General features: G+C 33.1%; 16 protein-coding genes and 1 long non-coding RNA gene across 25 annotated transcripts in view; 9 read left to right on the top strand and 8 right to left on the bottom strand.

Moving 5' to 3' along the window:
• Nucleotides 1–6887, bottom strand: part of LOC108773414 (endothelin-converting enzyme 1) — a 26307-nt gene extending 19420 nt beyond the window's left edge. For both annotated transcript variants that reach the window (XM_018539220.1, XM_018539219.1), the window contains exon 1: nucleotides 6574–6887. The gene's annotated coding sequence lies outside the window, so the exon portion shown is untranslated. The remainder of the gene's footprint in view (nucleotides 1–6573) is intronic.
• Nucleotides 6888–11964: 5077 nt separating this feature from the next.
• LOC108773362 (dipeptidase 1) lies at nucleotides 11965–20095 on the bottom strand. Its single transcript, XM_018539137.1, has 8 exons — nucleotides 19960–20095; nucleotides 17113–17239; nucleotides 15068–15239; nucleotides 14397–14834; nucleotides 13737–13995; nucleotides 13154–13238; nucleotides 12897–12972; nucleotides 11965–12312 (listed from the first exon to the last, which is right to left on the bottom strand). The coding sequence occupies exons 1-8, from the start codon at nucleotides 20044–20046 to the stop codon at nucleotides 12078–12080; spliced, it is 1479 nt and encodes a 492-aa protein (XP_018394639.1). The 5' UTR covers nucleotides 20047–20095; the 3' UTR covers nucleotides 11965–12077.
• A 2530-nt stretch (nucleotides 20096–22625) lies between these two features.
• LOC108773369 (nucleolin) lies at nucleotides 22626–26978 on the top strand. Its single transcript, XM_018539146.1, has 5 exons — nucleotides 22626–22878; nucleotides 25581–25832; nucleotides 25908–26102; nucleotides 26286–26413; nucleotides 26507–26978. The coding sequence occupies exons 1-5, from the start codon at nucleotides 22765–22767 to the stop codon at nucleotides 26523–26525; spliced, it is 708 nt and encodes a 235-aa protein (XP_018394648.1). The 5' UTR covers nucleotides 22626–22764; the 3' UTR covers nucleotides 26526–26978.
• A 3714-nt stretch (nucleotides 26979–30692) lies between these two features.
• olf186-M (Ki-ras-induced actin-interacting protein-IP3R-interacting domain olf186-M) lies at nucleotides 30693–36819 on the bottom strand. Its single transcript, XM_018539072.1, has 6 exons — nucleotides 36813–36819; nucleotides 35947–35991; nucleotides 34616–34919; nucleotides 34238–34536; nucleotides 32000–32218; nucleotides 30693–31842 (listed from the first exon to the last, which is right to left on the bottom strand). The coding sequence occupies exons 1-6, from the start codon at nucleotides 36817–36819 to the stop codon at nucleotides 30761–30763; spliced, it is 1956 nt and encodes a 651-aa protein (XP_018394574.1). The 3' UTR covers nucleotides 30693–30760.
• Nucleotides 36820–37397: 578 nt separating this feature from the next.
• Nucleotides 37398–51948, top strand: LOC108773379 (F-box only protein 32). The gene is made up of 7 exons (XM_018539159.1): nucleotides 37398–37623; nucleotides 50161–50207; nucleotides 50503–50552; nucleotides 50760–50946; nucleotides 51118–51293; nucleotides 51383–51633; nucleotides 51750–51948. The coding sequence occupies exons 1-7, from the start codon at nucleotides 37502–37504 to the stop codon at nucleotides 51946–51948; spliced, it is 1032 nt and encodes a 343-aa protein (XP_018394661.1). The 5' UTR covers nucleotides 37398–37501.
• Nucleotides 51949–56608: 4660 nt separating this feature from the next.
• LOC108773383 (uncharacterized) lies at nucleotides 56609–58973 on the top strand. Its single transcript, XM_018539163.1, has 4 exons — nucleotides 56609–56936; nucleotides 57298–57480; nucleotides 57658–57872; nucleotides 58655–58973. Exons 1-4 carry the CDS (start codon nucleotides 56819–56821, stop codon nucleotides 58949–58951), a joined length of 813 nt encoding a protein of 270 aa, XP_018394665.1. The 5' UTR covers nucleotides 56609–56818; the 3' UTR covers nucleotides 58952–58973.
• Nucleotides 58974–60478: 1505 nt separating this feature from the next.
• LOC108773417 (dihydrolipoyllysine-residue succinyltransferase component of 2-oxoglutarate dehydrogenase complex, mitochondrial) lies at nucleotides 60479–66731 on the top strand. The gene is made up of 9 exons (XM_018539223.1): nucleotides 60479–60826; nucleotides 61366–61390; nucleotides 61534–61597; nucleotides 63135–63205; nucleotides 63295–63422; nucleotides 63923–64258; nucleotides 64323–64498; nucleotides 65140–65590; nucleotides 65797–66731. The coding sequence occupies exons 1-9, from the start codon at nucleotides 60752–60754 to the stop codon at nucleotides 65929–65931; spliced, it is 1461 nt and encodes a 486-aa protein (XP_018394725.1). The 5' UTR covers nucleotides 60479–60751; the 3' UTR covers nucleotides 65932–66731.
• A 1254-nt stretch (nucleotides 66732–67985) lies between these two features.
• Nucleotides 67986–70849, top strand: Rpt2 (26S proteasome regulatory subunit Rpt2). The gene is made up of 5 exons (XM_018539211.1): nucleotides 67986–68053; nucleotides 68349–68910; nucleotides 69271–69657; nucleotides 69798–70033; nucleotides 70554–70849. The coding sequence occupies exons 1-5, from the start codon at nucleotides 68051–68053 to the stop codon at nucleotides 70686–70688; spliced, it is 1323 nt and encodes a 440-aa protein (XP_018394713.1). The 5' UTR covers nucleotides 67986–68050; the 3' UTR covers nucleotides 70689–70849.
• A 1-nt stretch (nucleotide 70850) lies between these two features.
• On the bottom strand, nucleotides 70851–72213 carry LOC108773409 (uncharacterized). Its single transcript, XM_018539214.1, has 3 exons — nucleotides 71727–72213; nucleotides 71320–71449; nucleotides 70851–71250 (listed from the first exon to the last, which is right to left on the bottom strand). Exons 2-3 carry the CDS (start codon nucleotides 71422–71424, stop codon nucleotides 70882–70884), a joined length of 474 nt encoding a protein of 157 aa, XP_018394716.1. The 5' UTR covers nucleotides 71425–71449; nucleotides 71727–72213; the 3' UTR covers nucleotides 70851–70881.
• Nucleotides 72214–72618: 405 nt separating this feature from the next.
• Dnaaf3 (Dynein axonemal assembly factor 3) lies at nucleotides 72619–74683 on the bottom strand. The gene is made up of 6 exons (XM_018539212.1): nucleotides 74303–74683; nucleotides 74034–74223; nucleotides 73645–73815; nucleotides 73332–73511; nucleotides 73030–73264; nucleotides 72619–72972 (listed from the first exon to the last, which is right to left on the bottom strand). Exons 1-6 carry the CDS (start codon nucleotides 74541–74543, stop codon nucleotides 72673–72675), a joined length of 1317 nt encoding a protein of 438 aa, XP_018394714.1. The 5' UTR covers nucleotides 74544–74683; the 3' UTR covers nucleotides 72619–72672.
• A 438-nt stretch (nucleotides 74684–75121) lies between these two features.
• LOC108773338 (Sin3A-associated protein 130) lies at nucleotides 75122–81056 on the bottom strand. Of its 6 annotated transcripts, none has more exons than XM_018539106.1 (10): nucleotides 80838–81056; nucleotides 80059–80360; nucleotides 79463–79695; nucleotides 78959–79301; nucleotides 78479–78685; nucleotides 78014–78410; nucleotides 77737–77883; nucleotides 75832–76293; nucleotides 75542–75738; nucleotides 75122–75454 (listed from the first exon to the last, which is right to left on the bottom strand). In XM_018539106.1, exons 2-10 carry the CDS (start codon nucleotides 80356–80358, stop codon nucleotides 75206–75208), a joined length of 2535 nt encoding a protein of 844 aa, XP_018394608.1. In that variant the 5' UTR covers nucleotides 80359–80360; nucleotides 80838–81056; the 3' UTR covers nucleotides 75122–75205. The 6 variants fall into 6 exon arrangements, with proteins under 6 accessions (XP_018394608.1, XP_018394606.1, XP_018394604.1 ...); XM_018539104.1 differs by having other exon boundaries at nucleotides 80059–80365; XM_018539102.1 differs by lacking the exon at nucleotides 80838–81056 and adding an exon at nucleotides 80510–80806 and having other exon boundaries at nucleotides 78959–79298.
• A 1052-nt stretch (nucleotides 81057–82108) lies between these two features.
• On the top strand, nucleotides 82109–82593 carry Vti1b (Vesicle transport through interaction with t-SNAREs 1b). The gene has a single exon (XM_018539165.1). The coding sequence runs from the start codon at nucleotides 82219–82221 to the stop codon at nucleotides 82561–82563; it is 345 nt and encodes a 114-aa protein (XP_018394667.1). The 5' UTR covers nucleotides 82109–82218; the 3' UTR covers nucleotides 82564–82593.
• Nucleotides 82594–83018: 425 nt separating this feature from the next.
• On the top strand, nucleotides 83019–87010 carry LOC108773382 (sodium/potassium-transporting ATPase subunit beta-1). Its single transcript, XM_018539162.1, has 7 exons — nucleotides 83019–83154; nucleotides 83225–83413; nucleotides 83846–83965; nucleotides 84698–84873; nucleotides 85186–85281; nucleotides 86420–86585; nucleotides 86820–87010. The coding sequence occupies exons 1-7, from the start codon at nucleotides 83019–83021 to the stop codon at nucleotides 86918–86920; spliced, it is 984 nt and encodes a 327-aa protein (XP_018394664.1). The 3' UTR covers nucleotides 86921–87010.
• An 837-nt stretch (nucleotides 87011–87847) lies between these two features.
• On the bottom strand, nucleotides 87848–92950 carry Mlc2 (myosin regulatory light chain 2). Its single transcript, XM_018539171.1, has 5 exons — nucleotides 92858–92950; nucleotides 89756–89974; nucleotides 89431–89614; nucleotides 89285–89357; nucleotides 87848–88225 (listed from the first exon to the last, which is right to left on the bottom strand). The coding sequence occupies exons 1-5, from the start codon at nucleotides 92858–92860 to the stop codon at nucleotides 88072–88074; spliced, it is 633 nt and encodes a 210-aa protein (XP_018394673.1). The 5' UTR covers nucleotides 92861–92950; the 3' UTR covers nucleotides 87848–88071.
• A 364-nt stretch (nucleotides 92951–93314) lies between these two features.
• Nucleotides 93315–108435, top strand: LOC108773389 (uncharacterized). Its single transcript, XR_001940682.1, has 3 exons — nucleotides 93315–93437; nucleotides 106135–106201; nucleotides 108367–108435. It is a non-coding gene; the product is annotated as an uncharacterized LOC108773389 (long non-coding RNA).
• On the bottom strand, nucleotides 99687–108461 carry LOC108773387 (uncharacterized). Its single transcript, XM_018539170.1, has 9 exons — nucleotides 108340–108461; nucleotides 107902–108024; nucleotides 105153–105304; nucleotides 104017–104130; nucleotides 103557–103617; nucleotides 103155–103444; nucleotides 102927–103058; nucleotides 102635–102853; nucleotides 99687–100941 (listed from the first exon to the last, which is right to left on the bottom strand). The coding sequence occupies exons 1-9, from the start codon at nucleotides 108459–108461 to the stop codon at nucleotides 99863–99865; spliced, it is 2292 nt and encodes a 763-aa protein (XP_018394672.1). The 3' UTR covers nucleotides 99687–99862.
• Nucleotides 108462–109777: 1316 nt separating this feature from the next.
• rad50 (DNA repair protein rad50) lies at nucleotides 109778–118270 on the top strand. Of its 3 annotated transcripts, none has more exons than XM_018539167.1 (19): nucleotides 109778–110053; nucleotides 110178–110518; nucleotides 111608–111754; nucleotides 111872–112313; nucleotides 112380–112534; nucleotides 112596–112794; nucleotides 112894–113117; nucleotides 113316–113681; nucleotides 113751–113871; nucleotides 114195–114576; nucleotides 114681–114886; nucleotides 114985–115322; nucleotides 115451–115870; nucleotides 116668–116793; nucleotides 116875–117150; nucleotides 117224–117357; nucleotides 117681–117812; nucleotides 117884–118126; nucleotides 118201–118270. In XM_018539167.1, exons 2-18 carry the CDS (start codon nucleotides 110288–110290, stop codon nucleotides 118095–118097), a joined length of 4113 nt encoding a protein of 1370 aa, XP_018394669.1. In that variant the 5' UTR covers nucleotides 109778–110053; nucleotides 110178–110287; the 3' UTR covers nucleotides 118098–118126; nucleotides 118201–118270. The 3 variants fall into 3 exon arrangements, with proteins under 3 accessions (XP_018394669.1, XP_018394671.1, XP_018394670.1); XM_018539169.1 differs by having other exon boundaries at nucleotides 110283–110518; XM_018539168.1 differs by lacking the exon at nucleotides 109778–110053 and having other exon boundaries at nucleotides 110060–110518.
• The last annotated feature ends 14217 nt before the right edge of the window (nucleotides 118271–132487 follow it).

The following is a 132487-nucleotide window of genomic DNA, read 5'->3' on the forward strand; positions in this document are numbered from 1 at the left end:
AGACTCGACTACCCTACTTGCGCGTCACCGGTACACAATGATTTCGGACATTGACTCGACGAAAAGATGAGCCATTAGTTTTGAGGTAAATTCCGAGAGTTTAAAAAAATAAGAAACGGATGAGCGCACATGGGACTTTTACCGGATGTGAGGACGTTGATAGCGCGGATGTGCCCGCCACTTTCATAATGATTTACCTTTCTAGGATTGGCATGGCACATTAACGGGGTAACGAATCGCGCGCCGCTTGATGGCTCGATTGTCTCTCAAAACGCTTTCGTTTCCATGAGAGCAGACACGCGCGAGCGATCTACGATGATACGCGCTTGAAATTTTATTATCGCGTAAACAATTTTTCACGTCAGAGCGGATTGTACTGGAACCGTCTCGGATTTCCAGAGCGAAGTCTGGTTCGAAATGCATTTAGGAATATCGCACGAGAGATTCTCATATTCCATTCTCCAAGCGTTCAGCGATGAGCGTCAGAAAACGAGAGAATCTACCTCGATTAACGGGTTAAGCCGCGCGGAAAAGATGCTACACGTCTAATCGCGTGGCGATTCATTCCCTTTTGTGCCGCGAAATAGCGTCGTGAAATCGTCGAGATCGTTATTAAATCAGATGCATCCCAGCGGATCAATGAAAGCGTGTTGCACGCAGCTTAGCTCTCGCTCAGGATCGGCGCTGCAGAAACACTGCATGCACACGGAGCAATAATATTACTATATATTGTATATTTCGTGCTCTATTATTTTCAGTATCTATTGCTTTGCACACAAGTATCTTGAAGAAAATGTACCTAAGTACAAGTACAGATACTAGAACTAGAAGAATAAAACACTTAGATACTTTCAATACATTTATTAATTATACAACATAAGATTTTAGAATAAAGAGATTTTATGTATTAATTTACTACTCCGTGAATTCGCACATAATATTTACGTATTATATATATTTATACGTACATACCCCTGCAGCATGAAATATTTTAGCAATATTGCAGCAATATTGTTTCGAAAGATTGCAATATTTAGAGAAATATTGCAGAGATATATTGGTGCAACATTAGACACAATACTTTAATAATTAATCCAGTTTTATTAATTATTGCTAACATATTATTGCTTAGCATAACATTTCAAAATACATAAAATAAAGTTATGATGAAAAATATTTAGGGATTTAAAAAGCACACCCAGGAAAAGTTGGAAATCTTCAAGAGAGACTCACCAAATAAAACACGCGACCAATAGTAAATAAAATAAATTCTATATGAATTCATAAGTATGAAGTCCTCTAGTAAATTGCGCGCCGAAAATAATTTTTCGGTCCTGAAATGCAAATTCTACTGACCGTAATGCGGAAATATAACGTATTTCATTGCGCATAATGGTGGCAGATTGAATTAGAACAACCAATTAAATGCTTGCTCAAAAGTTAGTGGTATACTCAATGCTATAACTGCTATAACAATGGTAGTAATCAGGTTCCTTTTTACAATTTAGGTTTTGATTGATCAAAGGGCAGCCGCCATGTTCAAGACGACTATGCATCCTTAAGAATGGAATACCTTATATTCTTATTATATATTACTATGTATTTGAATTACCGCAGAAATGTCACGAGTTAAATTTTCTAGCAATTTAACAATTCGATGCTGTTACGCTTCTTAGAATGATCTTAATAATGCTAATTGACGTATTAAAGTCTTTAAATAATTAATTTTTATTGTGAAAAATATTACCTCGGTCGAAATCGAACTCGGATCTTTAGCGAGCGTCCTAAATCTTTAGATCACCGAGACTTTTTTGAAGACCTTCTGAGTTGCATTCAAAAACACTACCCGAGTACTTCCAAGTATCAGTTTGTCTTTGTTTAATATTCGATGAACAACAAAGATAAAATGATACTTAGAGACACTCGTGTAGTATTTTCGAACGCAGCTCTGGACGTCTTTTTTTTACGAGAAACACGTCCCTTTCGTGGCGGGTATTTCTCATTGAATTATAATATTGCAGCAAAGAATTTAACTAAATACATATGTAAACGTAAGTTTTATCAGACTGTTAAAATTATTATGTAAGACTCAAATCGTTTGCTAGAAAAATTGTTAAAATTTTTTGCAACATTATCATTATGTTCAAGTTCTTTTACATAATTATTCTAACAAAATAATTATTTTCAAATCTATATCTACTTAAATTTTTTAATATTTCAATAAAATCAATCTTTCCATGTAAGTACAAATAGCTATAGATACTGCACAACAGTAAATATTACTATTATTTTCGTAAACAAGAAAACCTGCTTAATAAACAGCAAAAAGAACCGAGAAAATATCTGAATCGATTAACCTCTTTTAGTCGCAATGAAAACAAATATTAAAGAAAGATTTAAAATTCCATCACTATAGATACATGAATGTACTCAGGATTTCAATTAAGGGGTAGGGAAGAAAAATTTCTCTTTGAAACTTACATTAAAATAATAAATATTGATCGGACTCGTAGTAATCAACGTGACTGAAAAAGAAAGAGCAAATAAGAGTCGAGCGCGATACTTGCACCAAAAAATGATTTTGTAATATAAAAAAAAATTATTATAAGTAAAAGTCATTTATATGTTTTGGCTTCATTCAAATTTTCTTTAGGATATATGGTTGAAATTAATAAAGACAGATAGAGAATTAAACGTGCATATCCCTATATGACAGTGATTAAATATTTATTAAGCCAGTTTTCGAGATCTTCAGCGAATGTTCTTACGAATAATGTATGAGCTACGAATTAGATAATAAACGTTTAATTTTTTTTATCGTAAAAATAATTTTCACAATTTAATTATTTTCCCTCCAAAATTTAGGGAAGAGGGGCAACCTCCCCTTCCCCCTTGCTTGAATAGATGTACGCCTGTGAATAGAAACAATGCTTCAAGCTTCATATCCGTTTATTGAATTTCCAGTTTCCACAATACGTATTCTAGTTCTGTTACAAAGATCTGTTACATAGATCTCTTATATCTTGTATATGATCTACATGCTCGATCCTTTTGTACAACCCGATTAATTCTTTAGATTAGATTGAGTTGAATTAGATTGAGCAATTAAAATAAAAAATTTAGCTTAAAAACATTTATTAGAAAAATTTTAGAAAAAAAAAGTTATATTAAAAAAAATTTTAATTTTTTTTAATTTAATATGTAAAACTACTTTGTGATAAGTAATTCATATAAATAATTAATTTTTTTGAAATTTGAATTATTTTTTCAATATATACGTATATATACTTTATATATATGTATATATGTATCTAATCTTAGATGATGTCGATAGAATTAAGTAATTTCAACGGAAATGCTTCCAAATTTGACGTACATTATAATATATATACGCCGAGTATGAAGGGGTTAATTTTCAAGTCGTTAAATTGCGTTTGCATAATTATTGTCTACGATGAACAATCCACTCGCACGTCCTTGAGATTCGTACTTCACGACACGTTGTGGTTATCGTTTAGATCCGACCCTGCTCTCGTACTATGATGCTTTCGATTTCGCGTCTACTAATCGTATCTGCCGCTACGCATCTCGCGCAGAGGAATCGCTGGTGCAATGGTTGCGTTGCACTCATCTTCGATCATTTAACGCGGCTGGCGTTTGAAGATACAATATTAAATTGGATGACTACAGTTATTTCTTACACAACAAAATGTCCACAGCTGCGGATACCATGAATTTGCTATCCGGATATGAAATAGAGCGTTTGTGGACATCGTGGACTTTCAAGCGACTAAGTGGAACAAAATAATAATTGATGCATGAAAGAAATAGATTTATCAATTTTTTAACATTATGATTAGTCAAATTGTTGAATTCTTATGTTATTAGTTTATTAATATTTAAATTAATTTCAAATAATTCAATTAAATTATAATAGTTAAATAAAAAATAATTTATCATATACCAATACAAATAGTAAAATAACAATCATTTTAAATCAATTATATTGCTTTTTTACATTGAAAGTAATTTTTTTTTAAAATATATAAACTATATAAAGTTTTGTGGGATTTGTCATTAATAATAAAGTAATTAGACTTATTTTATTGTATATTTCTGAAAGTTAATTTTTCTAAGTGCAAAATTTTTATATGACCGTCTTGAAACAAGAAAACTTAATTTTGACACTCGAGCGTTCGCTCGTTAGGAGAACGAGGCTATCTCGAAAATATTTCGCGGACACATGAATTTTATAGAAGCCCACAGGATGTTAAGAATATAAACAGACAACCTCGCGTGGAGAATTTTTGAAAGAAACGACCTCTTTGTATGGGCGCATGAAGAAAAACGCACAAGGGCCGCGATGTGCAGCATCCGTTTTAAAATCTATTCATAAACACACATACACGCGCGCGCGAGAGAGAGAGAGAGAGAGAGAGAGAGAGAGAGACTTAAAAAGAAACAACGCGACGTTACGTTCGTTAAGACGCGTTTTCCATCGCGAGATTCGCGTAAATCCGAAATTTAATTTCTTTAAAACGAAATGATACACCCACTACTCTGGCACCCGGCCAGATGTGGTAATTTAGTACCGGCGAGACGCTTTTGTGTTGAAGGTATATACTATTAATCTTACGCCGCGCGTATTTTTTCAAATATATTTTTTTTCGCAACTTCTTTATAACATCTGAAATTAGATCAAGCCTGGTGCGTCTTATAACACACATCTTATAACACAAAAACTCTCCAATAAAAAATCACGTGAGAAGAAAAATTAATATTTGAGACGCTAAATACATATTCTACTTCTTTTCAAGAGAAGGGAATTTTGATCGGTGTATCAAAAATTTTCAGGAATTTAAAGAAACGAAGGGCTCCTATTAATTTTAAGCGTATTTGTCGAAGCGTTGCCTTGAGCGAACGTGAATCGAAAAACAATAATCACAAGACGAGCATAATAATCCCTGCGACGTCAAACGATATAGCTAAAAAGTTCAACATTAAACATTTCTTATTATACAAAACATTTTCGATAAACTCTAACTTTATATAGATTTGAGCAAATATCGTTGAATATCAAATAAAGTAAGAAGGCATTACGCGTACTCTGACAAAGATGCAAAATCACTTGAAGAGAGAAAAAAAGCTTATTGACGCTACTTTTGTTGATTGATGAGTTTCAATCAATGGTCAATATTTACATGTAATGTCAAGACTTTTAATTTTCAGAGTCACGATAATTCGCCTTTTTTTATGTAAGCACAAATTTGTGCACATGTACTGTGATAATGTATTTAGAAAACTTAGTAGAGTGGTACGATAGTGCGGCTAAACTGTGTCACTGTCAATAGGTATTATAGCTATATAATACGTATATAAGATTAGAGAAGTTTACGTCTTGTAAATAGACCTCCGACCTCTCAGCGCGTATTATCCGCGTTGCGTGAGTATGAAAATGTGTGAGCCAATTTAACATTGGTTTATTAGTGTACATACATCACGTGCGTTCCTGGGAAGTTTAATGGACACATCTCGCGTAATAAATGAATCTTATATACCAATGTTTGTAAAAGGAATTATAGCATAGAATTCATAATGTTTTTTACAAATGTTTATTCTCTATCTTACAAAATTTTTTAAACATTTCTTTTTATTGTATCCGAAAATACTAGGATAAATGTAAAACCAGAATCTTCCAATTACAAAGATGTTTTACAATATAAATTATAATATTTGTCAAAAGTAACGTAACTTTTAAAAGTTAATAATGTAATATAAAAAAATTGAATATGCATGTGTAAAAATTTGTCGAGTTACTATATTTCCATTTTAATCAAAAAGATCGAATAATATTAAGAGATCATTTTAAGCTCATTTAATTCTATCTAATATAGATTAACATTAATTTTGGTAAATCAACTTACTGTTCATCTCTTTTTATTTCTAAGAATTAGAAAAAGATAAAGAATAAAGCCTGCAACACATAATTAATGTTTTTCTTCTAAATTTCTTAGGATTTAGTGAACTATCAGCAATTTTCTGTGTTCTGTTGGTGCAATTCTAGTAATTTATTAAACTAAAAACATTTACTTACAATAAATAAATATTTACTCAATAAAAAATAATGCTTAAATCAAATGAATGATTCTTTTACCAAATAAATATTTAATAAATGTAAACATTCAGTTAGTATGAGAAAATGTTTAGTTGAAGATGGACAAATAAAAAAATTTTGATTAAATCAATCTGAATTCCGGTTATCTCAACTAGAGAGAATTTTAGTAAACATAACTAGAAAATTCTAGTTGAGATAATTGGAATTCGGATTGATTTAATCAAAATTTTCTGGTTTGTACATTTTCAATCAAACATTTTTTTTCTGCAATAGTATTCAAATAATTATTAAAATTTAGTAAACCTTTTTCAGTGCAAGTATTCTACACGATGAAAAAATGCGTTGTGTATCTGTATTCCCTGGCTTAAGTTAAAGCAGAATTAAAGTTCATCTACATCGTTAAAGTAAACGTCAATTCTTTTATATCTCGCGCGAAGCATCCACAAATCAGCACTCACCTGTTCGCAGCTTCCCTCGATGAAGCTTCTCATAAGCGCATATTAATATTTCGTTCTACGTGCCCTCTGCGGATCCTCCAGTCGGAAACGAATAGACTCGGCGCGTAAGAACGAGCGAAAATACGTCTCTTCCTCTCGATTCGCGATTTTGTTTTCTTTTGTGTCGCCGCAGCCGCTTCACGTCATGTCATCTCTTCGTGACTCGCATGTGCTTCGCTATTTTTCCTCTTTCTCTCGCCGATGTTAAACTTTTTTTTTACTTTTCGGCAGCCGCGTACGTTTTCGTGTACCGACTGCAGCGGAGGATACGACTCGAGGACCGTTAGTAAACTAAACTGAAGTTTCGGCTTGCGGAGGAGTGACTCTAATCTTCGAATCCCCCACTATTTCCGCGCCACGATGTTCCGTCAGGAGCGGATTGAATTGCGCGGTGTGCGGTTCAACGAGACCGTCGTGCAGAACGCTATGACAGTTTTTTTTTGCAAGAAAAAATTTGCCAGTGTACCCACTAGTTTTAGTATTTTTCAAAATTGAATTAGACGTTTTTATTACTGTACGTGTATTAAACGCAATAAAAAAAAATTAGTAGTGCATATTACATATATTCAACTAGTTATAGAATTTCCTCTATAATTATTTCAAATATCTTATTGTATATTATTTAGTAATCTTATTACATTAAAAAATTAATAAATATTACATACGTTGAAAGTAAATTTTTTAATTTTTATTATGATTATTTTCATCTAATTAACGTTAAGTTTTTATATTATGTTTCTTATGCCTCGATCAATTTTACTTTATTTCTCGATATTTTTACATAATCTTGTTACTTAATTAATTATAAATATTAAAGTGTGTCGTATCGATTTATCGTAGTAGTACATAATCTATTAACAATTTTAAATAATACTCACTTAACAACAATAATAATAATAATTTGATTTATTGTAAGAATTATTAGAGATTACATATACATATAAAATCATTGTATAATTATTCAAAAAATAGTATATAAAGTTGCGCAAAATAAAATAAAATGAGACAATTTTCCAAGCGGGCACCCCATGAAGAGTTGCCGTCGATCCTGATCGGTCGACGTCGTAGATCTTCGCGTTTCCTCGACAGCGCGTTTTAAAAGAAGAGACGCGGATTTTACAGTCAGCATTTGCCGCAAGGCCTCGGAGGCGGGAGGTGTACATCACGCCGCCGCGCCGTACCCCAGGCACGGCGCCACTCCTCTCTTCCTGTGGACGCACAACGAATCGTAATTGGCCCCGGCTTACTCCCGCGGATTAGATTGCAATTTATCTTGGCCTCTTTGACCCGACCGTGTGCTCCCCTCGGCCTCGCGAGCGCGTGGGTCGCGTAGAGCTAGCACGCGTACCCTCGTCTCCGCGGTGGGTGTCGCGTGCACGCTCGGCCACATGTCAAAAAAAAAGAAAAAGGAACTCGCGAAAAATGTTGTGGCTGATAAAGATTTTAAGCTAGTCGAAGAGATGTGCAGGCGCGAGAATCAAACATTCATGCCGAAAGAAACCCTCGCAAAAGACGCTGCGCGTGCAACTGATGGAGACTTCAGCCCACCAAAGTGTAATACAGTGAATTAAATATTATGTTCGTTGCAACATTATATGTATATTGATTTATTATAGATTACCGATGTTTTAAAGCGTGTAAAAAGGATTATTAAATAGCGAAATTCAGATTAGTTCGCAAAGCGAATTTCGAAAATGTAATTAGAAACTGGAAATTTAAATTCCAGCGAAATTTAAATTCAATTGCTAAGAATCATGTATTATATAAATCGTATGAATGAAGGAAAAGCTAGAGAGAGAGAGAGAAAGAGAGAGAGAGAGAAACACCGGAAGACACTGAAAGGTGCCAGACGACGACGACGTCGGACGACAACCAAGTGTCGCCGTCAGAAAATCGAGTGTTCAAGTCCCACAGGTAGCAAACACACATCATTTTAACTCTGGTCATGTTGGTATAAACGACGTCAAGTGACCAAAGTTGACCAACCGACGTTATGATGTCGTTGTGACATCGTCATATCGTCATAATGACGTTACAATGACGTTATTTGGTCGTTAATGCTTCATTTGGAAACGTCCTAACATGACGTCAAAATGACGTGTGTTTGTCCTGGGGTGTTGTCTAGGTGTTCACCAGTCCATGTCCTAAGTATCGAGTCGATATCTCATGTCGGGCGAGGAAATCGGTGTCCAGGGTGGTCAGTACCGGTAACCGCCAGACACGATGATGGGGATAACGCGATGGACGGTGACAAAGAAGAAATATATATTAATCGTAACAGCACGCACTTTTGGATGCATTAAGGTGGTTAACTATGCGAGTTGATTTCAACTATGCGAGTCAACGACAGACTCAAACATAATTCTAAATTTAAATCAATATACAATATATTGTTATGTAAAGTCTATAAGAATAAAGAAACAATGTATTTTATACATTACAATATTAAATCATGATGAAATAAGTTAATTTAAGAAAAGAAGGAAAATCTACCTATCACGTAGTAGATAAGAGAAATTAGGTCGTAACGTTTTAACGAGTACATGAAACAGTGACAGGCACAAGCACCGAAGCACCGCTGTCAAAATATTTGTATAAAAGACAAAATGTCCGCACAATCACGATATAAAGGATAATATATTAAAAGTAAAGTTTTAGAAAGAAAAGAAAAATACAAAGCGGCTTTTGCGAAAAAACGACAAGAATGATATAACCTCTCACTCTTGATGAGAAACGAGATATACCAAATCTATATGATGACATTTTTATCATAGAGAGATGGTAGGCTTTTATTTTATTTTTTATTTTGTACCAATGTTTTTTGGCAATTCTTTTTTTAAATATTTCTTTATTCTTTATCCACATCCCAGGTACAAATTAAAAATAACGTAACATAATATGTTACATTTCCGCATTCAACAATATTAAAATTATAAAACGTAGTTAATTTTACGTAATAATTTTTAATTGATATCGACGGAAATATAGAAACTTATAAATATAAGTATATTGTTCCATTTCATAAACTTGCAATTCCATTCGCAGACTTTCAGAGAGAACAGACTGTTGAAAAAGTTGTTGATTTGAAGGATCTTATATCAGTGTCATAGGAAACAACAGTTAACCGCTTTTTTTTTATTCCAACATAATCGTACGACAACTAAATAAGTAAAAAAAAAAAAAACGATTATGAAATGTAACTGGACAAATTTACTTTTCCGTCAACAAGACCCAAAACTCGGCTCGATGCGCTTCGTTGAATCCGCTTACGATCGTACTATTGAGCAACGCTTCTGAAGAAGAAAATAATCGAATGACGCTTCTTCGAAGTTGTTTTCAAAAACAAAAATATTGCAACCTGTTACGATGCACATGACCCACATCGCGAGAACAAGCTAAGCGACGAAAGCGAAAGCTCGATGCATCGTCGTAGTGTATCAATGCAGCACTTTCACGATTTCTGAAAAATGTAAGAACTAGCGCAGCTATGACGCGGAGTATCTTATTAGAATTCATTTGTTCTTATCTGTCGTAGAAAGTTGTAGAACAATTCCTTGTCGGCCTTTTAAGGCCGAAAGGATGCGCGTGACTAACATAAAACTATGTAATAATTTTCGAATTTGAGTTAGTACGTTGTTAAAAGATCAAACGATAAATTATAATTATCCGTTCTAAAATAGAGTTACGCTTACTAAACTTTGTTTTAATTTTATGAATTGTTTATGATGCGCTCAAATTATACCAAACACGTTTCATTACGTCGAGAAAGTTATCGTTCTGTCAGCAAGATTATTAATAACAATCGCTTTAGTAATAGCATCATCTATAAAAAGAGTAATTATATTAATTAGGTAAAAAAATTTTGATAGAAAATATTTATTGTTTCTTTATTGTCTATTATTTATTTCATTATAGAACACTATCCGTAAAGTATTTTTAGTAGCTTTATTGTTTCGTCCACATTAAAACTTAATGATATTACTTTCTGAAAATTTTACATTTATTGTAATTTAGAAAATAGAGATTTTTTCGAAAGTTAATTAATTGGTTAATTATTTATTTTAGCCTATTATTATTATTTTAGCTAATTATTCATTTTATATATCTAATGACTGAAATTAATTCTCTAAAATATTAATATATAAATAAAAATTACTCTAAACACACACACACGCACGCACGCACGCACACACACACGCATGCACACACACACACACACACACACACACACAACAATTATCTGACAGAAAGAGTAAAACAAATTAAAAGTTATTATCATCTCTCTGCAATAAAATAAAAATTGAAATAAAAATTGTTGAAATTTTTTTAAACATTACAAAATTCTACTTTAAAATGGAATCATTACGCATTTTCTAAGAGAAATTGTATATACCTAATAGAAATTGTATTTAATAGAAATTGTGTATAATAGAAGTTATAATATTTATTATATCAGAAATTAATTCGTTTATGATGCGTTATTAAGAATAATTTTCTCGGTTATTAAATTGTCGATGCATATCAGTAAAATATTCGCGAGCAATTATTAAGTTCGATGACTTTATCACGATCTGAGATTAATCAGAGCGGCGTGAAAAGCATGCATGCAAATAAAAAGTAGATGCTATTAATAAATCTCCAGACAACTCCTTCCACAGAGTCAGGTAAATGAATTATTCAAACTACGTCGAAGCTTCCGCAACTTATTTGTTGTCCTTAAAGAACCGTATGAGATTCAGATGGCAGATCAAGATATTATTTACGGCGCCGTCCCCGATTGAAATATAAACCTGGAGTTAAATATTAAACGAATGTAATTGACATACTGCGACTTGTCTGCCTCTGTTGGCTGTAGTGTTGCATGTTTACATATGTCTGTGCGCGTATAGATGTGTGTGCGAGATTAAATAATTGCTTCAACATATATTATGTGACGGTGGACACGGAGAGGAGACACAAGACAAAGTAAATTGACTTAACTGTTATCGTCCATTTTGATCATAATCGCAATTGAATGTGACGCAACTGGGCCGATCGTCAAACAGATCAAAACATGCTTATTAATACGTGTTTCATTTGTGATGAAGCAAAATTAAAAATAATTAATATTATAAATATCAAAGTTTTTTTAAATCGTATTAACGTTGTTATAATGAGCGATTAATATAAAGTATTTATTCCACACATAAGTGTCTTCCAGAAAGAACAGAGGAGGTCCAGATAAGGAAAAGGATAATATTTTGTTTACAATCGTACCGTGAGGTGTTGCGTAGAGTAAAGAAGACAAGAAGTTTTAACAAAGCATGCGGAGATAATCTACCGCTACTTTATTAAAAATGTAAAACAGTCGGAGCGCTCCAGGTACAAAGATGATACAATGACGTGTCTTTTTAAACGAAGAAAAAAAAACACTTGTGGAAAGAAAATAACAGCATCGATGACGGAAACGAACGAGAGAGACGACTCTACGTGTCGTGGTATCTACAATAGGCGCTATCCTCGATGAGCTCCTGAGGAATCCACTCTTCCGCCGGAAACTGATGTAACAGAGTCGCCGCGTGATCCTCCACTTCTTTGAGGACGCGCAATAAATTTCCGCCTACGAGCTTCTTTATATCGGTCGCAGACCATCTACGGTCTCTGGTCAGCTCAGCCAGCAACAAGGGGTAGCCGGAAACGTCTGGCAATTCTGTCGGTGGCCTGAATAAGTACAAATGTTTCTTTCAATTCTCTTATTGCACAGATCCATCGGATTGTTCAAAGATACGTTACGCGATGGAATAGAATAGTAATCTCTCATAACTGCAACGTTTTGAATTTATGTCAAGCATGCAGAATGCAAAAATTAATAAATGTGAGTTTAATAGGCACAGATGACAGATAGAAAATTAAGCAATCGTACATTTATTTTTACAGCGAAGAAGCGTGGAATGTTTTGCCAAATGTATACCCATTCTTCGAAAGAAATAAAATTAAATACCTCGTTGATTATTTTTTAATTAGTAACACAAATTAGGGAGATCATTATTAATTATTACAAGTTATTTTTATATAACTGCAAAAATATTTTGACAGCTTTAATTTCAAGTAAAATATGTGAATGAATGTTTAAATAAACTGTCAGTATTAATAATATTGTAACTAGTAGTGTATTGGAGTAACTTGGAAAACTATTAATTGGAAAATACTTAATTTTCATTGTGCGTTGCGTAATTTCCGCGAACATGCATTAGTGCTACCGGAACGTAATAAAGATACGGCAATGCCGGCGTGTTTTTAACTACCTCAATATCCCATCGTAACCCGCACCGAGGCCCACGTGGTTCACGCCAGCTATTCGTCTAATGTGATTGATGTGAGCTGTAAAAAGAGACCGCGTTGTGTCTCGTTCTCTCTCTCTCTCTCTCTCTCTCTCTCTATATATATATATATATATATATATATAAAATATCTCGGAGTTTTTTAACGTTTACTACTATTTCGACCCTCGATCTCTTTTTAGTATTTGATTTTTATTTTTTACGCTGCGCTACTTACGCACCTATGATGTCATACATGGAGGCCTTATCACTGCAGCTCAAATGCGCGCTGTCGAAACTGACCATAACCAGACCACCGTTGAGAGACTGGAGGAAGCAAAGATGAAAGCCGCGCGATTAATCTTCGGGCAAACATTGTGTCACCTCGATGAACCTCGATGAACACATATAATTTCTTGCTTCCACGAAATAATTAACAACGAATATTTAAGTAAATTCGGCTTACAAAAAAATTATCTACATTCCTTTCAGGAAAAAGAATAAAAGTTACAATTTACAAAAATGTTTTGTATTTAAAATCAGGAAGAAGAAGGAGACATTCTAAGTTTCAAAATATTCAAAAAAGTAATTTATTTAAAAATTGTTGTTTGTGTGATAACAGAATTGATAAACTCTTTTTCTTGAAAAATCCTGGATACGCCCATAAAGTTAAATCATACATTTCTACTACTCTAATTTATTTCTACGAATCACATCAGTTATAGCGTTCATCGCCAGCGTGCACTTTCAAGACAGTGTGTTCAAAATGCGCACGTAATAGTCATATATGCAACTTCCACAGGGGCAGTTTTTTTTCTTTCTTACCAAATTTCGCAACACATCATCTGGGACGTTGCTCGAGGAATTGCAAAGAGCCTTGGCAGCACTGTGCGAGAATATAACGGGCGCCTTTGTCACGGCGAGGGCGTCGCTCATCGTCCTCACCGAGACGTGAGAGAGATCCACAAGCATACCGAGCCGATTCAATTCTCGGACGACCGTCTTCCCGAACGGCGAGAGACCGTCGCTGTGGAAATCAGAGGGTGCGTCCGAATTTAAATCGTCCACAGAGCACGAATCCGCCCTAGAAATCAAAATCCAATATTCGGATATTCAATATCTATACGTCGAACTAAAAATCCAATAGAAGAAATGCGGACACGATTAAGATTTATTTCGAGTACACAGATGAGAAATTTTCCAGTTACTTCCTTTCAGAAAACCAAGATGCCATTTATCTGTATTTAAGCTAACCGCTTGGTTATAAGCTGTAATAATATTCTCGGGTCTTATTAGGCTCTCTTCGAACAATTAATCTAAACACAAAGTACACAGCAATGTGAAAGCAAATGTTAACACAGGATGCCAATTTGCTCCTCCAAGGTTCACTCCTTTCCGCTGTCATTATCGCGCAACGCTCATGTGACGCGCGTCTCGCGAACGTAAAAGACGTTAATCTTCCGAGGCAGCAGCGGTCGAACTCACCACGGAGTGTTGCACTTGTGAGTCAGGGTCATGTAGCGTGCGCCCAGCCGGTGGAAGCTCCTCAGCACCGCCATGGAGGTGCCGATGCTGTGGCCACCCTCGATGCCCACCAGGCTGGCGATCACCCTGTCCCGGTGTGCGTTCTCCAGCTCGCTGCTCGTCGTCACCAGTCGGACGCGTTTGGGGTAGCGTAACGTGAGTCGACGCACGATGTCGATCTGCTCGAGGGTGAGTTGCACGGCGTCGAGGAACTGGGCTTCGCATGGTACATAGGCCGACCAGAATTGCGCCCCGACGATCCCCTGCTCCAAACGGATCAAATCGGTCTGCCACTGCGGACCCCAGCTGTTGTTGCGCGACAGATCCTCGTCGAAAGGGAAGTTATCCAACTTCGTGCTGCCGCGATGCTTGCGCAGATTCCAGGCGAAGTCGTTGTGCCTGACAGACAATTCATACGAGATGATAAATACAGATTACAACTTCGATATGTATAGGTAGAACGTAATTTATCGTCTAGCTTATTTTAAAGCTTTAACTGATACATTAAAGACTTAACATTTCTCTTTTTGAATAATCTTGCGACCGATTATTTTTAGCGATAGATATATTTTATTTTATAATTCGGGGAGTAAAACTTATTTTCTAATATATATATAAAATGCAACTGTTACCCATCGATCAGTGGAATCTCCGAAAGCATTCTTCGAACCACCTGCAATCTGGCTTCCAGCAAATGAGAACTTCGAAGTTCCAAAGCTAAAGGTAGACCGACTCCAGCCACCAAGGCACATCCAAGGAAGAAGAATCCAGTCATTACCATCCATCTTCTCACGGCATTGCCTCCTATAAATTGGTGGTGTCAAAATCTAATTTAATCTGCACCTTCGATTAAACTGAAAAATTATTGTGATCGTTCAATTCGTAGATTTTATTCTAATTTTCGACAAACGAATACAGTGATACGAAATGTATATATTAATTAAAAATATTTATTATAAAACTTAAAAAAAAAACGAAATTTATAAGAGATATCTAAGGCACATTTTAACCTTTAAGCACTTTTGAAGTGCACTTTCTTAGCTTTGTACTATTAGAGATTTTATATATATATATACATATTTTTTTAATATACATTATATATATAATATATGTATTATATATATAATCTATAATAAATAAATATTTATTACATAATTATTAACGTGCTTAGATTTAACGTGTTAATCTGTTAATCTGTTTGTGTGTAACAGATAAGGAATCGGTTTAAAAGCAGCCTGTTGCGGAAATCATCGGCGAAACGATACCGGCCGCAGCAGGATCTTCTCTAATCGGGAAGGCTAGCCGAGCGTAGATCGTATCTATCCGTACGTGAAATCACCATGACTGAAACTTTGATCTGTTGAGGAGATCACCGAACCGTAAATAGAAATCATATCAAATCACTCGCCGCTCGTCGTTTCTCGTCGCATGATGGACTTTTCTTCCCTTTGCTCGCGGATGCTTTTACATAAGCGAACTCGTTGACGTGCAAAATTGGAGAAAAGAAAGAAACTGTCGAAGCTGTCTCCGCGTTCGATCATCGGAAACGATCAGGGATGATGGGATAATCGAGAAAGTGCTCGGCGATCGAGCGCGACACGATAAATTAAATCCGTGCTAATTTGATTTTGCCAGTTGTCACTTATCCTGATGACTGTAATTATAGTCACTCTTTTAGATGCAAGTATATATAATGTAATAAGTATAATAATTTATGTACACAAATTTATTTAACTCAAGAGAAGATCCATATCTCAATTATTTATTAAACAATAGTTCTCCATAATAATACACTATCCAAATAACATACAATATTTATGAAATATTTATATGAAATATTACAAAATATTTGTAAGATATTTTAAATATTTTGTAAATATTACAAATATTATGAAATATTTATTATAAATGTTACAGTAAAAGCTACAAAAATACTTAATGAGACATTATGATTCAAGTAAAAAAAGTATATTTATTGGAAATGTTTATTTATATTTATCATAAATATTACATAAAATATATTAGTTTATATTTTAATAATATAATATCTCGCGAATAAAGCTTTATTTAAAATATATTAATACATTTCAAAAAATAAATAGTAATAAATATTTATCATAAACGTTTTCTACTGTCTAGGTAAGAATTCGCTCGTTTTAAAATTAATTAATTACTCAGAAAGAATGTATCTTTTACACTTGATTCTAACATAATACTTTTTTATATGAAACTCTTATATGATATTGTTTCTGAAGATACAAGTTTTTTACATCGGCAGAACGTGAAATAAAGTTTAATCTCAATCTTACCCTCTGTAATTTTTATTTTACTCAGAGTGTATTAAGAAATTATAAGAATCTTATATAAAGAACTTTATATATCAAGTGTAAATATCTCTTACACTTGATGATACAAAACTCTCCATATGCTTACAAGGTCCTTAAAATTTCTTACGAATTTAGTTTTTACAAAACAGAAATGAAATATCACACTGCACCTCTCAAGTATCCTAATTTTAACCCTGCGTGCAATAATGACTTATATAGGATGCTTTTCATCTGATGGCACGAGTCGACACAAGGATCGTTTTATCATTGTCACTCTCTGAATGTCAAGAAAGATAGAACGACGCTTGTGTCGACTTGTGTCGTCAGATGGAAAGCACCCACAGACTCACTGCTCTCTTTTGGTTGTTCTTTAGTCTTGTTGAAGGAAGTCGAGACCCCCGTGTCCTTGATGTGGTGAAGTGCATCGCCATTGGGCAATTTTCTCATGAATTCCGGCGACGAGAGCTGCAGGCAGGTCTGTAAAAGCGCGTTGATTTACAAAGCTAGCCTCCGAGCAATCGTCTCCGTAAATTAAATTCTAAGATTGCAACGATTGCATAATCCCCGCGTATTATCCGCATTACGCGAATCGTCGCGTTATGCCGGTATTATAGCGGCTTGTAAGTTATGATGAAAGACGCGCGTATCGTGAAGAAAAACACGTCTGCCTTGAGAGAAGAGATAAAAATAGAAAAACTACTTTGCATGAAACATCCCTGGAAGATGATTTTCACAAACGATCGTAAAAATAACATCAACGGTGAATCAACATTTCGAGAGGTTTACGCAAATATCTCGTCGTCCCGCCGATCAACACATAACACTTTTATCGTGTAAAGTTTGATTTTATTTTTTAAATAGAAACTAATCGTATCTTTTGACGGATCTACGGATCTTTATCTTCAAACGTTACTGACAATCCTGACATAGCCTGACATAAACGTGATGTTCTAATTGAACTTTTTGCTTACAAAAAACATTAATAAATGGAAAATATTGGTTAAATTATTGACTATAGTAAATACCAACTATCAATAATATAATAATGTTATAATTTCCTACTCAACAATGTAACTGTTACGTACAATATGTGTTATATTACATTTATATTGTTAAATAGGTAATTATAATATTGATGTAATGTATTCCTGTTAGTTAAGGTGGTTTTTTATTAAAGTGCCGAAAATTTAGGGCCTCACTAAGGACTCACCTAAAATCACAAATATCTGCATAATATTTCGATCAAATATTCAAACTAAAGTCTAATCCTCTTTGATTTAAACTACATGGACATCTATTAATAAAATAGTATGAAACATATAATAGTCAATCAAAAATATATGATGGAAAAACAATTAAGAGTTTTTTTTAGATCAAGAGTTGCATCTTCACCAAATGAAAACGTTAACGTTATGTTTACTTTTCGATGTTAAATTTGTATACAGTTTTTGCATGATGTAGGAAACAAGGGCTGCGTTTCACTTAACGTTCGCAACGCTCACGAACATCGTTTTTCCTTGTTTGACACTTGATAAATAACAAGGATAAAATCGCGAAAAAGGATGATTTCACGAGCGTTGTGGGCGTGTTAAATGGAACGCACCCAAGGTATATCATTGCGCGTAATGGCGGCAGCCTTGTGGGGCCAATCAAAGATTGACCACAAAGCAGCCGCATAATTTAAAGCGTTAAATGCCATATATGTATAACAAAAATTAAGAAACGTTTTTTTTTTTAAGTAAGAAAAAAGTAAGGAAAATTTTAAAATTAATTAATTTTTAATATAAAAGAAAGCCTGCTGATACGCCATGTCAGAAGATTGACGGCAAAAATTGAGCTTGATTTGCAGCTCGATCCCGTTTGATCTCTGTCGCTAATCTGCTGGCACAGTTAGAGAACTATTTCCGAATTCGTGAAAGAGAAAAAAGTAATTGTTTTATACAAAAATTATATAGTTTAATCGGTAATACAGACGACTTTAGGATCTCCTTAAATGGCAATAAACTATCACTTTGTATAACTTGTTCCTAATAGTTTAGGCCTTCTCGATATATTTATAATTTCTGTTATACTAGTACTAAAATAAATAATTTATACAAAAGGAAACAAGTCACATGATTACAAATATTAGATAAATTATGATATACAAGACTGGTAAGATAATAATACAAATAAATATATATATATATATTTATATCATACCTATATATAAAAGAAAAATACGATTAAAAGAATTTACATTCTTTTTAATTGTCAATTATTATATAATGCTACTTTTGTACACGAAAATTATGCTTACAACGAATGTTGTAAAAACTATTTCTAGTGCTATGAATTGTATGGACATGTAAAATATATTATATTACACAATTTAGAACTTAATATAATAACTTAATATAAGAAAAAAGAAGAAGATATAATATAATATAAATATAACATGTAAAGAATGTATAGAAATATATAGTATGTATATATAGGAACTGATAAGAAGCGCTTCTAGATTGTTTTCCAACTTTTTCCATTATGTCAAGAAATAAAAGAAATAACATCTCGGAAAGATGTTATAGACAAGCTCAATTCACCTGTTTGGTGCTTTAGAAAAAAGTCAAAATAAGAACACGAGACGCGTGTAGCATCCGTGTATTGTATGCGTGGGCAACTCGATCATCAATTATAGAGGAGGTAAATAATAATACATATATATAGTGCGACAAATAATTTTTAAGACTGGCGCCATATATCTCAGCAACTAGTGGCACCATCTGTTGAATATTAGCATCACTGGAAAGATACATTTTTGTTTTTTCTAACGCACCCCAGTTCATGCAAATCGAATGATAAAGTTATGACAGTTCTTCCCGAACAAATTTTAAGTCGACGTTGAAATTTTATCATGGAGAACAAAGAGCGGTCCCATGCTTCCAATTACAGACTTAGAATTAGCTTTAAAGCACACACACAAGAGGAGATTATTTTGAGAATAAATAAAACAATAAGCACGAGAATATTTTGTTTCTACCGCGTTTTATAGGCTCAGGTTTAAAAATTATTTGTCGCACTGTGTGTATTTCAGCGGATGTTCCCTGGGGTCTCTCAAACTCGTAGACAATAAGTTAATTAGGAGGTAGCTCTCCTCTCGGCACAATTAACGAATCAACAAGAGATATTTCAAGCTGGGTTTGACGTGCTTTACCTACCTCCGAAAGGATGTCGACTTCCTTTCTCCTAGGAGGTGGCGAGCGATACACCATGCCGTCCTTACCGACGCCGTAGAGCTCGAACATTTTTCTCTCTGGCGTTCACCCGTCCGTTCTTCACCCTTGCGCCAGGGTTTTTGCTGGTACCGCCGCTATCGTAAATACGGAAGGAACGGCGTCCCGACGCTACGTCGAGCGTCGGCGCATGCTCCAACCCCTATATCGACCCGGTCTTGCGCGAGTCCCGAAAAATTATTAACAATCGTCGAGATATTGCATCGAGAATGTTGCTTATTAACTCTCTACAACGAGCGTGTAACTTGGATATTATATTTAATTAAATTAAAAAAATATATTTATGTTTCTGTTAATTGCACACAGAGTCTCAATGATTTTAATCAATGTTGTCTCTGTTTAGCAATCGCGATAATTTATTCTTTCTTATGAGCAAAAAAATTATAATAGGATGAATGCATGTATGAAGTATTGTAACGAATTCACATATTTAAAATGCAAAATTAAATGGACCTCCGGCTCTAAATTTAATTTTGATAGAGAAAGGGAGAAGATAGCTTCATCTAAAATTAATATATATCTGAAAAATATATTTATATAATATAATTCTGGTAAATATATTTATATAATATAATTTATATAGTATGTGTGTTAGTTTTAATTGTACGTAGGGTTCATGATGGGAAAATTATTTTTTTTAATCAATTACTTTATTTTTCTCCAAATATTCTAATTCTCCTATTATTACACGAGTATTTATTATTACTCAATAATAATTTAATCAAGGTTTTTCTAAACAGAACGAGACGTTCATCTGTTTGTTGTTGAATTATTTTGAGATATTATTATAATTTTTTGTTCTGCTTAAGTCTTTTTATTAATTTAATAATATATTATATATTGAATAACTATGATAAAAAAAGAAATTACGAATTAATTGTATGGCTTTACTATAGTATCGATATTTTCAAAAATAATAAAACAATGATAAAATGATCAATAGAGATAAAATAAAAAAATACATAATTAAAATATCTTAACAGAAAATAATTGGTCGACCGAGCAATTGTTTTTAAAAGTCGATTGTGTATCTTGAAGTGAGGTAAAAGTTACATAAGTGAGAAAATTCACTCGATATACATAAGTTATTTAATCAATATAGTAAATTTACATACTTTTCAAATTTTTATCACGTTTTAATTAACAGTAAATATTTTCATAGCATTTACTGTAATATATAAGAAAAATTTCATAGTTTTTTTATCTATGATCTGTGCAATAAGACCACAAAATATTAAAAATAAATCTTATAAATATTTTGTAAATATCCCATAAATATTGTGCGCTGTTTAGGATGTAAAACAGAACGTACTTCAGTAACTTGGATAGCACCTGATAGTTTGAAGGTATTTTAAGGATATTCTGATTATTGCTCTCAAGTAAGAAATGAGTGGCAGTAGGAACATCCTTGTCAGATTTTTAGAATACCATGTATACATATATTTGTGAATAAGATACACAATATATCAATCACACTTAAAATATAAGATGGGGATGCAAGACCATGGCGAGAGGGAGGCTTTGAGCTTAATATTGGAGGCCGGAGGTAGCTGTAGCCTGCAATTGACACGTCTGAAATTTCAGAATATACACATAAATGTTCATTTTCTCGCGCTCGCGATAGTGATGCCGATTTTTGTATCGATGCATCGAGAATAATCGATTCTTTTTGCTCTTGAAAAATTTATTCTCAAGCGATTCTTTAATCTCTCGACCTTTTCGGAATCGATCCAATTTTTCACAGAATCGTACCGGTTCAATTTGGGTGTACTATATATGTCAATTGTACACGAGCCAGTTTTGCGCACAAGCCAATCACAACGCTAGAAAAAAAGAAAATAAAAAAAAATTCCATACGCAGAATTTGCTGTGATAGGCAGTGGGCAATTCAATTTTTCCAAATTATTTTTTCGAAAGAGGCGCATGATCGATACGGTGCGCGATTGGATGCTGCCAATCACTGCACCATGGACTTTAGACTTTCTGAGTTTTCTAAAAAGAAAAAAGTTCATGTCAAAATATATACGATCAAAGAGTACACAATATAAAAAATTAAGAATCCTTGTATATAATTTTGTTAATCATTTCATTTTAAAGTTTTTACAAGTTTTTCTTTTTACTAAAAAAACAATTATAAATTCAAATCTAAAAGAATGGATTGATTTCCCTTCCCTTTTTCTCTCCTTCCTTCTCTTTGTCCTCGTTCTTTCTCACTCTAAGAACTTAGCTAAGAAAACGAATCGAAAAAATCGATTCTTCGGAATTGATTCTTTTTTTTTTTTTTCCAATCTATACACGATTACGAATCAAACCGAAAAGAATGGATCGATTCTGAAATTCGATACTCTTTTTTTCAGAATCGGCGTCGCTTAATCGGCGAGAACGGAGGTTACAGCGAGGCGGTAATAGACAGTGACAGGTATCGCGCCAGATTAGCCAGGTATCGCGAGAACGACGAAATTGAAATGGTGCTGCCATCAGGAGACAGATTGCGAAGCCGCGGCGCCACGCCGTCCACGACTCCGCGCGAATTCGTGATAATAAAGGGAGCGTTCCTCCTCCCTCCTCCCTTACCGACCGCCATATTGTTTGCGATATTCCGTGTGTTCTGTGTGCACCGTGTGCACGTTCCACCGAACCTCCTTTCCGCAGCGCGTACCACCAGCGTAACGACGCTCTTTTCACGGACAGTGTCACGGGAAATCGGCAAACATTTCGCGCAAGGACAGCATGAAGAAGATCAAGGATTATTCGGACGAGGACGACTACGAGGTGGACGATCCGGATTATCCGGAGGTCGAAGGCGCCTCCGAGGAGGAATGGACCCCGGAGGCCGGAACCGAGGTAAATTAAACAGATGTACAACACCTCGCATGCGGTCCGCTCGATTTTTCTTTTCCCCATCCCGTCACGCCCACGTCCGCGGACGAGAACGGCTAATTTTTCTTTATCGTGCTTGCGTCGTTTTGCGCGATAAGGGGACATTCGTTTGAGAAAGGGAGAGAGAAAGAGCGCGCGCGAGGGAAAGAGAGAGAGAGAGAGAGAGAGAGGAGGGTGAGAACGATCGACGCCGACGTTCCGAGACGCTATTCAGCTGCTCCAGGAACAAGGGATTGCTTATCGCGAGACTCGCGCTTCTCGCGATTTTCCCCCGATGAATCGGACTCGCGCCATGAATGCGCCAGTAAGACGATACCGCGTATTCCGTGACAGGAACGAGGCGTCGGCGCGGCAGACGGTGACATTAGAGGAGTCGATTGCGTTCCCCCTTTGTATCGCGGGGCGAAACGCGCTCGAGATAAGAACCTCGGCGTCGGGTCTGCTCGCGAAACCGCGACGCGCGCTGTCCCGACGTATCTTTCGAGATAGGGCCGTTCGTCCAGCACGGTCTTTTCCCATCTCGCATCGTTCCGCGACGGCCATCGTCGCCGGCCGGTTGGTCGGTTGCTCAGTGGCGCCACGCCTCTACGCCCGCCGGTCGGCATATTTCAAATCGCCAGAGAGGAATGCCACAATTCGCTGGAATTGTTCAACTTGAATCTCGATTTATTTTATCCTTTATTTTAGAGAATTATAGAAAATTGAAATTGGAAAGTGACAAAGAATTCTTAAGAACAGAAAAAGGTAAACGATATATAAGTTAGGACGAGATCAAAGTTAATTTTTTACATCGGTAGAATCGAACGTTACTGTGTGTGGGTTCGTTTCTTCAAATGGTAGTGAAGAAATATAGTTCACAGAAGGATCTAATTTTCTAAGACAAGTTCTCTCTTGTAAGCCAACCGCGCGAGCGACGTTTCAGCTTGAATTCCTGCCAAACGGAACGAGCACACACACTTACATAATTTTGAACTTCAGCATCTAATTAGCACCTAATTTTGGAATGTTAGAATTTATTTGGATGATGAATTTGTCATCTTTATTATATTTTATTACATTTTGTATTATATTTTTTGTATTTTATCATACATATTTTACTTTTATTATATTTTTTTAATTCTAAAGTAAAAAAAAACAACTGCCTTACACTTTTAAAACAACAAGCTTTTATAAGTCTCTCTTCTTTTACGCTGCGCGTTCAAGAGGTGTATATTAAATACAATAAAATAAAAAGAATTTTATACATTCTCACATATTAAGTAGTTAAATAACATAGAAGTGAACCATATAGGGTCACATATATACTGCCGCAAAGCCTAATAAAGGTGCAATTTCATGCAGCATCAAAACGCTAGCGGCTCTTCCCACTCTGATCTCCTGATCCATCAATTTGCCGCTTGAAGTTTGGAAAGGCCGAACTACAACGATAAGTAGACAGATTTGAGCGGTTTGAATTTTCAATCGTAAATTTGCAATAATTTAAACATTCATAAACCTCAATGTTATTACCAAACGTTCTTTCGGTTGTATGGGCTTTGAAATAACATTTTCTTTTACTAATAGCGAACCAACAATCGACAATAATTCCTCCAATTGTGTAGCGGACATTCGGAAATAATTGTGAAGTCGTACTCCATCCTCTATGGTCAATTTAGGAATCGACACATGGTAAAAACTATGCTCCGGACGATCCTTTAGATATGGTGCCACCTAGTATATATTGCTTCTTCTTGTACGGTCTCTTCTCATTTTCTTCCAACTTTCGCATAATTGCACACAATATCCAGCAATCGTCGTTTGCTAATCTCTTTAGCTGCTATCGACGGCAATTCATTTCGCAATGTTACTGACAAAATACTGTTCGGGCAGTTTAAATTCACTTTGACACACATTCTTAATCTTTAGTTTTATACACGAATTACATCTTTAAGGAAAACGATTTAAAAAATACAGAATATCAATCCACAACGATCAGCGATTTATCGCCCCATGAAAAAGCAGCAGAACGTTTTGCCGATGGCGGTTCATAGGAGATCAGAGTGGGGAGAGTAACTGAATTACCATAGTAATATCACAAATTAAAATTGCTTAGCAATTTAATAATTTTATGCTCAATTGGCATTATTTTAAAAAGATCTTAATATATTAAAAATCTGTAAATAAATTTATTGTGGAAAATATGATATCCTCGGTCAGGAGTCAAGGTAATATATTTACTAGACTAAACAATTTATATATATAATTTGTGATATTATTATGACTGGTATTCTCTCATAATCCGTTCTCAAGATTGTCCTTAAGTAATGTCTTAAGGTGCTAATACGGCTCTCTCTGATTGGTTTATGACATTATATTTTAAGACTGTGCTTAAGCCAACCTCAAGTATAAGGATCGATTATGATTATCGGCCTTTGATTGGTTCGTGACATCTTAAGACTGTATTTAAGATTTAAGAGAGAGTTTTGAAAATAAGATTATGAATACCGACTTTGTGGTCGTTTAGTTGCGTTTATAAATCTCAAAAAATTATTTCGGCACGCAATTCAAAGAAACTATAAATATGGTGTATAAAAATTTATAATCTTATTTAAATCACTCAAGATCCAGCTTTGAACGGTATAGAAAATATTTAATTTTGATATGTATTACTTGTGATTTATGTACAGGCGGGTACTAAAATAAGACCACAGAGAGGAGCAGGAAAAAAGCGACAGCACTCTGAAGAAGAGGATGAAGAAGAAGAAGAGGAATTCGAAGAGGATGAAGAGGAAGAGGAAGAGGAATCTGATTCTGATACAGGAAAGAAGTCAAAAAGGAAAAGGCGTTCTAAGAAAGACGATGACGAAAAAGAGGATGAGGAAGATGATGATTCTGACAACAGTTTCAATGAATCTGGAGAGACTCAGAAAGAATACACCGTAAGTCATTGGGTCATGATTCAGTCGATTATAATAAACTTTCAAAAGAGAAGTTATCATTAATGTTTCTTGCAGTCTGGTTCGTTTGTTCTTTTAAAAGCTGACATTGAATCTAATAAGAATAAGGAAAATAACTTATCCAGTAAGGGTAAATCCAATGTGGAATCAAGCACTTATCCAACCTTATGGAGGATAGATGGAAAAGCGTTGCTGCAAAAGTTTTTACCTTTTGAGGAAGATGGAAAAGTATTGTACAAAAGCACAACGACAGTAAGCACATTGTTTTTTTTTTTTTTTTTTCAGAATAAAAATTAATATATTCTAACATTCGCTAAACTGACCTGTAATTCAATTGTATTAGTCGATATTAGATAAAAAGAAACTTGTAGCGCATAAATCTCACATAAGTTATATTTATAAATGTTATTTTATAGAAATAACATTTCATTTCAGTATTCTGGCTGGCAACAAAGTAACAAAGAGCAGTACATAGCGGTTCAGGTGTCCTTTAAAGTGCAAAGTAGACAAGAGACAATTGTTGAACTTCATTTTGATCCATCGGAACCACAAGAAGTTGTAAAGTATGTAATTGTATTGTGTCCATTGTGTATGATCTACAATGTTGCAGTATATACGTATAATGTGATTAATAAATTTCTTTTTATTAATTTCAGAGATGATAAAGAAGATTAGATTAGATCGAGTTTGCTCTTATTTGTTTATATACGTCTTAAGAAAACATATATTATAAGAAAAGACAGAACAGAAACATCTACATCTACATGTACACTATTCACGAAACATATATTTACACAATTTACACAATTTACACATACACATGAATGGAGTTCGTGACATGGTACTGTAGCAGTTCATATTTAAAATATAAGATTGGATGGACCATGGCTCTGAGTTTATTACTGGAGGTAGTTTAGCTATAATTGATATCCTTGACAGAATATATATATGTGAGCTTTAATTATCAAGAAAGCTGCTCGCTACATGCATCGTATTTACAGAGTTTAGTAAAAGCAGAAAAACTCGATAATTTACGAATGTTTTATCTTCGACAGAAATTCAATGTTACCTAGTATAAAGGATGCATGTTGATGTTCGATTTTGTTTATGTCACTATTATGCCTGCTTCCACCAATAAAGAATAACTTTAATCTCGGTTTAACTTATTGTTCAACTTTTTCTAATTTTTAGAACTAGAAAAAGACGAAGAATAAATTGATCCGAGATTAAAGTTAATCTGCATTGTGGTAGAAATAGGCATTAGTCTGTTTATTTAAACTCTATGAACGCTGCATTGACCTTGTCATCTATGTAATCATTTCAAGCGCGTTCGTAGTCAGAAATAAATGGAAGTATCAATCATGTCTGATATAATAGTAAAAAGAAAGATGATTTTATATTTGAACAAATACGAAGAAACAGCGTAAATTGAGTTGCGTTAATTAGTTGATTATTAATGATCGATATACACCTTCTTTCAACTAAATCTATGACTAGAAAAATGCTAGTTAATATCTAAATGATATAAAAAAGAAAAAACTCTAAGGGAATCTTACAGTTTTCATAACTACTACGGACGACGCTAACCAGTTCTTGTGTGTCGCTTATCATAATAAGATAAAAATTAACAGATCCTTCCAGTAATTGACAACCTACATTCATATGTTTCATCGAACTTGTAAAGTGGATCAGTTGTATGTACAAAGTTAACTTATATTATTAACGATCATATTTTGTCAGTCTAGTTTGATCTCGTGGTATATCTATAAAATTGTGTTACTTCACGCATCGATTTCTAAGATAAGTTTCGTGATTATTTATGTCAAGTAAAAGCACGTTTGAAATAAATGTTTGAATAGTTTATATAGTAAACAGTTCGTTTCTACGAAATGTGTCATAAATGGTACATTTAGTAATATATTTAGCTGATAAATTTGTTAGGTGAAAATTATGGCTAATATGTATAAGAAAAGACACAAAACTCAATTGTGGTATATATTTATTGAGTTTTCCCACAATTGTACATTGTACCTTAATGACTACAACGCTTCTATTCGTTTGTATAATTACTTTCTGTACATTTGACATAGTAATATGATGTAATATGGATTTTAGCAAGATTTTATCGTTTGATATTGTATAAGTCGAAAAATCTATCATAGAAAAACTGATTTTTTATGAAATGATTGCTTATGAAAATTCTATTATGTAAAGATTAATGTTCTAAATTTTTTTTATTTATAATGTATGATATTTTTGTGTATTTAATCTTCTATATGTCTGTATTAACTATGGTTTTATTTGTATAACTTGATAAAATAAAAGGCATTTTTCTTTATTAAGTGATGTTATAACTTAGAGAAAATTAAATCTATATTTAGTAATATCAAATAAACTTCCAATTGATATTAGCTGAACAGATTTATACATACATTTTATAATAATATATAATAATATATTATTCAATGTACATTTAACATCGTTTTTCTTCCCAAATATATTTTTGTAGATAATAGTATAACTTTATTAAAATCAAATAATTCGCATTTAATTGATCTCAATAAAACGAGTATGTTATTTGTTTTGATTTTAAATCTCAGATCATTTCTTCATTTTATTCAGTTCATTAAATCGCAGATTTCTTTAAATATAACTACTGATCCCATTGTTAGATTAAAGTTAAATGAATGTACATTATCTATATCTATAATGTGATATGTGGAAATATACTATTATTCAAGAAGTACTCCAATATGGCAGCATAAATTAATTCTCAATAATAATTATTGATACCTCCAAAACCATAAGTTGTTTTCTGAAATTTCTTGAGATGTTATTTTTTTTTTTTATTTTGAATGTAAAAAATGAAGAATTAACAATTGAACATGTTACTACCGTACCAACAGTATTATAATTATAAACGACTAGAGATCTTTTTCTGTCTGCATAAAATTCTTTCTGTATAGAATATGGAATGACCAGCATTTCACAATCTTACTGTGTAAATATGTATATAATTATTAAAAAGAGTGAAAGTATCAAACTTTCATTTCAATCTATTCTGATCGTGTTTTCTCAAGTTGCAATTAATCTTTCTTTGTGCATTATATTATATCATACAAAAATGTTCAATGAAAAATTCTATTAAATGTGAACAAGACACAGCTATAACTATTACTTAATGTTTTTCAATTATGAACTGAGATAATCAACAAATTTAATTATAAGATAACAAAGATTCATTCAATACTTCAAACTTAACAAGTATATTCGAAGGTATGGTAGTGGAATGTACGAGATTTATAATAATATAACGATATAAAATATAGGAAGAGTTAAAAAGAGAAAAATTGAAATAACGCAAGACCAAGTTAGTTGTCTCGAGTAATATTTAAAATAAAATTCATACATGAAAATGTATCAATATCAAATATCATAGGATCGTGAGAATTAAATTAATGAAAAACTGATGAGAACAAGTCGTAACGGTCAAGCTGGATCTTGGGTGCTTCTATATAATTGTATGTGAATTTATATATTATATATGTAGATTTTTAATTGTGCATCGAATTTTTTTCAGACTTGGAACAAGCTCTACTAAACTATCGCAGTAATATCAGGAGTTAAATTAATTAACAATTTAATAATTTTTAATGTTCTTTGCGTATCTTAGATCGATCTTAATAATGTTGAATGACATTGAAATCTATAAATAATTAATTTTCATTACGAAAAATATTACCTCGGCCGGGAGTCGAACCCGGATCTCTTGCATTCCGTGCGAGCATTCTAAGCCGTTAGACTACCGAAGCTTAATTAAGTTATTCAACATTATTAAGATTGATCTTATCAATAGATCTTATCAATAAGATTGATTTAATAATTTTTATGCTCTTTGCACATTTTATGGCGTTTTCGACCCGACCGGTTTGCTCCAACCTGGGTTAGAAAGTATTTTGCTATTAAGTGGGGACTTTAGACGTTTTCATGCTCTACCAATAGTAGAGCATGAAACGTCATTAATCCAACCCGCAAAGAGCATCAAAAATTATTAAATTGTTAGTCAATTTAACTCGTGATGTTATTGCAGTAGTTCAGTACAGCTTGCGTTTTAAGTCTGAAAAAAATTCAGCGCGCAATTAAAAATCTACATACATAGTATAGAAATTCACACGCAATTATAGAAACACCCAAAATTCAGCTTGACCATTACAGCCTGTTCTCATCAATTTTTCATTAATATAATATTTAATAAATGGATTTTTCACGTTTCAGTTATCCTATATATTGATAATAAAAATTAAAAAGTATTTTCTCTTAATCTTGAAATATATCATCCATGTGTTTAAACTGATATTTTATTTCAACACAATGAAAACCTATATTTATTTTAATGATCCATCTATGCCGATATTAACAAAGTATTCTAATAATAAAAATGCACTTCATTTTTGGTCGTGTGCCTAATTTTAAATAAAATCAAAATATAATAAGATTTTTATGTTTATATAACTCTGATTGAGTGTAAAAAAATGTAAGAAGTATAAACAGAAATAGAAATATAAAAAGATTTATGTAAATATTTTTATATAAAATATTGACAAGCATGCAAGCATGCAAAGATAATCGAATGTATTTGTCGACTTTAGTTTTAGATAAAAAGATATGCTGAAAGACCTTTCTTAGGTACATACATTTTAGAAATATAGCATTTGTTATAAAATATAAACTTCAAAAATATTTGATTTCTAAAATAGAAGAATAGATTAGTTTAAAGTGTTAAATAGGAAGTCGAAAATTCTCTAGAAGATTAATTTTTTCTATAATATACGTATTCACCCTACCTCCGCATATCACAAGATGACAGTATTACTTTTACCAAAATTGGCAAGTTTGCTCTAGTAATCCATTTAAAATCCTGGTTCCATCCTGACTGATAACACGCTGCTTAGCATATCTCGAATCTGTGCCACCTCTCTCCTACTTCTCGCTAGCATATCCTCTAATCTCTTATTTTCTTGCATGATCTTCTCCATCTTTTTCCGATATTTCCGTTTGTTAGCGTAACAACAACAATCCGGACAGTTTTTACCATGCTTACAATCTTTACATACTTTACCTTTGTAACAACAAGTTTGATTATCTTCCGTACAAGAATGATCACTAGATGCCGAATCTTCCAGTGCTGTTTGAAAGCATTCTAATCCGTTGATAGATTCACTAACATTTGATGGCGAAGGCATATAATTAGATTTACTAAATAAAAATTCCGTCTCCGTTTTTAACTCCGAATCGTTTTTATCTTCGGCTGACTCGAATGTTTTCGGTATATTTGATTGTGCACTATCAGTTACGCCACTTGATACTTCATTATCTACATTAGGTTCTATTATTACTATACTTGGTATACTAGACCTAATAGGACTTAAATCGCAATAATACATTGCGGTTGTATCACATACTCTAGACTGTCTTTTGAGACTTTTCCTCTTTTGCATTAACGTATGCTCCTTATTTTGACGTTCAGCAATACGCATTGCGCTATCACTAAATCGTCTTCCATAAAATAGTTTATTCTTTAAGAGTTTAGTGTCACACGAACCATCGCTAGCCCTTCGAGTATCAGAAAACTTGTGTTTTCTAAAAGTTGTATTTGTTATATTATATCCTTGTTCCCTATCATCTATACTTGTGCCACTTTGAGCAATATTTAAACTATTCGAGATCCCCCGATCATTTTTTGATAATTGATCAGTTTCAGAAAATTCGATATCATCAAACGACAATTGTTTCGCTAACCCTTTGTCATACTTTGAAAGATATCGGTGTTCAAATGTTACACTTCCTTCTGGAAACAATTGCTTTAATTCCACAGATTCACTGGCATCCAGTGAACTATTATGACCATTTACTGAATCATACGTAAGTTTTGTATCATCGGTAGATACTTCAATTAAATTTCCGTCGCATCCGAAAGTAAATGATTTTTGCCCTGCAAAAGAGAAAAAGACATTTTATCAATTTTACACAGCAACATAAATTAAATGTTAATTAAATACAGTATAAAGGCTACGAGCCAAAAACATATCTACATTATTTTAATGTCAATATTAAAATTTACGAGTATTTGCATCAACTTTCTCGTTTACCTATAATCATACGCTTGTTGCGCATATCGGGGCTTTTAGAACGCGGCTGTTCCAAAAATTGCCTGTTATCAGGAGACAGCACAGAGAATTTTCCATTTTGATGTAATGAACTGTACTGGTCATAATTATACGGACTTGTATCCACTTCATGGCTGTCATGTTCCCGCAAGCGTTCCATAATTTTTTGCACAATTTCCGATGGAGCTACATATGGTGATCCTTTAAAAATACAGAAAATAAAACAAAATATATCATATATTCATTAATGGTCAATAACACTAATTAACGCAGAACAAGATACACAATGCATAAAATACATAAAATAAAAATAGAATGATATATATGGATACTGAGAACAACATATATAACACGTGCAAAAATTATATCTATTAGTGGCATATATCATACAACCGGATAGTTTTAAAACAGCTAAATTATTGCATACGAGATTTAAAAAAAATTAAATATTACTTTAAAATACGTACAAGTAATAACGTTAGGAAACATTTCGATTCTATCACTACTAGTTTGCGCTTTAAATTCGTGTTCTTAATGCATTAGTAAACATCATTGTATTATTCTTGCATACTTATTATTCATGCAAATTAATTTAGAACTCAGATCACATATATATAATAAATTGCATATCTACAGTCTGATAAAATCCATTTGTGTTCTATTTTATACAAGATTACTATCGAGCATTTGGAAATTTTAAAAGCAAGTTTTGTAATAAATAAAGAAATGATGAACTTCTATATAAAAATAGTACAAACATCGTGTGTCGACTGACGCATAAATAAGCAAAAACAAGAAGCTGTAGGTCATGCCTGTTCAATTTGAGTTCCGAAGGTAAAACGCAAAACCATCGACGCAAAAAAATCAATATAGATAAGATTTTGGAGACTAAAGTGTTGATACGCATCTAAGTGACGCTTACCAATACTTTACAATTCATGAAATCTTTTTCACATTGTATCTTTTTGCGTCAATGATTTTGACTCCGGAGCTCAAATTGGACAGGCCTGCTGTAAATGCTTACTAAAATAAAAACCAAAATAATGTAAATAAGAGAGAACAGTTATGCATTTCTAGATAAGTTAATTCAATGTATTAAACTGTGGTTTTAAAGATACATTAAAACAATCTTGACCACTGATTCTCACGCGAGACTTACAAAATTACTTGATCCAGAGTTTCTGCGCTGTCGGACACGTGTAGAAACGTATAATGCGCTATTGCTTCCTACAAAATTATTATTCTATATGGCAAGATGTTTGCGGATACATTTTACATCCAGAAATACAAATTTAATGATCATTTAATTTCATAAAAATATTGTTCTTGATTCATTTAATGATAATACTATCAAAGATACAAATCATAGATGTACAATGATGGATTTAGACATTTTGACGTCCTAGACTCTATATTTCTTATCGCCTCGTCTGGACATGAAGAAACAATCGAGAAATCGCTTGACTATTGGAACCGATACCACTTCATCCATCTCTTTTACGACAGAGATACAATGTCGCAACGTCATTTGACATTTTCCGAATTTTATTACTTATTACGATATATAAAAATAATTAGATTATTGCAATAATTACTTTTTACATCATTACAGACAGTTTTGTATTTATTTAACTTAATCATACTCTTCTTGCTTTTGCCACAGCAAATTCAACAATTATCTCCTCAGAATTCAATTTTTTTAATAGTTCCGCATGGATCGTTTATATAGCTGAAGAGTTTAATCTCTTCTGATTCATACTTGCTCTTAGATAGCTTTTAACTCTTTTTAATGTTAAAAATAAACGTTCATCTGTACAGTCTATTGATGGAATACTGTCGAAAATTCTTAAGGCGATTTTAATATTTGGGTACACTTCGTATAGTTCGTTTCTTCTTAAAATATTATTCAATTCTTGAGTCGCAATGAAATCTTTAGCTTCTTCATGAACAATTTGCAAATATTTGTTGAAAATGGAGGCATTCATTACATAAATCTGGCACTACTGGCGTCGTGACGCGCTTAGGAGGATGGCGCCCCTAGGCCCGGGCCTTGTGGGCCTCTGTCTAAATCCGCCACTGTAGATGTAGTAACTATAAGATTCTTATCGTTTTTCACATGTAAAATGATGAATTTCAGAGTTCACTATTTTCAAAAGAAATTGATTCTTCTTAAATATAGTGCAATCGTTATAATTATTACTAGTAAAAAATTTATTTTACCTGTTAGGCCTCTATATCCTAAAGATATTGAATCAAAAGACTCTGTGGTCTCCTGTTGCTGCTTAAGAAACTCGTCTATAGCGATGCCTCTTAACGACGACGGCTGTAGGAACCTTCTAGGAATACGAGAAATTGTACCGTTTTCCTGCTGACTGGCCGTAGAGCCACCAAAGCCAAGATCGAATAGAATCGCTGCCGGATCTGCCTTTCGTAATTCTAATAAGCTCTCGACGCTACTGCAGTGACTGCTGTCCGACTGAAAACTGGCATCTCGTGCCAGTCTCTGATGAGGAAGTGAACTGAAAAATTTAAACGGATATTCATGGTTTAATGTCGATTGTTGTGACAAACTCCTTGATCATGAATATTCCTTAATACCTTGGTAATATCGGTGTATTCATTGCTGGAGAATTAGGAATGTTAATAGGCGCTGATACGGTCATACTTGGAGACTGTAAATCCTTAGAAAATGGAATGTCCTTAGGCTCGGTTGGTGTTAACAGTTTATGTTCGTGGCTCGGGATACGTTCTCGACACTCGCTCGCATTGACAACGTCTGATTTCGCGGAAGACGGTATGGAGTCAATCCATTGTTGAATCGGTCCGCCGGCACGTCGCCTCATTTCCCAAATTCCACGCAACCAATCTGTCACTTTCAGAATAGTTTCCTTACCTACATTCTCTAACAAAGCGTATAGGATAATCATAAAATCATTTGGCGTGTCAATTATATATTAATTAATTAAATTCACACATGATAATAAAATAATAATCACAATAAATAATGATTCAACAGAAAGATGATGTCCATGTGATTATAAATGTTAAACTATGACATTCTTAAGCAACAGCGAGTTTGTTTATGATATAAAAAGGTCAAAATGCGAGAAATGATAAGATTTCTGCTATGCAAAGTAATATTAAAATATGAATTATGAGATATAAATATAGGATATTTATCTTTCAACTGCGAGTTTTTATGATACAAATTTAGATTCAAAAACATGATTAAAAAAATATAAAGTAGAGATAATTCAACAACAATGATGTTTCAACATAAAATCCCTTCTTTCATCATTTATCTTATTACAAAAATGTTGCACATTATCTTTGAGACCATAACATCAACATGACAATTAAAATATGACAATAGAGTGAAATATAACATATGTCCTTATAAATTCCACTTTATATTCGCAATTTTTTCTGATAATTCATATATGCGGAGTGCGAGAGCGTATAAAATTAAGAAGATTTTTCAAAGTGGACCGTGCCTAGCACAATTTTAATGCAAACATTAGAACGATAGTGCCGATAAGAAAAGCTTGTTTCTGCACATTCACATAGCTCGGGAGTGACGTCAAATGTGCGAGAAGCTTTGTTTTCCTACGACAAAACTTGAGATTTATCTTATCCGCCACACAGTTTCATCGAAAACGGAACGTACTGCGATCGAATCGAGTATAAATACCTGGGTCCATATCCTGTCGGGCAGCACAAGGACAGAATATATTGTGAGAAACAGAAGGAGAGAGAGAGAGAGAGAGAGAAAGAGAGAGGAGAGTTGCGTGAAAGCACGTGCCGTGCAATACGCAACGTAATAAACAAGCTCGGTCGCATTTATATACGCGGTTACGAAACCGCGACAGACATTCGCGCAATCGAGCGCTTACGTTGTCACGTATGTGTACATATACATGCGTGTATACCTTCAATCAGACCGATGAGCCACACGGCATTGACGGTGATGATCCCTGTGTACAATCAGAGCAACTCGAGGCACATGTTGCGCGCCCGGACGAGCAAATTGCTGGCGGCGCGGAGCGATTGAGACTGGCTCCGGTCAGTCGATCCGCGAGTGCGCGTCCACTTGTCAGCGTCCGTGACACTCCGCACACGCCTGCCACGTCATGTGCCTGCCCGGAGAGATCACAGTGGCGGATAGGAACAGATTTTCTCGAGGCGACAAACTCGAGCCGTTGGTAGAAAATCTCAAACGGTACCGCGGAACCTGCAGAGAAAAAAGTCTCTATGATTAATTCGTCGAAGAGGAAAGAGACTTGAACGCAAATTTAATAAAGCACGAAGTCGATATGCGAACTTTCTTATTAGAAAAGTGTCCTTGTTACTCATTCCATAAAAAGCAAGGACGGAGGTATAAATTAATTCTGCTGGAATAATTAAGAAATCATAAGAAGTGGAGTCGATTTGAGAGATTTATGTGTCGAGTGGCTGTATATAATTGATAGAAACCATCAGAAACATCTGGATTTCAACTTTCATGCATAGGACAGATACCTCTCTCTCTCTCTCTCTCTCTCTCTCTCTCTCTTTCTCTATTCTAAATGTCTTTAAGTCATTCGTGAGGCAATCGCCGGTCACTCCATGTGGCTCCATGATATATTATTTATTCAACGCTCTGTATATACGAGACCAGAGAGTGCTGCCAGCTGCTATTCGAGATTCGTATTTCGTTGACAGCTCTCAGCTGTTGATAACAGATGATTGCTTTTGAATGTAGCGGAATGTTAAACCTAGAATTGATATCACACACACAATTTAATATATATATTACTTTCCATCCTCCATACGTTCTTTAAAAAATGAACATACATTGGGAATCATAATGTATAAGTAGACTAGACACGCCAATCACGTTTGTACAACCGAATAATAAAAACGTATCGAGTGTCGAGCATCGTAGTGTCTTTTATCTCCTGCAGATTTGCTGCCAAGAATCTGATAGTTCTCGCCAAAAACGTAAATATAAATAACACGAAGAGAGAACTCGGATTTTCTCCCTTCGAGAAGCCTCTTTTCGACTTCTGAAGCCGATACAGAAGATCAGTTCGTTGACGCGCGGGAATTTTCAGACACACGCGATGCGTACACTCCACCCGGAAGCGAGACCGCGCAGTCTGGCGAGTGCGGTAAGAGCGCAGGCACGCGGACGCGCCGCGCCGCGCCGCGCCGCTCTCACAGCTGATGCGCCGTGACGTCACTACCAACAAAGCCATGCGCGTTCAGCGCTCGGCGTCGGTCGGCGGCGGCGGCGGAGCGCGCGAGCGCGAAACCGAGCGAGTCGCAGAGGCAGCGGACGGACGCCAGCGAGCGCGCACCGCACATTCGGCGTCCGCGGAGCACGGCGTGTGAGCGAGGTGCGCCCTGCGTCGCTCCAGTCCGTCGTCATTGTCGTCGTCGTCGTCGTCGTCGTTGTTGTCGTCGTTGGCCAGGGTCGTCCTCGCCTGTTAGGCTGAATTAAGGATGCCGTTCATATCCAAGGATTGGCGCAGCCCAGGCGAGGAGTGGGTGAAGACGGTCGAGGGATGGGAGAAGAAGAAGATCCTCGAATGCGCCAACAACAAAACCCTCTCGCTTCTCCTACGGTACGTCGTTATATTGTGTCCATTGCTCCATCCAACGCTCTCGCTCGTCTATACCAGCCCCCCCCCCCCCCCCCCCCCCTCCCATCTTTGTCCGTTTCGCGACTCAGCGCGGCGCACAGCTGTTACTTACGTTTACATCGATCCGACTGACAGCTCCGTTTGTTTACATGCGAGCGCGAGTGTATTATCGCGCGCGCGGCGGGCTACTCGCCGATTCCTTTTGTCTCACGAAGGACGCGTCCGAATGCGCGGTCCTATATATCCTTGTTTTGTGTCTGATGAACGATAGAGACAGAATGACGTATTATATCGGGATACTATAAATGATAAAATTCCCAGGTTTAGTCCCTTTACAGTCGAACTAAAATGTAACACTCGTATACGCATTTTAAATAAAATTGAAAACGATAGAAGCAAACGACAATAAAGAACAGGTTACTGTTATTCACGAATTCTAGTATCGAGAATCGAGTTCTTCCGTATATAGTGCCTATATATACCAGTGATTGGCTACACGTTTGCGTTTTCCGACTTGTCTTTCGTTCGACGGCGCATCATGATTTTCATGACGATACCTGTGAATAGCGGTATAATTAATCCCACGCAATACGGGCGTCTAAATCAAACAAGATAAAAACGTTAATGTCACTTGATTACCGCTTCAGCGTTAACAACATTCACCAGCTCGTGCTACGAATTTATGATCCGCAGGCAGACACGAGCGGCGAGTGTCCTTGCGCGAGTCGATTGCTGATCCTGCGGCGCGACCCGCGGGTGATACCATGTTATCCGGCTAGGTCATGCGAGTCGTGATACAGATGATTTTCCAGCTTGCGTGCAGAACGGCGCATAACATTATTCAAATTGATCCGCAATACGTAATACACATGTAATATGCAACGTAAAGTTACTCCGTTTGTTTCCCTTGGCTCGTCTATTTTTCATAAAAGCAGCCAGAGACACACGCGGCTATTTCTAAAATGTGAATCGAGCCGAGATTTTTGTTTATTCACTTCGCATCGATTTCCTTCGCGCAATTCGAATGCCGAAATGTCAATATTGTAGAAATGGTAGAATCGCTTTTCTTTTGGGAGAATAGCGATTGCAGGGATACGTGCAATAGAGGTGAAAATGATAAGGTTTATTGTGTCGTGCAATCACTTTTTATTGCATTATTTCGACGTTCTTCAAAGGTTGACGTGATTGAGGCTCGAATTGATCGCCGATATGTTCCGCGCCGCGGTGCTTGTGGATGATGCCATATTTCCAATATTTTTCGTCGACGTAGAATTAACTTTTTATCCGTCTGTGTGAACGTGTATAATGCATTTCTAAAATAAAAACCAGATTCATATAGACTTAAACTGTTTTCAGCGGTGTTTACGAATTAAAATTCTACTTAATTCGAAGGCAACATCCAAGTAATCCTCCCGTTAACGAGATTAATTATGCATTTGACATTTTCTCAATTTATAATATAGCAAATAAATCTGAAAACTTGTTTCTCTCTTTTAATAGAGCACTGATTTGAAATAAAAAATTTATTTCGCAGTTACCTCGACGCGGAAAAATCAAGTGACGAGGCTCGGTCGTATCGAAACCGATTCACGTGCGTCTATTGATTTTTATCTATGCGATCAACCTGAACGTTTTGCGTTGGCATATTAATCGAAAATCACGAGAATAATACCGGGGTGTTGTGTATAAAAGTGGATCTGTTGTTTCTTTTTCGACAGCGTTACATCTCGTAGAAAAGTTCATACCCATGAGTTTCTTAACATCTAATTTCCTAAGAATTAATTGGATGTTAATATAATATATATAAGAGTATTATAGTCTTACTAAGAGAGTCTATATTTTATTCTGAGAAAAAACGTTGATTTCACGTTTGAGAGCATTGGACAATAATAGTAGCCGATATGTTTAGGAAATATTGTATAATATATAGATTTAAAACATTATAAATTAGAACGCGTGAATTTTAGTTCAGGTTTTTTTTTTTTTTTTAATTAAATTATCGGAAAGTATTAGACTGGAAAATGTAGTACATGTAAGTGTGAAACTCTTTTCTTCAAGCAAGAAAAACGTTGATTTTATTTTTACGACTACTGTTAATAAACAGAAAATAATTATCGTATTTCTATTTTGTTTATAATTTTCTAAAAATTGTGTAGCTTATAGTGTGATACCACTTTTAAAAATAGATCTTTCCCAAGCAGGAGATATTGAGTGTCTATAAAAATTCTTTGCTAGCGATAGAAATTAAGTTAATATATATACTCCAATTCTATTTACGTAATTTTCTGAAATCGCTCCACTATTTTTTTAAATATATTATGTTGACCGATTTGCTGTTTCAAAATTAAGACTACCATTTGAAATTTAACTAATTTTTGTGCTAATTCGACTTTAAGATTCGGTTAATTTATTATAGTCTGCAATTATATGTAGACTATAATAAATTACCGAATATAGTGTATATATATAAAATTGTAGATTGTTATAATAATAATATGAGTATAATTTAATTAATAAATAATATGATTATATAATTGTTTAACAGAGAAGATAAAAAATAGAGCATAAAAAAATCATATAAACATTTATCAAGTTATTAATCCATCATTAAAAAATGATCAAATATTTCAACAAATTAAAATATATTTCGATTTTACTTACAAGTCTTCTTCAGTCGTTTTAAATACTGAACAAAATTACAAAATAATTTAAAAATATAGTTAAATGTTAAAAAGAACGTAGATAAAATGACTAAAACCATATCAGAGGTTATAACATTATATATATATAACATTATAAATAAATATTATAAATAAATTAAGTTTTCATTTTTTTGTGAATAGTAAAAAAAAATTCAAACCGGAACTATTTCTTCGTTCAGAAGCGAGAAAAAATAAAATCATATAAGTTGAAATTATTTATAATTACGTTGTACGAAGTTAGATGATAATTATACGCTTATTTGATGTACACATATATATATATATATACACATATATATCTCAAGATCTATCAAAGACATCGGCATATCATATGTCCTCGAGACAATCGCTGATGATGCGTCGCGATTTCTTCGACCGGATATTGAGCCCATTGTGCTCGTTGCACCAGTTGTGTTTGTTGGCCATGACAGGCTTAGTTAGATAATTAGAATCGCGGCGCATCCAGTCTGTGTTCGCGAGCGCGCTGTCAAGAATCGCAGCGCGATTCTTTGTTTCCGCTTGCGCGCATTGCATTTGAAAGCAGCTGTATCGCGTAAGTATAGTAAGTAGAGAGCATGGCCTGCGTGGCAAAGCAGACAGCGCACTGCTATATGCTCCAACTCTCTTCTTCTTCTTCCCGGTAGAACCAAAATATCGGCTGCGTTTAGTAGAGAAAGCAGCTTTGCAACTATTGTCAAATTCTTTAGTATAATTGGTTTATACATGTAGATCCATAAGGGATCAAAAGCAAGAACCAATCATACTGAAGAATTGTTTACAACAGTTGTAAAGCTGCTTTCTCTGTTGAACGCATTCATTTTTATTCGCTCGTGTTTTCTTTCGGAAGGAAGCGTACCGAGAGTATTTCTTTGTCAAGAACACTTCTCTAACCAAATTTCGTCGTTATTGACGTTTAACCGTAAGTCTCATATGACTGTGTACAATCAGTGTACGCAGACGTATGAGGAAAGTCATCACGGTCGGTTACAAGCAATAGAACTAATTGTAAGAGGACTTTATTACGTCTCGTAAATATGAGAGCAACATCGATTATTCTTACCATTTACACCATTAATTCCGCTTGCAAATTCGACTCAAGAATTCGCGAGAGAGTGACGTGAATTACAATTAAACCTTTCATAGAAACGACTGAGAACCGACGGAAACTACTGCATTTTTACGATGAGCACCAATTCGGGCTACAATATTTTGATCAATCCACGCGTTACTAGATATCCAAACTTAGGTATATACAATATACAGATAACGCAACGCATATCTATATTAAAGCTCCTGAATACTCACCTCAGCTTGAATCGTAACGTCATATAAGCATAGACAGCCTATTTTCACTTCACGAATCTTTTTTTTTTGACTATTTACTGGCTGACAGGAAATGTAAGGATAATCTCGGTCTATTCTTACAAGTTTTTTAAAGCTTGAAACCTCATCATTTCGTTTCATTTAAATTCTCCTTATTTACAAATGGCAAGCAAAACTTTTCAAATCCAAGATTTGACTGATTTTTTGCACTTGGCAAAAAGCTCTCTCTCTCTTGGCAAGCCAAAAACGCTCATCGTTTTTTCTTAGAAGAAATACTTAGTAACATCGATCCTCTTAAATCTTCTGTTTTCTGTCGCAACTCGCAATACATCAATCGACTCGTAATGGGAACGTGATAATTGCTTCTTATTATTACGCTTCCGCTTATTACGGCTGAAAGTTTTATAAAGCAGAAAAAATGCTACTTCTGCGTATTATCTTTGAACAATAAAAAATCTCGGCTAAAGCTGAGCCATTTCTTCGTTCTCTCATCTAAAATCTGATAATTAATTTTCTCTACGTTCGATCGATGAACACAAACATTTGACACTTAATGCTTAATTACAACTTAACTCCCTAACTTCAATTAACGGATAATTGCTGTATATCGCACGTAAGGCACGAGAGTTTATTAATTTATCGAAAATTTGTTATAGAGAAATTTGCAACTACGTGTTTTTTTTTTTTTCTAGAAATAACTTTGCGACGTGTAATTCATCTAAAATGTTTAAATAATAAATTATACAAATAACATTCATCTGCTTTGATTAAATTATAAATGTTACGTGTGATTAATACAATTGACTACATAATTATTTGCATTAATTAATAAACATGTTTAAAAAATCACGACAATTACTTTAAATATCTCAAAATTTAACAATTAAACTATTATATGTACATGTATAATTATTTGCGTGTCATATAAGACTTAAATATATTATTCATCTATTTATTTGCATGTCGCATACTTACTTTTACTTATTCCATCCTAAAGACGATCATTGACACATCACTACATCAATATCTCACTCACGCATGCCACACATATACATAAATTTTTGTAATAACAATTATTTTTTAATAATAATAGATGTCTAAGTCCAATTTTAAGAACTCCATGCTGTTTCTTCATGCAAACTATTTATACTAGTCTGTGGACTACTATTTCGTAAGTGCAGATAGCATAGCTTTTATGTGAAGTAAATATTGTCATGACATAACAGCTCTGCAGCGCCATATTGGACTAAGAATGATAAAAAAGATATCAATTTCGAAATTTTTGGTCGTTTTCTCGACACAAACTCCACTTCACAAACATGTATTATAACGTAATGCGTATATATTTTAGTCCTGGAAAAGGATTTTCGAATCTGTGAAAGAGGAAAAGTAATTATTATTATATATATATGTATATAAATTAAATGTGTTTAGTCGGTAATACAAACGACTTTAGAATTCCCTTAATTCATTGAAAAACTTATTCGAAACAATTGCACGAAACTCTTTCATTCGCGATGCGGATATGTATATTGCGTATATTTCTGTTAGGTATTGCTACCAGACGTTGGTGAATATTTGGTATTTTTTATGTTAGGAATATTTAATTTTCGAGCCGCGCGATTTCGCGTATCCCTTGCGTGTCTAATTGATACCATACGTAGATGCATGCGTGCGTGCATGCGAGTGCATCCGGATTTTTTGCGAATACAAAAGTCTCGAACATCTACACAACGGGCAACCTGCAACACTTTTATTAGTGCATTGCGTTATGTCGTAAATACGGTATGAGTTATGTTAATTCATGCACATTGAATATTCCTGTTATTAATGATGTCATGTATTTTTAGAATAAATATAATATTCTCGAGTAATAGCGCGATATTATAGTACAGAAATATTATACATAACGGCCTAGTTTTAAATTTTTTTAGTAATTGATATGGTTTTCACAATGATTATTTCGTATAGTTTACATTCTCTCTAAATCTCGTGGAGTAAAATTTCACTCGAAAAGACTGAAAATTGAGCCAGTTGAAAAAAGAATAAAAAAAACTACTTTTCTTCAAGAGTGGCAGATTTTCACTCTTTTTAGAACGAGTTTTAAAATTTACTGTTTTGGAATGAGATTCACTTCTTTAGAGTGAATCTCATTCTAAAAGAATACATTTCACTCTAAAATGAGTGAAAATCTGCCTCTCTTGAACAAGAGAGTATATTTTTACTCTTTTTTCAAGACTGGCTCAATTTTCAGTATGTTCGAGTGAAATTTCACTCCATGCGATTTAGAGAGTTGGCAAAAATGCAAGTTGCATGAAAAACAGCATTGCAGTTCTGTTATAAAATATTCAAGTCAATGATGCACATTTTGAATTTGACATTTGTTATAATTAATTGAAATATTACTTTATAATATTTTTGCGTATCGTTACCTCGAGTTTGAGTTTTAAATAGGAATGACTACCAATATCATGTGAAACGCACAGTGGTTGCACGAGAGTTTCGACAGAGCGTTCGACTTCGTCGCGCTTTCTCGCACTCGCTGAAAGGAACCGTCTGGCCTGTTCTTTTCCTTCATGTTTGGTAAAAACGAGCTACGGGATTAAAATTAAAAGTTAATAGAGTTTATACCGGAAGCTTTCTTTGCGATTAGAAATATCTCTGTAAGATAAAAATTCAATAAAACATCATTATATTATGGCTATAATAACATTAATAATGTAAATTGTTTGACATTATTGTTGAAAAGAACTGCCATATAAATTTGCACTTATAGGTCCGTATTCACAGCTCTCTTCTATCGATAAATGCGCGCTTTTATATTTCTGTAGTATATGTAAACTGTATGTTAAATGCACATATATTTATCGCACACACCTTGATAAAAGTGAAGTGTAAATACAATACACGTTAAACGCAAAATAGACCATATTAAAATTAAAAGTTTATATCATTTCTTTTGGAAAAGTATAGATAAACAGAGTTAAACGAATCGTACGCTTTGACATTTGACATTGACAATATTGCGAATTCTCTTTGGACTTGCCTGCACAGAAACCGCATTTTCCTTGACAAAGGTACATTTTGACGACCGCTGAAACCGCCAATTTTTGAGCGGTTCGTGAAAGATGTATCTATAGGATTAGGCACCTTTATAAGTGCGGGCTATATCGAATTCTCAAAACAGGAAAATACCGACGCGTGCATCTTGCCGGTGCGGAAGTGGGTCGTGACCCAGCTACCAACGTGACCTGCGCCAATTCGCAATCCCCCCACGGTATACGTACCCCACGCAGCCTTGATAAATTCGGTTAGACGGCGCGGCCTCTTCGCATGTGGATTCGACTCGATGCTGTCGGCCACGATATTTTGCTTTCGCAAAACGAAGTATAGCGATGGAAACTCGGGAAATGGTGCAGTACGATGAAAGCGCATCTTTTATTCCTTTTTATTTTCATACGCTTAATAGGAGACTTTTTTTTCTTCAGTCTCTTCAACTTTACGTATCTCTTCATATATCTCCTAAATAAAAATATGTCAAATATAATAGAATCTCGGAAGTGTCATCTTCAAATAAAGAAACAATATCGTCTTTTTTTTTCTGAGGGAAACCCATGAGGAATATATATCTTATTAAATTTGAAGGCACGTTTATAAAAAATATCTTTGTACTGGGATCGAGGTCGACTTGGTGTCGTGCATTAATGGGGCACCTTTTCTGCTGATACTATCACGCCGCACGCACGTAATGATTTTGACTTTTGATACAGTTAGACGAAATGACTGGAAAGTACAGACTGCTGTGAAAGAATCTGAGAGCTGGTTTCTCTGTTTCTTTCGTCGATTTAACATAAGGCCGATGCGCCCGCACCATTATTTCGATGATTCAACCGTATAGCCGTCCTACGCGCGTTTTCTCAGCTTAGGTGAGATTAGACGAGGTGCGCGCAGCATAAAAGGGTCGGTGAACTCGGTGGAAGTAAAAGTTTCGTACCGGCCGATTTCTGTATTCGCGAATTAATTATTCGCGCGTTGCGAAGTATGAAAGTACCACCGTTTTATACGATATTTCTTTCCGTACGAGATTATCTCGTGTAAAAAAATCATCGTTGTCTATCAGTTTTTATCGTCCAGCTTACATACCAGCTGACTTGATCCGCGAACGTTTGTCATGGAATGAGCGTTGCTTAAACTACAATAAGTAAGATAGAAACGTTAAACAAAACTATGTTATTGAAAGGAAACAACGAAATACATTAGAACGCCAAAAAGAGATACATACTGTATATTAAAAGGAAATAAACAAAGACATCATATATTAAAAGTAGATATAGGATAATTGTCTCTATTAGTATGCCTTTAAATTAATTTTCGATATCGGTTTTTCAACTATTTCTTTCTCTTATAATATTTCTGTAATCTAAAAAATGTTAATACTTCATATGTTTTTGATAAAAATAAAAAACATGTTTTTGTCCCTATTAGTGAGCCCTCCAAACGGCGATGGCCTTATTAATGTGCCTCCTAATTTGTATCCACATTTTAACATATAGTTACTAAAACAGATAATAAATGTAAGTTAATTGTTTAAGTTAATATTATTAAATCGTTATTTTAATTATACTTATTTCTCAATCTACACTCATAACACAATGTTCTCAACTCCAATACAGAACACACTAATAGGGACAAATTTAAAATCTTGCGCTACGTATTATTACTGAAATCACATAAATTCTTCGAATTTTTTGAAAAATGTTTAAAATATTTTAATAGTTAAAAAATAAATCTACAGACGTAGTATATAAATTCACACGCAGTTATACCCAAGATCCAGCTTGATCGGCCTGTTTCTCATCGGTTTTTCATTGGTGTTACAAAATAAAATATTTTCTTTAGTATCGTATGCATTAATAAATTAATTTAATAAAAAAATGCTTTTTCGTGTTTATTTGTGCTAATTTTTTTATGGCTTATTTAAATACAAAAGCACATTAATATAGAGACAGATACAGTAATAGGAATAATTACTCTATGTATTTATATACTATATATATTTTATCTAATGAAGGAAAAATAGATAAAAAAATGATCAATATATATACCTACTTTGTATTTTACTAAAGTCGTATTTTAATAACACTTTAGCTTTTCACGCTTGTTTTACTGTTTCCTCTATTTTTGACTGATCGTTTAATATATGTATGTATTGCATGTATACACATCACTTGAATCTTTCATTTTACAGAAAATTTCTTGAAAGCTATCTTATTTTTCACATCCTGAAACGATAGAATTTATCAGACAGTCAAATCCGAAATATAGTCTTGTACGTGAATCTCTTTAGCTATTCATTACCGAATTTCGTCGCCAAAAATCTCCGCACACACATCGCTATACTAAATTTTTCGACTACGCGTCAAGTCTCTTGCGCTTTTCTAAAAAATTTTATTTAGGTGTATCCTCAACTCGAATATTTTATATCATAAAAGTAACGGCGTAATGATGATATTTCGAGGAGAAGGCATTTGTGTTATACATCAATCTCTTTAACATAATCGCAAAAAAAAAACTAAAATAGCCGGTGTTCGTCTGCATCTCGGAACTAAATACGTAGAAAGAGAATAAAGGAATGAAGAACTTTCTAAGCCATATTTATCTTTTACCAGCATATTGTACTTACAACTTCGAAACTATGTCACTCACGACTAATAATTTCTGTGTTATAAATATTATCAAGATAATATTTAACGAAGTGAAAGCTTTTTATTATTAATCATAAAACCACGAAATCTCTGAGATAACAAATTAAATGAACTTTTAAAACTTTTAAAACGCCTACCTTTGTTTTTAATTATTATTCATAATTCATATACTATTAATGTTTTAATCAACTCCAGCCCCCCGGTTTATTATTAGAATAAAACGAACAATCCTAACACCGTGAATATATAATATGACGTCAATCCGTGTATTCCGATATATGATATTTGTCCTTCTACCCTCAAGCCATAGAACATTGACGTGACATTGATCGCTCCAGTTGCAAGTTATCGGTATTATATACAGTGGAGAATTTTCCGCATTTACGGTTCGTTGTTTGACACATGCATGTATGCGCTTTACGCGTGTCTACAGTTGATCTCGCAATGAGCGCTACAAGTAGTTATACGTAATCCTATAGTCTAATGATGCGATATCTCTCTCTTTGTCTCTTTCCTGCAACATATAAATGTATTAATATATTAATCCCCTATAGGTGATTCGACAACCTTAATCGCCGAGCCCGGCGATTTGAAAGGGCAAGGGCATGCGTCAGCGATCTATGTATATATTAAAATCGAAAAACGTTTTCCCGCATCTAGTCTCGTTCATGCGGAAAAATCACAAATACGTCCCGCACGCGAGGCTGTTTTGTATATACATATATGCGAATATATGCACGAGTTAACATACAAGGTCATCGTTGTGTCCCTATAATAGAACGTTCGTCGCCGTTACTTGCGTAGACAGAATGATAAACGCGACAAGTGAAGTGCGACGAAATGCATCTGTAGAATCTAGATATTCAACAGTTAAAGAATAAGAAAGGAATTATTTTAAATATTTTAAGACACTCTCGCAACTCGAAGATCCATAAGAATATAAAACGACAGAACGATAAACTTTGTCAAGATTTAGTAATAATATTTGCTGCAAGTTTTTAATGCAAAGAATTAAATTTGCATTTCTTTAAGATTTAAGAAATAATACTTCTTTTCTATGACAAAAATTCTATTAAAAAATCTATAAATGACAAAGTGAAGAAATCTAGTATATTTTCTCTCATTTTATATTCAAATCCGAACGTAACGTGTTTGCTAGATTTGTAAATTTCTACAATTGAAAATGGGGAATTTTTAACCATTGGAAGGAATCGAATTTCTCTATGCAAGGTGTTTTTACAGCTGAAAGTTTTTATAGCCTGAATAATTGCAGAGAAGAAATCGGAACGCATTATATGCACTAGAATTTGATTCCTATATTCGTACCGTAAACTTCATATTTTAAACGCGCTTATAAAAGACTGAATTTAATATAAGTATTGATCACGAGTGTTTTAAAGCTTCTAAATTAGAGCGAGAATGGTCGCAATTCGCGTCTCAACTTTGTGCGAATTAATCTCCGACATTTTAAAAACGAGAATAAACTTTCATTGTATGTGACGCATGTATTCGAACTCTTTCTTTATAAATAGAATGCACTGTAATCTAATGACAGTTAAATAACCAATGTCGCGTCTGCTAAAGAGGCTATAGAGTCATCCTGGAGGTATCGCGCGGAGTCTAATGCGATTTGCTGCAGTTCCAATGCATTTTTCCGCTTCCTGAGACTTTTCATCTACCACAACTGAAATGAGAACGTTATTGTAGTTGGATGAAAGTGGCTATTAATGTCTATAAGGTGTGTCCACCTTAATTATGATCAGCGTGTTATAAGGCAATTACGATCTTCGTGAATGATTGTGAAGGTACCACTTTCGAGACGGATTCGTCGTGGTCTGTTTATGATTATTATACCGTAGAGACCGAACACCTACGCGTATTCTTTCCTTTTTTTTTTTTTGTTAAATACCAACATGATGATAATATCAGTAACTTAGTCACTTAATAGTAAAGTGTGTTTATTTAAAGAAATTGTTAAAAGTATTCCAGGTAAAATTGAAAATAATATTATGTTTAGATAAATAGCAAGAAAATATATAGCTTCCTTTATAAGAATATTTACAATCACACATTATTACATTGCAAATATTGATAATTATTTTGAATATTTATATTATTATCATCTAAGCTTGAATTAATTTGAACTAATAATTATCGATTTTATATGTCATCATTATTAAAAATCTTTTTAGAAATATTTCAGTACGATATATTCTTACAAGTATTTTGTGAGAGAAACAAAATACTATATACAAAAGACTGTAAAAAAACGAATATAAGTTCTACGCAGTTGTTTCTTGAATATTATTTTGCCACGATAGTCTTATTTCGTAGTCGAACCGAAGCTAACTCCGTTGAGACGTAGCAACCGCGAGTTCGCTGAAACCGGTCGCGGTGTATTGTGCCATAATTGGGATCCGTATATTAGCGTATTCTCAGCATCTTACGCAGAAAGTATCTTCTTCGCACTTCTATTGGGCATAAGATAAATCATATAGTATATTTATATTTATATTTATGAGATTTATACTTTATGAGACAAATTATTCGATCGATAAATAAGATAAATGAAATTTTTGCTATTATATTTTACATCATGTAACTGAAATATGAAAAAAGTGAACGGAGCAACGGCAACATGCAAAACTTTTAGTATAACTAAATAGTTTATTCTTTTTTTTAATTGCATAAATTCTACGTTTGCGCGTTGCTTCTCGCATTAATAAATTCTTTAAATTTTAACGAATTTAGTGATGTATCACGTTTAAAGGATTTACTTTTTCTTACAGTGGCGAAAAAGATACCGGCGATAAGAAAGAGAAGGACAAGAAGAAAGGTGAGTATAGTCTATATTGGAAACTTGAGAACTTATCTATTCCAACCGATGTGAGGCCTTCGTTAGCTATAATTATAAATCCAAGTTCATATTGTAAATTTTTTCTCCTCTTCGTATTTCATTCTGTTACGATATTAATGATTTTTAAGATGTTCATCGAAGATCTTTAATAATATATATATATCGAGATAAAATAATTTTTTTTATATCTCTCTTTGTCGAGCAATATGTTCAGTCAAACAATGTCCCCATAAAGATAACGAACGAAATAACGATTATTTTTCTTAAATTTCAGAAAACGCCGTCCAACCACATTGTCACATCACACTGAAGTGTACACGCGAGGTGAGTGACTCCTTTCGGCCTGGTCTTAATTTAGACACAACCTTGTGTGCAAGAGGAAAGAGACTGCAATTTACCCGATAAAGACAGGAGTGCGGCGAGTAAGAAAAAAGAGCAAAAGATATCAGTAACAAACTGTCGACGAATCTTGTATCTCCTATACTTAGACGTCGTAGCGAGCGGGATCATTATTCGTTCCTAAATTTATAGATCGCCGGTTTCAATGGCCTGAGCGACGCCTTGAAGAGGCTGGATTTCCTGTCCGCGGTGCACGACTGCCGTCGATTCAATTACATAGTCCGTCTCCTGGATCTCTTGGTCAGTCATAGAATGGGCGGTCTTAGCGGATGCGCTCAAAGAGTGCTCTTCAATATGCTCGAGGAAGTTGCTTTAGAAGGTATAATGAAAGGATCTTGTTAACACTTACAAGAGAATCTTTAAATAATTCATTGTGAAATTTATCTAGCAACTTCGCTCATGATATTTCTCTACTTATCAACATATATTTTCTTAAAGAAAGAGACAAATTAATGTCTGATCATTCATGCTGAGTTGATCATTGTTTTAGTGTCACTGTCGCAACAACAGACAGGAAGGCTGCGGCGTCTCATAGAAAGAGTTCGAGCTTTTAGCGCTGGCTGCTGCTGGGGCGGCAGACCCTTGGGTTCCGTTATCCTATGGGAGAAACATAAAGCAGCTTTGGAAAGAATATTGCAGATCGCCTCGTCGATCACTATCACCCAGGTAACGTGAAAAATTACATTGAAGTTAGGTTGGAGTGATTTCAAAAAAATTCGTGATTAGCTTGATCAATAACGAACGAGTTATTATAGCCGGACGAAGAGCAGCAACCTCAATGGTCGGATCTACCGCCTGAGTGCCGTCGAGAGATTCTCCTACGCTTGAGCGATCCTCGAGACATTGAAGCTTCTTCCGAAGCGTGCGAACACCTTGCCGTTCTAGCGCAGGAACAGCGAATCTGGCGCGAACTTGCCCAATATCATTTCACGCCACAGCAAATTGCCACCACCAGACAGAATAATCCTGGGAAAGACTGGAAAACCATATTCACTGTCGCTCGGAGGTACGGTTATTCTTTTATACGCGATCGAATCGAGATTACTGCAAACATTAGTTTAGCATTCGTATAACTCTGCGTTTGTCAACACTATATATTCTACGTATCTTTACTCTGTCCAGATTGTTCGGATTACGAGAGGAGTACGCCGAGATGATACAGTTATGCCGTAATTGCCGCTGCTTGTTCTGGCGGTCCCTGGGCCACCCCTGCATCGCGGATCAAGATCCTGCGTTTCAAGAGAAACTGGCGGATGTCGACCAAGCATCTCTCCATGTGCCGATCCCTCCGCAGACCTTCCTGAAATTTTTCTCACTGTGAGAAAATCGCTTTCGCGACACGACTATATCGTAAGAGCTCGTAAGAATGAGTGGTGTATGTACGGAAAAAGCGGAAGCTACAACGTAACTGCTGCTGTGAATGACTGTCGCTCGATAGGATGAATGTTATGCGTGTGAATGAAAATAATAAAATGACGTTTAAAGATGTTGCGCTGCATTTAGAGAGAATCTAAAACGTTACCTTCTGAAAAGTATATATTTAATTCGAAATATATTCTCTCTCTATTCTCTCAATATACTGTATGAACCTGAAAGATAGATATCGGTATTAGGAATACGTCCTTTGAGAAATTCGACGCCGACCTTAATAAATATTCGGAGGCCTACTTATCTAATGAACGAGCTTGAATATTTAAGAGGCTCAAAAGCCGCCCAGAGCCAGGAAAACACAAAGACACGTGTGCCTGCACAAACGCCACCCGATACACGAATCAATACTTTCTAAAGTTCTAATTTTAATTGCTTCACAAGTAACGACTCAAGTTTCATTGAGAAATAGTCAATTCCTAACTCTCTCTCTTTCTCTCTCTCTCTCTCTCTCTCTCTCTCTCTGATCATGAAGTAATATTCCCTACTGATTTCCAGTTCATCAGGCTCATTCTGTATCTTGATCGAGTGCAATTGGTATTTTCCGATCGATGGAATTTCCCGTGTAATACAAGATTCCTAGTCTGGTTTCTTTTGCTTCGAGATTCCTGTGGCGTAGATATGTTCTAAGATTAAGGAGGATATTTCCATAATCCTTCACGAGTTACGGTTGTAGAGAGTAGAAGCTAGTCGTATAGCAATGTTGTTTGCAATGAAAAAAATGTCGCGTTTATAGAAAGATCGCGTAAAGATGATTATTGATTTATACCGGCACGTTTTCGGTATTGTATTCAAAGTCGACAAATGACTACGTGTGATTATACGGTAGCACCCTTCGAGAGGTACGTCTTCGCTGGTAATGGTATCAGTCTTTGCAAGTTTTTTATCGATTTATTGAAATGTTGATGAGAAATCTCGAAGCAGATTTGGTCTTCTGCAGTGAGAGTCACTTTTTTTTGTTACTTGGAACGAGCTCGATCCTAAGTCTTAAAAAAAGGAATGAGAATTTGATTTTTTTTGTGATTGCGCTATTGTGCGAAAGCACTCTAAAATCTTGTTAAATTTATTATTACATGTATATATTTTTCGTATACGATATCAACGAAGACAATCGAGTCTATCATCTTCTTCCATCTTTACCAAACGTTTTGTCGACGTTAAGATATAACATGTGAAAAAAAGGCTGTCATACAAGAGCATTTTTTAAATGCAATGTATACTTCATCGGTGCAATACAGAAACACTGTTTCTTGAACGAACATATTTTTGTTCTTCGTGATTCTATCGCATTTTGGATTTGCATTTAGATTAATTGACATAATTAATGTGAATCTGGTATTCACATTATTTTTATTTTTTCCAATGGTAAAAGGGGGAATAAAAGTTACTTATAACGCCGTTATTTACTTTATTATATAATAACGATTTGACAATAATTAATTTATTTATGATTGTATAGTAATATGGGAGTTGAAAAGTCACTCGATTGTTATCTGTGACAAGTTAAAAAAAGTCACTCGTTACTGAAAAATTAACTCGGCATTTGTAACTCGTTTCCTTTTAATTGTTACTTATTATTAGTAACGAGTAACATTACTTTTAAAGAAATTTTGCCAACCTTAGCGCAATCTCAACGTTTAGTTAGTTATTATCAAAATTATAAAAAAAAAATTGCAACGTCATTATCAAATTGTTATTATAAAACATAATGGAATAGTAACTCTTCCATTCCCTGCATAAAACATCCATCAAAAAGATATTGCGCGTCGACTTTAATTTATTATGTATAAGCTGCTTTTGTGCAATATTTTTCTATCCTTTCTCTTCGTATTTCTTTTTTACTTCACGGCGATATAATTCTCGCACAATAATGCGAGTGTAATTCTCGATCAATATGTCACAAGAGAGCTCCAAGCTTTCTCTGACTATACAGAAATCACGTTGTTATTGTGAGTTTTCAAAGGACAGCTAGATTGTCCGAGCATTGTGATGAACATGTACATTAAGCCATTAAGTTGTAAGTACTTGTACTTGTAAAAATTAATCAATTAAAATCAAATATGAAGAAAGTATAATATATAAATTCGATTGTGATTGGCTGCGTTCAACAGAGAAAGCGGCTTCGCAACTGTTATAAAATTCTTCAATACGATATTGATTCTTGATTTTGGGTTCTCATAGGTTTAAATGTATAAACCAATCGTATCGAAGAATTTTATGACAATTGCAAAGCTGCTTTTTCTGCTGAATACAGCTATTGGTCATCAATTCTTGCAACTACAGCCACTTACAACTATGCTTATACGCAATTCTAGAATGGGCTTTACCTAACTTACAAAGTACAAAACGTGAGTCATCATTATTGTCGGTCAAGAACAGACGTACGTGTAAATGAGAACTTCTTGTCGTTGCCTATATAGGGTACAGAAATAACATACATTTGAACTTTCGGTATTCTGTATGTTCATTTTACAACATATAATAGGTCCTATATTTGCATTACTTATCGTACGATGTTCATTGTTGTGTACATTCATTCATTCAAGCTATAAGCTGTCGACGGATTTCTGAAGAAGACCTAAGTTACAATACATAATGTGTATTAATAAGCGAAAGGCCGGGTCTACAATGAGTCTTTAATCAGTAATCGGAAGTCTTTACTTAGCTTAAGTCACTATCGTGAGTCGTAATAGGTGGTGCACCGTCTATAATGGGCAGTAGCAGTTGTGAATTAAGAAGTATAGACATAAAAATAAATCATAGTCGAATTTGATTGACTAATATGATTAGTCGATTTCTACGTCTACTCCTTAATCCACTACTACTACTGCCCACTGTAGACTATGCATAAGATTGGCCAACAACCAATATTTAATGGGCCTTCTACAATAAACCATAAGTCATAAATCGGAAGTAAGAAATTAAAAATTGACGACTGTGATTGGTCCATTTCTACCTTATGACTTATGATTTGTGACTTACGGCTTATTGTAGAAGGCCCATAAAATACCGACTACAGATTTTCTTACGACTGACCAATCATAGCTTCGGTGACTACAGTTTGAAAAAATAGTGCGTATTACGCGCATATTAAAATCCAAGCTTAAATGTTCCAATATAATCTCTTTTATATTTTTAGTATGGTAAATAAAAAACGACTAACTTGCGACCATTGCATCTGTTCAAAGCATCATATACTCTCTCATCGAAAATAAGAATGTCATTTGCATCAGCATACTAACTATCATTACTTCTTCATCATCCATCACTATTATCAATTTATTACAAATAAATGATCTTCAATTTTACAATCAGTATTATATTTCAATATCTTTCTGAATGTTTCCGAAATTCTCCAAACGACTCGCTACACAACTACTGATGTAGAATATAATAAATCCTAAAGTCACTGACTTAGATTAAAATTTAATAGGCCTTCTACAATAAGTCATTACCTAAGTTTTAAGTATTAAGTCATAAGAAATTGATCAATCACAATCGAATGTGAGAAGAATAATCGACTGTGAGTGGTCAATTTCTTATGACTTAAACTTAAAACTTAGGTAATGGCTTATTGTAGAAGGCCTATAAGACTTCCAATTACCGACTATACAGACTAAAGACTCATAGTGTAGACCCTCCAAAAAAGAAAAGAAAAATTGTACTACTGTACCTAAATCGGAGAATGAAAAATCATACTGCCAAAGTCGGATGCTATTGCATTTACACAAGAGACAATGCGACGTTTATGCAAAACTTTTTCTGCGTAGCGAAAAGGAACGTTTTTTTGATATTCGCTGTTTTATTCGTAGCTGAAAACTTGCAAACCGCTGCATGATTTAAGACGTATATATACTGACCTAGTCACTAAAGAGAGACGACTTTAAACACAAGTGGCGACGAACTCGAGAAAAATCCGAGAATCATTTGACAGCTCATCATGTACATTAATCCAACGAACTTGGTCTCTGTAAGATGTGTACATATTGAATAGATATACATATATATACATATATATAATATGTATATATATTATATACATATATATATGTATGTATGTATATATGTGTGTGTGATTATATCGATACGAATTCTTACGATCAGGATTATTTTACTTACGTAAGCAGATGTGTAGAGCAGTGTTGTGCAAAATGCTTCAAAATAAACTTTATTTAAATATATACGCGAAGAGTCGCTAATTAATTAATGAACCCTCATCTTTGCAGCACGATCATTTTATTTAATTGTAACTTCAGTTTCAATCGACACTTTCTCTCTAAACGGTTCCTTTCGACTGCAGCTTAATTAACATATACATACAAGAATAGACCGAAAAACACCGTTTAAAGACTCATTTATTTCCCCTCTGTCCACATGGGTTTTGATTTATTTGGAATAGAACTACGTGTAATAAATACATTGCACGAGTAACTAATTCATTTTTTAAATTGATTTTAAATTTCGTGCACTCTATTGTACGGAATAGTGAAACGCATGCGCAAGAGGTCACAGAGCATGAAGAAAGCATATTTACATGTAGTCGGTATGACGGATTTCCTAACCTTAACAGTTGTCAATTTTAACGCTTAATATCTCGGTTCGGAGGGCAGAGCGACACTTTTCATTGCCAGATTCGTTCGTTTCGTGTAAAAACGCGTCGAATGAGTGTATTTTTTATCAAAATTTGAACTGAGCGGCGGGTATTCTATATACCTTTACCGGTCTTATGAAAGACTAAACCCAAACTTTGTCACACGAGGAAAATGTCTAACGATCAGAAATCGATGAAGGGCACTACTCTCTTCAGCAGAGAGGAGTATGACGACCATCAGAAATCCCTCTCAACGAAAAAGGAGTGGCCTGGTATCAATGTCAGAACTGGTAAGGGCAAATTTATTCAGCTCTAGAACATCTAACATTAATATCCTTAATAATACTTTCTGGCACGGGATATATTGTAATCAAACATTTCATCTTTGTTTAACGTTGGCGAACAATAAGGATGTAATAATTCGCTTTTTTTCAACGTGTCGAACAAGCCTATTTTGATTGATTTTTGAGGTGCTTTTGAGTTAAACTATATAATTACCATAATATAAATATATTATATATAACACATATATAGCATAATTATATTGTTGAGTAAAAAATTACAACATTAATATAACGTTATTGTTAATTTGTGTTATACAGAGAGTTATTCAAGTCTTTGGACATGTGATAATATCAATTCTATTTTCAGATTCACGAACAACATTGAATATACCGATGCTCATCATGGAGCTATACCGATTAGTACCGTATAAGGAAGGCTGCTATGTGAATTTTCATCCATTTAATATGCCTTATATTAAAATACGTAAAATTGAATTAGTTGGAACTGTCACGCATGTTAAGCAAAATGTCAATAATCTGTTTCTGACAAGTAAGGCAAGAGGCTTGTTTCCTTTTTAGCTATTTATCTTTTCTTTTTTTTCTTCAATGTGAAGAGAAGAAAAAGAAAGATGAATCATACAAGAAGTTCAATTGAAAAGCCCTAAGGTGTGAGCAACAAGTTTAACAATATGCAAGAAGACACTTGAACTCTTGGATTCTCTTACAGTTGAGGATGGAACAGGAGTGGCGCAAGTTAATTATAAATTGGAACAATATATGTATTCGTTGAAACAACGGCAACAAATTGATGAGAAATATGAGAATCAAGCTGGAAATTTAAGGACAAGTGAGACAAAAGCGGGTACAAGCTGTCCAAAGAAGTTTCCTGAGACACGTCCACAATTCTGCTATCCACATGATGTGTCTTTACATGATACAGCTGTAAGAATTTAATAGTAAATTTAATCACTTATGCTACACTGGATTAGTGCGTATTAAAAGTTGCTTCATACAGGGTGTTAGTGAAAAAAGATCACAGACTTTAAAGATATATAGAACAACAAAAAATAATTTAAAAGATCTTAATAAATATAGATCTGAAAAATGAACAGTTGCCAAGATATCGCTCAGTCTTTGTTTAAACAATACTTTTGCTTCAAATCGACTTAATAATAATAACCCAGAAAAACACATTTACTGTTTATTTTTGTTTATTTTTATTATTTTTAAAGTAAATGTTTGAAACGTTTATCTTCTTAGAGCTTACTTGGATGTGGAAGGTGGATACTTTAAACATGTACTTTAAAAACAAAAAAAATAAGTAATTAAAAAATTAACAGTGAATATTTTTTCTGCATTACATTATTATTAAGTCGGCTTAAAACAAATGTTTAAACAAAGATCAAGAGATATCTTGGTAAACGTTCTTTTTTTCCAGACCTGTGTTTGTTAGGACTTGTTGACTTATATTTTTTTGTTCTACAGTCTGTAATTCTTTTTTTACTAATATTCTGTATAAAATATCTAAATGTAATGGCACAATGTAATCAATATTGAAATGTATATTTCGTTGAATAATATGATAATTTCATAACAGCTTCAATGCACTAATCTAATATAATGTAAGTAAATTTGTTATGAGAGAATATATATATAAATTATAAAATAAATAAATTCTATATATATTTATTGCATTAATATAGATGGATTATTTTCAATGGTAGGTCCTGGAGAACGAGTGGTGGTCAGAAACAAATGGTGGTTTGTTGGGTAAAGAAATTCAACCGTTTGATTATGTTTATATCACTGGATACCCATGTCTTGACACAAACTTTCAAAAGATACCAGAACAGATTACTGCAGAGTTTATCGAGAATGCAAAACTGATTGTGTTCGCAATGTCTGTCACATGCATCTCTGAGGAGATGTACAATAAAAAGTTGTTGATGTGGTTGAACACCACTATTTGCCAAAGATACACAGAGAATAAAGGCTGTGCATATACTAAAAAAAATAAATAGTGAAGTTATAAAAATTGTATTGAGACTATGTAATGTATTCTTAAAGATTTTTGTATATCGTTAAACATTATTCGATCAAATTATGTGAATTTTCTTCAACACCTAAGATATTGAATTCAATGTGGAATCACAGTAGCGATTTCAGTTCTCACAGAAGTGAATCAGTTTTAGCTTCCCTTTTAGAAAACAACGAGTATCATTCCATTTTTAACTATTTTCTCTAAAGAAATAATTTAAGAATTTATATCCAATTAGGAAGCCGAAAAAAGACGAAATTTCGTGATTTTTTTTTCAAAAAAGTATACATATTTGTATGAAAGGTTTTATGTTCGAAAGAACCCACTTTAAAAAAGTTGTATTTTTCTTTGTAAAAATATTAATAAATAAATAAGTTAAAAATAAATAACTACTGTCCATTGTAGAGTGGGCTTTGGAAGAATTCATATTTACTAACACAAGTATATATTTTAGCAGCACAATAGATGACCTGACAGGCAGGTAGAACACGAGATGATATTCATCCCTCGTACATCTGTTGTACTAGAATACTAAAAGCGCTTCGATAGACGTATATTCAAGATAGTCTATCTCCGTGAAAATACAGCGGATTAACTTGAAATTTTTAAGGAATATTTCTAACATTATACCTTAAGAAAATGTGATATTTGAAAAATCGATTTTTTTGAAATTTTTAACTACGGGTGTACCTCCTTAAATATTATAATTCTATTTCTGTTCTTATATCCATTGTAGATCAATTAACTTTAATCTTGATTTAACTTTTGTTTTAACTCTAAAGCCTGTTCTATAATGCGCATCTTATTTCTTGTTTCTTGCATTTTGCTATTTTTTTACATCTTGTTCTTTTGCCTCTTATCTCATTTCTCGTTATGTATCGTCCGAGATAAAAGTTAACGACTTTGGAAAAAAAAACAAGAAATACATGGCAAGAAATATAATTGTTGCCAAAATAAAATGGTTGCAAAATAGGGAAGAATGCAAGAGATAAAAAGCAAGAAACAGGAAACAAAAAGTACATTGTAGAATAGGCTTATCCAGTGAGAAATGACAATGGAATCGACGTCGAATCGATGTCAATTCGATGGTTTCGAAAACCAAAAAATTCACTGTAACTGACATTCAATAGCATTTACAAGAGCTACTGTGCCAGTAAGCATTGAACTCATAGCTCCGTTAATATTACGAATTTTGTAAAATCCTTTTACAGGAATATTTTACACACATAGGAATCAAAATAAGAAAACAAAAATTTCGATTTTTTTTACGCCTGTAAAGGTGAAACCCTCCTTAAGTTATATTGTTGAAAAAAATGTTTACTTTTTCAACAATAGGGATTTAGGGTACGTTTCTTAAAAGGAAAGCAGCCAGTCTAGGATGAGATTTTATTTGTGTTTTTTGTCGTACGAGCTTTCGAGCCTGTTGATTAGCTGGAGTAGGATAGAGAGATCCAAGGACCTCTCTGTCCTGCACACGTTTGTCGTATGACAAAAACGCACAAATGAAACGGCATCCTGTTGCTTGCGAAAATTGCTGAAAAAGTTTCTTCGAATTTAAGAATTTATGGAATACAAGTAAAATGCTAGTATAGTTCATTTTTAACAGATGCCGCACATCTGAGATATCTGATGCAATCTTTCCGGCTTCTCGCTGCTTCGACGTTCCGCCGTGAGAAGCTGTGGGCGCGCGCCCCGTGGCCCCATCGTTCCTGTTCGTCTGCCCGTCGTCTGCCGTTCGCGAGTGGGACGTCCGAGTGTGTGTGCACGCTTCGCCTGCCTGAGGATGGCCGTGATGCTGTCCAATTGTTCGCGATTCGCGCCTCGCGTAATCACGCGGAGTAGCGTGTTCCGGACCGAGGTGGGTATGATGAACGCGCTGCCTCCTCGCTCTACACCGCTTCTTCCCTTGCCCTGTCCATCCACGGGGTACGAATTGGTGATCGACACTTTACTCTCGCCCCGAATTAATCCAAAGTGCTCGCCTCGCGAATCGCGATTGGTTCCGTTTGCTCGTGAAGATTCATTCGAATTCTCCTGGCTTTTCTTATCGCGACGACGGTTACATAATACGTCCACCTCTCGACCCGATAATATCCTTGTGACTCATGCGGTATACACCGTCTGTCAATCAGACAAGAAGTTTTCCTTGTCAGGATAGATCAGTCTGCGATAAGCATCTAGTTATCCTGCTTGATATCGACTCTTTCTCTCTTTTCTTTTCTCGTTCTTTTCATGATTGAAATAATGACTATTTTTATTCGTATCATGTCAGCATTTTATAAGCTCAATTACTTCTTTTTCTGTCTGAAAATCAAGCTGTTTTCAAGCCGTATGTTGCCGTATGTATTAAACACGTTGTCAGAATAAGACTAACGCTGCTGCATTTTTTTTTTGCAGGTCGCGAGATCGTTGTGTAGTCAAGGTAAGGTTAATAAGAGATGATAAGACTGATAAGGCTGATGACATGTATATAACAAGGATTTTGAAAGCAACTGCTGTGAGAAACAAGTTAAACTTGAAAAAACTTATCAGCGAAAAATTATTAATTATAATAAATTTTTATAGGGCGCACTTTTATCCCTGTTTGCATTATCCATACCGAACGTGTGCCCAGTGCCAAAGCACTGTTGTAAGTAGCATTATTTTGTGACTTGTGTCTGCATGTATTCATTTTTGGTCTTACATGTGTCACTAATATAGAAGTTTGATAACAATTTATATGTTAGGAATTATAGATTTTTATTGTTGCGCTAATTATTTTCGATTCTCGAGTACTGATCATGTAACTTTTTCTATAGAGTGAAGATATAATTTTTAAAGTAAAAAGTGAAAAATTTTTTGTAATACATTTGTATATATATATATATATATATATATATATTCACATAATACGTACATATATTGAAAAGGTATATTATAATATAAGAAATGGATAAGGATTAGAGGCAAAGAAAGTAATAAAACTAAGGTGTTTATTTGAGCGGATATTAATTTTATTTAGTTTACTAAGGTGTGGGAATTTAAGAAAGGGTAATAAGTACTAAATTGTGAAAAACATTAGAGGAAATGTGTATTCTGTAGAGGAGATAGGGATAATTTAAGGGTTATTATGTTAGGAATTAGAGGTTACATTTATGGATTTTTAGGAAAAGAGGAAGGAAAAATCTGAAGAGGCTATGGGATGAAAATTTAGACAAAGTGAAAAGGAAATTATAAAGAAATTATGGAAAGAGAGAAAATATAGATATAATTAAGGTGGAATATGATTTGTGGGAGGAGAGAGGAAAGATAATAGTAGAAAGGAGGATAGGTATGGTGATTAGTACAATGCAGTAATACATAAATGTTCATCAGATTAAGATCATAGACTGTATGCAGGCTATGAAATAGATAAATAACTAGATATAGGATAGGAGGATAAAGAGGATAAAGGATAAAGAAACAAAAGGAAATGAATATGTAGTAAATGATCAAGTCAGATATGTAGGAAGTAGAAAAGATAAGTATACTAAACTATATTAGATAAGAGATGAGAAATGTTAGATGTTAAGTATATACCTATGTTAGTGCATGCAAAACCCTAAGAATAAGATATGGATGGATGAGTGTGTTAAGGAAAAATTGTAAACTAAATCCCCTTCCTCTCTGTGAAGATAGCCACGCAAAGTTAGCACCGCATATTTTTATTTTTTAAAATTTTTGGCCTAAATCAACAGTACTATTGATGAAACCTATCAGGAACTCTAGAACTATTGCGGGTGCAAGCAATACTGTTATTAAAATTTCCGATTCTTAAAGTTGAGGTGCTAACTTCACAGAGACATCCCCTTCTTGGCTATAAATTGTACATTGAAGTGAATAAATTCTATTTTTACATATGTATATTAAAAAAAATATTTACTTTTCAAAATTTTGCTCTATGGAAAAAGGTATATGATTGACTCTCTAATAGCAGATTACTGAGATTGAGCACATATCTTTTTAAAATCATTTTTTCCCTAAAGTGGAAACGTAAAAAGTAAAAAAAATTCTCTCCACATTAACTTCAATGATAAAATTTTTTTTCTTACATTTCCATCCTGTGGAAAAAAATATATGCATGATCGCTACCCAGAGGATGAAGGTAGAAGGATTAAAGGTAAAAACGTTTTTTTGCACGCTTGCAGATGTACAAAGTACAAAGTAAACCACTATTGGATAAATCAAGCGAGACATATACATGCAACTTCAGCACTATGTAAGTATGACATTTTACATTTTTGTTACATCCTAAGATTTCAGTTAATCTAATCGTATATAACTTGTTTTATCTAAATCTTAATCTAGGGGAGATCAGGGAAGTTGTAGTTCCTCCGTTTGCCGAAAGTGTAAGCGAGGGCGACGTGAGGTGGGAGAAAAAGGTCGGTGATCAGGTGAAGGAAGACGATGTCCTATGTGAGATTGAAACGGACAAGGCAAGCACCTTTTTCGATAAGTTCTTTGTTTAGTTTTTCAACCCCCACTATCGACTGAAGAGTCACAATACCATGTGATAAATTTGCATATTATTCTCCTCGGAAAGCAATGAACACACTTTATATAGAATAGTATTCCTTCTAATTTAATCAGGATAGTAATATCGATTGGAGCAATATCGCTCTTTAAATAGAGATACACTAGAATTTAGCTTTTAGTTTCACAGATGCAGCTATATTCTCCATATTTTATTAAAGCCTATTTTATTTAAGCCTGTTGTACAAGTGTAGTTATAAGTGGCTGTAGTTGTAAGAATTAAGAACTGAATTACAGTCGAATATAAGAAAAATGCTCGATTATAATTTGGTCAATTTTTATAAATCGACGCTGAACAACCACTTACAACTACACGAACGCAATTGTAGAATGAACGTAACACGAGATAGGAATAATCGCGATTATTACGAGAGATATAGGAGGAATTTAATTGCGCTTGCAGACTTCTGTTCCTGTACCGTCACCTGGACCCGGCGTCATAAAGGAGCTGTTCGTTAAGGATGGTGATACCGTAAAGCCGGGACAGAAGTTGTGCACCATCGACATCGGTGCAACCGGCGGTGCTGCGGCCGCACCTGCGGAGAAAACGCCGCAACCTTCTGCGGCCGCGCCGGCAAAAGAATCAAAACCTGTCGCAACGCCACCTCCTCCGACACCATCAAGTGCAGCACCTCCAGTGTCGAGACCCGCAGCGCCAATCCCACCTCCCGCCGCTGAACCACCACCTCCTCAAGCGCCTACTGCATCTATGCCAGTTGCAGCTATTAAACATGCCCAGGTAAATATTATTATTATTATGCATTATTATTTAACTTAAAAATATGAAAATGATATATTTTCAGTCGTTGGAAGGCGCAAAAGTTCAGCTACCTCCCGCTGATTACACGCGCGAAATAATCGGTACCAGGACAGAGCAACGAGTAAAAATGAATAGAATGCGTCTACGTATTGCGGAACGTTTGAAGGACGCGCAGAATACAAACGCTATGCTGACCACGTTCAACGAAATTGACATGAGGTAATTTTTAAGTATTATTGCTTATCAATCCGGCATTTTTTTCGTTAAAATAGTGGTTTTTTTGAAAATGTTTTTATATAAGTAACATGCACATGATGCAGAATATCGAGATTGGAAAGAGCCACAAAAGTGGCTTTCTCGGTAGTCTAAAGGTTGATTGGTGTTTACTAACGAAAGACACATACAGTGTAACACAGTGGGGTGTATTCAGTACTGCAACTACTTACTGAGCAGCTCATTGACGAACAACAAACATGTAATGATTTACTGTGTTATCATTTCGTTAATTGCGTAACACGAACAGACATCTAAGACTTATTCTTTTTACCTGCACTGTCTGAACTGGTGCACACAGTGCAATAAGTTGAAATAAAGCAAACGTATATCTGTTTTACTTCAACTTATTGCACTCTGTACACCAGTTCAGTAAAAAGAATAGACCTCTAGTTTTAGTTTATGATTGCATTTTAAATCCGATTGGTAGTGAGTGGTATGCAATTTAAGATTGAAAACTGTATTTAGAAATAAATATATAAAGTATTATTTTGCATTGAGTACCCAGGTATCTCATTATCCGGTTTAAATCATTAGGTCTAATTTGTACTTTTATCTTTCATTTCATATACATCATTTATTTGCAGTCGCATTATTGAGTTCAGGAAGACACATCAAGAATCGTTCACGAAAAAGTATGGCATCAAACTCGGGTTCATGAGTCCATTCGTCGCGGCAAGTGCCTATGCTTTAAAAGACCAACCTGTCGTGAACGCTGTGATAGACGGCACCGACATAGTATATAGAGATTACGTAGATATTAGTGTGGCAGTCGCAACACCGAAGGGACTCGTCGTACCCGTACTTCGCAGCATAGAGAACAAAAATTTCGCCGAAATCGAAATCGCTTTGGCTGCTCTGGGTGAAAAGGCTAGAAAAGGGAAGATCACCGTCGAGGATATGGATGGCGGTACTTTCACGATAAGCAACGGTGGCGTTTTTGGCTCGTTACTGGGAACTCCCATTATCAATCCACCGCAGAGCGCGATTCTTGGCATGCACGCTGTCTTTGACAGACCGATTGCTGTTAAGGGAGAGGTAAAGTGCATCAAAAGACGCATTAAGATCCCTTCTTAATTCTTTAATTTTATTCTTGAATTTTTTAAATTTTTTATTTAAATATTTAATTTTTTATCCTTTAAGTCTCTTTAATTATTTAATCTTTCAATTTAAAATTTAACCTTAAACTATGAAAAAATGTATAATTGCATTACGAAATTACTTACAAACGTTTGTATTCCCAGGTTAAAATTCGGCCGATGATGTATGTAGCTTTGACGTATGATCATCGGCTGATTGACGGACGTGAGGCTGTGATGTTCCTAAGGAAGATCAAAGATGCTGTGGAAGATCCTAGAATTATTTTGGCTGGCCTTTAATAACTTGCAACACATTTATCGTGCGTGTTAACGATGCGGTTGATTACTATTGGATAAACAAGAATGCGACGCGAGAATCTGGAATATCGACAGGGAGTCTTCCCGCTTCTAGAAATCTCTAATCATTGGAACGTCCTCTCTAAGGAACGTCTCTCGATATCTTATTTTGAATACCATTACTCTCCAAGCCACACGTGGGACGATGACAGGTGCAGTCGTAAATAATGATAAGCTTGTGCGAACTAGTCTTGTCTATTATTTTGAATTCATGCAACGAGAATATTGTAAAGCGAATTCACTTCGCTCGTTACAGTCTGTATATCGCTGGTCGACATAACTTTTGTTATTGGAATTTTTCAACACACTATCGGCAATCTGAGTGAATGCCGAACCGATAATTGCATTCTTGCGAGTATTCATATTTCTGTTGCCATACCGCTGTCGATCGGTGTTGAAAGGTGGAGCGCAGAGAAGTTGGGGGAGCCAAGAAAGGGCTAGATGGTACTTATCCTAAGTACTCTAGATGTAGCTACATAATAAGCTAAAATAAAATCTCACCAATCTAAGTCTTTTTAGCGTTGTTGAATTGTGCGTCACATTGCCGCCGTAGGATAAGTAATGTGATTTGATAAATATTTAAATACCGTGGAAGTGATATTACTGTTTGCACTTGTACGTTATGTATCAAGCATCTCGGGGGAGAGATTTGTTGCACGTGAGGAATTTTGCACTCTCAAAGAAAAATGGGTCATTCGTGATCTTGTAAATCAAAAGTTGTTTATTAAATAAAAAAAAAAAAAGATAAATCAACTATGTGGACAAGATATGTTTTTATGACAAAATATGTATATGGAAGAACGGGATGGACAGGACATTTTTAATCGCGCGTTAATGTACAAAAATAGAATACACTGCCAGGTCCTGCGACGAACGTTTAGAGTCGCTGTTCGAGTGTTTGATACGAATCCACTTGCGCTGTTATTGATAACAGCGAGTGTTTCTCTCGCGACATTTCCATCATTACGTTTGCATCGTCAGATCACAGCTTTATGCGTGAAGATGTGCGAATGCTCTTTTAGTCCCATTGTAAAATATATTGTATATCGTTCGATACTGTATATTAACGAGGAAACGCATATAAAGCACCCTTATTAAACATCGAATTTCGTTTCATTTTAACTGTACTGTTAGTACAGATCGTAATTAAACTAATATTTAATAATAATGGTTTACAATTATATGAATAACCAATTAAGTTAAGAAATTTTTTCTCTGATTTCTTAAATTTTTTTTTATGACTCGCATTAATTGTCTTTTAATTATTATTATTTCAAAAATAAGAGGAAGAAGAATTAATTATTGTATGAATAATTGTCGTTGATTTTCTGAAGAAACTCAATCGTTTCTCGTGTCTGTAAATTGAATAAGTTTTACCGACATCATTAATTGTGCAGCCAATAAATATAATTTTTTATACTTACTATGCAAAGTGCCTGAAAAAAATATAAATTGCCTGAAAAATTTTCTGAACATTTCCAAAACAAAATTCTTCATTTGCACCAGACATCTTCGATTATGCTTCGGAAACGAAGAAAAGTACATGAATAATTCTCAGATTTCCCAGAATGATCTAATTATTTTTTTGTTTCTGTAAATTAAGAGTACACAGTATTTTACATTTTTTATTTTCTATTCAGTTAATATATTTCATGCATATGTAAAGTACTAGAAAAAATATAAAGTGCTTAAACAATTTTATGAACGCTTCTTTAAAAAATTATTTGCACCAGAATATAATTTCGGAAATAAGAAAGTGTATGTGAATATTTCCTGAATTTTTCGAAGCGATCCGGTCATTTCTCGTGTAAATTGAATAAATACATACGTTTTACATCTTTTAATTTTATTCAGCTTATAGATAAGATCTTTCGTATACAAATTCAGAGAAGTTTATTTTAAAATAAATTTGGAACGTTTTTTTATCTGCAATCGCAAATCGCAGTAAATGTCGATCTTTTTTGTCGACTGTGCAGAATCGATTATCAAATCGCTGTTGGCAAATGACTCCGCTGTTTCGAAGAGCAGTCAAGTCAGATTGAGCGTCGTTTCGTGAGGGAGAATGGTGAGTCTGTCGAAATTATCGATTGATTATTATTTACCGCAGAACGTGAAGTATCTGTGCTATTCAGAAGAATAGAAAGCAATTGCGTATTGTTGCTAATTTTCTAGCTCTCTACTCTGTTTATTGATCATTTAGGTTAGCCATCCGTCAAATGCTTTGTCCGAAATTCATTTTTCAAGTTTTATCAAAAAGAATTTGACTTTTTTCGAACGATTATTATACGATACGATATTTCTTTCAATGAAACTTTTAATTTATCAATGAAATTTTTTAATAATAATAAATTGTCACACAGGGCCAGAATCAATCTGGGACTGGTGGCAGCGGAGGAGACAAGAAGGATGACAAGGACAAGAAGAAAAAGTATGAGCCGCCGATTCCTACGAGAGTGGGCAAAAAGAAGAGGCGTACTAAGGGGCCGGATGCAGCTCTAAAATTGCCACAAGTGACTCCTCACACGCGTTGTAGACTGAAACTATTAAAAATGGAGCGTATAAAAGATTATCTACTGATGGAGGAGGAGTTTATTAGAAATCAAGAGCGTCTAAAGCCGCAGGAGGAGAAGAACGAGGAGGAAAGATCTAAAGTGGACGATCTTCGTGGTACACCAATGTCGGTTGGAACATTAGAAGAAATAATTGATGATAATCATGCGATAGTATCTACATCAGTTGGCTCCGAGCACTATGTATCTATCTTGTCATTTGTGGATAAGGATCAATTGGAACCTGGTTGTTCTGTGCTGTTAAATCATAAAGTTCATGCTGTCGTTGGCGTCTTAGGAGATGATACGGATCCTATGGTTACAGTGATGAAGCTTGAAAAAGCTCCTCAGGAGACCTATACTGATATCGGAGGTATGTTATGTATATATATATATTTTTCTTTTGTTTATATTCATCTATTTTGTATTCATTTTTAATATTTATTTTGTATATATCTACATATATAAATTCTGATAAATTATATCTTGTTATAAAATTGTGTCAAACTTGAAAACATAAAATTTCAAACTAAGTTAAATTTTGATTGAAACTTAAGACTCTAAGACTCAAGCATAAAATTAAAAATGTTTGTAAATTAAAGTAACTTAACGAAAAAGAATTTTACTTATATTATAGTTATTGAAAAAATATTGTTTTGGTACAAATTATGTAAAATTGTTAAAGAATTGTTATGTAAAAATTAAGGAATACGGTTGATGTACATATTTTCAGGTCTTGATACTCAAATTCAGGAGATTAAAGAATCAGTAGAATTACCATTGACTCATCCAGAATATTATGAGGAAATGGGTATTAAGCCTCCAAAAGGTGTGATACTCTATGGGCCACCTGGTACAGGGAAAACACTGCTTGCAAAGGCTGTGGCCAATCAAACATCGGCTACATTCTTGAGGGTTGTTGGTTCTGAACTTATACAAAAATATTTAGGAGACGGTCCAAAACTTGTAAGAGAGCTTTTCAGAGTTGCTGAGGAACATGCTCCTTCTATTGTCTTTATAGACGAAATAGATGCTGTAGGAACGAAAAGATATGACAGCAATAGTGGAGGCGAAAGAGAGATTCAGAGAACTATGTTAGAATTGCTTAATCAATTGGACGGTATGTTAATTTCTAATACAAATTCAGATAAAAATCTTTATATTAGTAAACTTTATGTTAGATAATAAAAACATTAAATATTATTATAAATAATAAACATATCAGATGTTATATATATAAATTTGAAAAATTATTACTAGGTTTTGATAGTAGAGGTGACGTGAAAGTGGTTATGGCTACTAATAGAATAGAGACCTTAGATCCTGCTTTAATTAGACCAGGTCGAATCGATAGGAAAATAGAATTCCCACTACCAGATGAGAAAACTAAAAGAAGAATCTTCAATATTCACACGAGCAGAATGACTTTGGCACCTGATGTAAATCTTGCAGAATTAATTATGGCGAAGGATGATCTTTCTGGTGCAGACATCAAGGTAGGATTTTTTTGTAAAAATTGAATTCTCTGCATATACATTTTGTACTTTTATAATGTTCTTTTTTATTAAAATAAGAGAAAATAATACTTGTGGTAAAAAATCAACACTAAAGAAAGTTAAAGTAAAATTGTAATCTTTTATTGTTTCACACACATTAAAATGAATTAAAAATTTTTATTTCAAATCATGAAATTCGATAAATTAAGGACAAATAAGTAAGAGTGCAGCATTGTTATTGGTACACACAAGTAATAAGAAGTGAATTTCTTCAAATTACTCCTTTATTGCAATGAAATAACAAAATTTAGAACGTTTTTTGACCCTTTTTGGAGTTATTTTCAAGGAATATAATTTAAAATGCCTTCTTTGTAATTGTTTAACGAGTTACATCAAATTTACAAATTTGATGTTGAAACTTCTGTTAAATTTATTAATTGGTAATAATTAATTAAAAAAGTTCTTTTGATCGTAAGGAATAAAAAGTGACTCACCTTACATAATAAAATTTTTATTTCAGGCAATATGTACCGAGGCTGGTTTAATGGCTTTACGTGAACGACGTATGAAGGTTACCAGTGACGATTTTAAGAAATCGAAGGAAAGTGTGTTATATCGGAAGAAGGAAGGTTCTCCCGAGGGATTATATTTATAAAAAAAAAAGTTCATAATTGCTTATCTCTGTATGATTGAGTCACGAAACTGTCCAAGTGTCTCAATAAAAATTTATATAGAAGATTAATTTTTTGTAGCAATATATATTAAAAATATTACTTTTATTAGTTTTAATATGTACAATCTAACCAATTATTCGTTCCGTAAATCTATAAATTGCAACTTAAATGTATCTAAACAGTTGAATTTATTCCAGTGTCCGATTTCTCCAAGTCTAATTTGAAATATTCGTGTAACCTGTTTATTACTTCTGCAGAATTTTCTCTCTGCTTGCTTAGGATTTCTGAGAACGAAGCATTCTCATGTGGATTGAAAGGTTTAGTTTGTGATTCCACATTGCATATCCAACATGCACCGCGTCTGGTCTTTTCAAGAGCTACCGCCACGTCTGTGGGATGTTCTAATGTGAATGTTGAAGCAGCAGCCAGACCCTTGTACCTTCCCAATATGAAAGCGGTTTCAAAACCATCTTTATAACCAATATCGAATCCTTCTTGCAACACAGAGTCTGCTCCGTCTTGTATCCCTTCTCTATAGCCAGTCTAAAAATATGATTATCAAATGCGGCATAAATATCGCGTCATAATCTTCATTGAAAATCGCTTACGTACTTTAACAGCAGCATCTGTAATACGTTTCCAACATTTTGAAGCGATGTTCAGAGACTCGTCATCTTTAGCCAAATCGTCCTTTGTCGTTTGTATTACATCTTCCATCGTGTAGTTATCCTGTCTGATTCTCCTTAAAATAATTTGTGATGCTCAACGATTTTGTAATATGTTTCAAGCTAAATCAATCAACAGAAACTTTTATTTCTGCTCAAATGAGTGTATTTTTACAAAAATTTAAGACGAGATAGTTAAAGTAAACAATTTATACTCAGATTCATTGTACATATGTACAGTTGCATTGTGCGGTTATGTAATTATAGAGCTAGCACTAAATATTCGTAATAATTCGTGTAATTATACGCGGAATCAATATAAAAAGATTAAACAGTTACAATGTTTACACTTACAGTGTTTACATATGTTTGATATTCCTGCGGTATCGTATAATCGGTATAATAACCTTAACAACAGACGTTATAGGTTAAATTGCGACTACGATTGGACATAAATATAAATATGACTGTCGCGTTCAGCAGACTCAACCATGGTGGAAGTATCCACCATGGACTCAACTAGCATAGGTGCCGTTTTGATTTTTTTGTAAGGGGTGTTTGTTTAAAAATCGTAAGACATAAAAGTGCTATAGCATCTACACAAATGCTCCACAAACGATTCAGGAGCTCAAAAACAATATTCGACCTGTTGGCGAAATTGAGCCGCAATTGTGCGAAAACGTGATAAAAAATTTCCTTAAAACACTATTTGTAAGAAAAGTCAAAGCGGCCATTTAGCTATCCACGCGATCATGTCTCACGTTTAATCACACAACTTGTACTTCAGATTAGAATAAATATCTCAACTTCAATTTCAAAAATTATTCGTTCTCTTATTAATTTAAAATGAAACCTTAATGGAAGACGCTGTATTTATTATTTTGCTGAAAAAGACTGTCAAAATCCTCTTTGATATTTTATAATAAAATTATTTTTATTTTCTACCTGTAGCCGCATTAATTCTTTAAACTTTTATTGGTCCTTTTTAATGTATTATTGTTTCGCAAAAAATTATATCTGCTTTAAAAAAAAAATTATTATTTAAAGAGAATATCTTTAATATAGATTGGAAATCGTTAATATTTTTCAACATAATTGTATACTGATATTTTATTTTCTGTATAATATTTGTATTTTGTTGATTAAAATTAGTAATAACAATAAGAAGGGCTACGAGCCAAATGTTGTTTGATTAAATGTTTTATTTTTAGCTTATTAATATATATATAATATTATTTCTGTGAGATATATATTTACAATTAATATTAATCTATTAAAATATATTTAACTACTCAAGGATTTAATTTTTGCAGAAATGAGCAAAAGTATGTTCATTAGAATCGAAATCGTACAGTGAACGGAGTCCATTCGTCTGCGCGATCTCTTTCAATTCTTTAGTAAAGTTTTGCAAATCTTCTTTGCGAAGATCTGCCATATGTTTGCGTAATTCCACAATTATTGATGCATTAGCAGATATCAACGGTGCCAAATTTGGTAATTGTTTTATCATATTATGCGCCACCCAAATCAGATGGAATTTATTTACGTATTCGCATTTAGACTTGAGAGACTCCAGCGATGTTGCAGGATAAAATATTATCTAAAAATAAGTGTTGTATACCAAATTCGTTGACTTATTAAAGCATACAAAACATACCTTGTGATTTGATACTTTTATCCAAGAAATTTTTTTATCTTGTTTAGATTTATCTCCGGTACTTATCCACGATTCATTTTCCATTTCGATGTCCGGTATTTCACTTACTATAATGCCATTTAAAATCGAGATATCCCTATGAGCACCGACTTGCTTCTCACATAGCGGTTCTTTCATTCTTATTTCATGAATTGCACGCATTACCTCACGTTCAGCAATGTCAGTTGCCCTACATCTTTAAGATTTAAGAACTTTTATTTATGGGAAGTACGTAAATTTCTCTTTTGAATATATTTTATTACTTGTCTTCGTTTTTTTTAACAGCAGCCCATGTAAAAAAAGGACCATTCACAATATCTCCTAAATATGCATAATGTATAAAACCACGTCCATGTTGAATTATATTATTCAACAGGGTTGGATTGCTTCTAACTGGTTCACCTTCGAGCCATGTAAAAGCTACACCATTATTTCTCCAAAATCTAATAATTATAATAATATATTTTGTTTTTTTCTCATTGGTATATTGAAATAATCATTTCACCTAAAGAAGCATATTAACTTGCTCGCAAGTTTTGTTTAGGTATAGTTTTAACTGTATGTTTACAAACATACCTATATTCTTGTATAGTAAGATTAGTGGCACATCTGGGCTTTAAAACCATGTAATAATCCCAATCGAAAACGCCTTCTCTATAGTCATATCTCGTTTTTAGCAATTTCCTGATTCTACGATCCCAATAATTCAGAATAGGGACTCCTTCACATGTTGCACGTGCCCAGAATCTTATAAGAAATTATTACAAAAATTAATACAGAAATGCATAAATGCTTGCATAAATTAAGTACCTTTACTTAAAACTAGTGGCGAATTTTTCTGCCTCTATATACTTTGCATCTTTTAAATTAAGTTTTGCTCGAGTGTCTTAGATATCAAAATCCGCCACTGTTAAAAACTATTTTATTACGTTGTATCTTCTTAAACTTAACGTCAATCAACTTACTTAAAAATAGATTCCAAATTATCTCTATCCTTATGCTTAAATTTTTCTAATGATAACCATGGACACTCAACAGTGCGGGTCGGAATATCAATCAGTTGTTTGGCGCATTTTGCTAAATATTTAGCCGTAGCCGGTCTCAAAAGAGTGTTCCCTAAAATCTCCAAGTAATATCGCGTTGCTTCTTGCAGTCCTTTGATATATTAATCATATATGTTGGTTCCATTGATTTCTAACATAAGCTCGATAAATTAGTATTCACAAATACATACCCAAATCTTTTTCTAAGCAAAGACTTAATAAAAGTATCGATCTAGCAACTTGTTCCAAAGTTGGTTCAATAACGTGATACGTTATAGTTCGATCAGGATGTGTGTAAGATGAAGCTAACGTCTTCACAATGTGTCGTGCATCACCAGAACCTACAATCAATACTTCAAGATTGTTTAAATTACGGTTTTCTATTTGTATTACTTCAGCTTGTAAATCTAACGGTTGACTATATCCCCACATGTTATTTTAAGATTTGCTGAACTTTACGAAGTATACAGTCATAAAATAATTAAACATGTACTTCACAGGATTTCTCTCTATTATCAAGCTTGATTTGAAAGATGTTATTTCCATGACAACCTCAGAAATAACACAAACCATGCTATGTATGTAAATGAAGAGAATCATCAGGTTCAATAGAATGTGTTTTGAAAATAAAATATTCCTGCAGTTTTTTTGCGTCGATTATATTTTTGAATTTAGAGGAATAGTCCTATTTCAGTGAAGAAAACTTTCAGCAAATTGCATAATATTGTCCTGAACGTGGTCAATATTTATTCGAATTGTATTTTGTTCTAATATTTTAATTTCTTCTAAGAAATCACGTTCCATCTAAATAGAGATATGTGCATTAATTAGAGGCAGAAAGTAAATAAATAGAAAGACATTTGACTAGAGGAGTAAGAAGTATTATATTAAAATAAAAACGTTATAGATTTATATAATAAAATTATAAACATATTATTATATAGCGACATAGTCATGTCTTTTTTAGACTTATAAAACCATTTATTTATTCCTATATATAGAATCTGTGACACAGATAAAAATAGTTCCTTTTTGAACTTTCCGTCAACAAAGTTCGTTTATAACGATTCTACGTATTTATTTAGCACAATTGCTCATTTATCCCTTTTTTTCTGTGCTCGTTTGTTACCACAGCGTTGTAAAAGATCAGTAATAGGACCTTTATGTTGAAATATAGCAACTAGTTGTGTACGTGCTTCGTTCATGCCCTCACTGATTAAATTGCTGCGCTGCATATTCCCCTTAATCAGCTCATTTACTCGTTCGAGACCATCATTATGTTTACTTTTAACAGTTTGCTGTGATTCCAGTAGCGCGAGTGTCGCTTTTAATTTTTCATGAACCTACAAATATATTATACGAACATGATTTTGTTGTCTAAACGTAAATAAATTGGAGGGAAATCTAAACAATGCGACTAGTCAATATACCTGTTTTTCAAGGGATGCAATATCTTCCATTTGTGTAGTGAGATGATAGATTTTCCATCCATTCAATCTCTGTAATACATATTTCTGTTGTGCTAGTTCAGCAACTGTTGGTCTTCTTTCCTCATGAGGTCGGACATCGCTAGGTCTTCTATAATGCGGTAATTTAATTTCTGCCCATCTTTTTTTCCAAGAAGAGTCTGAAAATATGTGAATAGGAAGAAAATAATTAACATAGAAAATACGAACGACATAATGGATCTAACGGAATAAAATGTTTGTATTATATATACCTAATAAACTTGGTACAGGCCGTGATCGTATTGTGATTTCTGTTTGCTGAGTAGATAATTTAATATCACTTTGTACATTGGGAAGTTGCCTTTTGTCGGACAACTTCTCTTTTGATTCCTCTTTATTCTCCTTCTTTAATTTTTCTTCAGTAAGAAATTGCATTTCTTCCTCCGTAAATTTAGGTTCAGTTAATTCTACACCTGTAAGTTGCTGTTTGCGTGGCTTTTTTCTTGGTGACATTTCTATAGTGGGATTAATAGTAATTCTGGATTGTTCAAGTTCCTCATCGAGGCCTGGCGAAGATGTAGCAGATACAGTCGTAGATCCAGAACTTTGGCATCCACCACCATCCTGATCGCCCTTCGGTGAACATGGTGGACTGGACATTGATCTACTTGATGGCAAAGATGCTAATACGGGAACTAAATTTTTAGCTGCACCTGCAAGAAATTGTGACTCCCCTGTGAAATTGAAATTCTATAATGGATGTTCATTAAATAAGTATAAGTAATTTATTAGCAAAAAATTTCAGGTCTTATTTTATAATATATATAATAGAAAATAGAGAAAATAAAAATCATTATAATTAATTATAAATGTACAATGGTATATTGAAAAATTATACACAGAAAATTTACCTCTAATATCTAATGTATTTCTATTTTAATATTCTTTTTGTTTTAAAATATGCCAACAAACTGAGTAATAAAACGAAGTAATAGAACGAGTAATAGAACGAGTAATAGAACGAAGTAATAGAACGAGTAATAGAACGAGTAATAGAACGAAGTAATAGAACGAGTAATAGAACGAAGTAATAGAACGAGTAATAGAACGAGAATTCTTTTTCATATATAAATAATCACACCTATCACATATAAACATGTTATTAATATATTATAAGCTCGACATTTTCAAGCATGTTTCACAACACGCTGTAAAATTAAATCTTTCAATTACTTTTTATTCTTATAAATCGATAAAGGATATGTGCAGTTAGCACCCCAACTATAGTACTCAGGAGTTCTGATTAGAGTTCCCACTTCCTTTTGACGAGACGAAGAGTTCCCTATAGTTAATAACAAGAGTTCCACTCAATAAACATTTTTTTTACATTTTTTAAAAATGGGGTGCTAACTTTTTATCGAATTTCGAGGTGGAATAGTTCTGAGCGGCTTAATAGCTTCAATTTGCGATTGCCTAGAGTTCCTAATATGTAAAAAAAATTTTCGAATAATAAAAAAGAAATTAAAAATTTTTGAAAAATTAATTTTTAGATACAACAGTTCTGATGATAATTCCTGCTTCTTTTTGACGATACGAAGAGTTCTCTATGATTTTTAATGACTATGCGCTTAATAATCATTTTTTAATAATTTTTTAAAAATGAGGTGCTAACTTTTTAATTCAAGGTCGCATAGTTCTGATCAGCTGAACAGAACTATTTTGCGAATACCTAGAGTTCTTGATACATAAAAAACATTTTTGAAATATAATAAAGTTTTAAAAAAATAGTGGAAATCTTTGAAAATTTTTTTGAGAGTACCGAGTAGTTCTGAGTTGCGTTTTTTATAGTACTCGACGAGTTCTATCGAAAACTGTAAGGTGAAAAAGCGATTAGACCAACGGTTTGCAAGATACAGCGACATTTGTCGGAAGATCAACAATTTTTAGAGTGAGTATATCTCGGAAACCGTTGGTCCAATCGCTTTGAGCCCTGACTTTTCGACAGAACTCGCCGAGAACTGTCCAGAACTCCGATCAGAACTACTCGGTACTCCCAAAAAATTTTCCGACGTGAGACTTGGAAAAAAATTTTTGATAAAAAATGTTGTGTGTAGAATAAATACTTTTTATATAACATGTCATTATGGCTTCATTTATATTTACTAATATAATCGTACCTTTAACTGGTGAATTGTCATGATCCCTCTTTCGTAGAATGCTCGGTCTAGGAGACGCATTAGGTTTACCATGGGGTTCTTCGTATCCTGGCTCAACAACTAATCTCACTGGCTGCACTGAAGCTTGTCGAAACTGTGAGTACGTTCCTGGAAAAAAAAAAAAAAAAAACAAGATTATTTTTGTTATCACAGGAGGAAACAATGCAATTATATTTATCACAGGATATAAGAATGTAAAAGATAATCCACCTATTAGTGTTTATAAATTGATTTTTACCTGTAGTTTCAAAGGAAAGATACGTAGTAGTATGTGGTGGATGTATATACTGCCCTTGGACTGGCTGAGCAGAACTTGTGACTGTACTGCTGTTGGTGGACGACATGCGTAAATTAGCTTGTGGTGCCGGTTTCACTTGGACAGTTTGTCCAATATTTTGGGACTGTGTAGGCGCAGCCTTAATCGGCGCCGATGTAGCTCTGACCGGCAGAGCGATAGGCAAAGGGTGTAAAGACATTCCTGCGATTTTCGCTACTGTAGTTGGAACTGTTTGCAGTATGCGCATTGCATTTGACTGTGTATTTGCGGTCGTTGTAATTACTTGTGATACGGTACTGAGGCTCGACAGAGATGTGACGGTTTGAACGACACGCGGTGCACCTTGCTGTGATTGAACCTATTAAACAATTGTTTATCACTCTGAGAGAATTTTCAATATATTGTAAATTAGAGTACGACATCTACCTGTTGCGAAGGAATAACGATATGGCTAACAGTCGATGGTCCGGCCACCGTATTACCACTAATTGACAATTGTCGTCCTACTGTTGGTTCCACTGAACCGACAGTAACTGAAGCTGCACTGCTTATTCTGTTCACTGTCTCCACAATGGGTGATGCAGCTATGCGTTTCGTACCAGTCGTAGTTAGAGGTCTGCTAGATTGTGTAGGCTAAACATTTTAATAAAATTCATAAATTGTTTATTTTCCTTCTTGGCATTTATGTGCAATTCAGAAAAGTAGTACACTCAACCGTCACGTATGCCTTCACCTCCGGGTCAAACGCATTGTGTCGATATTCGTGTACCATGACTCAAAACTGTGTTTGACAACTGTAAGTTTTTGAAAGTGCGTAAAAGAGTAAACAAAAAATTGTACAATATTAAACATATATATTATACATATAGATATACATATATTAATATATTATGTTATATAATTTACTTGAATGGTTTGTGTCGACGATCTGATGGGTTGCGAAGTCTGTGACACAGTTACTACTTGCGGCGTTGGCGGTCTGTTTTGTGCAACTGGATGTCTAGTAAGATTAGTTTGCAAGACTGGTGCTATTAACCTGGACGAACTACCAGCAACCATAGTAGCTTGAACAGATCTTGCTTGACTGGCTGGTGTAATTAATCGTGGCTGTTGTCCTGTATACACAGTGGTGGACGATGGTCTGGAGACTCTGCTGACGGAAGGGGCGGGATGTCTTTGTGGCTGTGCGTATAGTGCAACGGATGTTGTTTTAGGTTGCCATTGGGGATTAGAAATTGGTGTATTACTACTGAAAAAATCAACACATGATGCGATATAACTGGTTTGTTCCATTAATTCTGTGTGTAAGTATATATTTCTAAATAACTATTTCAATTTTTTCCTTTTAATTATATATATTTCATTTATTTGAAAATCATTCAGAAACTATTATTTTAAGTATGTATGTACCCTGATCTAGTAACAGGTACAATTTGTCCAATATTTGTCCTGATGATAGGAGTGGCAACTGTCGTCGATCTAGGTGCAGAGATATTAGCAACTGCAGCAGGTCCACGTGGTACATGGTACGTAGCTGGTATAGTGACTGGATGTGGTAATTGTGTTTGAGATGGAATTTGCCTTTCCACAGTACTTAACATTCCTGGTGATATTATTTTTACTGTAGATCCTATAGAACATAACTAGAAGCATTGAATCTGGTATTAATAAATCTATCACAAATGTATGCATGATTATTAAAGCGCTTGACAATTAAATTTTCCATTATTAAAATATCCTACATTTTATAAAATACTTTTTGGTATATTTAATACTAAATATTGAAATAAATTTCAATACATTTTATTATAAAATAAGATATTCTACTATATTTTATTTTGCAGTAAAACATTTTATTTTATAGTAAAACATTTCATTATAAAATAAAACATAACTGTAGCATTATTGTAAGCAATATAATAATAACGTTATAATACATTATAATATGAAATTAATGTTATAATATCAATATTATAATATGAATTTCAACACAATGCTAGAATTACCGTTGTTGTTATTTTACTCGTTTCTGTAGACGAGGTAGTACCAGAAGGTACTACAGGCTTCATTAAAGACAACTTTGGATTCATATCCAGAGATATCGATTTGCCTACTAAACTGCTGGGTGTCATGGATCCAACGATAGTCTGGGTCGGTTGAATGTTCGGTACATTACTTTGCACCATGCTCTGTACACTCTGTACATTCTGTTGCATTGTAGTTAAGTTTTGTGCCACAGTCTGTACGGTAGTTTCTGGTAGACGTTTGTCACCACTACTACTCACAGTGCTTATTGTAGTGTTCATGGCTGCGCTATTAAAACAAAACGGATAAATTAATAACAGGCTGCATATGGAGATGGATCAGAGCAAATCAGGAAGGTGATCCACAAGAGCCAGGAGATTATCCACAAGGCTACTCTAGTGAGAGGTGAGGTGGGTTTACACGGGAGTTGACCTGCAAGCTGCTCTCGACACATAATGCTCAAAGCAGGACGAGCCATCTGTATGACGACAGTTTGGGCTGTTGTTTTATGTCATAATGGAGTATCGGTCCAAGCCTCAAACAAACTTTGGAGGTTACGGCGACCCGTTGATGTGTACGCGGGAGAAGATCCCGGACGGACAAGGACGTACTGTCGTCGCATCGTCGAACTTGCACACTTCTAAGGGCACACTAGTCAAGCACCAAATATAGGACCATTCTCCGTCTATTCGCGAGTAGTGTTTCGAGCGGTCCACAGTAGTCAACTGCCCGCGTAGCGTCACCGTGAAAAGGCGCGTACCTGCGTAGAAGCCTCGGCCCGGGAAGATGATGCCGAATCACTCGCAGGCCCACGTAAAACCCTTCTCGTGCATTCGGAATTGGTAAACGCTTGTATCGGGGAACAACACATACCAAAATCTGGATAACGCTTCTAGCATCGTTATAACGACGTTTGCGGCGCGCAATCAGACAAATGTAAGTAAGCACAATACAGGGCAGGAATGCGGCTTTTAAGATGAAGAAATGTTCCATTTATTGCGTGGCGTCCACATAGGAACTTTCTTCTCGAACTGAATGCAACTCTGACCGACCAATCATGGAACTGTTAAGGCTCGATTGTACCAACGATACTTTACGTAAGCTTAAAAATCTCTTTTAATCTTGAATGTGTGACTCTTATTAGCCTTGTACCCTTTTATTATATTTTAAATACTTAAGAGTCCTGTATTTTCATTTTTAATTTAAAAATCTCTCTCTTTTTAAAGTCGATAATTTGACAGAGACTCTTTTTTACATCGAGCACTTGATACGCGTTTAACTAGTAATTTTCTATTAAATAATCTTAATTTCAGCAATGTATTTAAAGAATAATGTATTAAATTAGTAAAATATATGCATCAAATTAATTAATTAAATACACATTGATATCATGTATATATGTTTATACATAACGCTGAAATAAGATAATTCAATAGAAAGTAAAACCCATGGCACATAGAAAAACGTAAGGCCGTAAATGGCTGTAAATGTTACGATTTCTATTGTAGACTCCATATAACAACCAATTATGTTCATTTGCTCGGTTCATTTGTCGGGTGCGGTCCAATTGGCGCTACAAATCCTTCGAAGCTTTTGACTGACCAATCAGAAGAAAGAATTATACTAATTGTCCAATCAAAAAATGCTTCGAAACATTCGTAAATGGACCGCAGCCATTGTTGTGTAGTTTACATCCACTTCTTCAGAGGGCAATAGTGCGCGGTACCAATTTGTGGTTATAGGAAAGAAGTTCTCTTCATCTCATGTTCTCTTTTAGGTTTCTCTCTGCGTCACAGTGACAGTACTGACAGTTATGTTATTTATGTGAACAGTAATAAACGGTTATATAGTTGGTATAGAAATATAATCAATAAATGATAAAAAAAAAACATAAATATCTTATTAAAATTGTGAAATAAGAATCGTTATTTCTCCGAACAGGTAATTTTTTTATATCTAAAATATTTGTTATGGTAATATTTTCTTGTATTCATTATATTTACTGTTGTATTTGCTAATGTAATAGTTTTGATATTTCGGATACAACAAGAAGAAGAATGTATTAAGTATAGAAGTAACGTTTGATCATATTCATTCTTTATTCTTCGTTGCTGTATGCTACATTGAATAATATAAAGAAGATGAATTTTGGAGTGGATTGGGATGCTGAACATCGGCGTATTTTGCTGGATGGAAATGCAGTATTAGAACGTTCGGCACAGTCGGTCGCAAGATCGCAAGTTGTCGCTACAGAAAATGAGCAAGTTGGTACAGAAGTGATCTCTGAGTTAGGTGAACAAAGGGATCGTCTCTTGCGAGCAAAACGGAGATTGTCACAGACAGATGAGGAATTGGATAAAACGAGAAAAATTCTTAATATTATGCGATTAAAGGTTTTGACAAACAAAATTGTGCTAATCTTGATTATTTTACTAGAGTTAGTTATTCTTGGTATAATTGTATATTTAAGATTTTTTCATAAATAAGCCGTCTACTATTAAGCTTGATAAACTAAGAGGAAATGATATTGTACATAATATAAAATATAATATATAACAATTGATAGTTGTGGTTAAGCAATTTTTGTAAAATTTAATGAAATAAATATGTAAACTTTAAGATAAGTTTTTTTGAAAAATTAATTTTTTTTCCCGTGATTATTTTGATTATTCTTTTATATCTTTCATATGTTACTGAACTATTTCAAAATATATTATAATTAGATATGTTTTTTACTGCATTCTCTGTGCAATAGTTCAGCGAAGGCAGGAATAAAATAATTCTATAGTGAATTTATATAAAATTTTATTTAGTTCTATCAATTAATAGTGAATAGAGCAATATTAAAATTGTTGCTCACTTCATGCATGTTTCATAATTTAATTATTTCACATTATTGTTTCATTAGCCTGTCATAAACGAATGATAAGAAATCCTCAAAATGGTTATTCTGCATGACGATGAATATTATCGAAATAGAATACCCGAGCCCGACTTAGGAGCATTTCAAAATTTTTTGCTATTTGTTTGGAATCCAGATAGAAGACAGTTGCTTGGCAGAAGTGGGAAAGAATGGGGTAATTGTTTGAGAGGTATATTCTCTCAATTGTTAATCATTACATAATCATATGATTGTTACATATACAGGCTTGTTAGGACTCTTCTATTTATGTTTCTTTACTGTATTGGGCTCCTTGTTTGCATTGCAAATGTGGATCAGTATCGACTATGTCTCGAAACTAGAAAGACCGTTTTTTCTTTACAGCGGCTTAACGCCTAAATCTTATTCCGATGATAGTTTTCCGCTTTTTCGTCAATTAGATTTTAATAATCCAGGTAAATTTTTCTTAAAATGTAATAAAATATAATATGCTGTTTCAGTTGCAACTGAAAATTCATATACTAATAGCTCAATAAACAAGAGTGAAGACAGATTGAAACTGATTTAGATTTTCAAAAATATTCATTCTCAAAATGTTAAAATAAATACTTTTCAATCTAAATGCATTTTTATTCATTTGTAGGATTGCATGAAGCATATTTCTGTTTTTCAATCTTAAAATAATATCAGCTTGTTCTGTTCATTATAAGTACTATATTTAATTAAAAATTCTGAATAGAAAATACAGTTTTTCTATCCAATTGATATTTCAATGAACTTAAAAAATATATAAAAGTTTCAATCTATTTTAATCAATTTTTTATTATTGGACATCTTCATTATTATTATTGGATATCTTCATTATTATTATACTTTGTTTAAAACAGGAATTGCCTTCAAACCAAATATTTTGCTGCCCACGAAATCTCCTATTATTTGGGTAGATAATTCTAATACAAATGCTCGACTAAAAAGATATGTACAAGCGTTGAACGACTTTTTACAAGGTATGCATATCAAATAAATAATAATGCAAGTAAAAGAAAATAAATAATGCAAGCATTAATAATCAGTATTCTTTAATCAACAACTCAGTGTCTGGAAAAAAAATTTAATATGTAAATAGAAATAATTTCGTGTGGTCATTAGCGAATCTAAATTCTTGATGTTTTTTAAATCGGTGACAAGGGATTGAAGCTACTTTTCAATCAAAAGAAAGTTTTATGGAAAAAAATGAGCCGTGTAATTCATGATACGGGATTGGAATGACATTATAATTGCTATTTTTTCAGTTCAAAACAGATCTGAGAGTCTCAAATCCAGTTTTGTTCATAATATAGAATTAGGAGAGTCTTATATTTTTTCAATTGAAAAAAATGTCTTGGATTATGAAATTATAATTGAATAAGTTAATTTAAAAAAGACCGGAATCACATTAAAATCGGTTAAGATTTAAAGATTTTAGACAATTTTGAACACTATTTCTGATTTTTCTACATTGTGCGGCGATTAGAACCTGTTGAAGGTCATTCGGGATCATGACTTTGGCTACATATGTCAAGATCAAAATTATTAGAGCTGGTTCCCCTAACTCGATATTTATTATATCATCTTTTAATTGTATTTTAAATATAAAAAAACAAATTGAATAGAAATTGATTTTATATAAAAAAATAATTACAGTAAAGTATTTTCTATTTTAATAAGGAAAAAGATGATCACTAACGTTTTCATTTTAGAGTACAATAAAAGTAAAGAGAACTATAAAACAGTTGCGGAATGTAGTGATAGATCATTAATCACATCTAATACAAAACCTTGTTTTTTCGATATTGAAAGTCTTGGTGTTTGTGGACAGCCTCCATATGGATATACTGATCCATTACAACCATGTGTTCTCATTAAGTTCAATAAGGTAAATAATAATTCTATTTTTTTTAAAATATAAGAATATAATGATGTAAGAAATTTATTAGGTCAGAGCAAAAGTTCTTGCAGATTTTTTGCAATCCTTGTTTATTACAATAAAAAGATCGATACATTGTATATTAAACTTCCATCTCGTTTTCCACGATATTGTGCATCAAAAAACTTCATTATAATTTCAGTAAGATCATCAGAAATTGTGAACAAAATTACATTGAGATATTTCATCGAAGTATCTTATTATAATTTCTATTAAAAATTTTTACTACATAAAGTTTCTTAAAAATTAATTATATTTCAGAGATTTAATTGGATACCAATTCCTTATAACACATCATCCCTCTTACCAGAAAATATGCCACATGCTTTGCAAGAAGCTGTAAAATTTTCAAACAAGGTTTGATTCAAACTTATCATGTATATCTGGAGACACGGTAGTGTCTCGGCGCTAAGCCAAGCGCGCGACACTGCCGTGCCTCCTTTACGCGAAACTGAGAAATTTTCGGGGTCGAGATGATTTAATAACACTGTGTAACCGATTTCAACTTTTAAAATTTTCCAAAGGGCGCGTGGGTTTGATTGTGTCGAGAACACGGCCCACTATCATTTTCCCAAGAGATTTGGTAAAGTTAGATCGTAGAAGAATGGGGCATAAATATTAATTTCGAGGAGTACCAGTTGCGCTATTCTCATGGTTTTGAGATCAAATATTATCACAAATACGTACACGCACATACATACACATACTCACACTCACACTTATGCGCGCGGGCGCGAACTTTGTTTTGCAAATATATGAGATAGTATTAGATAATAGGATCTATGAAGCTGGCACGACATTCTGTCGATATCAAAAAAAATTACAACAGTTCCAGTAGCACTTTTCATAGTTCTACAGTTCTATCTAGAAATAAAAAATAGTTCCGCAGTTTTAATATGAAAAAACTAAAATTGAAAATATATATGGCGTGCTAACTACGCGAATCTGGCACGTCAGATTTCCTCTAAAGTACAAGAAAAAAATTAATATTTGCACTTTTAGCAACAGTTCCCGATAGTTCTACTAAAAACCAACTAAGTTATGCATTTTCAAAATAAAATAACAACATTTAACAATTTTTATACATCCTATATATAGAAAATGGCATAAAACTTCTAGAAAAAGTGACGTGCTGACTATTTCTATCAGTTTCAACGGCAGTTCTCATTAGTTCTTACAGAGTTCTATGCAATGCAATCATTTATAAGCAAAGTTCCGGCCTCTACATATTTTTAATCAATTTTTTAGTACCTGAGTTCAGCACGACACTTGTAGAAAAAGTAACATATTGCTGTTTTAAAATTGGTATATTGCTACTTAAAGTTTCATATAGTGAAGGCAACAATTTGCCAATAAATACGAACACAGGTGCTGCAATTTTGATAGCAACACATGTATTTATACTTGCAAGCGATATACCGCAGCGACAAGATATGTTGCTAACTGGATGTATATGTATGTGTATTTACGCAATTTAATCTAGAATAATTAATAGTTCCAAATCTGGTTGTGGTGTGATGGAGTGAATAACGTCGATAAAGAGCACATCGGAGAAATTGAGTATTTTCCAAGTCCTGGCTTTTCTGTGCAATATTTCCCGTTTATTGGTCAACCAGATTATTTGGCACCAGTAGTCGCACTGCGTTTTAAAAATGTCACATGTAAACCATTAAGATATATATGATTATAAAAATTATATATTCAAACACTTTAAAAATAGAAAATAATGGTTTAGAATATTATTTATAAAAGATTTGATAAATTTTGTTAATAGTCATATTTATATTTATACAAATAAAAGTTGAAATTATCAATTACTAATTTTTTTAATAATATGGTTAACATTTTAATAATATGGATAAATATATTGTATTTTATTAATACATTGTTTTTAGCGTTTAGATTAGTGACGGTGGAATGTAACTTATGGGCATTCAACATTAACAAAGATGCACAGAACGCACTGGATTTTCAACTAATTCTAGGCGAATTATAAAAGGTGATCAACAAATGTCTGTGCACTTTAAACATTTATTCATACACAAATACGCAGACATAATAAGAAATTATAGATAAGTTTTAATGTATTTCGTGCAGAATATGAAAAAGAAATTTTTTTTATCCAGAGAATTCTTATAATTTCATATTAAACGTTTATTCTAATTTATAAAACATTTTGTCATTAATAATTCCTTTTATTTATTACGTTACATTAATAATAATATAGAAAAATGTATAATTTTCTGAATATTATTTTGTTTAAAGATTATTTTGATCTGCGAGGAACATTTATAAAAACAAAAAAGCTGCAATTATGTGTATCATAATATATTTTTCTTAACTGACTCAAATTGTCGTGTTTATGTTTCCTGAGAGATAACAAAAGTATAATGTTTAATATTCTCATAAATTGAAAGACTAAACCGTTTCTATCGATGGAATATAATGGTTTAAGACCACACAGAGAGTTCCATTTATAGAATTTATTACTTTTACTAAAGTAAGGAATTAATATCTTTATTATACAATGTAAACGAGAAAAGGGCAGGACGAAGCTTTATTTGTCTACAAATATGTATTTTTTGTACATTTGTGAATTGTGTTGAAATTTGTTTTTCCCAGATTCGCCCAAATTCCCTTCTGGAATCAACAGTGTTTTCTAGAGCAAAAAGATGAAAACAGGTAGAGAGAGAGAGAGAGAGAGGGGGGGGGGATAAAAATTGAAATAAGATAGGTCATATCATAAAGAAAGATAAATAAGAAAAGGTAGAGAAATATTTTTGTAGCACAAGAAAAGAAAAAAATGTAGATTAAAGAGTAAGAAAAAAAGTTAGAACAAGTCGAAAAATAAGGAACAATGAAAGAATGATGAAGAGATGTAAAAAGTGAGAGAAACAGAAAGAGAACGAGAAGTAGTCAGTTGAGACTAATCAATACGTATAGTAGTTGCGTCATTCTTGTCATATTTTTATCGCTGAGTAGAAGAGTATGAGGAAGAAAAAAAGAGGAGAAAGAAAGAAAACAGGAAAGAGAAAGAATTGCATATAAAATATCTGTTCTTTTTTTGAGAAAAATTTTGTATGAATCTGACGTTAATATGAGACATCAATTAAGGAACATTTTTTCTTGATGATACAATTTTAGATCTTATTCCTCTTCTTCTTCGCCCGTGCCGGTCAACATAGCAATTAAGCTCGGAGTATCAATGAAGCCTTTATCATCGATGTACATCTGATCAAATGCATCATTCACCTCCTTTGGTGTGAATTTATCGCCCCACGTCAATAAAGCGTGCCTTAATCTATGTAACAAACGTAAAAATCATCTTATATAATATAGGTCATTCCATCTAAAAACGCAAATGGCTCTGCTAAAATGGTATAATACTTTTTAAATGTTTGAAGGCTCAAAATTTAGCTTTTTTAAATGTAGAATCAGGCCGTCTTCCAAAATTTATTACCTGTGCTGTAAATGTATAATAAATAACATAACATAAACTGTAGATTTTCAGCGCTGGCAGTAAATTTTAGAACGCAGCCTTGAATGTCACATGATGATTTCTGTACTTGTGTGAAATTAGTCCCCAACTTTTGAAAAAATTAATTTTTTATAGTTCATTTAATTACTCATTATTTGTATATACATATTATATGAACACTTTAAATTTTCGTTTGCACAATTCTAGTAAAAAAGTTATTAAAATAACAATTAGAGGGGCTAATTTCATACTAATCTCCCAACTTCGAGCAAATCGAATTGAAAAGGTCTTAATTGATAGATTTTTGTTTGCACACATATATAGTTAAGTTATTAACAATTGGAGTTTTGAAAAATTTCGGAAGCAAATATAGATTCAAATCGCATCTTGTGCTCAACATGGCAACTTTAAATTTAAACTTTTTAACTACAGATGTGCAAACAAAAAATTGACTTGTTTTAGAATGTGCAAACAGAAACTTATCAATTTATATTTTCACCAATATAGATTAACTTTATATAATCTCGGTTTAACTTACCGTTCATCTTTTTCTAATTTTTCGAACTAATAATAGAAAAAGACGAAGAGCAAATTGAACCGAGATTAAAGTTAATCTATATTGGTGAAAATGGGCATAAGACCTTTTTAATCCAATCTGTTATCTTCAAAAGAGTCTTCAACGCGCCGCTCCTGCTCCTTCTGTACTCGACTTGCGATATGTTAACTATAATGTTTCTCTTTATAATTTAAAAATTAAGCTTCGGACAAAGTTTTGCTAAAGGAAAAATCGTCTCAGAATTTTGAATTATCCTGTACACACAGGCGCGCGCGCACACACACACACACACACACACACACACACACACACACATGTATATATACCTTTCGCCGTCGATTTTGCCGTTGTCATCAAATGTCTTGAAGGCATTGATTACAACATCGTCATCATCAGCACCTAAAAAAATTTAAATTATTCGGTTTGTAAAGCCTTTTTTGCTCATTTTGTCCAATTAATAGATTATACGTACCTGATCCTGACATACGAACAGCGAATAAATTTAACAATTGAGTGAAGTTAATGGGCGCTGGAGCCTCGTTAAGCATTTCCTCTATCTCCTTATCGGTTGCTAATCGACCGACAGAATCGAAGGCTGCTCGAAGATCATTCTTACCAATAATACCATCTTTATCCGCATCCATTAATTGGAATGCCTACGAATACAACAGCATTGAGAATAGCTATATGAACATAATAGTATAAACGTGTCATATTTAATATTGTTATATTTATTCGTGAAAAATTTGAAGTAAAATTAGAATTATGTGTATAATTATATCTTAATTGAACCATACCTCCTTAAATTCGGCCACCTGTTTCTGAGAGAACATGGAAAATACACTGGATCCGCTGCGTTTAGCCTTGCGACTACCGCGGCTGCTTGCTCTGGCAGAACCAGAGTCTTTTGGTGTGCCTGTTGGAGTTGGTGCTTTTTCTTCAACTGGAGCTGGCTCGGGCTCTGGTGCTGGCGCCTCTTCCTTCTTTTTAGTCTTCTTCTTCTTTTCCTTATCCGCCTAGAATATAAAATACCCCAATATTTTATAATATATTTTAAGTATTTTTTACTACTTTTTACTACTGTTAAAAAACTGAGCACATAAGAGATACGTGTAATATAGCTGTACTTTATAAAATATCTAAAATAATCTGACAAGTATTAATATTAATGAAAAAATAATCACTATGATTAATGATTAGCATTTTTTTTTTTTTTTTAAGTTTTCAAATAATGTGTGAACATTTGTTTCAAATGTGTGTCATGATTTAGAACTAAAAACTTATATCTAAAGAATATCATTTTTTAATATTTTAAAACAATTAAAAATTTTAATTAAAATTTTAATTAAAAATTTTTCCTTAGAAATGCTTAAATATTTAACATTCAACAGTTTCAAGAATCATTTTTTTTTATATTATATTAAATGGAAAAGGAATTAAAGTATGAGTAATAGCATAAAAAAGACGTCAATTTTAATGACCTTTACATATATTGTAGGGAAGAGTGTCCTGAATATAATCCCCCACAAGAATTAATGTGGGGGATGGCATTGGTTTAGAAGATATAATAAATTAAAGTTGGTAAACCCTTATATATAGAAAACACTTCTTGATGTATTATAGAGGTATTGATCAACTTTCTTATAGTTTTTGAGATATATTTATATAAATATATGTCATTTTCGAAATATCATTATTGTCCGTATATGACACCTTGTATATATGATGAATGGGTGGCTCTTGCTTTACATTGTAAAGTGTATGCATAGATGCAGTAGATTCGCTACGGAAAGAGCTCCAATACAAAAAAAAAAGCTAATCTAACCCAATCTATTTTGTGATGTGGGATGGTTCTTATACTTCGCGTGGAAAATTACAATATAAACCTATGTTGAACTTTAATTTGTGAATTTACTTGCGGAAATAAAAAATGGATCGGGTTAGATTAGTTTTTTTTGCTAATATGGGGCCCCCATAGAGGACGGAATCTACTGCACCCATGCATATACACTTTACAATGCGAAGCATTTTGAAAGCAGTTACCAAACGGCGAGAACCACGTTGACTGTTCACAAAATACCTAGAATTTTCTGATTTTGTTTGCATTCTTTAAAAGATTAGTATGGCATATACAAATTTCATTATTCGTAATAATTCGTATCAAAAGATACGCGGGTAATGTCTCGGCGCTAAGGCAAGCGTATGCTACACTGCCGTTTGCCGTGCACTTTACGCGAGATTGTGAGTTGCAGAGGACCGAGATTATGGGGAATCCCCCATCCTAAAATCTACCGTCTACGATTAAACCATATAATTTTTGTATCGCAAACACTTTTTTGTCATTCATAGATTCGAAAATCTGTTTCTAGGATTAAACTATATACGCATTAATACGTGTCTGTGAAGTAGAATCTATGCTGAAAACGACAAAAAATTATTATAGAACTTTAATTTACTATATCTCCTAAACCAATGCATCCCTCATTTAATTCTTCTAGGAAATCACTCAGGACACTCTGTCCTACAACATATCTAAAGCACATTGAAATCGGCAAGGTGTCACCTAAAATGCATTATTTATTAAAAGCATTATTAAAAAATATATCTTTAAAACATTTAGGGTACATATAATTTTTTGTTTCAAATATAATTTTCAAAATTTTTTATATTCAAAATAATTCATTGACTTTATAGTTTAAATAATTTATGAAAGAGATGTTTTGAAATCGAAAATTGTTTGATACAAATGGCGTATCTAAGAAAACTCACTCTCCTAAAATATTAAATTTAATCAATTCTTATCAAATAGGTGTAAATTAATAGATAAGATGTACAAACGACAAATAAGAAAAGAAATTTAATTAAAAAATGTTATTATATTTAATTATTATACTAGATTAAAAATATATTTTAAAATATAAATTGTGTTCGTATTTTCTGTTATCTTCAAACTGTTCACAAACATTTTTATAATAGATTTATAGAAAAACAAAATAATTTATGCAATTTTTTTATTAAGAAAAAAGGAATAAATTGAATTAAAAATGTAAAAGTTACTTTGTTAATGTATGCATAACTATATGTTGGTTGGTCTCTATAAACGAAATTGAGAAGCCTGGTCGAATTATTGCATGAGAAAATTTACGGGGCGTTACCGGTCGGTGCTAAGAATAGAATCACATTGTGAATCTGCCAAGACATATATAGAGCGAGCATTCAGTTATCGCACTGCCTCTCGTATTACCTCATTCTTACATGATTAAATTTATTATCATAATTAGAAAAATGAAACCGTATTGATATCAAACATACACCTTTTATTTTACTAACAAAATAAATGTCTTTCATATAAAATAAGTTTCGTTTTTCAATATTTTTCTTTATAGAAATTTCATATGTATAATGTATTTATAAAAATTGATATTTACTTTTATTTAATTTTAAATCTATTTTATTAAAAATACTTCAACTGAACGAGAAAATTAAATTATATATATTTGCTATTCCACGGTGATTTGTTATTATATAATTATAATAGAAGGTGTACATGTGTAAGTTTTATTTTAAAGTCTCAGAGTTTATGATAGAACTGCAATGTCAATATTGGAATTTCGAGCAACTTGCTAAATAGTCTGACGAAAATCACTGTCGCACTTTACTATCACAAATTTATAATGTCAATGTACATAATGTACATAAATTTATCGTCACTTATATCGGTATATAGCGCGTAATCCATCTTTGTTAAATGCACTTTTGCGGTTTGATGATGTTACTGCATCTCGATCACATGAATATATAAACTTAAGTCCCTCGTATTCCTTTTGGTTTATTAGATCCACGCGCTATTTTCAAACAGTCCATACAGACGGCGTTGACACATTTTTCGGAATACTTACCATTGTTTACCGGTCGATTTCTAAGAGATGGACAATACGAGATGGTCACGATGTACCAACTGTCCGAATCAAAGAGCCGAACTTGTCTAAGTAACTTCTGCGGATCTCCCCCACCAGCAAACCACAAGTTATCCAAGCCGAAATGCCCCTGTCCCGGGTATAGCGTCTATCAGACCATATTTAGTGCGAGTCGCCTCAAAATAGCGACCCTTTCGACGTTTCAAATAAAACAGTTACAGGCAGTTAGAACTCTGACAGTCCTCATTTCAATGTAAACGACATCTCAGCACTAAGATACCGATCTCCTGACCGATATGAACCAACCGAGCGCTCGTGGACAATTATAGGGAAACCTGGGGCATAATGAAACCAGTACGGGTATAATGGGGTGTAGTCAATAACATTTTACAGAAATGTTATCATCTAATGAAATATTATGTAATAATTAGTGTTATATATTATGTATCTTATCGTATTCATTTATCAGTTGTGATATTATTTGTTAATAGTTACTAGAAAATGTTTAATACTGTTCGCAACGGAGTTACAAGTTACAATTTCTTTGATATATTTGTATAAGGTAAGCAATAACTAAATTCTGTATTTTACTACCGCAAGTATATTTATGTTATTAAACAGCCTTTTCTTGTCGTTTTAATCAAGTATTTATGTAAATATATTGATCTGTGAAATTTTATATCATCTAAAGTAAATTTGTGCATCTGGAGGCATAGTATAGTGCATTATATATAATATACGGGATATATGGTGCACATTGGATACGCCGTGATATTATGTACTGTGATACAGAGAGTAATAAAAGTGAGATTAACGCCAATGTGTTAACGTGTTTAAGTGTTTCTAACTTCCAAAAATTGTATGCATACAGATAACGGAAGTATTATTGTGTAGGTATAATGTATATTAAAATGAAGGACTATTAATAAAAAATTAGTAATTATATAGAAGTGCAATAATGCATTTCTATTCATATTATTTATATTAAATGTTCTAAGTTATACTTTAAGCAACGTTCAATGTTATTTTTAAAAAATTAAAAAGTTTTAAGTGGTATCCCATTCCTACCCCGCATAAACAGTATAGCGCAGTTATAATGCACGTTTAAAAAAAAAAAACCAATATTTTTGTCCTGTTAACCTATCCTTTTGTAGTAAAACTTACGTTTATTTTATAGTAGATATTCCAAAGAATAGTTTAATATAAAACCAAGTTGATTATTTATTTTCAATACGCTTAAAACTTATTTAAACCTGGTTGTAACCATTTGTGCCCTGGGTTCTCCTACTTGAAACAAGTATAATTATCGAAATGATTTTTTCTTTACATACTTAACACCATGGAATGGAATAAAAGTTTTTTTCATAATTATATCTATTCATTTTGTCAATGAGAATTTCTCAAAAAGTGGTTCACAGAATTACTAAACGTACTATTGAAGTAATCGAGCTTTCGGTTTAAAGTAGGATGTCTTAAATATGTGGGCATTATAAATAAATTTAATGAAAAACGATGAAATATTACTGAAATTTATTAAATTTTATATTAAAATCTCTATCAATTGATCCAATTTTAGTATTATTTCATTACAACTCATTAAAATTTCATTAAGATTTTATTAAAATTATAGGTTTTATTAATAATTCGATATAAAATAGTGTTATATTTAGCTTCGCTAAATATAGCTCACTGGTACAAAAATATAATGCATGTACTAAACCATGTACAAATAAAAATTTGACATAGCTGCAAATAATCTGAGATTTGGTTATATAAATCTGTTTATGTACAGAGTATATGCCTAAATTTTACGTGCGAGAAATGATACGATATAGCGACACCATTAGGAAGATGAATTCAATGCTTTTTGTTGCAATACAAATTTACTTACTTTTTAGCAGACTTCATTATTTTTCTTCAATTATCTAATTAACGCATGCGCGGCACGTACACTTTTCAGATATTTTTGTTCATATTTCTTAAAATTCATAGTATTATATTGTTTCAATATTGAATAACTCGGTGGAAAAAAATCATACAGTAGAAAAGAGAAAAATTAAAGGTAAACTGCGCTTTTAAATGCTGCAAACCGAATTTTTATGCTACTTTTAATTCATGCCATGAAACTTCGCAAAGTTAGTAAACATTTTTGAGCTTTGACGCACTTCCATTTGTGCCTATAATATAACTCCGTAAAGAATGAATTAAATCGAAATATCAATTAATATTTCGAAAGTAAAGATTTCAAACTTTAAAATGCTTTTTAAATAAATTTTTATGATCATTTTTGATGAAGTTACATCCTTTTAAAATTTGCCTATTTTGCAAAATAGATGATGTTTTAATTTTGATGTTGAGTGTATGATACATATATATATATATATATATACACATACCTGTCGCAAAAGTATTTATTATCCTCTTCTTGTATTGCTGTGTATTACTGAAAAGATCCTTGATCCATGCGAAATATCCCGCGTTATCATCTCGCGCACGTACAGCAGATTGACGTGTTTGTCCCTCTTCACATATAGGTGAGCCGTAATGGAAGGATCGTAGGTTCTTTCTGCTTCTCAATGTAATATACATTAATTGAGATATTCTGATTTAAAATTTCTTCATTTGGTTCAGTGTCTTTAATTGAGAACACGTACATACTATGTGTAAATGTATATTTCGTGTAATGTATAATAAATATATTTGTGTAAATATATGTGTGATTTATATTATGCATTTTATATTTTTTTTTGTTAGACGTTCGATACATAATAACTTAATTCATTTCTCATAATACTCTCATGTTATTCTTTTCTGTACTGGTAGACTATAACAGCAGTTCTGCTGATGCTCTATATACTTCAATTATTCGTCTGTTTTTACCGCAATTATTATTATTATACAGCATGTGACACATCTTTGTCATATGTTGCTTTGCAATAAACTAAATTAAATTAAAATTAAATTTTAAAATTGAATTATGAATGAATTTTGATAAAAATATTTTATGTTGTAAATATTCGGAGAAAAACTGTTAATTTTTTTCAAAGATACCAAAAGGTTTGCGGGTTATTGCTATATGTTTTATCTATTACCAACGTTTCATATGAACCTTGCAATTCACGTCATTAGAGCGAGGAGCGCACCAATACTGAGCGGCTCCTCCGAAGAACTTCCTTTATATAGTTTTTTTTTCTGTAAAATTAATGCATTTATAAAGTGTTTATAATGCGCGTCGAACTTTTGTTTTAAATGATGATTTTCGCCTACAAAATTATACGGCAATGTCCATATTTTATAATAGATAATTAAAAATTCAAAAAATGTTATTATTTATTATTATATATAATAAAATTGTATTTACTAGTATTTTTACTTAAAAGAGTGTAAAATTAATTACATTATAAAATAACCGTGCAACTATCATTATCAGGCCGTTTAGTTACGCCGCTTTCTTACTTATCAACACATAGTCCTAATGTACTTATCGTACAGTTGATTAGTCTAATATATTAAAAAATATATTAAAATATAGAATAGTTCAAATAATAAATTAAATAAATACATTAATAAATTTTTCATGATGACAATACCACTTCATCATTTTCTGGTAACAATCTAGTATTTCAATTATCAGCATAAACCATCATAACTATTAATAAAATCATAAACTGGGCAAAAAGTTTAACTGAAAAAGAATAGATTTTTGCGTTAATGACGCAAACTTTTTATAAAAATTTCAATCGAATATATTGCCGGATATTAATGATAATTGATATTCGGTTATCCAACCAAATAGTAAAAAAAAGTACCGAATAGCGGATATTTTCCGGATATCTGAAGCATCCCTAAATATTACTGTTATAATATTGTAGGTACATATATGCAAACATCAAGAAAATACTATTAAAAATGGACATTCTTATATGTTAGCATGGCCATCAAAGGGGCTTGGAAGAAATCCGACTACATTTAACGAATTATATTATCAATTATTTCACCTATTACAAAGATACAAATAATAAGAATTTTTCTTATTTAATCATTGTTTCATTATTAAAGTTATACACTCGCGACAATACCATCCAAAAGTTAAGTCTCATCGTGCACTCATTGGTAATATCCCTACTCCTGCCAGTGAGAGAAAATTTTTGATTGCGCTTGACCAAAGCTGCACGCACACGTGGAAAGAAAATGAATACAGATAGACGGAACAAATGCTCGTTAGGATATATCCGCACAGAGACCTTGTCCCTAATCAGTGGGGAGGTCATTTCATCCTGTAACGATTTACCGGATGGATAGACCGAGGAATTTGGAATCACCGCCAACGAGATTAAGTCGGCGACGAGGAAGTTCTTCTAAAACCCTTAGGCCAGATGAGGTCCTAGTAGGGTGTGGTCCCTAATTCTTAAGGAGATAGGCTCTCAACTCCAGGCGCTCCATACAAAATGCCTGAAGGCGTGCCGCTTTTCCTCCATATCTCCGTCTGTATATACACCGATCTATCTACTGGATGAAGTGGGAAAGCTATTTGAGAGATTCGTGGCTTCCCGGCAGTTGTCCCGGATTGGTCCTAAGTTAATGAGGACCAATATGGTTTTCAGCAGGTCAACGTGCAACTCTCCGTCCAATCAAGTCGATCTGTGAAACAGATCCTGTTCCGAAAGTAGCCCCTAAGGACCTCCCTCAGGTATTCGGAAAAGCCGAAGTGATCTCGACCACAGTAGGAAGGCTGGAAATATGGCAATTGCTGGTAGATCCCTCTCCTGTAAAAACTGCAAGCTGGCAATGGTGAGGTTTTTTTTTTAGTAGATATGCGACGTTCTTTGGAACTCCTTTCGAGGAAGACAAGAGCGCCGAATCCCGTATACTACCCCCGGATTAGGTGAATCCCGGGGGGGGGGGGGGGGGACCATGTAACGGGATTGGAAGATTTTTTCTCACCTTAAAAAAAGGATGTATGTACACAGCCTGCGTAGTCGTATAAACATATATGCATTAAGAAAATTATCCAATCACATTTCCGTTACAAGGACGTAAAATACGATTGGAATTTTGTTTATGCATATGTCTATGCGGTTATGCAAATTGTGTGGATATACCCTTACTAGCCAAATTATCTCAACACACGGAGGCGAAAACTGACGAAAATATGAAAAAAAAGAAAGAAGCAGACAAATGCCAGTGTTGTTAGATGTTCATTGGCTGTCCCCTTCCCCTCCACTCTTTCCACTTTATATGCCGGACGAAATCAAAAATTGCATTTTTTTCATGATTCTATTTTTTTAAATAAATAGTAAAAAATTATGAAATTTGTTCACAATATCCGTTTTATATTCTTTCATCACATACTCGTTTTTTTTATTAATATCTTATATATACTGCAAGTTTAAATATAGTTTTAATTTCAAGAAATTCTGTTTTCAACTCGCAAGTGTATTACCTTAAAAATATACGAATCTATAAAAATTCTGATGATAAAACAACGATTAAGGTAAAATCTTCAGTAATTTATCTCTTTGGAACACAGTCGAAACAATTAATAAAATAAGTCTTCTTCTATTACCGTCGAATTTTCGGAGCCCCTTTGATAATCAAGAAAAATTGCCTAGGATGGTCTTCAAAAATTATTTCAATATTAATTTTGCTTAGATATTTTTTTCATTTAAGCTTAGTAACACTGTATTAAAGTTACCAAGTATAGAATAATTAGCATGTATATTTGCGCGTGCGCGCGCGTGTGTTAAGTGTATGAGTGTGTATGCGCGCGTGCGTATTGCACATAACTATGAATATTTTTCTACATTTAAAAAATTATTTGTTTCTTTCAGTGAATTAATAAAAATAAATACATGTATATAATTTACAATTATCAAATTATAACTATACTTATATTCATAAGTTATTTTAACCGCATTTTTTAAATAAACATTTGATAAATTTATTGAATATTTTAAAAACATCACTTTACGTCACGGTAAATATGATCGAATTTGTTTACTAAAGACAGACGATAATAATTAAGCTTTAATTTATATAAATGATAAATATTATAATATTACAAATGTAATAGTTTTATATTACACTCTATTCAACGAGAGAATGACTTCGGATTAATGGCAAAAACTCGTCCGTTTCACGCAGGCTGCCGCCTCTTCTCTACAGCGTTATACTTTAGTTTGTTAATACCTTGTACCAATGTTAACAGAGCATCAGATCATTTGCAGTTTATTTACTACGTTACAGTTATTTATTCTAAAAATAATATTGTTGAACAATTCAGTTAAAGTTTTCCTGACAATTCATAAATTTTCACTTCCCGAGGTGAGGCAGTTGGAGCGAAAACAATGACGTATTGATGACGTAATCAAAGTTGCTGGGAGCGTTCCGAAGCGTCAAATAGACCAGTCATGTTAGTGCCACAAATGTTCTGTAGCATTTGAAGCGCTAAATGGACAGCAGCTTAAAACATATTTTTATTGAACGATTTCGATTGAATACACATCATATTAAATGTCAAGATTATTTCATTCAATCAGTTTTCTAAACCCGGGTTCGAGAGTACTATAAGTACGTACAAGGTAATGGGTATATCCTCACGTTACTCATTATGCTTCCGATGCGTAGACCGAGGTCATTCTTTCGTTGAACAAAGTATGTAGAATTAATTGCACATTTTGACTCGTTTATTGGTAACTTTTCGAATTATGCACTTATTGTCCTAAATATATATTATATATCATTTATAATAATTTAGAAATTAAGTGTTCATACTCTCTCTTTATTCACAAGCTTACTTAACTGTCTGTCTTCATCAGTCTTATTCTCATTATTATATCAATGTCATTTGATACATTGTTTGTGAATCACTTGTTGCAAAATATAAGGTCAAATCTTATTCACTCAATTTGGAGTGAGCTTGAGATTGCAAAGAACACTAAACAGTTCGATCATTATGTCTCACATGTATAATGGAAACTAAAAACATTACACAGTAAAGAATTGCCCCACATTAACATCCTTTTCGTTGCTATTTTTTTCTATAGAATTTTGTGATATTATTTTTTCGTGACTGTCCGTTTTCTTCTTATTCTTTATCTTCTCATAACCGTCCGCATTTACATCTGACAAGAAATTATTCACTTGCTCATACGGCGGTTCCTCATTCTGCTCGACACTCATATATTTCACACTTTCATAATTCGGATCAGTGTGATTCACAGACTCATAATTTGGATCCGTATCACTATCACCAGGCCGACAAACGGACGCATAGTTCGGCTCGTTTGTATCATGTGGCATGCTTTCGTAATTTGGCTCCGAATCTATTTCGTGATCTCGCTGTCGCACTTGCACTTTTTCATAACCGGGATCATCGCTGCTAGCATTACTTACCTGTCTGTGCTTAAACGGTTTCGCATATGTGTCCGTATTATTTTTCATAGATACCGAATTACTTTCATTTTCTCGCAAAGACTGAGGATGTAATACGTCATAGTTTGGATTAAATGAATTCATGACGATTCTTGCAGAGTTGGTTTGACTGTTAGAATTAACAGCTTCGTATTCATGATCAAATTCTGAATGTGCTGAAGTCTCATTCTCACCCTTTTTAGACACTTTTAAAGAAGTTCCTTTGTTACTTTCTACGTAAAAATTGCTTGTAGAATTGCTATTGGTGGGACAGTGAACAAAATCGGATTCCTTTTTCTGTATTTCTACAGATTCGTGACTGCACCATGACGCTCGGCTGATTTCTATAAGACTTAATTTTCTACATGTATTTGTTTCAGAATGTAAAATATTATTAAAACTTGGATGAGCTTCATTTTGCTGCTCCTCTATCTCCTTTTTCTTCTTCATCACCTTCGCGTACATATCTTCAAGTGATTTACCCGCCGACAACGGAGATTTCGATTTATCGTCATTTTTATTTTTTTTGTCAATAGATACGTACGGCTCCGCAGTTATTTCGGGTGGCGGTGGTAGAGGAGAATTTGCTTGACGTTTTTCAGGTTTAGGAGACCCAAGATTGATAATGGAGCTATTGGCACTTGACGATGACGCTAAAAATAAGAAAAACGACAGTTACATTGTAGTTATATTAACATTTTATACTATTCATGGATTAAATCTCCAAACTTAAAATAATGACAATAACAATCTTATTGGACTGTATAAGTAAAAACAATCAATAAAGAATAAAGATTCGTAACAGGCGAAACTGGATTACTTGTGCTTTAGACTGTTAAGGTTTTATTTCTCATTGATTCTTTATTTTTTATCTACTTCCCAGCCAGAAATGATAATGGAATTGACGTTGATTCAACATCGAAATCATCAAATTGACGTTGAATCGACGTCGATTCCATTTCTGGCTGGGTTGTATTCTGTAAGCATGATAATTAATTCGATAACAAGAGATACGTGTATTATTTCTGAAATGGATTAAAAATCTCTTTGAAATATCATTAAACACAATGACATAAGAAAAACATATTTTCTTAATGTATGCCTATTTTGATCATTTGTAATTATTAACTATTTTACAACAAAATGAGTACGTTAAGAATGGCACCGTGGATATGTGATTAGAATTTTAATTCAAAAAGAATGTACCAACAAATAATACTACCTATTGCCCATCATACATGTTCGCATGATCGAATACATTGTTCAATGTAGTGCGCAAGATTACGTTTTATACAACGTTAAGGTTTTTGAGTATTCAACCAAGAACTCTGCAATGACGGTAGCGACACCGAATCAATCGGCGACCTAATGAAATCAGTAACTACATACACTACGAACCCATGAACTCCCTTCTGCCGCATCGAGAGGGAGCGAGATAGCAAGAGAACGTCTCACTCTAGTCGCTTATATTTCAAGCGACCGAGGCGCAGTAATTGCGTGCGTAGCACGCTCAACTCAAAATTTTCTATTCCGGGTTCGATCCCAGACCCCTGCATATCGCAGTTTTTCCACGCTATTTACGTAAAAAGATTTAAGGTGTTTTGTGTATCCGTGTGTGTGTGTGTGCGCGCGCGCGCGCACACGCACGATCGTATCAGCCGTAAGTCGCATATCGGTAAAACAAATATTTCATGGAAATTTGCTTAACACTAGTATCTCCATAATTTTCAAAATTATGACGAGATCAAGTATTTTAGAAATCATAATTGCATAAATATTATATCAATAATTATTTCTGCTTTTGGTTCTAAAAAAATTTTGTTAAATTTCAGTAGGTACGAAGAATATTCATACAAGGAAAATTTTAATTAAAAGAGTTTTATTTGTAGAAAATAAATATTAATTAACAGTTTAATGTAATGAATACGTTCTGTTTGAATATAAGCAAACAAGCTTCATGTTTTCCTGATTTTAGAAGCTGAATTTCTTAGCCATACAAATACTTTTTATGTAACTAAATAGTATTATTTTTAATGCTTGTTTATTTTTAATATATTGTAACTTATTTAATTATTACACATCTTTTAGTACAATAATTTTGAGAACTATACAATCTATTTCATTCTTTATGAATAAATTGCTAATCTCATTGTCAGTAAGAAATGAACGCCAATTAAACGTCAAATCGATGTCAAATTGGTGTCGAAGTCATTTATTCGACATCAATTCGATGAGTCATTTCTTGCTGGACGTTTATTTTCTAAAAATAAAACTTTTGTTATATTTTCCCTGTACGAATATTTTTTGCACTAATTGTAAATAATTATATTATTAAAGAATTATTACCTTGTCTTGAATGGGCGTGTGCAACATGACGTAAACTATCGACACTTGGTGGTTGAGGTGCAGAATGTGTTTCTTCTGTGCGTGGAGGCTGACAAAATACTGTTTGTTCATGTTGTACTTGTCTTTGCACTTCTGATGTCATTGGCTGAATTTGTGCGTACGTTTCGCTGCCACTGGTATATATTTTATCCTGTTCATCAATTGCAGCATACATTTCATCTATGAAATATCAGATTGTATGAGGTTTATTATGCATTATATTTAATATGACATACTTCTGAAACTTATTTACCAGAATCATCAGAAACAGTAGCATAATGAGGATCAGTGATTGGTCGAGTAGATTGATTTTGTCTATAAGCTGTTTTGCTTTGTGCTATTATATTGGCTAATGGTTCCCTCACGCTTATGCTTGTATATCCTTCTGTTATAGAAAGATAATAATATGCAATTCATTAAAAATCATCATTTATTCATCATACAATAAATAAAAAGTTAAAAGAAAAAATAATGCAAATACTCGAATCTTGTGAGTCTCCACTAAAGTGCTGTTGCGGATTATTATGTTGGGGATGCAATGGATGTGGCAGTAGCATTAAGAGAGGCGGTGTCATGTAGGGTAAATCTTGATTAGCTTGAACACCACCAGAGATAGCATTAGCAGCCTGGATGTCATAATGTATCTCAGAATTAAGAAGCGAATTGTGGGATGAGGATCGTCGAGTTCTCGGTGGCGCGATAGGATTTTCGATTGTTTGATCCGTTGATGTTGATGGTTTTTCATTATTCGTAATTTGATTAACATTATTTCTGTAAATTATGAGAAAAAATGTATTACATATTTTCTAAAACAAATAAGAAAAAAGTATATGGAATGGTATACAAAACGACATAAAACGTAAAAGTAGTAAATATATAATACCTATTTGTTTGACTAGCCTCAGTTTTCTGAACATTTTGAAGTTGGGCGTAAGGATGTTCAACTAAAATAAATTAAAAAATATTATTAAATAATTAACAAAGATAAAAATGTTGGTAATTATTCGGATTAACGGACACCGCATTGACAACCTTGACCTTAACATATTGTTGTCAAGGTCGTGACTTTCAAAAAGTCATAAGTTTTAGGATGGCAATTACTGTTTGTTCAACAGTTATTAATAAATAAAATATAAAAACAATGTCTTATTATTTCTATAAGGATCGTAATACATATAAGTAGACTTAATAAGACTTATTGTTACAGATATAAAGAAATTTTGAACGAACATTGACCGCCATCTAAAACTTTTTAAAAGTCACTCAAGATCAAAGTCATTGGCGCAGTATTTTTAATTTTAATCCGAATATATTACCAAAATATTTAATAATAATTCGCCTACGGTTATGAGAAACGGGAGATGCAAATCTTGCATATTGATGAGACGTATTTTGTGGTAAATTACACCCTTGCAAGATAACTTCTTGTGTTTCCCTTTCAAACATTTGTTCTTGAGCTATAAGATAAAGTCAGTAAAAATAAAATAATATGATAAAAATTAAATAATAGAATAATAAAATCTTTTTATTTTTGCTAATTTTAAGGTAATATTAGCGCGACAATACCATCAAAAAATTAGATTCCATCGCGCACTAATTGACAATATCCCCATTTCCGTCAGTGAGAAAAAACTTTGATAGAGCATAGAGATAGTAATACTACTATCTCTATAATTGCGAGTGTCATCTACACACTCTAACGAAGAAGCAAGAGTAAAAAATTGACTAATCACAGTCGAGTATTTTTCTCACATTCGACTATAATTGTCAATTTCTTTCTCTTACTTTACATTCCGTATATTGTAGACGACGCATAAGACTCTTGTATATAATACACACATACTAACGTAATAAATATATGGCGTTGCATTCAGTTACACTGCTACATATTTTTAATTTCAGTATAAACCTAAAACTTTGACGCTGTTAATTAAGATACAAATAAATATAAATTTATTAAAGAGAAAACTCTTCAGTAAAGACTGAAAGCAAGTTTGGTAATGTCTTAAGCAAACAAAGAAAATAGGCTCGAGAAAATGTGCCACATCTTCATAATCTTAAAATATTCATGCGTTGAATAGTGCGTACATCTTACTTCGATTGAACAGTTTAGTTAAATTGACAGTTTAGTCGAAAAAATTGCATTTTTTAAACTATCAACAATTTTAAAACTTTTTTATAATTTATACATTTTTATTCTATAATATACTCGTTTTTTTATAACAATCCTAAGCATGGTATGATTGAATGCTATAATTAAAAACATTAACTTGAGTTGCATCATATGTTAAATCTGTAAATTTTAATTGCAATTATTTCAAAAACTAGACGATTAATATGTAATTCTAATTGCACAGATACATAAAGAACACTTTAACTTACTTGCATTTAAAATTTTAGCTCATTTATAAGAAAATTATTTTATGCAAGTACTACCCTAATGATTTACATTACTTTTTTTTAATTAATTTCATATTACCTGCATCTTGGACTGTAGCATATAATTCTGAATGATCCCCCATAATTTCAGTAGTGTCATAAATATCTTGAGGCTCTGAATCTACCATGTTCTCATGCTCCCTGCTCTTATCTTTTGGAATATCTGGAAGACTTCTGTTGGCACTTGTAGTCCTATACAAATAAAATATTCTATTTATACATGTATATAGCTTCATCTTTTACTGATTTTGTGATTATATCAGAATTTTTATTCTTAAGATTATTTTATACGGCAAGAAGCAAGACTTACAATTAGTATCAAAAGACTTAGTAGAGAGATATGTCAAAATTCTTTTATTTTTATTTTATTTATTTTATTTAGTATAAATTATTTCTTTATTTCAGAATAATTTATTTTTATTTTTTTAATCTCCCCATTAAAGCCCATGGGAGATACAGCAGCAGTAAAAAAATTAGTCAAAAAATAATTAGATATAGAATTGGAACATAAAGAAAATATTTCTAATATAAAAAGCCCATTACAAAAATCAATTTTGCATCTAATTATTACTACAAAAAATAAAATTAAAGCTTGACTGTAAAGGAAAGCTACAATAATTATTACGCCAATCGTTTATATTTCTATCAGAGTTGTTACTAAAGAAGCATGTAAAACTTTGTCCTAAATCATTCTTCGTTAATGCAAAAAGTAATAAACAGTATAAATTGTTAAAATTTATTCCCATCAGCATGCAATGATTTAACCAGCAAAATTAACAAAAATGGAACAGTACATAAAAAATATAAAAAAAATTCTGATATAAAAAGTACATTACAAAAATCAATTTTATAACAAATTATTATAAAAAAATTATTTTTTTGCATAAGAATGATTTAAGATTTGGTTACATATTTCTTAGTTTTTTTTTCATAATTATTCTCATAAACTTTTATTTTTATTATAATTTATCAGGTTTTTAAATATATTATCACATTATTTTAAACATATTATCATACTTTAGGTACGATTCATCTTAAGGTAATTCGGGGGAAGATGGCACAAAAGGGGGAAGATGCAACTTTTGCAGGGTATTTCTAGTGTTCTGAATTTTTAGTGTGTTCGAAAGTGTTCCCTATTTTATTGTTGAGCAGTATATATAAAATATATAAATATGTCATAGTATCACATATTAGTCAATTATATATACATATTTAGTTTATTCCAGTTTTTCCAGCAGTAAAATCCGGAATTTAATCCATGATTTTTTCCATCCATTAAACTTTTCTTATCAACCCTGCTGGGCATGTATTTGAAATACTTTTATTTGAAAAACAGTGTTTTTAAGACAATTGCATTTTACATTTTAGGGGAATACATAAAAGTATTTTGCATTTTGTATTTCAAATACTAAGATATATAGACAATTAATCTTATTTTTTAATTATACAATACAAAAAACTTTAAATATTTCGAATTTTAGTACAAAATACATAATACATTCACTGAAATATTAAACACAAATACACTTGTATTACAAATAATGTGTTTTAAATAAAAGTATTTCAAATACATGCTCACCTGAAAAAGTATACATGTATAAGCTTATAAAAATAAATACATAACAAATACATGCTCACCTGAAAAAGTATACATGTATAAGCTTATAAAAATAAATACATACAAAAATAAAAATACAGAAAGCTTATAAAAATAAATATATACAAAAGGACTAACAATATGTATTCAGTAATATAATATATATTCAATAATGTTTTTAAAATAGGAATCATCTGAATTTGCACAATAATCACGTTTTTGAAAACTAAACTCACTTTCAAATATTAATAATTATAATAATTAATAATTATAACTAAATCTTTGAAAAAAATTCCAAACAAATAAAAAAATATATCCATGTTGAAATTTTTAATTATAAAATCAGGCAACCAAAGTTTTAGCTTTTATACAATGTTTATTTGTAAAAAAGTTTATAAATGTATAAATATCTTTTATATTATTTTTATGCTAATAAAAATAACGGATTTCTTTTAAAGAAATATATATATTTTTTACTTTATTTTATTCTCTTATCTACTTATTTTATAAAATATTTAGTTTCAGTAATTTTTTATCAGTCTGTACATATATATAACAAAATGAATGCATATCATAGAATATATTTACATATTATACTTGCATGATAATATTATACTTTTTGTCGTTTACACAGATATTAATGCTACACAGTCAATTAAATTAATACTTCATCATCTTGTGTTATTAGAAAATAAGAAAGTAATGTGTATAATATAATACTAAATTAAATAACATGTAAGAGCTTCTAAACAAATTACGACAAGTACATACAGATAGAAAATTTTAGTGACAATTAAATGCTGATATAAGTGATTTATGTTATTTATATATTGATAAAAGAATACAATATTAATTACATTTTAGCAAAATAAAATTGTGCAGCAAATAATCTTCAGTTTTTGTTTCGTCACAATTAATAACATGAATTATTTAAAAAGTTGTAACTAATTCATATAAAAAATATATAAAACTAAATAAAATGAGCAACTTTAATAATTTTGTGTTCACTTTGGATCTAAAATAATTTCTTGAACAAAGATAAACATGTAGTATGATATGTAAATATCTAGACACATCAGTGTTCGGTTAATAGTAACAGCAAATTATTCAGAATAGTCAAGAGTGCTTGAACATATTTTTTATATTTACTAAAAAAAATTTTGTGTAATCAATTCATTTTTAAGGTAAAAACCTTTTTCCATCGTCGATATCCTGCATAACAACCTGGGATACATCCAATGTCAGAATTCTGTTGAAATTGTCTGTTTCAGAATTATTCAGTGTTACTATACCAGCGAGGCCCAGTAATTCATTCCTGTTATAATATGATTATAATTGTACAACAAATATAAAGTTATAAATTAATTTAAAAATTATGTTTCAAAAGAAATGATAATGATTAATTTTTGTATAAAGAAAAGCCTGAATTTATAAATTATTATCAATCTAATAAAAGTATAGTGTGTTAATTTATTATACTAAAAAATATCTTATCAATGAAATAATATTTTGTACTATATTTACATTCACTAAATTACTACTAATATTTACATGTTAATAACTTAAATAACTAAAAATATAAATTTATCATAACAAATCATGATTAATAACAAATCTTTGATATACTCACTTATTCTCATTTCGTCGACAACTGCAGATACAAGCAGCAACAAGACCAAGAAATGAAAGCAGAGCACCAACTGAAACAACCCAGTAGCACCAGGCATCTTCCTCAAGGAAAGGTCGTATCATATTATAAATTTCCTATTGAACACGTTCTCCTGTTCTAAAACGTTTGAAATCAAGAACGATGCTGTCAGTCCATCACATGTGACATAACCTCAATAACATGGAACACACCCAGAAGCACTACTATTCACAGTCTATTGCACTAATTTAATTTTTTACAATAATGTTTGTTATTCGTATGATTAATATCTGTTATTTTCAAATTGCACTTTTTTTTTTAAAGAACCCTTCAAAAATCTATCTCTTTTTATTAATTACAAACATCCAAGCTAAAATAAAAATTTTAATACAAAATATTTCAACTTTTAATTTGCACATACTCATGACAATAGTATTTTAATAATAAATGTGCAAATCAAAAATTGAAAAATTTTGTAAAAATAAAACTATATTTTCTAACTGTTTTTTTTTAAATAGTTTTAGATATTTTTTGTATGTAACACACACAGTATATTTCACTGTAAGAATGTTCTTATAAGATAGCATTATATAGTGTAGTTATGATATAAATTCATGAGTTAATTACGAAAATTATGTCCGCAGATCGTATTAATATTCAATATTAAATTACAATACATTGTAAAATATATGAAGTTTTCGTTACTGCATTACCTCGTTATCATGTCATTTTTTACAAATTTCATAATAGCAGCCAAATCTTTTTACTGTCCTTTCTGTCACATTCGATTTTTATCAAATTAAACAGACAAGAAACGTTGACCATGCCACTCGAAAATAATTCGGTCCAAAATACCAAACACCTATCTTTACATTCACTTTTCCTACGCAGTGCGCTAAACTAAGTTCAGAAACTTAATCCCACATCACATTCGGTCCGAGAATATCAAGAGAAAGTCAGATTATAAAGGCTGTTTTCCAACATCGACGAAAGTACAGTTAGGGAGGGTTCACACCTTGACGGAAAAGCGGAAAGCGGAAGAGCAGTTAACCGATCAAAACTCGTGCTGGTAGTATATAGTACAAAACTAACAGAAAGTCGATCAGGTAGTCGACTTTCTGTTAGTTTTGTACTATTTATGCCTGTTTCCACTAATGCAGATTAACTTTAATCTCGATTTATACATAATACTAGCAATAATTCTGTTAGCAATAATAATTCTACTAGCAATAATTCTGTTCAACACCATTACAATTTTTATATTACGCGTGCGAGGCTGCATCTATGTATGACGTCACTAGCCAGTATTCCAGTCATTTGGGAACGCTTCTCCAGTGCAGTATCCAGCAAAATGGCGGCCACTGGCTACTGCACTGAAACGAAATGAATGGGAACGCACCCTAACTATAGACAGCTAGAGAACCGCATACTGCATACCGCGCTCCATGTAATCGCACCCTTACTTCCTGGTTTTATCCTTGTTGTCCAATCATGTTAAACAAGGATAAGACGATTCACGGGACTACGGGAGCACTCGGGTGATATTCCTGAACGCACTACGCAGCTTTTTGAGGGGTGTTGAGGGTCTTTAGGTGCATTTGGCGCGTTTTATTACCATTGATCTTTCGGTTGGGACAAGTTTAAACAAGTTTAAGTCGCTGCTGTCCTATCCGACTACCTAACTCGTTTTGTACATGTATGTATAAATGCACTTCCTCGAATCTCATACGTATTTTTTATTGTCTGATTAGACATGATTAGATGTGAAACGACGTGAAAGTGAAAGGAAAGGTGATTCTAATCTAGTTCGGTGTAAATAGTTTTAGAAACGAACAATCACCGTTAAAGGCCATTTCGAATTTCGACGAAGAAATAGGAAAGATATCGTGGTTACGGCTAATGATCGACCTGATCTTTAATCACAGGAGACATGTCGAAAGTGCGGAAATTGGCTCTTCGCGGCATTCGCAATTTTGGCGACGATAGCGAGGATGCAATAATACGTTTTTCCTGTCCGTTGACGCTCATCTTGGGCCCAAACGGTACAGGGAAAACGACCATTATCGAGGCATTGAAATATGCAACCACCGGCGAGTTTCCACCGAGCTCTGATAAAGGAAAATCTTTTATACATGACCCTATGCTGGCAACAACTGGCTTGGTACGATAGCAGTAATTATATATTAATTTATTACAATTCTACGTTCTGACGACAAAAGTTGTCAATCTAAACTGAAACCTAAATTAGGATTGTTTTCTCGATAATGATAATGTTTTTGGACCTTTTTCATACATCTTGTCGAGAAGCAAATGAAAATAATTCTCTAACACTTTACTGTATCTACTGATTGAGATCATGGCTCTTGTCTAGATTTGTGCAATTTTTTTGTCAGTATGTTTTTTGTATCTTTATATATCTTATGTTTCTTTGTATATCTGCAACAACTGGATGTTTCTATATACTTCTAAAAATGTATTTGATGCATATTCATTCAAAATGAAAGAATCTGGTAGAAAAACGTAACAGCTTTGTATATATATATATATATATATCAAGTTATAAAATGTTGAAGTTTGAGACTTGAGATGTTTATTGTTTAACATTCATGAACAAGGTTAAAACATCTGGATGTATCTGAACAAGTTGACAAAGCGGCTAGCTTGCTTGCTGAACAAATAAACATATAATTGGTTATTACTTATAGATCCAACCAACATATTTGATCATTTGGTAAGCATGCCTAACCACTTTGCTGTCTTGAACTCACCCAATGATTCTGAACACAGCCTTGTGTTATAGATACATTCTGTTTCGATTACATAGGGTCTGATTCTGTCCATGCTTTCCAGCAAGGATAGAATCAGATACTGTGTAACACAGAATCGTTTCATCCTTGTTTAACATAGACAAACAATAAGGATGTAATGATTCACTGTGTTACACAGTGTCTACTTATGTCGTAGCTGGAAAGCACCTATAATCTCTGTTTTACAAACACATATAGTATATATATATGTAATTTTTATAATGATTATCTAATATATTTATGATTGTATATAATGTTAGATAAAATTATTATAAACAATTTAAATATATTTAAATTTAGATTGAAACCATTATAATTTTTATGACAATTAAAATACATAATAAATCTTTAAAGTTTGAGTCTTTATTATTTTTTTATTTATAATTGTGTCTGTACTTTATTTAAACTGTCTAAAAACTGTTAGGAATTATTAATTATTATAGGTGAGAGGTGTTGTCAAAGCTGAAGTAATCGATAATATGGGTACTAGTTATGTAGTATCCAGGACAATCGAATCGTCAAAAGGAGAAAAAAAAAAGTTTAAAACTCTTGACAGCACTGTAACTATAACGAGTAAAGATAAGAAACAAGTAAATATCTATTTTGTAATATTTACTGTCTTATTTTGTAAATGTAAATCATGTGTCTTATTTAATTTCTTAATTTTATTATTTATATAATATGTATGTTTTATTTTTTTATTGTAGAAGGCATCAATAACCAATAAATGTGCTAATGTTGATGCAGAAATTGGTATAGCGTTGGGTGTTTCAAGATCAATCTTGAATTTTGTTATATTTTGCCATCAAGATGAGCTTAATTGGCCATTTGATCAAGGGAAAATGTTAAAAGAGAGATTTGATGAAATATTTGACAGTGCAAGATTTAACAAAGCCTTGGAAACTATTTCCAAGCTTCAAAAAGAATTGCAAAGTGATATTAAAACTCTAAGTGCAGAGAAACAGACTTTCAAAGTACTCTTGTCGGAAGTACAGGATAAAGAAACTAAACTCAAGGATCAAAAGAAAAGATTGGATACCACAAAGGAGAAAATTAATGATATCGATAAACAGCTTGAACCTGTGAAACAAAAACTTGAAGAAGTACAGAAGTTTCATTTAGAATATAAGAATATCCAGACTGAAGAAGGTAAATTAAAAAAAGATGATTTTAAAATATAATTGAAAAAAAAAAATGTTTTCTTTTTTTTTCCAGAGAAAAAAAAGATGGAATTTGAAATGCATAAGGACCGATTTGAGAAACTGAAAAAAAGCATACAGAATATTTATGAGGGAACAACAGAAGAATTAAAAATGCGTATAGAATCTTATGACACTATACTGAAAGAAAAAAACATCGAAATAACAGAGGTATTAATAAATATTACAATAGTATCTTTGTATATATTACATATTGGTTTGCTATTTGTAGAATGAAGCTGAAATTAAAGATATTTCCAAGAAAGAAACTAGAATCTCGAATATCTTAGCGACACGAAGGGAAACTGTAGGTACATTAAAACAACAAGTGAAAGATAATGAGAGAAGAATGGCTCGTCGCAATCAGTTATTAAATGAAGCATTGCAAGCTTGGAATTTCGATACAGTAGAATCAGACGTATCTGAAATAGGTACTTTTATAGATAATAAATTTCATGTAATTTTTTTATATATCACTTTGTTCTTTTTCCTCCTTGTATTGTTAAATTGCACAAAAATTTTGTTTTCAGAGGTGAAGGCTTTTACAAAAAGATTAGAAGATAAAATGCGAACATTAGAAAAACAAGTAGATGAAAATAGATTAGCCATGCAGAGAGAGGAAAAAGAACTTCAAAAGGAAGTTGATACACTGCGTAGCGGTTATTCGAGGGTAGAATCGGAGAAAATCCTTAAAGAGAAAGAAATAACAGATATAAGAGACGAAATAGACTCAATTCGAAACGAGATAACACAGGTTAGTAGATTCTAATCTCATTAGAATCACCTTAATCTTGAAAAAGAATTTTCAAATTTGTAAAAGAGAAAAATTATTGTATATACGCAAATTATATAGTTCAATCGATAATATAGACAGTTTTAGGAGTCTCTTAAAAATTCTTGACAGAAATATTTAGTCTTAAAAAAGTAATTATGCCAAAATATTTTAATTTAGATCGGTGCAGCAGGAAATAAATTGAAGTCAATCGAACAAGAACGTAAAATAGAAAAGCAAAAAATTGACGAACTTGTCAACGCGGTGAACGTGGATTCTCTTGAAGCTGAAAAAGCGGATAAAGTAAAATCTAAACATAAGATTGAAACGAGTTTAAACGCAATCGACGACGAAATTTTTTCTTTGCATAAATTAAGCTCGTTAATGGCAGAATTTGAAATAAGAAAGTCAGCATTACAAGCAAAGGAAGAAGAATTGGAAAATTTGAAGAAAAAGCACGGAAATAACATCAAAGTATTGTTAAATATCCAAGAATTAGAACAAAAAAAATTAAAAGATACTTTAGAACACGTACACCAGAAATTGGTATGTGATAAATCTTCTGTTTATATACATTGCGTCTTCGTAAAAACTCACTATGATTATGAATTTCAGGAAAAAGAGACAAATTCCTTAACACGAGAAATTCAAGCCCAAGAACGTAAAACTACTGCTTTTGAAACAACATTACGGCATATAGAATCCGATATTAAGAAGAAGACAATCGAGTTACACAGTAAGAATATTCTATATATAATCTTAATAATTTTTTTATACTCTATATATATATATATATATATATATATATAGAGTATAAAAAAATTATTAAGATTATATATAGAATATTCTTACTGTGTAACTCGATTGTCTTCTTCTTAATATCGGATTCTATATGCCGTAATGTTGTTTCAAAAGCAGTAGTTTTACGTTCTTGGGCTTGAATTTCTCGTGTTAAGGAATTTGTCTCTTTTTCCTGAAAAATAAAAAAATTATTATATATATATATATGTATAAAATTTTTGTTTATAAGATGATTTTAAATGTTTCTTTCCTTTTTAGATAATAAAGAAAAGATATCTGCAGTGTGCGATTACAAAGAATTCGATGAGACTTTGTTAACGCAATCAACGATCGTAAAGGATCTTCAGGACAAGAGAGGAATTTATGCTTATCAGGCTACAGCCTACAAGGAATATGTTAAAAAGTTATCCGTAAAGAATCCTTGTTGCCCATTATGTCATAGAAATTTTGAGAAGCAAGATAATGTTGCAGATTTAATAAAAGAAATGGAAGGCGATATAATACGTAACCAACCCGGTCGTTTAAAATTATGCGAACAAGAACTAAAGGTAGAACAAGAAAAATACGACAATATGTTGCAGTTGAAACCTATTGTCGAAAAAGTCATTCAGTATGAAGAAAATGACTTAAAAGTATTGGAGTAAATAAAAAACTTATTAATTGTATTGGATTTTGATTTTAAAGTTACAGGTTTAATACATTTGATATATATATATTTTTTTTATTAATTTCTTTTATTTGTAGGGAAAAGTTAAAAAAGACGCAGAACAGTGTGACACAGTCAAAAATGGCTGTTAAGAATTTAGAAGCGTCAAAAATGGAACCTGAGAAGAAATTGTTGCTGTATAAAAATATAATTGGTGACATTAAATTTTGGGATCGATGTATAGATGAAATACAGCAATTGAAGAAAGCAGTGAATAACTTAGAAATTCAAATGGCCAATTTTGGTAATATTATTTTGATCATTTATTTTAATAGTAATATTATTTCAATGATTATTTTAATTTATAATTATTAATTAGTGTATATACTTTGATATATATAGGGATTAAAACTGAAAGAACTATGGAAGAAGCGCAAGCACAACGAGAATCTTTGAGAAAATCTCTTAGAGAAATTTCTAATCATATTGATGCGTTGCAACTCAAATTGACCAAGCATAACGAGAAACTGCAGAACGCTCGAGCGAAGTATAACGAGTTATACGAGAAGGAATTAAAAATACAGTCTGATATGCAGAAATTGAAACATTTGAAGGACAAGCAGAGCGATTTGTACACACGAGAAATTACTGTAGGAGAAACAGTGGAAAAATTGCGGAAGGATTTAACACATGCTGAGTCTAAGTTGGATTCCAAAAGTCAGGAATTAGAAAAGACCAAGGTTTATTTTTCATAGTATTTTCGGATAAGACATTTAGCAATAGAATGAATACGAGACTATCGTATACACAATTTACGATTATTTGAAACGTAAATGTAAAATGATTCTGAAACATTCCTTTTTTACAGGTAAAGAATTGGCAAAAGCAAGAAACTGAGAGAAAATCGATGTCCGAAAGTGCTAGACGTTTGTCTGATTTACATAAAATATTGGACGAGATCAGTTCTTTTATTAGCAGTAATGTACTTGAGAAACTCGCGAATTATGAACGCGAGATAGAGACTTACAATAATTCACTAACAGAACTTATGAACAAGAAAAACGATATAGAGCAAACTGTAAGCAAGTTGAAGGAGGATATTGCCTCTCAAGAAATTGGTAAACGAGAGTTACTCGATAATATGATGTTACGTAAAATTAAGGAAACGTTAGAAACCCTGAAAGAACAATACCAAAAATTGAGTGAAAAATTAAAAAATATGGATTATAAAGAAATGATGAAGAAATGGGAGCAGTTAGAAAATAACAAGCAAGCATTGCTTCGGCAAGTAAGTGAGAAAGAAGAAAAAAAAGGAGAAGTGATGGAAAGAGATTGAGAGGATGGAGAAGAAAAGGAAGGAGTGAATGAATGAATAAGTGAATGAGTGTGAATATGTGACTATATACGATATCCTGGAATATTTAGGACAATGCTCGTGTGCAGATAGAGCGAACTATAATAAGAGTTTGGACATGAAAAAGTCATTTTTTATTTCATGTTTTAACAAGTCCTAAGAAGAAAAAGAGAACGAAAAGAGAGAAAAAAATAAATGTAGGTTCTTCTTTTTCGTAAATTTTTGTTAAAACTACGACCATACATATAAAACTATAGCTCGTGTCCAGATTCTTATTGCAAAGTCTTTAATGCGGACTAAATTAAGTCGAAAAGTCTACCATTTTGCAATAGTTGAAGAGATTAACTTCTAAAGATCGAGTATTTTGTCGATTTTTAGAAGATTTATGAGCGTACTACCAAATGCATGCACATGGCAAAATACGACCGCTCAGAGCAGAGAATTGTTTTCTATCACTAATATTGTATGTAATTATTACTGTTTATAAACAATTTCCTGCACGCTTAGTGACCACGATGATTGGGTGTGCATTTATTCAAAGCACTTATTCAATAATCTTTAAAATTAATACCTCATTTAATTGTTGCGAAAATTGCAAAATGGTACAGGACTCGGTTTAGTCTACTTATCTGCAGACGAATATTGTCCAAAATATTTAGGAACCTATAACATACTTTAAAAATTATGTATTTAATTATTAATTAATAACTCAGTTTTAATGGTGTTTTTAGAGGAATGTCGCATTGGGAACTCAAGAAGAGTTAGAGAGAATAATCAAACAATACACGCATGAATTACAGAAAGAGGAATATCGATTAGCTCGTCGAAATTACACTAACAAGTGTATTGCATTAACGGTATAGTATTATTTACACGATTAAATGTATTAATTGGTAGTTTCAAGCAATAAATCTGACTTGCATAGTTCTTTTTACTAGGTTCAAGAAGACACTATAGGTAATTTGAAAGCTTACAATAAAATATTGGATACTGCAATGATCGAATATCATGAGGAGCGTATGTTGACAGTCAATAAGATAATGAAAAAGTTGTGGAAACACGTTTATAAAGGTACAGACACAAGCAGCATAGAGATTGTCACAGAACCTACAGAAGGTGTAGGTAGCGGTAGAAGAAGTTACAACTACAAATTGATTCAAACTAAGCACGGTTGTAAAATGGATATGAGAGGACGTTGCAGTGCTGGACAAAGGGTATTCGTATCAATTATAGCACATGTAATTAGTGAAACGCGTTATATGATATTAACATCCAAATTTTTCATAGGTGTTGGCGTCGATAATTATAAGACTCGCTTTGGCAGAAACGTTCTGCAAAAATTGCGGCATTCTCGCATTAGACGAACCAACAACAAATCTGGACGAAGACAATGCCAATAGTTTAGCGGATATGCTAACTAAGTATGCAATGCATTTCTGTCTCCGAGTCTCTTTCACTAACTTCGGTTAAGCTAATTGACCGTTACCAACGTGAGGGTTAAACACAGTTTATTATTAGAGAAGGAAGAAGCGTTTTTAACTTATGCCTGTGCTTTTATAACTTGTATGTCTGTATATATTAGACTAAAAAAAGAGGTAAAGATCTAATAAAGTATATAGTTTATAGCCTCAATTGGCAACTATGTAACGGTTGGTTAGTTCAACCGAGATTGGTGAAAGAGACCCTAAGGCGTAAATAGCGATCGAACAATTTATAATTTAATTGAATGCAATGCGTGCTGTAGGGTGGTTGAGTTACGATCGAAACATCAAAAGAATTTCCAGTTGATTATAATCAGCCATGATGAAAAGTTCCTACAAAAGCTTGCTGATTTGAATAATCACAAGCAATTCCATGAACTTTATCGCAAACACAAGTACGTTATATAATATATATTCCTTATAAAAAGTAAAACTATTTGATATACTTAATGAACTTTTTTTATAGTGGGATGACCACAGTAAAAATCTCTGATTTTAACGAGCATATGGGTTCTCTTTTGCACGTCAAAAACGAAGATGAATCCGATGAAGAGGAACGTCCGAATCAATCGACCAGTGGTTTATCCAGAGATGTATTAAATAAGAAAAGATATAACTTAGATGACACTAATGAAGATAACAGACCGCCAGCTAAGAAAAGATATTGTTTCACTGAATAATTTAAAGTACATGTTTTGAAAACAAACACGTATGTTTCAACTATATATATATATATTTATATATATCTTTTAACATATTTTAATATATTTTATTTTTTTATAGTAATGTTCATGTGATTGCTACAGTATATTTTCATAACGTGTGTGTATTCTTATGAAAAAAGTATACAGATAAAGAAAAAGTTACATGTTGAATCTATCTTAAGGAATATAATAAAAAAAAGTGAAAATTATTTTGTAATTACTCCGAAGGAAGATTTGGTTTAATTAATAAATTATATTGGTTTAATTAACAAATTTAATTTTCAGATTTGAAATGTGTTATATAACTCCTGTGTATTATCTTCAAATATTGATCTTTTAAATTAATATTAATATTTATTTATAGCACAATTGAGGAGCAGATTTGCAAAATGCATTTTGTCCAAAACTTTATTTTTTTTAGTTAAAGATAGCATAATGTACAATGTTGAGAGACTCATATTTTAAGCTATTCTACGATGATCTGAAAGCATTTCTACGTCATCAATTTATGTGCTGGAAAAAATTTTGACATCTAAAGTGCATTATATTCTTTAATTAGAGACGAATAAAATTTGATCAACATTTTTAGCAACTGTTTAACAATTTCGTTAAATTTTTGCAACTTATTGATTGACAAATTGTTAATTTCTGTAAGGCATGCTGTTTTCCTGTGGCTTTCTTTCTCGTTTTCTGAAAATTATAAATTTTGAATAAAACGCATTTTGAAAGTCGACACTTCAATTATGACATAAATCTATATTAAAAAATTTATTTTCAAAAGAGTCGATAATAAGTAAAGAAAATAATAGGTAAATTTGGAATAAAATGTAACATGGTAGAGAAACATAAACTTTTAAAAAAAAAAGGTTCTAATATTTCTTAAGTCTCACAATATGGATCATTAAAAGAGTTATAGATTTTCTTCAATTGACAAATTTATATCGTAAACGTAATAAAAATATTTACAAGATGCCATTGAGAATATTGTCTATTTTTATGCACATAATTTAGCTTTAAACATTTTTCTAATACACATCGCTTTTTATTTTTAAATTGCCGCACAAATAATACTCTTTGCAATTAGAGTGTCTTGAAAGGGATATCATTAGGGGCGATAAAAAGCGTCGAGTTTTCAACTTGGGACCACCAATTGAGGCGGGAGAATCGGTCGAACGTGAAACGAGAATCAATCGGAAAGTCGGCTGCGGGCATTTCGGTATTGTCTCTCTCCGGCGAGTCTCGATGACCGCTATAGTTAACGAGTTATCGCGAATCGAGTGCCCGGGGGAGGGAACCGACATCGTAATAGGCTGCCGCTGCTGCTGCTCGGCTAGTCGTAACGTCATAACAGAATAGCGATGTTAGTAATACCATCGCCGCGACTGGAGGCAACCAGCCGGGCGATTGACTGGCCCGACGCGGCATACCGAGTCTAACTAATTTGCATCGCATTGTAACGAGCCGTACTCGTTACGGCTTTCATCTGCGTCCGCACTCGCATGCATACATCACCGAGGCCGAGGTGGTGACGTCGAGGCCCTTGAATCTTCTTTCATTAGTGTTCTCTCCTTGCAATCGACATTAACGTTTTCAAAATTATTTATTAAACGAAAAATTTTTCATCAAATAACTAATCAGAATAATTGTTTCTTACAGTTTTCAATGCGTTTCGAAGGATTTCAATTTCATTTTTTTTTCATTCAAATTAATTATTTACGATATTTGTATTTCGATTGATACAAAAATAAATTATGCATACAGTGAGTGCAAAAAGTATTCTTACAGAAGAGATATATCAACCTTATTTTTAGAAGGTGAACACTAATTATCGATTTATTAACAAAGAATAATTTGTATATTTCTTAAAAATATTTTATCAAAAAAGATGTGTAATAATTAAAACATATTAAATAATACAAAATGTCTTGTAAGACTAGTATGCTGAAATATTATAATTGTCTGTGTGAATTTACATATCCAATCCTTCAAACTGCGCGTCGATTTATTTTCAGCTTTGAAACGGTCGAATTCTAACGGAACTAAGATAGTAATATCACAAATTAAATTGACAAGTAATTTAATTACAGCGATGCTAATAGGCATCTAGATTTATCTGAAATATTTTGATGCTGACAAGCATTTTAAAATTTATAGATACTTTTATCGCGAAAAATATTACCTCGGCCGGTGATTGAATCTTGCGAATATAACATAAAATATTTCACACAGCATGTAATATCACAACTACATCATTTTTCCATTGCATTACAATGAAATCTAGCGGAAATATCAAAGAAATATTACTAAGATATATCACAGAAATATCACTGCAATATTATGTATATAATATTTCTGTGATATATATATATATATATATAATGTTTATATTTATGTAACATTTTTATTGGGAAAAACTAAAACATTTTAAAGAATTTTTGAAAAATTTGAATTGATATTTTTTTAAGACATTACCACAATATTAGTATGATATTTCGATGTTGATTATTGTGTGATATATCAGTATATTTCTAGTATATTGTGATATTATGAGCTATGTGATTATCTCAATAAGTAAAAATAAAAAATTGTATTATTTGAATGTACAAAAACGTGATATTATATTTTCACTTACAAATTTAGATTCAATGCATCAGAAACTATAAAATATCTAACTCTTTTGATTAGTTACAGTTACACATTGAGAAAAAATATCTGAATTTCATAGAAATTTTCATTAATCCAAAGAAATATTAATTTATTTCAAAATTTCCTTCATCAAGCAAAGAAATATATTGAAGTCAAGATATTTTTTTCTCGTACACGTATATGATTAAAATACGTTAACATGTTGCTACTTTTTTTGATACTATGCATTACGCTTATATTTCTTTTCTGAAATTTAGTTTCAGAAAAGTTATGAAATGTTCGTTTTAATGTGAATTTTTGAAAAAGGATCGTTTGGGGATCGCGCCAAGAATTAAAAGAAGAAAGGAGAAACATGACGTTTTCATTGTATAAAATAAAAATTGACTTCAGATTGATCTAATTTGAGGTGGAATATTCTGCATTTAAATTAGTGCATCGGGAGGGTTGCGTTTCGACGTAGCTATATAGCGATTGCCGAAAAGCGAGAGACGGGGCATCACCGCGCCGTTGCGCTTTGCGCTGAACGCATCCCGACGCGGCGAAACCGAGCGCCGCGCCGCACTGTTCCAGCAATCAGCGCCCTGGGAGAACCGTGGAAACCTCGGAAACCCCCAACTCTATTATCGTTTCTGGCATCGTTATCGTTATTAGCCGCTCCATCGCCTGGCTATCCTACATCGGAGAGAGCGAAACTACTCCGACGCGTTTTCGTTGTGGAGGCCCACAAATCAATATAGGTATATTGTAAATATATACATATATAATATCTTTATATCATTTAATAGATATAATATAAATTTATGTTATATTAATGGAACGCTGGGAGCGATCAAATTGTGGGGACATTGCAGTTTGATAAAAATTCCGAATTTATTGAACGGAGTAAAAAATCCTTTCGCAGGATTAAAGTAGAAGCGAAATTGGGTAATGTTGAACTGGATTTTACACTAAAATTGAAAAAACGTCATAAACTGACATGTTTTCAACTTGTAGAGCTGTCACCTGACCGTAAATGTTTTTTTAATAGAAGTTTTACATGGATCAAATGATAGTTCAACACTCAGCGTATTACGTGAACAAACAATACTAAGTTCACAAAACTGAGATTGAAAGCTTCAAAAAAGAGTTTTATTGAACTGCGAATTACGTATATTTGTTTACTCAACATGATAACAAAATAAGAACTACGACTACCAGTAGTTATTCAATTTTAACAAAATAAAAATTACGACTACCAGTAGTTACTCAATTTTGCGAGAGATGGCATTGCAATATGTTAGATAAGGACAGATGTATGCGTTTGAGTGAGACACAACGATATATAAATGAGAAACGAATGAAAGACGTCACTATTATCGAATTTGGAACTAAAAAAGTATGCCATCGACCTCGATCAAGTCGCTCTATCATCCCCTTTGGGATGCTCCCAAGATCTCGTTAATTGTGAAAATTGCAAAATGAAGGACTTTTTGATGCAGTTTAGTCTAATCTATTATGCTTATAAGCGGTATGTTAGAAAATTTAGGACACTATATAGAGGAAACAAATCGAAATGTTTCGCAGTTCTTTACGCAGTTTCTTTCATCTTATCAAGTCAGGTTCCATTGATCCAGCATCACTTTAACGATTTCCTTCAATACTATTATTTCAGATATCGTCATGATCTATTATAATAAAAATTTTCCACCTATTTTCATCTTATTTTCGCCGTTCTTTTACGAATTTCTGCGATTTACATTATTTCTGCGCGATCAACGCTCGCGATGTGATTAGGCCGGAATCGGACTACGCATTGAAGATTGAAAATTGAGATTTGATCAATGAGGATAAAGGAATTTTGGCTCCTATTATTTTGATTGGCCAAATTTCAATCTTTAATCTGAATTTTCAATGCGTATAGTCTGATTCCGACCTTACACACTCTTGGTACGCAGATTCGATTGCGATATTTCATCAGTGATAATCGCGATTGACATTGTTATTCTGTATCGATACGCCGCGCCGTACGATTCGCGGTCGGACTATCTCGAGCAATTGATGCACAGAAACGTAATGAGAGGACGGGTTCTCTCCCCTGGCCTTCATCTCTGATCCGCTTTGATCCCTTTCTCACTCCAATCCCTCGGCGAAGATGAGAGGGCAGGGGACAAGCGGGGGAATTTCCGTCCGCGCCCCCTCTTCAAAATATCAACTAAACGATAACCATATTTATTATTCATTCGGCCGCCGCCTCGTTCCTCCCTTCTCGTGCCGCGTCCCCAATTTTACGAAGTAGTTTTTCAAAGAATTCCGCGGAGCGGCCTGCATCGCCCATGAGACAGCATGGTTGGGTACGTATAGGGCAAAAAATGCTTCGATCGGCGATAAAAGGGCTCTCGGTTTCGTGGGATTATCATATCCGACACGATATATCCTTAAGAAAAGACCGATATGGATATAATCATTCATATGTAATAAAGAATATTGATTATAAATTGCAATATCAGGACCTATTTGTATAGCAAATGTGAAGCCCTAATCGGAAACGTTGGTACGCGCCGACTTGTTGATTTGCCATGTGTGGAGTTGGACAATTAACATGACGGGAAGGGAAAACACAACAAAATTTCCACTATTACTTTCATATTAATATCCCTTTATAGGCTTTCACATCAAAACCATAACAGAACAATAAATAAGAAAATTCTAATAATAAATTTTTATAAATATTTTTGTTCAATCTGTCGAAATACTGAGAGTAAATTTAATGCTGAACTCAAATATTATTTTTTATAATAATCTAATTCATCCACAACTGCATCAGAATTCAAAATTTCAACAATATCGGAATGCACATGCAATATATAGTTACTGAATTCAACCAAACTTGCTGCATCGTAGAATGCAAATACATTTTCGACTTTCTCAAGACAGAAAAAGAATATATGCTGTGCAGTCTGTGCTATATTGGCTTAGTTTACACTGAGCACTTGATACGTGGATCAAGTACCATATCCGTACCAAATCACTTGATACGCTCGGTATAAACGCAGTGGCGTTTTTAAGGCTGTTAAAGCTTCGGTGCAAGGACAAGGTTGGAGGGGGGAGGACCAGTATTACTATTAATTGAAGGCAATTTTTATACAGCGTAGATCTTTTTTACAATATTGCAGCAACATTGTAACGTTCCACATAGTATTGCTGTAACGTTGCATACATCGCAGCAATATTTCTACAAATTTCTATGTTGTATGAGTAGTCAGAATTTTTTAATAACATTCTATTCTCATGCAAATTTTTTTATAAACGAATATCTTCGATATTTAATCGATATAAATTTCCTAACAATATCGTCCAAATTAAAATCAATTAAGATCATCTTTCTCAATCAATAATAAAGCTAAATCGGATGTTCTATAGAAGGTAATATTATGAAAAATCATAAAATATATCAGTTCAACATTAGGAAATATATCCATAAGTTCCTGATCTAATAGATGTTCAAGATGTCCCAAAAAAAAAACAGTGAAATTTTTAAGACTGTTAAACCTTTGGTCCAAGGACAAAATTGAGAGGTTATTACTATTAACTCAAGGCAATTCTTACGCAGCACAATTCTCTGCAATATTGTATAGCAAAAAAGTTTTAGCCCTTAAAATAAAAAAAAGTCGATCAAAAATATGCCGGTCCTCAGAAGGTTAAAATACTTTTCTTCTACACTTTAATGTAGAAAATTAATTGATCATATTATCATAATTTAAACTTATAGTAATTTTAGGTTTAATGTGAAGAATAGAAAGTGAATTTGATTTGTCCTATCGCATTGTTAAGCGTAGATAGTTTCGTATTTTCTTTACAATTGAAAAGCTACGTTCCACTGTACAATTAGTGCTTGCGATACATAAACACAATATTAATATTAAGATATATGGTATTTAACTTTAAATCCAGGAACTAATTATAAAGCAATGTATACAACTAAAAAAAAATTCTTTTAAAAATTTGCCATTCCTAAAAATTTACTGTCCTGAACCATGATTCTATAGTTTAAGATTGCTTCAAGACGCACAACGAGATTTGCATAATGTATCTGTTCTCGCGAAACATTCATGAGAACAGAATTTATCTATAAAATTATAAATAAAATCGAACATTGAATCACGTTAATATATTAAAGGAATAATCAATTAATTCTATTATACAATATATATACACGTATATATATTCAATATTGTACATTGTATATATAATGTTAAATTTTATATATATTGTATAAATACAATGTAATTTAATCAATCAAAAATTTAATATTTTAATTGAAAATTTATTATAATTATCAATATTTCAAACAAACTTTGAGCTGTATTGATTGTCAACACTCGTAGCGCGCTATCCTGTCTAAAATATCTCATCTTTTCCCGCTTATATTTAATTTTAGATATTCAGCAACGCGTTAAAATGAATTCAATAAATAAATGGTAAAGTTAATATCGATGACATCGCCCGATGTATTTTCGCTCTCGTCTTCATCCTTCACGACCTTGTTACATTTTCTCCGAGATCAGACACGCCACTTTTCTTTTCCGTTTTCCGCTTCCGCTCTCCCGCTCTATGACCAAATCCCTGAGGATAAAAGAGATCAGAGGAAAAAAGGGGATATGGATTGACACTCGAATTCCACCGGTAAAGGATCTCCTCTTTCGGGCGCCGGTCATTTTTCTTATCCTCGTCACATCCCTCGCGGGCTCATCCTCGCTGGCAGCACGAATCCCGCTCGCGGTTTAACAAACTAGATTCATCAAATTCGACACCGATCGTCCATTCGTCGGTCGGTCGATTTCTCGTTCTGGATTTCACGCGCACGGAGGTCTCACACAACGCGAATGGGAATACCGGGAATACGTAACTTGTCAGCGCAGCAAATTTTTACGGTGGAATATTTCCCGCAAGAGAATCTAATTCACTCGGGATTCGTATATTCGAATGCGTTATAAATTTTGAGGAAAAAATAATCCTTAATTGTTACGATATTTAAAAATTAAATTCATAAATATATTTCTTATAGGCGCAAAATTGTATTTCTAGAATTGTTATATAAATATTATCTAATTAAAAGTTAAAATAAGTTATAATATTTCGAGATTATATTATTTTTTATGTATAATATTTTTTTAATATTATGAGAGTATTCTACATGTGTTTTGTATCCACTTTTACATGAAAAGTACCGTTGGTATATTTCCTTTAATATCTCTTAGATATTATTAAAATATTTATTAATATTAATTATTTTTTTGTATTAGTGCAATTTGAATTCACTATCCAGTAACGAAAAGGTCTTGTCAATGTATGTTGCGATTAAATAACATTTTGATTTTATGTGCAAATCCAATTTTACAACTGCACGCCAAAATCATTTTCAATCTTTAAACTTATACTTAAACTGAACCGGTCTAATAATTTTACAAATTGAAGAAAATGTTATTATAATACCTTTTAGCTTATACAATATTACAGTAATATTAAATAACGTTATTTTTAATCACGTAATATTATCAGGAGTGGACATATAACCATTAATGTTTCAAGAATATTATTTTAGTAAAAAATTCTTAAAATTTTACATTTAATATTCTAGGAATGTACCTAAAATATTACTTAATATTAAATAATATTATGCGTTTATCAAGTTAATATTAATAAGTGTATTCAATAGTACGTCGTGTCTAATACTACCATTTCTAGAACTCCTCGAAACATTTAGACCCAGTTTCACAACTCATGGATTAACTCTTAACCAAGGTTTAACTGATCCTTTATCTTTTACTAATTCTAGAATTTTGGAAAGAGATGAGAAATAAGTTAAACCTCGGTTAAGAGTTAACCGTGAGTTGTGAAACTGGGCCTTATAGTCGATTAGCGATTACCCGTTACTTTTTATTGTGACAAAAAGGAATTAATTCAATTAGGATTCAATTACCATTAACTGTCGTAGCTCTTATATCTGGATTAAAAACGGGAAGAAAAACGAGAGCATTCCTGTGGCACACTTCGAGCGGGTAATTCCCCGCCTACGATGTTATATTGACACGAGGAATATCGGCGCTAAATCATCTGTCACCCCCGAGTTCGCCCTCGTAACATCACTGGGAAACTCCGAAGTCTCCGGCTGTCTATCTGCCGTCACTCACGAAAGTCTCCGCTGTGGTATGAAGCGCGTCCCCTCGCGTGTCCTTCCTCCCTTAAAACAAGGTGTTTACACCTAATCGCATTTTGAGGGTTCAATTTATTAAAAAGACGCCGTCCGACTTGACAAGCCATTATAACATCGACTTTTCACGGATAACGTTTACGTTAAAAACGATTGCGTGGAAATTCTAAACAATTCGTTGTTTTAAAACATGATGATTCTTTGTCTCTTGCCGTCTCGATGAAATTAATTTGTCGCAAAGGTTTTTGCTCCCTTCCTCCCCTCCTCTCTCTCTCTCTCTCTCTCTCTCTCTCTCTCTCTCTCTCTCTCTCTCTCTAAAAGCGTCCGATGTAATCTAATTGATCCGAAACGATTAGCAGGTAATCTGGACTTATCGAGTAACCTAAAGCGCATGAGTTCGCAAGTTCTAAAATTTATCGAGTTATTGGGTATATTGTTGGGTTACTCGAATTTATTGGGCTATCAGATATGAAGCATTATCGCGTATCTCTAGGAAATTTAGAATATAATATACTTTAATATACATTAATCATATTATTTACATAAAGTGACTGTTTATGTAATAGTAATTTATTTTCGCTAATTATGTTATTAGCAATTTCCACTTTTCTAAAATTATTCCAATTCCTTTCAATTTACGGCGTTAGAAGCAAGACAATTCAATGTATGTATACTTAAGATATATTCTGGCTAATTTTTGATATATTTATACATATTACACTATACATATATTATCTTATAATCTTATTAATCACCCACATCTTAGAAAGATGATAAAGTTACGAATAGAGATTTAGCAATGTGCTAACGATCGAATTTGCGCAAGGGAGAGTTCTCTCTTCGTTCTCGCGAAAAGAAAAAAAAAAGGGATCGCGAGTGGTCTGAAAAGGTTGACCTAATAAAGGATTATTACGCTTCCGCAGACACTAGGAAGGCAGTACCGAGACACCGCGACGCGACGGGGAAAGAATGGAAAGAGCAACAATAAAGTAGACAGTCGGAAGGCCAAAGTTGCCAGTCGATGCGGCACGTTGCAGGATCGTCCGCGAAAGAATTTTGCCTCCCGTCATTCCCACACTCTCTCTCTCTCTCTCTCTCTCTCTCTCCCCCCCTCGGCTTCCGCGAGCGTCCTCCTCGTGGATGTGTGGAAGCTTCCACGACGTCGATGTGGGGCACCACTACCATCATCGTCGTCGCCGCCACCGCCGCCGACGCCGCCGACGCCACCACCTTCTACTCTTCTTCGTTTTCTTCCTCCCCCATCCCCGCCACCCCCTATCCTTCCAGGGCACCCTTCCGTTCCTCGCAGGAGGAACATGGCTCCCAGGCAGGAGATCCGTCCGTCCACCCTTGCTCTCGCAGCAACCCCGTACGGCCCGTTTTCTCCGACACCCCCGTCCACCCGCCCTCTCCCTCTCCCCCCCCTCTACCCCGGACACTTCCCTTCCCCTCTCCTCCTCTCGCTTCTTTTCTCCCTCCTCCTCCGGTGTGCCAGTCCCCCCCGTTGCATTTTAAATCAAAGCCTCGGAGGTAACGCAATCACCAGGCATCACGACGCTTCCACAATTTTCTACTTTAAGCTACTTTATGTATTAGTACCCCCGCCATGTCTCTCCTCCGTCCCTCGTTTCTCGTCGACGGCGCGGCGCGCAGTACTCTCTCCCGCCACCCCCGCGCTACGTCAGTGCCCGTCACACCGCCGCGCTGGCTTCCCAGCGTTGCTCTTCTGTCTCGAATCCTCTCTTTGGCCTCCCCCGCTTCCGTCCGCTCCATCTTTCCGCCATCCAGGCTACCGCCACCCCCAGCACGGGACTGGTATAACAAGGTTATTTTATTAAACGAACCTCCGCACCGCCCGCTCGCCAACGTCGCCGGAATTCGAGACGCGCAGCAGCTCGTCTAACCGCGAACGAGGGAACACCGTCGTCGTTCTTGCAAATAGAAACAGAAGTGGGGGAGAGCAAGCGCTCCGGTGTGAAGTAACGAAGGTACTAAATTGGGTTGTAGAAAAAATAGAACTTGTAGAGAAAAAGCAATTTATTAATTTGAACCACTCATCTTTGCTCTTGCAGGGCGATGAGCGAGATGAATGGAAAGATGCAGAATTACGGAAAGAAATGAAGGAAGGAATAATAAAACTCGATTCATTAATTGAGTCGCTCATTTTTATCCTTTGGAGCTGAGCCGGGTGGCAGACCCATTCAATTATACATCTCCCTGTCAAAAACAATTCAAATTTTTTTACATCTGCAACTTTAGAATATTTTTATTAAGATATACTTAATATTCATGTTTTTAATACAAATTGTATCATTGATTTCGTCTAATCACTTTTTAATTAACGTACACTTAGATAATATCAAAAAAGTGCCGGTAATCCCCAATCCTTTGATTTAATCCTAGCTATACACACTGTTTTCTTGTACCCTTAATACACACTTTTGGGTCTCTGGAATCCTATTCATATTTGTTATCACAACTTCCGTAAAAATAGACATATTTCAATTAATTCTTTTTTGCAATCGATGAAGAATTGATTAAGGAACAAGTCTATAATGTGTAAAAGTCGATAGAATTAAGGAGCTTTGAGATATCTTAACAGCAAAGTTAAAGCATCATCTATATATCTTGCCCTCCCAAAATAGGCAAATTTCAAAAGAGTGTAATTTCGTCAAAAATGATTATAAAATTTTTTTAAGCATTTCAAAGCTTGAAATCTCTATTTTCGAAAGTGGTAATTGGTATTTCGATTTGATTAATTCTTTACAGACATAAATGGAAGTGCGTCAAAGCTGAAAAAAATTTTACTAACTTTGCGAAGTTCCATGGCGTAAATTAAAAGTCGCATAAAAATTCGATTTACAGCATTTGAAAGTGCGATTAGAACAATTAAGAAGGACTACTTTTGCTTCAATGTTGAATAACTCGGTGAAAAAAATCGTACAGAGGCCGGAAGAAAGCAAATTAAAGGTAAACATTCACGTTTCCGAACGCTGTAAATGGAAAATTGCACAGAAATTGATCGATTTATATCATTCGAAAGCGTGAATCTTTACCTTTAATTTGCTTTTTTCCAACCTCTCTATGACTTTTTTTTCACCGAGTTATTCAACATTGAAGCAAAAGTAGTCCCTTTTACTCTGAGCATAATTGTAATAATTATAAATTTAACAGAGTACTTGACATCGCCTTGCCGACAAAAGTAGATCGATTAGAGTTAGCGTTAACTAATTTCTGCCAAGGTCCTAAATTCACTCGCGCGATACCGCGACACCGACGAGGGAAAAAAAAAAAATCGACTTCCAAATTCGTCAAAGGGCCAGTCGTGAAAATTTAACGCGATAGGAGCGGTGCTCTCTGTAAACTCGCGAGAATGAAATCTATTTTTCACCTAAACGAATAACGCATTTATGTCTCTCCCATGTATATCCACAACCTCTCTTTTTTTTCCTTTCCTATCTCTTTTACGACATGCGTCATTCCCTTTTCCTCCCCCGCGAAAGTTCGCCACGTTCGTCGCGGCTTCAGCCGCGTGAAACGACGGGAATTCGCTTAATGCTCTTCGCGCGGAAACCGCGCGAGCTATTCACAACGCACTTTACAGCCTCGCGAAGGGAAGCTGTCGCATCGCGATAAACGAAGAGGAGAAAAAAAGCGGTCGATAATAAGGGGAATATTTTTAGCGGGGCATCCTCTTACTCTTCCTTTCTCCGTCAAATGGGCTGGATAGTTCCGGGGTGGCTACTTATTATGTCGAAAGGGGATGCACGCGGCTTGCGATTCGTAAACGTGGCGCGGTGTAATCCAGTCACCATGTAACGCGATTGCGCTTCTAACTTGGCCTGTCTCTTTGTCTCTCCTTTTCTATCTCCCTATCTATCTATGTATATATGTGTATGTATATCATATATACATATCTGTCTCTCTTGCTTTTATAGAATATCTCTCTTTCTCTGCTTTCCGTCTCTCCATTCTCACCTCCTGTCGCAACTCGACCATCCCTGGAGGCCGAGTAACGCAGAACCAGCGGGACGGAAAGCTGTAGTCGGGTATGCGGGTAGTTACGTGGCATTAATAACGGATTAGAGGAAATCTTCGGCGAGCGGGTGTCATTATTTTTTCCACCCCGGATAATGGAAATGTCTATTATCGCTTCGCCTGCCGTTCGTGATGCGATACAGAGATTTGAGAAAAATTTAAGTAAAATGATTTGACATTAATATTGAAAAACCGTATTAATATGGTTGTCTTCCCCAAAATGATCATACAATTACAGTTATTTGAATCATTCTTTACGCTAATTTTAAGCATTTTTATAGTCATAATAACTATAATTATACTCATTTTCGGTTGCTAATACATTATATAGTTATTATTATTAATACTATAGTAGTCATAATTATAATTATAGTTAAAAATACCAAATAGTTTTTCTTAGTGTAGGGATAGGAAGAAATTCGGTACTTTTTTGTAATGCCGTTATACATTTTTTTAGTAACAGTAACGGATTGATGACGTTACCAAGTAACTTACAGCGTTACAAGTAATGAGTTATCTGTTTTTTGGTATCTATAAAAGTAATGTATAAGTTATAGTTTTTTGATAATTTTAACAAATTTTATTATTACTTTTGGTATTTTTTATACACTGAAAAAAAGTTTTACGAAATTTTAATAAATACTTATTTACTATAAGCAAATGTCCCATTGATACTATTTAAACAAATATTTATTAAAATTTTATAAAATTTTTTTTAGTATATTTTGAAAACACAATATTTATGACATATGTTTTTATATAAATTCATTCTTCAATCTTTGACTGGTATTCATATAATCGTTCTTACTTTAAAACTGTTTTAAGTAATGTTTTGAACTAATGCAGCTCCGCGTGATTGGTTCACGTCTTAAAAATGCCATAAACTGATCACAGAATTAATATAAGAACAAGTTATAAATACCAATCTTTAAGTTTGACAGAAGTGATGTCATTGTATACTGTAAAATTTATTGTATGAGAACGGTTAAAGAATGTAAAAAATATCAATGTAATGTTAAATTAAAAAACACCCCATACAGTCATTACTCGAAAAATAACATTGAGACAAGACATTAAATGCTATGTTTAATAAAACGACTACAATATTACATCATTCTTTTCAATAAAGTACAGAGATTATGCAAAAACTTCCCGATAATCTAAATATACGTAATGATTACAATATCAATAGAATATAGAAAATCATTCTCTCCCGTATGGCCGTATAGTAATAATTATAATAACATGTATCCACAAATATCAGAAATTTTTCTCTCAGTGCAAATTCAGAATATCTACGAATATTTTCATGAGAGATACCATATTTTGATATTTTCAATTAATTTTAATCTGTCACAATTATACAGATCGTTTTGATCTGAATGCATACACATTTATTATTTTATTTTATTTTGTATCATATCATTATTTATTTCTTTCAAAAAAAAAAAAAAAAGATATTTTCTCTGTCCATATGACGGGAAAATTTATC

The sequence above is a fragment of the Cyphomyrmex costatus genome, unplaced genomic scaffold (genome assembly GCF_001594065.2).
Source record: "Cyphomyrmex costatus isolate MS0001 unplaced genomic scaffold, Ccosl1.0 scaffold205, whole genome shotgun sequence".
Taxonomy (NCBI): Eukaryota; Metazoa; Arthropoda; class Insecta; order Hymenoptera; family Formicidae; genus Cyphomyrmex; species Cyphomyrmex costatus.

Bases quoted from the DNA above. Each gene is read 5' to 3' on its own strand.
- LOC108773362 (XM_018539137.1), bottom strand. From the start codon at position 20,046: ATGTTCGAGCTCTACGGCGTCGGTAAGGACGGCATGGTGTATCGCTCG. The intron at 15,240-17,112 runs GTGAGTCTGTGG...ACCAATTTATAG, and splicing joins AGAACAACCAAAAGAGAGCA to GAGGCAATGCCGTGAGAAGA. The intron at 13,239-13,736 runs GTAAGAAAGAAA...TGCTTCCTCCAG, and splicing joins ATGATGTGTTGCGAAATTTG to TCTCTCAACGGTGGTCTGGT.
- LOC108773369 (XM_018539146.1), top strand. From the start codon at position 22,765: ATGAAGAAGATCAAGGATTATTCGGACGAGGACGACTACGAGGTGGAC. The intron at 25,833-25,907 runs GTAAGTCATTGG...TGTTTCTTGCAG, and splicing joins AGACTCAGAAAGAATACACC to TCTGGTTCGTTTGTTCTTTT. The intron at 26,103-26,285 runs GTAAGCACATTG...ATTTCATTTCAG, and splicing joins TGTACAAAAGCACAACGACA to TATTCTGGCTGGCAACAAAG.
- olf186-M (XM_018539072.1), bottom strand. The intron at 34,537-34,615 runs GTATTAAGGAAT...TAAATTTTTCAG, and splicing joins AATACACCGATATTACCAAG to TTCACTTCCTCATCAGAGAC. The intron at 31,843-31,999 runs GTAAACGAGAAA...TCTCTTTTGCAG, and splicing joins CAACAAGCGTATGATTATAG to GGCAAAAATCATTTACTTTC.
- LOC108773379 (XM_018539159.1), top strand. From the start codon at position 37,502: ATGCCGTTCATATCCAAGGATTGGCGCAGCCCAGGCGAGGAGTGGGTG. The intron at 50,208-50,502 runs GTGAGTATAGTC...CTTAAATTTCAG, and splicing joins AGAGAAGGACAAGAAGAAAG to AAAACGCCGTCCAACCACAT. The intron at 50,553-50,759 runs GTGAGTGACTCC...CTAAATTTATAG, and splicing joins CACTGAAGTGTACACGCGAG to ATCGCCGGTTTCAATGGCCT.
- LOC108773383 (XM_018539163.1), top strand. From the start codon at position 56,819: ATGTCTAACGATCAGAAATCGATGAAGGGCACTACTCTCTTCAGCAGA. The intron at 57,481-57,657 runs GTAAGGCAAGAG...ATTCTCTTACAG, and splicing joins CAATAATCTGTTTCTGACAA to TTGAGGATGGAACAGGAGTG. The intron at 57,873-58,654 runs GTAAGAATTTAA...TTTCAATGGTAG, and splicing joins TGTCTTTACATGATACAGCT to GTCCTGGAGAACGAGTGGTG.
- LOC108773417 (XM_018539223.1), top strand. From the start codon at position 60,752: ATGGCCGTGATGCTGTCCAATTGTTCGCGATTCGCGCCTCGCGTAATC. The intron at 60,827-61,365 runs GTGGGTATGATG...TTTTTTTTGCAG, and splicing joins GTAGCGTGTTCCGGACCGAG to GTCGCGAGATCGTTGTGTAG. The intron at 64,259-64,322 runs GTAAATATTATT...ATATATTTTCAG, and splicing joins CAGCTATTAAACATGCCCAG to TCGTTGGAAGGCGCAAAAGT.
- Rpt2 (XM_018539211.1), top strand. The intron at 68,911-69,270 runs GTATGTTATGTA...ACATATTTTCAG, and splicing joins GACCTATACTGATATCGGAG to GTCTTGATACTCAAATTCAG. The intron at 70,034-70,553 runs GTAGGATTTTTT...TTTTTATTTCAG, and splicing joins TTTCTGGTGCAGACATCAAG to GCAATATGTACCGAGGCTGG.
- LOC108773409 (XM_018539214.1), bottom strand. From the start codon at position 71,424: ATGGAAGATGTAATACAAACGACAAAGGACGATTTGGCTAAAGATGAC. The intron at 71,251-71,319 runs GTACGTAAGCGA...TCATATTTTTAG, and splicing joins TTACAGATGCTGCTGTTAAA to ACTGGCTATAGAGAAGGGAT.
- Dnaaf3 (XM_018539212.1), bottom strand. From the start codon at position 74,543: ATGTGGGGATATAGTCAACCGTTAGATTTACAAGCTGAAGTAATACAA. The intron at 73,816-74,033 runs GTAAGTTGATTG...ATTTCTTATAAG, and splicing joins AATTTGGAATCTATTTTTAA to ATTCTGGGCACGTGCAACAT. The intron at 73,265-73,331 runs GTAATAAAATAT...TAAATCTTAAAG, and splicing joins GTTAAAAAAAACGAAGACAA to ATGTAGGGCAACTGACATTG.
- LOC108773338 (XM_018539101.1), bottom strand. From the start codon at position 80,555: ATGGCTCGTCCTGCTTTGAGCATTATGTGTCGAGAGCAGCTTGCAG. The intron at 79,302-79,462 runs GTACATACATAC...TGATTTTTTCAG, and splicing joins GTACCTGTTACTAGATCAGG to TAGTAATACACCAATTTCTA. The intron at 77,884-78,013 runs GTAAAAATCAAT...TTTTTTTTCCAG, and splicing joins TCTTTCCTTTGAAACTACAG to GAACGTACTCACAGTTTCGA.
- Vti1b (XM_018539165.1), top strand. From the start codon at position 82,219: ATGAATTTTGGAGTGGATTGGGATGCTGAACATCGGCGTATTTTGCTG.
- LOC108773382 (XM_018539162.1), top strand. From the start codon at position 83,019: ATGGTTATTCTGCATGACGATGAATATTATCGAAATAGAATACCCGAG. The intron at 83,155-83,224 runs GTAATTGTTTGA...TTACATATACAG, and splicing joins CAGAAGTGGGAAAGAATGGG to GCTTGTTAGGACTCTTCTAT. The intron at 83,966-84,697 runs GTATGCATATCA...TTTTCATTTTAG, and splicing joins GTTGAACGACTTTTTACAAG to AGTACAATAAAAGTAAAGAG.
- Mlc2 (XM_018539171.1), bottom strand. The intron at 89,615-89,755 runs GTATGGTTCAAT...TTGTATTCGTAG, and splicing joins AGGTGGCCGAATTTAAGGAG to GCATTCCAATTAATGGATGC. The intron at 89,358-89,430 runs GTACGTATAATC...AAATTTTTTTAG, and splicing joins TGTTCGTATGTCAGGATCAG to GTGCTGATGATGACGATGTT.
- LOC108773387 (XM_018539170.1), bottom strand. From the start codon at position 108,461: ATGATACGACCTTTCCTTGAGGAAGATGCCTGGTGCTACTGGGTTGTT. The intron at 108,025-108,339 runs GTGAGTATATCA...ATATTATAACAG, and splicing joins TGTCGACGAAATGAGAATAA to GAATGAATTACTGGGCCTCG. The intron at 104,131-105,152 runs GTAATATGAAAT...TTTATCTTATAG, and splicing joins TGCTACAGTCCAAGATGCAG to CTCAAGAACAAATGTTTGAA.
- rad50 (XM_018539167.1), top strand. From the start codon at position 110,288: ATGTCGAAAGTGCGGAAATTGGCTCTTCGCGGCATTCGCAATTTTGGC. The intron at 113,118-113,315 runs GTTAGTAGATTC...ATTTTAATTTAG, and splicing joins TTCGAAACGAGATAACACAG to ATCGGTGCAGCAGGAAATAA. The intron at 117,151-117,223 runs GTATTCGTATCA...AATTTTTCATAG, and splicing joins GTTGCAGTGCTGGACAAAGG to GTGTTGGCGTCGATAATTAT.